This window comes from Garra rufa, chromosome 1 (genome assembly GCF_049309525.1).
Source record: "Garra rufa chromosome 1, GarRuf1.0, whole genome shotgun sequence".
Taxonomy (NCBI): domain Eukaryota; kingdom Metazoa; phylum Chordata; class Actinopteri; order Cypriniformes; family Cyprinidae; genus Garra; species Garra rufa.
Genome location: NC_133361.1, coordinates 48630616 through 48761192, shown reverse-complemented (window position 1 = coordinate 48761192; position 130577 = coordinate 48630616). Strand labels below are relative to the sequence as shown.

The 130577-nt window shown below is 38.0% G+C and overlaps 4 protein-coding genes and 1 pseudogene across 5 annotated transcripts; all 5 read left to right on the top strand.

Moving 5' to 3' along the window:
* Window positions 1–8052, top strand: part of LOC141322793 (aquaporin-1-like) — an 11441-nt pseudogene extending 3389 nt beyond the window's left edge.
* A 1705-nt stretch (window positions 8053–9757) lies between these two features.
* itga2b (integrin, alpha 2b) lies at window positions 9758–32729 on the top strand. The gene is made up of 30 exons (XM_073833444.1): window positions 9758–9970; window positions 10912–11042; window positions 11132–11229; window positions 12518–12677; window positions 12804–12853; window positions 13015–13060; window positions 13246–13368; window positions 13462–13506; window positions 13612–13655; window positions 13776–13838; window positions 14358–14410; window positions 14509–14720; window positions 18785–18970; window positions 20575–20620; window positions 21600–21707; window positions 22020–22075; window positions 23572–23723; window positions 24068–24172; window positions 24260–24327; window positions 24714–24861; window positions 27199–27291; window positions 27391–27470; window positions 27657–27737; window positions 28839–28944; window positions 29035–29187; window positions 29888–29992; window positions 31322–31438; window positions 31538–31639; window positions 31718–31840; window positions 31986–32729. The coding sequence occupies exons 1-30, from the start codon at window positions 9795–9797 to the stop codon at window positions 32085–32087; spliced, it is 3132 nt and encodes a 1043-aa protein (XP_073689545.1). The 5' UTR covers window positions 9758–9794; the 3' UTR covers window positions 32088–32729.
* Window positions 32730–35368: 2639 nt separating this feature from the next.
* On the top strand, window positions 35369–83048 carry fam171a2a (family with sequence similarity 171 member A2a). The gene is made up of 8 exons (XM_073842173.1): window positions 35369–35615; window positions 54693–54920; window positions 65976–66068; window positions 73858–74016; window positions 74172–74351; window positions 78158–78271; window positions 78536–78662; window positions 80240–83048. The coding sequence occupies exons 1-8, from the start codon at window positions 35516–35518 to the stop codon at window positions 81774–81776; spliced, it is 2538 nt and encodes an 845-aa protein (XP_073698274.1). The 5' UTR covers window positions 35369–35515; the 3' UTR covers window positions 81777–83048.
* Window positions 83049–90174: 7126 nt separating this feature from the next.
* On the top strand, window positions 90175–111855 carry syngr1a (synaptogyrin 1a). Of its 2 annotated transcripts, none has more exons than XM_073842194.1 (4): window positions 90175–90522; window positions 104484–104721; window positions 105130–105275; window positions 106623–107628. In XM_073842194.1, exons 1-4 carry the CDS (start codon window positions 90427–90429, stop codon window positions 106722–106724), a joined length of 582 nt encoding a protein of 193 aa, XP_073698295.1. In that variant the 5' UTR covers window positions 90175–90426; the 3' UTR covers window positions 106725–107628. The 2 variants fall into 2 exon arrangements, with proteins under 2 accessions (XP_073698295.1, XP_073698286.1); XM_073842185.1 differs by lacking the exon at window positions 106623–107628 and adding an exon at window positions 108401–111855 and having other exon boundaries at window positions 90180–90522.
* Window positions 111856–115097: 3242 nt separating this feature from the next.
* On the top strand, window positions 115098–116960 carry tcap (titin-cap (telethonin)). The gene is made up of 2 exons (XM_073833443.1): window positions 115098–115410; window positions 116023–116960. Exons 1-2 carry the CDS (start codon window positions 115262–115264, stop codon window positions 116411–116413), a joined length of 540 nt encoding a protein of 179 aa, XP_073689544.1. The 5' UTR covers window positions 115098–115261; the 3' UTR covers window positions 116414–116960.
* The last annotated feature ends 13617 nt before the right edge of the window (window positions 116961–130577 follow it).

The following is a 130577-nucleotide window of genomic DNA, read 5'->3' as shown; positions in this document are numbered from 1 at the left end:
CACCTCAGTGGGAAGTCTGTGGGAAGGAAAAAGTGTGGCAGAAAACGCTGCACAACGAGAAGAGGTGACCGGAACCTGAGGAAGATTGTGGAGAAGGACCGATTCCAGACCTTGGGGGACCTGCGGAAGCAGTGGACTGAGTCTGGAGTAGAAACATCCAGAGCCACAGTGTACAGGCGTGTGCAGGAAATGGGCTACAGGTGCCGCATTCCCCAGGTCAAGCCACTTTTGAACCAGAAACAGCGGCAGAAGCGCCTGACCTGGGCTACAGAGAAGCAGCACTGGACTGTTGCTCAGTGGTCCAAAGTACTTTTTTCGGATGAAAGCAAATTTTGCATGTCATTCGGAAATCAAGGTGCCAGAGTCTGGAGGAAGACTGGGGAGAGGGAAATGCCAAAATGCCTGAAGTCCAGTGTCAAGTACCCACAGTCAGTGATGGTCTGGGGTGCCATGTCAGCTGCTGGTGTTGGTCCACTGTGTTTTATCAAGGGCAGGGTCAATGCAGCTAGCTATCAGGAGATTTTGGAGCACTTCATGCTTCCATCTGCTGAAAAGCTTTATGGAGATGAAGATTTCATTTTTCAGCACGACCTGGCACCTGCTCACAGTGCCAAAACCACTGGTAAATGGTTTACTGACCATGGTATTACTGTGCTCAATTGGCCTGCCAACTCTCCTGACCTGAACCCCATAGAGAATCTGTGGGATATTGTGAACAGAAAGTTGAGAGACGCAAGACCCAACACTCTGGATGAGCTTAAGGCCGCTATCGAAGCATCCTGGGCCTCCATAACACCTCAGCAGTGCCACAGGCTGATTGCCTCCATGCCACGCCGCATTGAAGCAGTCATTTCTGCAAAAGGATTCCCGACCAAGTATTGAGTGCATAACTGAACATAATTATTTGAAGGTTGACTTTTTTTGTATTAAAAACACTTTTCTTTTATTGGTCGGATGAAATATGCTAATTTTTTGAGATAGAAATTTTGGGTTTTCATGAGCTGTATGCCAAAATCATCAATATTAAAACAATAAAAGGCTTGAACTACTTCAGTTGTGTAGTAATGAATCTAAAATATATGAAAGTCTAATGTTTATCAGTACATTACAGAAAATAATGAACTTTATCACAATATGCTAAGTTTTTGAGAAGGACCTGAACATCGCTTCTGCTGTTGCCCTTCGACTGAAAATTACAACCAAAAGCAATACAAAGTGGCATTGGATCAGTATTTTATTTTCCAAGTTGTGTTGTGGTAAAAATAGCAACTGGTAGCACCAGTAGCTCACTGAGTGCAACCATTTTACATCATAAAATATTGGCACTCCCATAGGATTTTTTTTAAATAACCACAAATGTAACTGAACAATAATGACTGTTTTCAAAGTTTTCCCACTAACATCCAGTAACATTTTAATTGTCCTTTGAATAAAATTGTCTAAAATGAAATAAGAACTGACCATCCAATGACTGCGCCAACTTCATTCATTAAAAATGAGTAACGAGTCAGAAAACTCTTGCTAAATGACTAGCTCAAATGTATTCCTCCTTTAGGGCTGAAATCACCGTTTTCACCTTATCAAAAATCTGACAGTTTTAGTCTTATTAGATTTGTCATTAATAATACATACAGACAGCAGAGGTAGCAGGCAATTATAGCTGATGTCATTTGAAGACAGACCTGGCTTGAGGTTCTGTATTTTCTGTATCTTCCAGTGGACAAAATTGCCTGCAAACTTTTTTATTCACTCACTAAATTCTTCTGATATATTCACAAAAGTTATGGTTGTGGACCTTTAGCAGAGTCACAGTTTCTTTTTTCTCACCCAATATATGATTTGCTTTTTGGTATGAATTGCACCGCAGCTCCTGACATGATATGCAAGTCAGCGGAAAAGTGCAGAGGAGTTTGACTCCTGCTGCCGGAGAAATTTCACTAAAAGAACAGGCACTGATATTAACCCCCTGAGGCCTGAGTTTATTTAAAAAATCCTCCAAAAAAAAAGCCCCTGTGCTGGTGGGGTGACCAAATGTAATCTTCAAATGCAGGAGGGGTGGCCTGATTAGATTTAGTACCTGGTTCTGAGGCTCTGCAGAAGCTCAGAAAACGATTTACAGATGGCCACAGGTTGAGGATGGACAATGAATATAAACCCAACGCTGTCCAGGGGAGAGACTGAACAAAATGAACATAAATCTGGGAGCCGGCTTAAACCGCAGACTGGGGTTGTAAGATAAGACACCATCAACCTACTGAGACAAGAATATTGAACTGGAATCTTAATACTGCTTTGACCTTAGCAAGGCCTAGACAGTCTCTTTTTTCTTGGTCGTCTAAAAATATTTTGCGCCATTGGTCTCATTTGTGTACCTTATTTCTGTTTCCAATGTCAGATGTTTGCTTGAATTTCACAGAAAGAGAGTAATATCTATGATTCTTATATAGCTTGGAACACAGTGTATTAGTCAAGTTTCAGAATGTCCACAGATCATTTGAGAGATTGGCTCAAAAGTGGTCCAAAACTTGTAAAGTTGACAAAAATAAGGGCATAGAGGTCTTAAAAATAGCTGGCTTTAGAATCCACCACACAAAGATCATCATATTTGTGTCCTAGGCATCAAACAGTTTGAATTCCCCTGGTTTAGGTCATACGAGGTCACCCCAGATCAAAGTCTACACTCATAGTTTTATCTTACTTCTTGTTTTCCAAATATTAGCCAAGAGTTTCGCGTTTCTGGACCCTTCAGAGAAGTGGGTCAACCATTCTAACCTACTTGTAAAGCACAAATCAAAAGGCATCCCTGCTCCAGAAGTTTTGTGGTATGCTTTTATCTCATTCCCACAGAATTTCAAATAGCGTCTATATAAAAATAAACAATGTCATTTTGTAATGTCAGTATTAGGGCTGTCATTACCGATTATTAGTAATCGATTGATTATTCTGACGATAAATCGGGTGATCGGATCATTTTTTGTGGTAATAAAATTAGACCTAAGCAAGCAATACACTTACTTAAAATGCATATATATAATATATAATAGCAATGAGACAATAATAATTGTTTGAAATAAAATATCAAAAGCAAGTAATTATATGGTTTTATTGAACCAAACTGTTCAAATGCATGTATTATAAACAATAGAGCTAATGTATATTATATGCATTATAACAAATGCATGCAGAGGGCGCCACCGGCCTGACGATTGTTTTCACAATGTCACGATAAAAGTCACAATGAATAGTAAGTGTCTTTAGAAAAATAATGATGCATATAATTATTTAATTAAATCGCACCTTTGTGAATTCACAATAACACTATCCCTGGTAGCACACGTGCATTACTAAAACGTCTATTTGACGTCTGCAAGATGTATTTTTTAGAGTGTTTGATTATCTGCAATACGTCTATTGGACGTCTTCTATCAGATGTCAAATAGACGTCTGTTAGATGTCTTTAAGATGTTTATGGCTTAAAATGTATGTAAAAATGACATCTTACAGATGTCTATCAAATGTTTTGTACACAGCAGATGCTTTTCAGATCATTCATGTGCTATCTGGGATACGCTATAGTTTTAAATGGTTTTAATATTTTGGACTTAGAAAATGGTCTAAAAATGCATTTCATGGGTTCTTGTCCATGGAATGCACCACTTCTGGTATTTGCCACTTAATATGGGAAAAATGTCTTAGTTTTTTTTTTTTTTTTTTTGTAATCGAGGCGTTGTGACAGCCCTAGTCTGTATTAACAACTAATAACAAGTAAATAGTAGTTCATTTCAGAATGGATCAATTATCTTATTTCAAACACATGCACTATACAAGCTAACCTTTTTCATCTTTTCCAAGGAAGACTTTATGAAATGATCTGTTTGCTTCGTCTTTCCATACATTGAGTCCTCTAAATGTCCTTCTGTCAAAATCCTTGTCATATAAAGAAGTCTTAGCTATTTTCCCCTAAAAAAGTAACCTTATAGTTCCTAGTTTTGTTTCACTCATATCAACCTTATCCTGATTAGACCTACATTCATACTATGACCTCTATAGAATGTCACAGAAGCTCAGTCTCAAACTGTGCAGTCATTGTTGGGGTCGTCCATGTTATCGCAAGAGTTTTTATTTCCACTCTTTCTTCTCAGTCACTTTGATAGAGCTTGCCGCTGAAAGGCGTGAGCAGGTATAGAAATGGACTGTGTTTTAGAACTGCACTCATATTTACTTGAATCTGTGAGTCGAAATTGAGTTCTGTGTGTATTTGGGTTTGTCCATCTCCGAATGAAAGCACAAAAGTCTGCTTTCTTTGCTGTATCTTCACAGTATGCCTTGGCTCCTCTCTGATTTTTATCACCTACTCAGATCTAATCTTTCTACGTCTTAACACTTGCTGGGTACTTAGTGAAACGTTGGATATTTGACACGTCTTAATCCCTTTCAGTTGTGACTACCTCAGAGGAATACATGAGAGCCTTTTTGATAAAGGGACTGAATCAAGTAAGACCCTCAAGCTTAGCCCCTCTGGCAGGTGAAACCCCAGAGGGAGGACTGCTGGTTTTTGATAAGGAAATCCAATCGGTGCTGTAAAGGAGACGTTTAGCATACAGAGAGTCTGAAAGCGGTGCCTGGTTCTTTTTGGTTCCTCACTTAACACCTGATGAAATTGCAAGCCCTTTTCTACAACAGTGTTCAGGAAAGATCAGGCCAGTAGACAAAAGAATACTGGGTGAAAGCTGAGCTTGTTTCATCTACAGACGTCAGAGGGTTCTATGTTGATGGCCAAATATAAGAACGGTTGCTCCAAATTGAGCCACACCATTCTCGAGATGTTGAAATTTCTGCAAGATCTTATTTAGTATCAATACTGTTAATTTAAAATTAAGAGTTGTAAAAGACGAGCCGAAGAAGCACCATGAAACCCTTGTCCACATTCAGTTTGATTCTGAGGGACGTATGGTCGGAGTTGTTTTTACGTGGCATGTTCTGTGAGTTTTTGGGAACTCTTCTTTTTCTCTTCATCAGCCTCTCTTCTGTCTTACTATGGCCATATACAGGGCCTCTTTCATGGGACTCCATCACAGAAGAACCCCTCCCGACATTGGACTCTTCTTTGACATGCTCACCCAACCCGCTGCATGTTTCTTTAGCCTTCGGAGTATCGCTAGCCCTGGCCTGTGTCTGCCTTGGTGAGGTGCACCTCAACCCAGTGGTTACCCTGGCATTGGTTGCAGGCTTGAAGGTGAACCCCTGGCGGGCTGTCCTGTTGGTGGGAGCCCAGCTGCTTGGTGCCCTCAGTGCATGTGCTCTCCTGTTAGGCATTACACCGACTGCCCTAAAGAGCAACCTGGGGGTTAATGAGGTGAGATTTTTCAGGTCCTAAAGGTTTCTCTTAAGTCAGGGGTGTCCAAACCAGTTCCTGGAGGGGACAGATCATTAGTATAGTTTCCAAGACCTGAAATGGATGGGTCAGATAAGGGAGACATCTGTTGGGATGCCTCTGGTTTCTGGATCTTCTGATGTCTTTATTCTGGATCGTCAGACTTATGTATCAAACTGTATATCTGTGCTCTTCTGATTTCTGTGCTCTGGATTTTCTGATCTCTGTATTGTACCCTCTTATTTCTGTGCTCTGGATCCTTTTATGTTTGCATTCTGTTATCTGTGATCAGTGTGGCCAGCTTTTTCAGGATAAGAATTAAATGTAGTTTAATGACCATTTGATTTCTCTCGAGACCTGTGAAAATCTTATTTAAAAGAGACCACTTAAATTTATCTAAAACATTTTTGTGTCTGTAGTTCATGTGCTTGCTCAATAAAATCAAGGCTTTTATTCACCATTATTATGTTAACGCTAGGTAATTACCAAGCGATAAAGCCATTCTCATTTATTCCACAATGTAATTTAATGATTTCCTGCAAATTATTCTTTATTTCATTGTGACATACAAAGTGTTTTTCTTTTAATTCTCCAATTAGGCAATTCTGCTTGTTATTTTGATTAAGTGTAGATGGTTGATAGTTAACCAAATGCATAATGTAGAAATTGGATTGTAAAAGTAGAAATGAAAGCAACCATATTATATTCTGTATTATTCCTGCTCAGCATGATATGACATCTCAATGCACCTATCAAAAGTGGAACACTGTGTTTTATTCTGCATTTTCCTTTTTATGTTCTTTTTGGCACAATGCAGATCTGTCAAAAAGTTTGTAATAGTAAACAGAAATAAAGAAGCATTGTGGTAGAAAGATTGAACATTCAAAAGTGTTAGAAAGATACAGCTAAGCTTTGGAAAATCAGAAATGAGAGATAAGTCTAGGGAAGGAACAGGTCTGTAAATCACTGAGCAGAAGGAAACAGCAGGAGAGTGTCAAAATAAGAATGAGCAAGCGAAATATAAAGTTTGATTGCAAATGTGTTCTCTGTGTGTGTGTCAGTGAAAGTGAGGAAACAGCTAGATGAGCATAGATGGATGGCGGGAGATAGAGAGTAAGAGAGAGAGAAAGGAAGAGAAAATAGTTTGCCAGGTAATTGGAGTGAATGAGGAAAGGAGATAGAGGCAGTCGGAAAAGACAGATAGTGTCCAACAATAACAGATAAAACTCCACTTACCCTCCTTCAGGTGGCCCCGGGGGTATATCTGTATCAGGCTCTGTTAGTGGAGATGGTGGTTACATTTCAGCTAGTGCTGTGTGTCCAGGCTGCCACTCATCCCAAATCAGCATTTTCCTCCGTGGCCCCCGCCATCATCGGCCTGTCCGTTACCCTTGGTCATCTTGTGGCGGTAAGGATGACTGATGAGATTTCTCTGGTCTTTATTTAAGGTTATGAATAAAATGGTGGTCATTTTTACACATTTGTTTTGTTTATGTCTTTTGATGAAAATGTTCTTTAAATGTAGCCAATATTTAGTTATGTCATAACTTAAGTTAATTTTTCTCTGTCTATGAAGAGCTAAGAACTTCTGGCAAACATCTGCGGCATTTTTTTTTTCTGAAACATAAATTAACTGCTTGTTTGCCACAAATAAATAGGGAGAGATTTGGCAAGAAGTTTGAATTTGGCAGGAGACTTATAGTTGCCCTGTGGTGTTTGGTCGGCAGATTGGCTTCACAGGCTGTGGAATGAATCCTGCCAGGTCATTTGGTCCAGCTGTGCTAACTATGAACTTCCACAATCACTGGGTGAGTAAACAAACCTCATGTGGTAGAAAACAAAATCATCAGATATAAGATATATATTTGTTATATATTTGGGTGAACTATTCCTGTAAATATATAAAGACTGACACGGAAGAGAAGAAATTGTTGAATAAAGTCATTAGTTTTGTTTTATTTGTGCACAAAAAGTATTATCGTATCGTTTTTATAAATAATAGTTGTATTTCATAACAGTATTTAGTATTTACTTTCCTCAGAGGACATTCAAACTAATGTTTTATTGTGAATATGAAATTTAGCTGAAGAATAAATGCTGTATTCCTTGTTCCTAGTTCTAAAGTGATGTTTTCGAATTAGTAATGGAGGCTTGGGCTCAGCTGTTAAACTGCAAACTGAGATTTGAATCCGTGGCGGAAGGAAGTAGTTCTGCACAAAAGAGGGTTTTTAAAAACACTGCATCGTTGTTTCTTATGTATTTACACACTCATGCTGTCGAACTGTTGTATAAACACAATATCACACTCAAAGCCATACGATATGGCTGTATATCAGCATGCTGTGATTAACTACAGCACAAGACCACTACGGCCGAATCACAGCCATGCCAATATAACGTTACAGCTATATCGCACTGCTACAATTAACTAAATTGTTAATTAATAAAAATATGAACTAAGTTATTGTTTTAACAAACAAACTTAACTTGTAATATACATCATGCAGGTTTATTGGGTGGGGCCTTGTGCTGGTTCTCTCCTTGCCTGGCTACTGCATGACCTGGTGCTCCATCCTCGTTGGAGCTGCCTTGCCGACTGGGTGACTGAATGTAAAGAGACCCTCCTGAAAGATCTTTCCAAGCAGTCTAGAGGTCCTGAAAACCATATGGAAGCATAGACATTCATCAATATAAGCTATGTATCTCCATGCATTATTCCAGGTCATCCAATTTGTTTATAAGTCTTTACTAACAAAAGCAAGTTAGTGCAACTTTAGACCATCTATTATACAGAGTTTGGCGGATTACAGGTATGTAATTTTGAGCTCAGACTCTTATGAAACCATGTACTCAGAAACCGTTCAAACAGCACCTGATCCAGCATCTAATCTCTCGCTCCGTTGGCGCGACACATGGACGTATAGCCAAGCAGTCTGTGTGTGTTTTTTGCATTAGTGTGTTCAGCTAAAATAAGCTTGCTTTTTTATTAGTTTAAATGCTATTGTGTGCTTCTCTGCTGTTGTTTTGTTTTTTATTGTTTCCTATATCTTTTCCTCTTCCCCTTAGGTTTTTATGTCTTTGTGTAGTTTCATCAAATAAATTCTGTGCAGCACAGAATGTTGCCAATGTCAGAAAATGAGATGAAATTCACTCTGGGCTTATAACTATTTAACACTTCTCATTTTGTTGTAAACATTGTTTTGGGTTTACTTAATGGAAATGCGTATAACTTTAAACAAACAATAAGAGAATAAAATGTATTGCGTATTTATGCACTCCTGTGAAATTATTAACCTCAATTTCTATAGTTCTTTATACAATACAGATTGTGTCAAAGCATCTCTAAGACAATAGTGTCATTATTTAGCTCAATCAGTTCATTGTTGGTTTAGTTCATATCAATAACAGAGGTCATCAGTCTGAAATGAGTTCAGTTCAGCAGCTCTACAATAGGCAGTGTTTTTATTCAACTTGAGTCAGTTCAATGTTGATTCAATTCAGTTTGATACAAGCAGCGATGTTGCAAGATGCGATTCAGCTGTACTTTGGATGGTTAATGGTAATTTTTTTATTATATTCTTGTTTGTTAAAATAAAGGTAATGTAGTTAATAAAAAAGAACAATTACACTTTACAGAATAAAACAAATAGATTTTTTTTTTTTTTTTTGACATGAGAAAGCACAGGAAAAAAAGTTACATTTGGAAAATACCCAAACATACTATATATGTATGTCCCCTAGGGGTAGAATGCAATAAACCAAGTAGAAAAGACATTCGCCACACCTACATAGATAAACAACTAATAAGTTTACTGGAAGGCATGTTGAAGCGGGTCAATTTTTCATACTTAAAGAGCAGCTGAGTTGCTTCAGGGTGCACTCAGACCTAAATCTGCAACAAATCTAAAAGGGAAACCGAAAAAAAAAAATGTAATAAAGTTTTTGCAATTAGATGAGTAGCTATATTTGATGGAAGTGTGTAATCTCTTCGGGTGAGACTTCCTGAGTTTGGCCTCTGCTTACACAATTCTGTCACTTTTCTGCTAAACTGTTCCTCCCTTTTTGTCAATTTTGAGCTGTTCAACTTTTAGTACTTTTTGGTAAATTAGTGTTATTAGTAGTTTCAGTTCATTGAAAGGTGTTGATTAAAAATTGATGGAAGTTACTTTAAACCAGCAAATTCCTAATAATAAATGCCACAAAATCCTCACCAAACATCAAGGAAATTTGTGACATGTACCTCATTTTATCTGAAGGAAGCACATCGGAAACATACACCCACAAGTGTCATGTCAATAACCACAGAGTAGTATAACAAGTGCTATCTCCCAAAGGAACAAAACAACATTAAGTTCTTCCTGGTGACAGAGGGAATTGTGTAAAACGGTTTTTGGTGACTGCAACAAGCATCTCAGAGAAAATGGAAAAGAGGCTGAACGTCAGTCTGCCGTTTTTTATTGTGTTTTTGTCCGTTCTCATTTATTCAAATCACATCAGTGGCTTTAACCTGAATCTGAACAACTACACAGTCTTCTCTGGCCCTGAGGACAGCTACTTTGGTTTCTCAGTAGACTTTTATCAGCTAAGCAGCAAAAGGTGAGTGGTGGTGTCTATAACATAAATTCTGCATATGGATTATCTGGTTGAGTGTTTCATAATCTGTTAAAACCTTCACACAAACACTTTGTACTGATGCTACCATTGCCCACACTAATTATTAACTTCGTTTAACTACTATACAGTACCATTAAAAAGTATGGGGATTGATAAGATTTTTAAATGTTTTACATTTTTAAAAGAAGCCTCTCATGCTCTATTTTCTATTTGAATGTATTTTAATATGTAATTTATTTCTGTGATGGCAAAGATGAATTTTTAGTCTCAAATGTTCAGATGTATAAAAATTATTGTAATATGCTGATTTGGGGCTCAAGATACATAGATTTGTTATTATTATTATTATTATTATTATTATGAAAACAGTTATTTTGCTTAATATTATTGTGGAAGCTGTAATACATTTTTTTCCAATTTATTAATTTCGTATTTTTATTATAATTTTTATTCATTTATTTATTTATTTGGGGTAGAAAGTTAGAAATAACAGCATTTATTGGAAAAAGAAATCTTGTGTAACATTATAAATGTTGTTACTGTTGTTACTATATATATATATATATATATATATATACATACAGTCAAGTCCGAAATGATTCATACCCCTGGCAAATTCTGACTTAAAGTTACTTATATGTACGATGTACAAGAAGCATCATTGTGGAAAAAAATATTTCTCCGCTTTTATTTACATTTGAACAAAAAGTGGCATGTCCAAAATTATTCATTCAGAATATTTCTAATGGAAAAAAAATTGCTGGTTGAATAAAAGTAACTTTAAGTCAGAATTTGCCAGGGGTATGAATAATTTCAGACTTGACTGTATATATATATATATATATATATATATATATATTATTTCATTGCTTTATTAATTCTAATTCTAGTCAATTCTAACCTGTGTATTACACTGTATGTAGTATAAGTGTGGTGGTTGGAGCACCCAGAGCAAACACCAGCCAGCCTGGGGTCTCTCAAGGTGGCTCTGTCTTCAAGTGTCCTTGGACATCAAGTGGAGAATCGTGCCAACTTTTAAACTTTGACCAAAAAGGTGAAGAGCACCCTGCAGTATATACATATACAGTATGTAATATTTGATATCATGGAGAAAATTTGTCATAAACTGTCATTGTTTCAAAGGTGATGAAAACATCACATTTGGTAGAATGCTCCTAATGGCTCACAAGTCAAACCAGTGGTTGGGCGCTTCGGTTCGAACCTACAAGAACTATATATTGGTGAGTCACTGCAGTTTGCAAATACCCCTCACAAAAGAGCTAATACAACTGATTTTACCATGTTGTTTTTTCAGCCAAAGACACAAACATTAGTCTGGTTATGTAGCAATGCAAATTATTTAGGGATGTTTTTTAGAAATTTCTGCCACTAGTTTTAAATTTGTAGTATTTTGCTGCCTTAAGCATTTTCAACCTAAAGTTAGCCTTACATTTTTTTTGTGAATTTTATTTAATTTTTTTACTGTAGGCGTACTGTCCTATAATGAATGGTTATGTTATATCACAAAAAAAATTAAATGTCCCGGCTTTTCCAAGCTTTATAATGGCAGTAAATTGCTGTTGAGATTCAATAGTCTAATATAAGTCTAAAAAAGTGCATCCATCCATCATAAAAACTTGCTTCACAATGCTCCAGGCGGTTTTAAAGGCCTTCAGGAGAAAATTGATGTGTTTGTGTAAATAAAAAAAATAAAAAAAATAAAAATAAAAAATCCATATTTAAAACTTTATAAACCATAATCTCTCTCTTCCACTAACTGTCGTATGCACGTTCATGAGAGAGTGGCGTTCCATCAGATGATGTAGGACGTAGGCATAGCTTAAGCTCTGATAAGAATTCTCCTCTTGGCTTATATTGTAATCCTACAACATTTTTCTTTACAAATCCTTGTCTTGAACTTCTCATTTGTGACCAGTGTTTTGTTTTGCTCTCTTCTCTGCGCTTCCGCGTCACTTTTCACCGGAGCTTACCTTACTCTCTCGTGCACATGTGTATGACAGTTAGCGAAAGCTAAAGAATACAGTTTAAAGTTTTAAATATGGAAATGTTTCCTACAAAAATGCATCAATTCATTTCAGAAGGACTTTATTAACCCCCAGAGCCATGTGGAGTACTTTTTATGATGGATGGAGGCACTTTTTGGGCTTTAACAAACATTCACTGCCACTATAAAGCTTGAATGAGGCAGGACATTTTTTATATAACTCTGATTGTATTTATCTGCAAGAAGAAAATAATATACACTAAGAATGGCTTGAGGGTGAATAAATAATGGGATAATTTTCATTTTGGGGTAAACTGTCCCTTTAATTTATGCTAATTTAACATTTTCAGTTTTTGTTCTTCAGTTCTTTCTCAGTTGTATACTGTGGGAGACAGAAGTCATATAAATCAGTGTACAAATACAGCTATTCTTAAAACCTCTGGAAAGCCTCTGGAATTTCCAGTGGGTTTTAGAAAAATAGTTTTCAGTTTATAAAATGTTTCTATGTATTTCCTGTTCGGCAGGCCTGTGCTCCCATGTTCCACTGGAACGTGCTCATGGAAAAGGAAGAGGCCATGAATACACCTGTTGGGAACTGCCAGCTTTTGAACATGCAAACAGGAGAGGTGGCAAACTACGCCCCCTGCAGGGAACTTCATGTAGAGTCGATTTACACCAGAGGCTGTAAGATACTTCATTTACCGCCATCTCATACCGTGATATAACCTCTATGATTACACTGTGATTATTCTTCAGTGTCAAATGTTTCAAGCTCTCTGACCAATAACGATCAAATCCCTATATGAGCAGATCCTGACAGGCGTTACTGTGAGTCTGGATTTACCACAGACATCACAGAGGTTACTTGCTTCTCTTATAATAGCATATTCATATTCACCTATATGAAGTCAGAGCCCTTGAATGAATTCCTTACCATACAATATCATTTTAAACCATAAAAATATTGATTAAATGGTTTAACATCTCTTTTTCCTGTATGTAAAAACATTGGTTGTGACAGAATGGCAAAGCGATACTTGGTGCACCAGGAGGCTATTATTTTCAAGGTAAAGAATGTTAGAAAAGCTGCAGTATGTACCTTTCAAAGAATGTTACAGCAAGGCTGTTTTCAATAATTACTTGAAAAAAATGTGTTTTGTTTTAAATGCAAATTGATGGAGCACTTTCAGTGGGGTTTGCATAACTTTGTGACTACAGTGGCACTGTCACGCAGCTTTTCTCTTGACTTCAGGTCAGATCATCACTGCATCTCTTGCAAACATCATGAGCAGTGGCAGTGAATTCTCTCCAATGCACTCAGTGAGTGGTGAGAACAAAACACCACAAACGAGTTACTACTATGATCTTTATCTGGGTAAGATGTGACATCTGACATTAGAGACCAAATATTAAATATGATGATAAAATCTGAAACATCCAGTGGTTTTGTCATTGTTCTGCATTATAGGATACTCTGTTGCTACTGGGCATTTTAACAAAGACAACATCCCAGGTGATAAGCATAAGTGACACGCCATCTTATTTTTTATTTATTAAAATATAATAAGTTTAATCTGCATTATTCTGTGTGACTATCTTTATTTGACGATGATTACAGATTATGTTGTTGGTGTCCCAAATGATTTGCACACCGTAGGCTCTGTAAGCGCTCTTACACTGTTACATTGATGATTATTCATTTCAATTATCCTCTTGTACAGTTATACAATTGATTATGAACTTATTTGGGGTAATTTGTTATTGTGCTATGCTTGTTTTTAGGTCAAAATAATAAATGGAGCAACTGTGCCCCTGCAAATCATGAAGGCGATTAGTGGCATCCAGGTTATTATGATTAGTAATACAGATATGAAATTGTGAAATTGTGTTTAATTTGTCCTCAATAGTCTATTTTTTTTAATGCTCAAAAGTTTAGGGTAAGCTCATTAAATTGTTCAAAAGTGACAACAAAGACCATTTAAAATGTTACAAAAGATTTCAATTTCAAATAAATGTTCTTTTGAACTTTCTATTCATCGGAAGCAACACAACTGTTGATATTAATAAGCAACATCAAATCAGCATATTAGAATGATTTTTGAAGGATCATGTGACTGACGACTGGAGTAATGATGCTGAAAACTCAGCTTTGCCATCAAGGAATAAATTACATTATATTATATATTCTATTAGAAAATGGTTATTTCAAATAGTAATACTTTTTCATAATATTACTGTTTTTATCATATTTTTGATCAAACTTAGTGAGCATAAGAGACTTCAGAAACATTAAAAAAGTGTGTGCTATCTACTAAACATTTATTTTAGATCCAGTAATAATACTTTTTGTCTGGTCTTGTGTAGATATCATCTTACTTTGGACATTCTGTGGCAGTAACAGACATTAACAGAGATGGGTAAATGATTCCTGCAGACAGCAATTTCTCTTTCTGGTAGTTCATGGGAATTAATCAAATGTTTTAATGAGATGAATTATATACCCTCTGTTTATCAGGTGTGACGACATCCTGATTGGGGCGCCTCTTTTTATGGAGCAGCTGTCCACTCACAAATTTCGAGAAGTGGGACAAGTCTATGTTTATCTGCAAAGAAAGGACTTCTCCTTCTCCTCCAAACCCAACCAGATCCTGACAGGGATATATGCCTATGGGCGTTTTGGCAGTGCTATAGCCCCTTTGGGAGACATCGACCATGATGGTTTTAATGGTGAGGACTACTCAGAATTTGCAGGAAAATAACATGCAGTTTAATATTTTCATGGATAATTCTGAGCACAACTCATCTCTGTGAAAGTACAAGAACAAAATGAACAACCAAAAGGTTTTAATGAAGACACAGGACGAATCTAAAGGAAAATCAGGCAGTAGGCCCAAGCATTGATCTTTACAAGCGGCAAAGTCTTTTAAATTAGGCATGTTATAAAAAATTACATTCATCACCACAGAGTCATTTTTTTTTCCTAGTTACAACCTACTGAATCTTCTCTTAATAACAGCAGGAGCTCAAGCAATCTCATTTTTTCTCAGTTATGAAGCAGCATCTGAAAGTGATTTGACCTAAATGGGTCAGGTGTTCTTCGGCTGTCACAGTATAATTCAGATTCATGTTGAGTTCTAGTGCTTATCTTAAAAGGATAGTACACCCCAAAAACAAAAAATACTGTCATTAATAACTCACCCTCATGTCGTTCCAAACCCGTAAAACCTTCGTTCATCTTAGAACATTAATTAAGATATTTTAAATGAAATCCCTGAGCTTTCTGACCCTGCATAGACAGCAACAAATCTAGTATGTTCAAGGTCGAGAAAGGTAGTAAGGTTACCATTAAAATAGTCCATGTGACATCAGTGGTTCAGCCTTTATTTTCTGAAGCTACAAGAATACTTTTTGTGTGCAAAGAAAACAAAAATAATGACTTGATTCTTCTTTTAATTTCTTCTCTTCCGTGTCATTTTTTGATGCGCGTTCATGAGAGCACTACGACGCATAAATGTTCATTCCTCTGATTAAACAAGGTGCCTCACATCTTGGATTTGATCAAAAATATCCAAATTTGTGTTTTGAAGATGAACAAAGGTCTTAGGGTTTGGGACGACATGAGACTGAGTAATTAATGACAGATTTTTCATTTTTGGGTGAACTATCCCTTTAAGGAAGATTAAACTGTACCAGTTTTTGTGGAAACTGTGATATGTTTTTAGGATTCTTTGATGAATAGAAAGTTCAAAAGGACATGAGATATATATTCTTTTTATTTATAATTAAGCTTTAGAGAATTTGTTAGCTCAAAGAATTTAAAATGACCAGTATGTGTGTGTACATGTCTGAGACTATGTTTCTCTCATCACATGTGCACTGTAAATCTCCACCAGGTCTTTTGACCAATGAATAGAATGAAATGAGTTATTTAAAACATACATTTCAGTCAGGGAAAGTAGTTTAACTCACAGGAAATTGTGTATAATAATCGTCATTAAATATACGCATTTTCCAGTTTCTGATTAGTAACAGTAATGATGATATCGACTTGTTTCTTTGTCCAGCAAATTCTTCAGTGATATCGATTACACTTACGTCAGCTCGTCGTCACGGCAACGTGTTTTACTAATCAGAACGGAGTTAAAACAATTGAACAAAATAGGGCTTAAGGTAGCAATATGAGATCGAAACACAGTTTAAGTGACTTTTGTAATGTGAGCATTCAGCACAGAGAATCATTATATGTGAATATACGGTTGTTTATTAAACTATTCTACTTACAAACGATCGCACATAGACAACGTACATAAAACATGAATAGACAGAACGCATGAGAGAGAGAGAGAGAGAGAGAGAGAGAGAGAGAGAGAGAGAGAGAGAGAGAGTTGCATGGTACAGGAATGAACGGTTCTGAACAACCTGAAATCTTTTTCATAAAACGCCTTAAACGCAGCTATCTACGTTTGTAGAAAGAACGGATACTTGCAAGCTCTTGTTGTTGTGCATTGGTTCCGTATGTGTTCAGTTCAGAAAGTCCTTTTCCAGTTCCTTGAGAGTTAGGCCGCATGGCTTCGAAGAAGGGTGAGTAGGGCCGCATGGCTTTTCAAAGCGTGGTTGCAGTACTTTAGGCCTCATCTCCAATGCTAGGTGAGCCGCCCCTCCCCCATGGATATGGGGGAGGTGCGGGATGACGTGTGTCCGAGTTGAGGAGAAGGGAAGAGAGAGGAAAAGGGAAGAGGTGCGTGACTTTTAAACCTGTAGGTCGTTCACAGTTGGATCTTGTCCAATCCGGTTGATCTGAGTTTTGGAGGGAAGATTGAAAGTCTTTGTATTCCACCATGGTGTTTTGCATGTGGAAGCTGATTGGTTGTTTCGCCACAAAACTTCCAAAAGTTCAATAATACCAATCAAGCAAGGAGTTATTAAGATGTAACAAACATTAACATTTAGGAGATCATAAATGCAGCTCATAGACACCAAACATGATCTATCATCTCGGTTGAATGAGTGATTCTAAATGTGAGAGTCTTAGCACACACAATAATTCACCTATTGCAGATTAATGTTTGAGACAGACATACATAACAGAAACAACAATATAAGAAAAGATAACACATTGATACGTGTACATTTCTATATAACTGTATGTGGGACTGTACAGTCGTGGCCAAAAGTTTTGAGAATTACATAAATATTGGAAATTGGAAAAGTTGCTGCTTAAGTTTTTATAATAGCAATTTGCATATACTCCAGAATGTTATGAAGAGTGATCAGATGAATTGCATAGTCCTTCTTTGCCATGAAAATTAACTTAATCCCGAAAAAAAAAAAAACTTTCCACTGCATTGTTAAGAAGGCTTCAGGGCGTCCAAGAAAGTCCAGCAAGCGCTAGGATCGTCTCCTAAAGAGGATTCAGCTGCGGGATCGGAGAGCCACCAGTGCAGAGCTTGCTCAGGAATGGCAGCAGGCAGGTGTGAGCGCATCTGCACGCACAGTGAGGCCAAGACTTTTGGAAGATGGCCTGGTGTCAAGAAGGGTAGCAAAGAAGCCACTTCTCTCCAAAAAAAACATCAGGGACAGATTGATCTTCTGCAAAAAGTATGGCGAATGGACTGCTGAGGACTGCTGCAAAGTCATATTTTCCGATGAAGCCTCTTTCCGATTGTTTGGGGCATCTGGAAAAAGGCTTGTCCAGAGAAGAAAAGGTGAGTGCTACCATCAGTCCTGTGTCATGCCAACAGTAAAGCATCCTGAGACCATTCATGTGTGGGGTTGCTTCTCATCCAAGGGAGTGGGCTCACTCACAATTTTGCCCAAAAACACAGCCATGAATAAAGAATGGTACCAAAACACCCTCCAACAGCAACTTCTTCCAACAATCCAACAACAGTTTGGTGAAGAACAATGCATTTTCCAGCACGATGGAGCACCGTGCCATAAGGCAAAAGTGATAACTAAGTGGCTCAGGGACCAAAACGTTGATATTTTGGGTCCATGGCCTGGAAACTCCCCAGATCTTAATCCCATTGAGAACTTGTGGTCAATCCTCAAGAGGCGGGTGGACAAAAAAAAACCCACTAATTCTGACAAACTCCAAGAAGTGATTATGAAAGAATGGGTTGCTATCAGTCAGGATTTGGCCCAGAAGTTGATTGAGAGCATGTCCAGTCGAATTGCAGAGGTCCTGAAAAAGAAGGGCCAACACTGCAAATACTGACTCTTTGCATAAATGTCATGTAATTGTCGATAAAAGCCTTTGAAACGTATGAAGTGCTTGTAATTATATTTCAGTACATCACAGAAACAACTGAAACAAAGATCTAAAAGCAGTTGAGCAGCGAACTTTGTGAAAACTAATATTTGTGTCATTCTCAAAACTTTTGGCCACGACTGTATGTCTGAATAAGGAGAGTGTATCTCCCTGCATTCCTGTAGGCTGTAAAGAGTCTTATCTTGATGGTGGGGGATGAGTTGGATAGTACCCAGAGGTCTGGCTCATAGCAAATAGGTGTTAATCGCAGATAGGGGAAGAAGTTATTTAAGGAATATAACTAGTTATTTCGTGTCTGGTGGGCTCCATGCACTACAAAGCTGTAAAGACATAATTTCAAAAATAACTTTTGATCAATTTAACATTCTAGCTGAACGAAAGTATTAATTTCTTTTATTATGAAAGAAAATGTATTATCTTGCTAAATATAGACTTTCACTGTTAATTACAGGGTAATTTATACTCTCTACTTTCAGAAAAATAAGCTTCAAAATGTGATTTATTATTCCTTTATCCTTAGATGTGGCTGTGGGGGCACCTGGCTCTGGTGAAGGGGGTCAAGTGTTTATTTACCTGGGTCAGAGTGGCGGCTTGAACAACCAGTATGTTCAGGTCATTGAAAGCCCTTTTAAGACCCTCAAAGATCCGCCAATGTTTGGCTTCAGCATGAGAGGAGGGACAGATATTGATGATAATGGATATCCAGGTATGTGATATATTACTTGAATTTTTTTGAAAAAGCAATTATGCTTTATTTTTTTCTCTGGAACAGAAAAGAGGACAAATTAACAATACAATAAGACACATAAAACATATATGTGCCTCTAAATACATTTCTGCAAAACTGAAAAAAAAGTGCCTTTATGTGCGACTCACTGAAGTTTCCAGTTGAAATTAACACTAGAGGCAGTAAAACTCAGACAATTGTTATTCCTTTCCTCATGATTTACAGGTACAGAGTATTGATTAATAAAGCCTAATTTTCACACAGTTATTTGCAGAATATTATATTATGACTATATTTTATACATCCTGCACAATTTGAAAACGGATTCTTCTGAACGTTGTCGTCACATGCACAGCTTCATATGCATGAGTTTTCTCATTCAGTAGGTTTGCTCAGTAGCTCACGCGATATGACGTTGCACTTAAGTGATGAAGAGCTTCGGTACCAACCCTGTGAAACTACAATACGACAAAACAACTTAAATCCGCATGAGGACGTTAAAATAGCACGGCTGCATCAATGCGTTATTATGTCACCTTTGCATTTGTTGACACTATTGGGTAGGTTTAGGGTTGGGTTTGGTGTAGGGAACCAACGTAATAAAAACATGCCATGGTAACATATTAAACATGTTTTTAGTGCCACTCTCACTTTGAAACCGCCGCAAAATGTGCAGTAAGGTATTACGGTGTTGCAAAAATATATAGAGGCACATATTTTAATGAGCCTGGGTTGCATAAAACACATAAAGCCATCATAAAAACTCTCATTGTATGGATCTCCTTTTGTATTCGGTGGAAGAAAGAAAGTACTACTCTTTGGGCATTAAGTGGGTAAAATGGCAGAGATTTCATTTTTAGGGTGAACTGTCCCTTTAAATTCAAAAAGCGCATGTATTTTGTTACATGTTTTAATATTGTCTCCAACCATTGTCAGCAATGCTAGCTCTTATCACTACAACCCTGCAGTCACTGTGCACCTCCTATTACCTTCCATTAAAATCTGACCAGCAAGCCTCAGCTGGGTCTCTGCACCAAAATATAACCTTCCAAACAACCTCATGGAGCTACAAATGACTCACGCTTAGTGTACAAAACCCACAAATGACTGAATCTTAGAGCCAACCCAAGCTCCTCAAAGTTTGAATGTCTGCTGTGAACAATCTCCACTAAGAGCCCTTTTCCACAATCCCTTGGGAGGAGCAAAGAGCTATCTGGGTGGCACTAGAGAGTCAACATGAGACAGGAATGCTGTAGTCAGTGCCACAGCCCTCTTAGTACAGATATAAATGGAAAAGGCCTCTGACACTGGGGTCCAGTGTGGACATGGCAATGCTTTTTGACACACAGCACCTCAAGCTCCGGAGAGGGACTCTTGGCGCTCTTTATCTCACTGTCTGCCTGTGGTGCTTGATCTCTTAGGTCACTTCTGCCAGACAAAGTAGTCCCCACACTTCCTTTCCTACAGGTTTACATGACTGCCATGTACCTCAATCACTCTTTTACTCACTTTGTGGTGTTTGCTGATAGAAAGATTCTAGATTTTGAGGCATATAATATGCTTTCTTTTTTTCTCCCCTTTAGATCTCATTATTGGTGCTTGGGGTGCGAGTAAAGTGGCAACCTACAGGTATCAATTTAAAATGATCTCAATTGTAATCAAGTCCTTAAAATACATACAGTGAAGTCAAAAGTACATACACCTTGCAGAATTTGCAAAATGTTAATTATTTTACTAAAATAAGAAGGATCATACAAAATGCATGTTATTTTTTATTTAGTGCTGACCTGAATACAATGTTCCACATAAAAGACGTTTACATATAGTCCTAATAGTTAAATTCGACCCTGTTCAAACGTTTAGATACACTTGATTCTTAATACTATGTTGTTACCTGAATGATCCACAGGTTTACCTTGATCTTTAAATTAAAAAAGTTTTCACTCTTAATGCATTGTTTTTCCTTCTAGAGCATCAGTGAGTGCTTGTACCTTCTGTAATAGTTGCATACGAGTCCTTCACTTGTCCTCACTGTGAAAAGATGTGTTTATGATCTCAAAATCATACAGTCATTGTTGGAAAGGGTTTAAATACACAAAAATTCTGAAAAACCAAAGAAATTGTGGGACCTGAAGGATTTTTCTGAAGAACGGTGGGCAGTTTAACTGTTTAGGACAAACTAGGGACTCATGAACAACTATCGCTAGGCTAAAAACACAGCTGTGGATCATTCAGGTAACAATGTAGTATTATGAATCAAGTGTATGTAAACTTTTGCACAGGGTCATTTTTTTAATTCAACTATTGTTTTCTCTTGTAGACTATATGTAAACCTCTTTTATGTGTAATATCTTATTCAGGTCAGTACTAAATAAAAAAATAACATGCATTTTGTATAATTTTTCTTATTTTGGTAAAATAATTAACAGTTTGCAGATTCTGCAAGGTGTATGTAAACTTGTGACTTCAACTGTAAATCTCCCTGGTATTATTTGCATTTAGCAATTTTAACTTGTATTGGTTTAGAAGTCAGGACCCACCAGTTGAGAACCACTCATTTGAACACTGATTATGCATGTTGGATCAATAATGTGTTTGACTTTATCAGGGCACAGGCTGTAGTGAGGACACAGGCTCGACTCTCATTCTTCCCTGATCTTTTGAACCCAGAAGACAAATTTTGTCAACTCCACCAGAGCAGCACCTTTATTACTTGGTAATGTTTCTGAACTTAATACAAGAGATTCACTATGTCATCATGATTCAAGTGGCTGGCATTTAAACTGCTTGATTAGTCAGCCAAGAAAAGCTTCTCAAGGATTAGCAGAGTTCGAGTCAGGAATGGTACAGTGAGCTATTGATTACACCCACATCCTTTTCAGGACTAATGCACGATCACAGTGCATCAAGGACCTTTATTGATCAGTGATGTAATCTATATTTTCTGCATGCTTTGAATTCCAACCTTCATGGTTGTGGTACTTCTTTAGAACATTTATGATCAACACTTGTTTTCTTTTTTATATAGCTTTATAATTATGGCATGCATCAGTGTATCTGGCCACAGGATTCCTGAGGAGATTGGTATGTAATCCATATGAAATTATTAATAAGCACATGGTGGCAATAAACATCACCAAGCTCTCCACTGAGGATGCAATTGCTTACCTTAGTATTAAAGGGATGGTTCACCCAAAAATGAAAATTCTGTCATTAATTACTCACCCTCATGTTGTTCCAAACCTGTTCATCTTGGCCACACAAATTAAGATATTTCTGAGGAATTCTGAGAGATTTCTGTCAGTGTCAGTCTTCGACGAGCATTCACAAGAGTTCCACGACACGTTGACTGACACTGAAGAGTGTATATTGTTGAATAAAGATGTTATTTTTGTTTTCTCTGCACACAAAAAGTGCTTTTATAAAGTAGCTTTATAAAATGTAGGTTGAACCACTGATGTCACATGGACTATTTTAAGAATTTCCTTACTACACTCCTGGGCCTTGAATGTGTCTGGGCCTTGTGTTCTGAAGATGAACGAAGGTCTTACGGGTTTGGAATGACATGACGTTGAGTAATTAGTGACAGATTTTTCATTTTTGGGTGAATTATACCTTTAAGATTCAAAGAACAGAATGCAAGTGTCTTGAACCAAGCTGAACTGCTTTTGCCTTAAAAAAAAAAAACAGCACAAAGTCAGAACAAACAAGAAAAAAAGGCTAGTTTTGTGTCATAATGGTCGAAGATGTCTAGATAGCACACATTTAAATAAACCAACAATTAAAAACTAATGTAATGGAATTAAGATTGTGTCCTGTGTGAAGAAATCCAGCATATTGTATGTTACATATAAAGAGTCTTAAAAGAAAATAATTTGGGTCCATTAAAAGAGCAGAACAAAAATTAATTGATAATGTACTCACCCCCTTGTCCAAGATGTTCATGTCTTTCTTTCTTCAGTCGTAAAGAAATTATGTTTTTTGAGGAAAACATTTCAGAATTTTTCTCCATATAGTGGACGTCTATGGTGCCCCGAGTTAGAATTTTCTAAAATGCAGATTAAATGCGGCTACAAACTCTGTTTTTTCTGGTTCAAGGCAGTTAGGGTATGTTAAAAAACTTCCATGTTATTTTCTCCCGCAACTTCAAAAATCATTTTAAAATCATCCTATATAGCTGCAGAAGTACCGACCCAGTGTTTGCAAAGTGAACATGCAAAGATGATCAGACACCCTTAAAAAATGGTAAAATGGCAATGTAGGATGATTTCGAACTTGAGAGAGAAAATGAGACGGGAGTTTTTCGACATACTCTGACTGTCATGAACCAGAAAAAAACAAAAACGAGTTCAGGCAGAGCAAGACAAGACAAGCATTTGAGGTTGAAAAGTATATAAATTGTAATAAAAAAAAAAAAACATTGTTTAGCTAGATAAGACCCTGCTTCTTCGGCTGGGATGGTTTGAAGTCGCATTTAAACTGCAGTTTGGTTGTTAAGACTCAGGGCACCATAGAAGACCACTATATGGAGAAAAATCCAGAAATGTTTTTTCAGCTGTTTGCAACATATTTTCTGCTAGTGCTAAACACAGAGCTTCAGCTGGACAGGATGAAGCAGAGCATGGCACGACGAACCCTCCTACTGGACTCCAACCAGCCGTACACTTACTTCCAGCTCTCGGTGGAAAGAAACTCAGCAGATGTCTGCAGAAACTTCACGGCCTATCTACAGGTGTGTTTCATTCTCTTCAACTATTTTTCGAGATGTCAGTGTGCAGGAACTGCAGTGCAGTGGATAAGAAAAATGAGTCCCGCGACCTTCAGAACCTTCAGAGTGCTTTTGAGAGTACAAAGACTATATACACTCATAAATTAGATCTGGTTAGTGCTAAGTACCAATAAAAAAATGGAAACAGAAATGCCTCTGTGCTCCCAGCTCCATATCAGGTCATTCATGTGATTTTCATGCTGTAATCAAATTCTCTCAATTATCCTTTTTTGTCATTTAAAACGCAAGATATTAATGTTGCAGTTTTTTCAGTGAGTTATCTTTCATCTCACTCTATTCCTTTTTAGCCTGAGTTTAAGGACAAGCTGAGTCCAATCTTCATCTCAGTGAATTACAGTCTGGCTGACTCCCAAAATGCAGTGCTTCATGGACAAAGTGTCGCTGTTGGACAGGTGATGGCTGGAATATATTGTTTTTGTGCCATTACTGTGACACATACTCATTTATATGAACCTGTTGAAACCTTCTGTTGTATCTAGACACGGATCATACTCAACTGTGGTTCAGATAACATCTGTATACCAGACCTGAAGTTGAAGGCAGTAGTGTAAGTTCCTTTGTTATCTTGTTATCATAGTTATCCACATTATTTTTCAACATGGATTTAAGCCATTTTCTGTGAATGTGCAAGACTTCCGGTTCATTAGCTGCTTTAGGGAAGTAATGAGAAGAATAACAAAGTGCAGTAAGCTGTAAAACTGTTTGCACTACAAAACATTGTGTTGATAATTAGATAATGCATTAAAATAATATTGTAAGACACACCAGTTTGCAATATCAAGCAGCAAAACAAGCTGTTTTGTACAGCTAGGAATAGTTGGATGCAGATGAGACCTGAAGCCTCACACATAAAATTTACAAATGACTGCGTCCGCTCTTACGGGAAAAATAAGGTTGGTAAAACATTAACATGTACACATTAATCAAAAACAGGTCAACACAACCAATCCTGATCGGAGACGAGAATCCAGCTCTGCTGATTATCGAGGCTGAGAATAAAGGAGAGGGAGCTTATGAGACTGAGCTATATATCAGCCCGCCGGCACATACGCATTATCAGGGTGTTGTGAGCAACCAGGAGGTGAGGGTTTAGTCACATCCTGTTTGTTGCAGACAGGAACACAAGTTACAGAACATCAGTTCCAATCATGCTGTTGTGTGAATAGACCCAATACTGTTGTACTCTGAAAAGTTTATATCAGTTTGCTTACAAAAAAACAGCAATGTTTAGTGGTGTGCTTTAAGGTGTTGTCACATTATTTTCACATTTAGATTTCAGCATAATTTTGTGGGCAGAAAAGTCCATTATCAAGTGTAGCGATGTATGAAGCAAAGCGCAAATAGTATTACATTTTAAACCAAGTAGCTTTTTACTCTGTTGGTCAATATGGCAAATTTGCATGACCAACTTGAACTCAATGCAAAATCTCCATGGAGAAATATTTATACTTTCAAACTAAATTCCCATTTACATGGATTCCTATTGAAATGACTGGATTTCGTGAAAATTTGTTGGACAATGGTAAATGTGACAGCACCTTGATGGTCAGTTCATTCAGTCTGAGAGTTATTGTATCTATAAATTATTCTTTTTATTTATTAATTGTATGTGCTCATATATAAAGTGCTGCTTGAAGGTTTGTGAACCCATAAATATAACCCAAAATATCATCAGATTGTCCTGCGAGTCCTGAAAGTTGACAAGAAAACCTAATCAAACAATGAGATGAAAATATATACTTTGTCATTTCTTTATTCAGGAAAATTAGCACATTTATATATCAGTGAGTGGCAAAAGTATGTGAATCTCTCGAATTAGCAGTTAATTTGATGGCAAAATTAGAGTCCATCTGTTCAGAGGTGTTTACAATCAGTGGGATGACTATCAGGTGTCAGTCTATGCCCTGTTTTATTTAAAGAACAGGGATCTATCAAAGTCTGATCATGTTTGTGGAAGTGAAACATGGCATGAACAAAAAAAGATCTCTTAGGACCTCTGAAAAAGAGTTGCTGTTGCCCATCAGGCTGGAAAAGGTTACGAAGCCATCTCTAAAATGTTTGGACTCCACAAATCCACAGTCAGACAGATTGTGTACAAATGGAGGAAATTCAAGACCACTGTTACCCTTCCCAGGAGTGCTCCACCAACAAAGATCACTCCAAAGCAAGACGTGTAAACGCCTGCAAAGTTGCAAAGGATCCCAGGGTAATTTCTAAGCAAATAAAGGCCTGCCTGTCTGCAGTTTGATAAAGATCATGTCAACAAGCCAGAGGACTATTGGAGAAATGTTTTGTGGACAGATGAGACCAAAATATAACTTTTTGGTTTAAATGAGAAGTTTGGAGAAAGGAAAAACAATGCATTCCAGCATATGAACCTTATCCCATCTGTGAAACATGGTGTGGGTAATGTCGTGGTTTGGGCTTGTTTTGCTGCATCTGGGCCAGGACGGCTTGCCATCATTGATGGAACAGTTAATTTTGAATTATACCAGCAAATTCTACATGAAAATGTCAGGACATCTGTCTGAGTACTTAGTCTCAAGAGAAAGTGAGTCATGCAGTAAGACATCAACCCCTAAGAAAACAAGTCGTTCTACCAAAAAATGGTTAAAGAAGAACAACGTTAATGTTTTGTAAAAGCCAAGTTAAAATCCAGACCTTAATCCAATTGAAATGTCGTTGAAATACCTGAAGCAAGCAGCTCATAGGAGGAAACCCACCGACATCACAGAGCTGAAGTGGTTCTGTACTGAGGAATGGGCTAAAATTCCTACAAGTCGCTGTGCAGGACTGATCAGCAGTTACAAGAAACGTTTAGCTGCAGTTATTGCTGCAAACGGGGGTCACATCAGATACTAAAATCAAAGAGTCATATACTTTTGCAACTCACAAATATTTAACTCTGGATCTTTTTTTTCCAATAAATAAATGTCATTTTTATCTAATTTGATGGACTGGGTTCTCTTTGTTAACTTTCAGGACTTCTGAAAGAAAATCTGATGATGTTTTGGGTTATATGTATGCAGAAATATAGAAAATTCGAAAGGGTTCACAAACTTTCGAACAGCACTGTATATGAAGTTTTCTAATATTTATATATAGAGAGAGAAAAAGAGAGATAGGTTGTTTTTAATAGTTTTAAGTTTAAATAGTTAACCATTTTTTAGTTAACTGTAACAACACTGTTAGAAGCCTTTTTCAGACGTCTGTCTGAAGTCAAATTTTACAACTGTCTGTATAGTCCTCATGAAAATAAGATCTCTCTCTATGAAACTTCCATTGGCCAGACAGCTAAATCAAGCCTAACAATTGATACAATGATACCTGACTGCCCCCTTTCTGTCATCACACTTCTTTTATGTTCTTGTGAATAGTAGCATTATTGTCACGTTAAAGTGTAAAATGTGTTGTGCAGGACTTCAGTCACTTGGTGTGCAGTCAGAAAAAGGAGAATGGCTCTGTCATTGTGGTTTGTGATCTGGGTAACCCCATGGAGGCTGGACATCAGGTCAGGGTGACATGATCAACATAATAACCCACCTTGAGTGCCCATTCATGTTCAGCCTGTTGTAGAACATTTTGCTCTCGGTTGTTTTCTCTAATTCAGCTGAAAGCGGGTCTTTACTTCAGCATGGGTGGTCTGGAACAGGTGGAGAGCCACATCACATTCCAAATGCAAATACGAAGGTGTGAACATTCATATACACAAACCATCTGTGCTGTTAGCAAAACAAAACGCAACAAAATGATGTCTCTATTTTGCTAGCTTGTCTGCCCCATAATAAACGCTAACCTGTTCTGGTACATTTTGCACATGATGACAACAATAATTATCTTCTGTTTCTTCTGCTTGATCTCTCTTATTGTTTTTAGTAAGAACAGCCAGAACCCAGACAGTAACCTGGTCCAGCTGCAGGTTCAAGTTAATGCTGTAGCTTCCCTGGAGATGCGTGGGTTAGTGCTACTGCCATTTTCCCTCCATTACAAAAAAGCACTCAAACTGAAATCGAATGGAGATAATGATTTGTTGGCTAAAAAGTAGTGTGATTTCATTTACTACACACATAGTGAAGCGCGTTCAACGCTCTCGTGTTTTCAGTCTCTGTCTCCTTAATATGCGAGTAGATGAACACATGAACATAATCTCTAGAACTGCTCATGAGAGTCACTTCATGAACATTTTACCATTTCTTTTGAGAAGAACTATTGTCATTTCATATAGAAAAAGAAATGTAAAGGTCTTCATAGCAACCCATCGAAATAAAGGTTCGGTTTAACTTGAAGAAATTGTGACAGAAATAAATTACTTAATGTAATGATAGTACTAATACTACTAATAAACAAAATTATTATTAAAACATTTTTAACAATATTTACCAGAAAAAATGTTTACCAGAACTTATTTCCCTAGGAAATTGTAAAAACACAGTATTTGTGGAAAAAAGAAAGAAAGAAAGAAAGAAAGAAAGAAAGAAAGAAAGAAACTAATAATATATAGTAATAAATAATAAAGTATTTTTTATAAAAATCAGTTAATTTCATTAAAATGTAATGAAACCATTAAAATGGAATCAAGAAAACTAATAGAAAACACGGAATTTGGTAAAAAATAAAACTGATTTTGAGAAAAAAATAAAACGTATTTTATAGGGCCATAAAAATTACATATTTAATAAATTGCTGTTAAATTGTGTGTTTCATGATTCCAATTAATTAAACATGCTTTTTGATCACTATAGTTTTATTAAAACAGAGTCTATAAAATTTTAAACTGATTACTGAAACAAACAATTAACTTTGTTTCAGCTATTTAGTTGTCAAAGTAACATTTCTCTTTTTTATTAATTTTATGCTAAAGTACTAAAACAGTCAAATTACAATTAAAACCCAAAACTTAAAAGCTATATAGACATATTTAAAAATAAAACAAATAAAAACACAACATACAAAAACACACAACAAAATTAGTAATATATTAAAATTAAAATAAAAACAAAATATAAAAATCACTATCTGTTACAGTATATCGTTGACACTAAAATAACACTGTTACAGAGTTTCTTCTCCAGTTGACTGTGTCCTGCCTATTGCTAAATGGGAGCCGAAGGATTACCCAGAAGACTTGGATGAAGTAGGCCCACTCGTAGAGCATGTATATGAGGTAATATGCTCAGTCTAGGATTACTGTTAAAACCTTCACTTAAACTGTTTTGCGATACTTATGCACAAATTTTCTATTCTCCTGTCCCAGCTAAGGAACATGGGCCCCAGTCCGGTCAATGCAAAGCTGACACTGGAGTTTCCTGTTTCACAAAATAAGTCCTATCTGCTGTATGTGTTTGCTAATGCCTCCGAAGAGCTGATCTCCTGTCAAACAGATTATTCCAACATCGACCCACGTGGGGTGAGAGTGCCCCCTGCTGGCCATCATTTCTAAATTAAACTGAATAAATCATTTGTTAGCAAAATATAATGTTAAAACACTTTATCTATATCAATATATGTAAACACTGGATCTTACCCTAACAACAATGTACTGTAGTGATACCATGGTACAATGTAACCATTTATTTTAGTACTATATCTTAAATTGATTAATATGGAACCTGAATAAATGCTTTCCATTGATGTATGGTTTGTTATGATAGGACAATATTTGGCTGAGATACAACTATTTGAAAATCTGGAATCTAAGGGTGCAAAACAATTAAAATATTGAGAAAATTGCCTTTAACTATATCAAAAATTAAGTTTTGATACATTTACGGTAGGAAATTTACCTCTCAAAATATCAAGATGGAACGTGATCTTTGCTTAATATCCTAATGATTTTTGGAATAAAAGAAAAATCGATCATTTTGACCCATACAATGTATTTTTGGCTATTGCTACAAATATACCTGTGCTACTTGAGACTGGTTTTGTGGTCCAGGGTCACATATAATAAGTGATTAGGCTTAATGATTACCATAATCATAATACTCCAAGATACTGCAGTATAACTATTGTACCATGTGCATAAAATCATGGTATATTTTTGTAAGTATAATACTGTTTATTCAATGGCAATAACTGCTTCCTTACCTGTTTATCTTGGTCCACAGTTAGTGAAGCCGGAGTCCTCCAACGTCCATTTTCATCATATCAACAAACGTGACCTGCCACAAAAAACTGAATATGAGCAGCAGTGGCAAAATACTGTCCATGTGGTACGGTTTGGAATAATTCAGATTTTTGTATGTTTTTGAGAGAAAGAGAAAGAAGTCTTTCATGCTTACCAAGGCTGCATTTATTTGAAAACACAGTAAAAACAGTAATATCATGAAATATTATATTATATATAATATTGCAATTTGAAATAACTGTCTGCTTTTTTTTTTCTTTTTTTTTATATATATATTTTAAAATGTAATTTATTCCTGTTATGGAAAAGCTGAATTTTCAGCATCATTACTCTAGTCTTCAATGTCACAGGATCCTTCAGAAATCATTTTTATTTTATTTTATTTTATTTTATTTTATTTTATTTTATTTTATTTTATTTTATTTTATTTTATTTTATTTTATTTTATTTTATTTTATTTTATTTTATTTTATTTATTTTATTTTACAGAAATGTTGTGATTCTTCTTTACCAGTAGAGGGTGATATCACAGACTGGTCTCTCTTGTTAAAGGAAAAGTTCACTTCCAGAATAAAAATGTACTGATAATTTAGTCACCTCCATGTCATCCAAGATGTTCATGTCTTTCTTAAGTCAAAAAGGTTTTTGAGAAAAACATTTTCACTTAAGTGGGGATCAACGGGTTGAAGGTCCAAATTGCAGTTTCAATGCTGCCTCAAAGGGCTCTACACGATCCCAGCCGAGGCATAAGGGTCTTGCAGCAAAACGATTGGTTGTTTTCTAAGAAAAATACACATTTATATACTTTTCAACCACAAATGCTCATTTTGTACTAGCTTGACCTCACACATTACGTAATTACACACACATGACAGTGTTTACAAAGCGAACGTGCAAAGAAAGTCAAACGACCTTTACAAAAAAAGGAAACAACAATGTTGGACGATTTTGAAGTTGGAGGAGAAAATTAGATGAAGTTTTTCGGCCTACACATGCGCATTGCAGAGCTAGTGCGAGATGAATTGTGGTTAAAAAGTATACATTTTTATGTTTTTAGAAAATGATCAAACGTATTGTTAGATAAGAACCTTATTGTGTAGAGCTCTTTAAAGCTGCATTGAAACTGCAATTTGGACCTTCAACCCTGGAATGTTTTCCTCAAAAACCTTGATTTCTTTTTGACTGAAGAAAGAATGACATGAACATCTTAGATGACATGGGGGTGAGTAAATTATTAGGAAACATTAATTCTGGTAGTGAACGTCTCCTTTAACAGTAGCTGCTTATTCCTTGAGATTTTGACAGTTCTACAATTTTAAGCACATAGTTGGTACAAATGCCTCCATCTTTCAGTTTCCATAAAACTATATAAAAATACATATATCGTTATATTGTTATATCTCCCACTGTGCAGAACTGCTCTAGTGGTGATCAGTGTCTTCAGTTTGAGTGTGAGGCTGTGGGTCTGCAGAGAGATGAGAGGGCCATAGTAAGAGTGATAAGCAGACTGTGGGTACAAACCTTTTTAAAGGTGGGCAAAACTTTAAAGATCAAACCCTAGACACATAATGACATCATTTGATATTCATAGCCTTCTCTTTCTCCATTCTTATTTCCATTCGCTGCTCAGAGACCATATGTAAATTTCGTTCTTCACTCCACGGCTCACTATGAAGTGACAGATGTGCCCTCAAAAATCAAGCCAGATGTGCTGCCCAGAGGAAAAGCAGAGGTGGGATATCAGTTTTTTTGGTTTGAGTCATGAAATGTATGCAAGTCCTCTTTACAACTCCTTTGTATATCTATCTAGACACATACAAATATAGTATGGAGACGCCCAGATGGACAAGAGGAGGTACCTGTGTGGTGGATAATAGTGTCAGTCATCGCTGGACTGCTGCTACTGGCTGCACTGAGCATCATCTTCTGGAAGGTACTTGTATTTGTTGAACAGCAGAGGGTGCTTTGTTCCATACAGGCCAAAAATAAAGCAAAAGCATATTAGTGTAAAACACACATATGTATGCTGACCACATAAACCTCAATGCATATTAACATACAACACTGTATGTTTTAAGGTGGGTTTTTTCAAACGTAACCGTCCTCCATGTGACGATGATGGCGATGACATGCAGCAACTGAGTGGAGACCAGAACGAGACGCAGGACTGCAAATCTTGAGCTTTATGATGCTTTTTTAAAGTTTTTTTTTCAAATTTATTTTATTCTTTCTGTTAAATATCCGATGTATCATGGTTATAAAGATGCAAGCATTAGTTGAGCAGCCCAGCATTTTGGTATATTTTGAATGAAGTCTCTTATGCTCTTATAGGCTACATTTGTTTAAACAAAAATACTGTGAAAACAGTAATATTGTGATAAAATAATAAAAAGGACTTTATTCGTGTGATGCAAAGCTGTATTTTCAGCAGTCATTACTCCAGTCTTCAGTGTCACATGATCCTTCAGAATTCAATCTAATATGCTTTATATTTTTAGAAGTAGAAGTAGAGACACTGATACTAATGGCTTGCATTTCAATTTATGTTAAAGAAATGTAGATAAATATGTAGATAAATGTGTGTTGTCTTCAACCCACTGCCCTTGTTAGAAACATTCTTACTATTTCAGATGGGTGATGATCCATTTTGATTATCAGCCGTAATTACCATTGTAATAAACTATTGTTACGTAAATTGTCACATTCATTTAATTTAACTTACGAACAACTTACACCGAAATCCAATATGCATATGCTTCACTCATTGTTCACTCATTGCTATTTAATTTCTGCCTTTTTTTTTTTCAAGTCATTAAAATATCTTGTCTGCACCGAAGTGTGTAATCACAATGTTTTGGGTTTGAGTAAGTAATTAGACATTTGTTTGTGAGCACAGTTGACAGAAGTGAGTATGTTTTTATAACAAGTGAGGCAAAAAGTGAATAAAAATCATAATAATTGTTTTATAAAACTATGGTGTGTGGATCTTTAAGGCTACATTAATGCCTTAAATGCGTAGTTAACTAAAAAATGAATATCTGCTAAAAAAAAAAAAAAAAATCAAAAAAGTTTGTTTCTTTATCAGAACAGATTTGGAGAAATTAAGCATTACATCCCTTGCTCACTAATGGATCCTCTGCAGTGAATGGGTGCCATCAGAATGAGAGTCCAAACAGCTGATAAAAACATCAAAGTAATCCACAAATAATTCACATGACTCCAGTCCATTAGTTTAACACAAACAGTGTAACAAACATTGAAACAGTTTAAAAAGGAATATGTCTGTGGATTTTGTCCAGAAGCCTTAAAGGAGTAGTTCACTTTCAGAACAAGAATTTACAGATAATGTACTCACCCCCTTGTCATCCAAGATGTTCATGTCTTTCTTTCTTCAGTCGTAAAGAAGTGTTTTTAAGATTTAAGAACCTTTTAAGATTTCTCTCCACATAATGGACTTCTATGGTGCCCCCGAGTTTGAACTTCCAAAATGCAGTTTAAATGCAGCTTCAAAGGGCTCTAAATGAACCCAGCCGATGAAGAAGGGTCTTATCTATCTTATCGAAATGATCAGTTATTTTCAAAACACATTTACAACTTATATACTTTTTAATTAAAAAGGTAGGTTAAAAAGTATATAAATTGTAAAAAAAAAAAATTAGAAAATAACCCATTATTTTGCTAGATAAGACCCTTTTTCTTCAGCTGTGATCGTTTAGAGCCCTTTGAAGCTGCATTTTGGAAGTTCAAACTCGGGGGCACCATAGAAGTCCATTATATGAAGAGAAATCCTGAAATGTTTTACTCAAAAAACTTAATTTCCTTACGACTCAAGAAAGAAAGACATGAACATCTTGGATGACAAGGGGGTGAGTACATTATCTGTAAATTTTTGTTCTGAAAGTGAACTACTCCTTTAAAAAACCCAGCAGGCAACACAATGTCATAAGACATTTGGTTAAATTGTGTTTGCAACATTGGGTGACCAAAATTTAACGTCAATCTGACGTCTAATATTAAGATTATTTTAATGTCCAATAACAATGTCAGCTGACATTGATATTTTGTTGTTTTAAGTTGTGTAACAAAAATCCAACATTAAGTCAACATCAAATGGATGTCGATATCAGGTCAAACGTCAATCCGACATTATATTGATGTCCGGTGCCTGCTGGGAATGCATAAATGATTTATTTGTTTCTTATAAACATGCAGCTTTTTACTTCACATGACGTTAATTGATGTATTGGAGTGATGTGGATTACTTGTTTGTTATGTATTGTTAATATGTTTTTTATCAGCTGTTTGGACTCTCATTCTGACGGCACCCATTCACTGCAGAGGATTATTGATGCAAATGATGTAATGCAAAATTTAAATCTTGGATGGCCTGAGGGTAAGTACATTTTCAGTTTCATTTTTGGGTGAACTATTCCTTTAAAAGCAAGCATCCTTCGGGACACATTTGGGCAATGTTTTATTTTTTAAATAGTTTCCTTAATCTGAGCGGTACAAGACTTTTCCTAAATTTGTCACCTGAACACACACACACAACAAATTGACTTGATTCAACAAAGTGAAGTGGTTGAAAAAATATTTCCTTAATTTGTCCTTCGTGGACAAAAATGGGCACCCATAGGAAATTAATGTAAAATACTAAAATTCAGAGCATTTTAATAATAATTTGTGCATAAAAAAAAATCTAACACAATGCAGGTCATACATAAACATAAATGAAGGGCTATACAACATTCTCAACATTTTCAACACTCACACTTGCACTGCAAACACACACATGAACACACAACCCCATATATAAAGCATTACATTTTTTTTTTTTTTTTTTGTCAAATAAAATCAGTCACTAACACCAGTGACTAAGCTTTTTTTCTGTTCCATTTTATTTTTTTGGGTTATTGAAATTTGATGTTTTTTCTTACAGATTTTTTTTCGGCTTACAGATTTCAGCCTATATGCAGCCATTCCAATTAATCTTTTTTTAATTATCTTTATACCATCATATGTCAACAAGATGTCACCAAAGTCACCAGAACTTACTGGAATTATTATTATTATTATTTTTACTGAAGTATAAGAAATATTAAATATAACATAACAATAAGCACATTTAATATAAAATATCGTATTTTAGAGGTAAATAAATAAAAAAATAAAAAAAAAATCACCAAAACATTGCATACAATTATTTTTGTAAATAGATTTTTATTTTATCGAAGACAGTGATGTGACATTTATTAAAAAAATGGGATCACACCTGAGACCTTCGTGCCCAAATTAACAAATTAAGGGCTGCTATACAAATGATGTTTGAGGGTTAATCAATGAAACGCTGAAAACGGCCGTCAAATGGCCCAAAACGTGAAAAGTTGCATATGAGCCTCGGCCGTCAGAGGGCGCATAGGAGCACTGCAACTCAAAGTCTCCCCCTCCCATCTGGGACAACAGGACTGAAAGAAGCGGAGCAGCCGTACTCGGGAAGGGAGTGGGCACCCGTGGTAACCGCACTTTGGAGCAGTCAGTCTTGTGCCATCCCGCAATGAAACATGGATGAACTGCTACTCAAGGAGGATCTGACGATGCCGCTGTAAGAATGCGTCCACCGCACACCTCCCGCTCTTTTTTTCTTGTTCTTTTCCTCTGTAGTGCTTGGAGGACGCTGGCGAAATCACTGCCGACCCCAGGACCAGTTGGTGAGTTTGATTTGAGATTGTAGCATCCGTGTTTGAATGTGGTATTTGTGTAGCGCAGAACGGAACATGGATTCGCGGCTTTATTATGTAACTGCCGCATTTGCGCTCTGCGATTTATCACGCTTCGTTGCTTTTGAGCACATTTACTTTAGAGCCTTATGGGAGTTACAGTTCGGAAACAAAAGATTTCAAACTGTTCGGCCCCTCAGATGACCCCGCCGTGTATCTGTAAAGTGAAGAAGTTAGTTAAACAGGCCCCGAGCTTCATAAAAACAGTTGTGAGTGGCATTCCTATCTTGATTTAAAAGAGTGTACATTATCTTACACCTAACTACATGCTAGAAAAGCTAGTATTGCTTCGTATTTTAAGCCCACTTCCATTAAGTTACTTCCATAAGAAATAAACAAGTACATTAGGTACATTGTTACTTGCCGGTCTCTTTAACCTCGGTAACGTTAGTTCATGATTATTTGTACGAATATGTATTTATTATGAAAGTATATAAAGGAGAGAGCATAGAAAGTTGTCTAATTTGTTTGTCAGTAAACATTTCTCACGTAAGTTTTATATTTGAAAGTTTGAGTAGGCATACTTTTAAAGTCTTTGCTAAAGCAAAATAGAAAATATCTATTTTTCTTACCTCGTATACGAAGGGAAAAAGTTATTTGAACACATGTTGACCATTTGTGACAACCTGCCCCAGTGGGAACCTGTCAAATCAAAATATCCACTTGTCAGCAGAGTATTATTGTTATATAACAGCAAGACTAAAAATACAAAATGTGGCATATAGAAATGTCAACACACTGTTTTGGTCAACAAATATTGCATTTAAGAGAAAAAAAAAACATTTCTGTAATTGGACTCATTGGAAACAATGGACTCATTGGAAACATTAACACTTTTTCCGTGTGGCAACTAGCCCCAGTCTGTGCTACTGAGAATAAATATGTATTTTTGTATTCTTAGGATCTGATGATGCAAAAAAGTCGAAATATTGAGAAAATCACATTTAAAGTTGTCCAAATGAAGTTCTTAACAATGCCTATTACTAATAAAAATTAAGTTTTGATATATTTATGGTAAAAAATTGACTAAATATCTTAATGAATTTTGGCATTTTTGGGTCATTTTGACCCATGCAATGTTTTTTTTTTTTTTGGCTATTTCTGCAAATATACCAATGCTACTTAAGACTGGTTTTGTGGTCCAGGGTCATGAATTATCTTTAACAATCTTAAAAAGCACTAGAAAATATCTTGAGTGTTGTTTAGGACAGTTTTATTACTCTGGTCTGGTGGCAGTTTGTCGCCACAGGACCAAGCGGATCTTTAGGAGCTGTTTGTGCAAACTCTTTTGTGAACCCCTTTTTCTTCCTCAGCAACTTCCGATGAATATTAATGTGGGCTTGAAGCTTCTTTTCTCTTATGTGCTCCATTGGTGCTTGTGCTAAGCAGCTCACAAACTCAGCCACATATATTTCGGCCTAAAAGTTCTTCCTTATCTCTGAGGCATTTAAATAGAGAAATTTAAAGAGAGTCTTTAAATACAGAATTTGAAACTTTGACTACAAGTATTTGTTTAGTCTTTTTTGTGGTTAGAATCTGTATCCTGCAAAGTCATTAGAGGTTTTTGACCAACATCAGAAGTTCATTACTGGCCCCTTTGAAGAGAGACCTAAAGGTGAAGCCACATCATAAAACCATGTGTGAGTTCCTAGTTCTAGAGCTAAGAAGGACCTGGGATGACGTTTTAAAAAGTCTGGGATGCTTTTATCCATGTTTTATTGCAACGCAGTCTACTGGAAAAGGCTCCGCTGACTAAGCGCTCCTTGTTGTGCTGATAGAAAACATTTAAGTCAGAGTCAGTCAAAAACATGTGAAGGTTTTCCTCAAAGTTACAGACAAATACATAACATTATTAGCCAAGAATAGATCAAGGAATAAAGGCACAAGCACCAAAGTGCATTATCATTCCAGTTTTATGCACATATTAAGTATGTCATACATATTAATAAGTTGTTTTTGAATTTTAATTTGTTTGGGAAGCAGATAAGAGATAACCAGAGTTAACCAGTAGGAGATAATGTTATTCAACACATTAGTTTGTGTTTGTCTTGAAATCTATCTATCTATCTATCTATCTATCTATCTATCTATCTATCTATCTATCTATCTATCTATCTATCTATCTATCTATCTATCTATCTATCTATCTATCTATCAAGTTTGCCATACAAATCTGACCCATGCTCCGAAGACTGAAGAGTATTTAAATGTAAATTATTATGAATAATTATAATCATGTATTGCTGTTAGATTGGGAAGACAGCAGCTAATTACCGCAGCATGACTCATTTTCCAGCATCATTATTTTCTTGGACTTTCTACATCCTGTTTTTTTTTTCCTCCAAAGTCTGCACTTTTTTAAGTGTGATATTGTCAAGCTAAAATGAAGCAATTCTTCTTCTTCTTCAAGAATTACGAGTCCAATGTGGTCAACTCAGCATCTAAACACAATAGCAGGATGGCAGAGCAGTTTCCTGTTACTTCTTTAGTTTCATCATGATGTTCAGGAAATTTGACACTGATCTTTACCCACATTTTTTTTGTGTACATAGATTTTTTTTTAAACAGATATATTTGTCATGATCTTGCATCTCCTTAAAGAAGAAGTTCACTTCCAGAATAAAAGCAACTTCCTGATAATTTCCCCATATCCAAGATGTTCATGTCTTTCTTTATTCAGTCAAAAATCAATTATTTTTTTAAGGAAAACATTTCAGGACTTATAGTCTCCATATCATGGATTTCTATGGTGGCCAATGGTTCAAAGGCCTCTACACAATCTCAGTCGAGGAATAAGGGTTTTCTTTAAAAAATTACAATTTATTTACTTTTTAACCACAAATCTGTGTACTTTGGCTCAAAGAGGTAGGTCAGGCCAAAAAACTCCATCACACTTTCTACTCCAACTTCAGAATCATCTGACATGGTTGTCTACCTCTTTTAAAGGCATTTTGCTTTCTTCGTACATTCGCTTTGTAAACACTGGGTCGGTACTTCCGCCTATGTCACACACGCGTGACATTTCCAACATAATTATGTAATGTGTAAGGTCAGGCTGGTTCAAGACGAGCATTTGTGGTTAAAAAGTATATACATTTTTATTGTTTTAAGAAAATGACCCATCATTTCACTAGACAAGACCCTTATTCCTTGACTGGGATCGTGTAGAGCACTTTGAAACTGCAGTTTGGACCTTCACATCGTTGGCCACCATAGAAGTCCACAATACAGAGAAAAATCCTGGAATGTTTTTCTCAAAAACCTTAATTTCTTTGCAACTGAAGAAAAAAAGACATGAACATCTTGGATGACATGGACGTGAGTACATTATCAGGACATTTTTATTCTGGAAGTGAACTTCTCCTTTATGCAGCATATCTTTACAGCTGTGAGCTAAAGGGTTGTGTGAATCGCAATAAGGCATCAGATGTTTGCTACTGACACTGTGCAAAGTATCTACCAGAGCGTGAAATATTGTTATCCTGATGGGTTTTTGCAGTGGCACGGCATGCACATCACCGTCCTAATCAAGCTGACACCTAGAGCCGCCACCTCTGATTTGGGACAAAGGCCTTGCGAGGGTAGGCCAGCCAAGACACTAATGCAAACTGACTGCTGGAGATTTTGGTGCATCCGTCTGTGCCTTTAGGCAGGTGTTGACCCTGCCTCGTTTTGCACAGTTTGAAAAACAGCTGTACAGTTACTCATATAATGGTTTTGGGCCGATATTCAAGTCAGAACAGGGACGGTTTAGCCTAATTGAAAAGCTTGAAAAGAGCTGTTTTGCTCTTCTCTTTTGTCTTGCATTCATGATTGTATAGGATAATGTCCAGTCACCACATACTGAGTCATTGCATTGTCAACTTCCAGTAGATTTCATGAGATTCCCCTTAAGGGGGTATTACATCCTTCTTGTCTCATAGAAAAACAAGTGTTGCCATGACAGCGCTTGTTTGAGTGCTGCCCCGGCTTGCCACTCTAGGCTTTTATTTGGGACACAATTGCGGCATTGTGCTGCATGACGCTTTTAGTAGATGTCATTGAATTTTGGAACCTGTATGACTTCATAGAACTTCACTGAAATCAAATCAGCCATGATATCAATTATAGTCAGTTTATAATAGAGTGCAACAGTCGAGTTGGTGAAGGATTTATCCCATTAATTTTCTCTATAGGGAAATTGACTGTTAATGATTTTTTAATTGATTAATTTTTAATAACCTTTAAATCTTTAAAGGGAACCCCAGGTATTAAGACTTGCTTAAATATAGCGTAAATAATGTCTTTTACTGAAATATGTAGTAGAACATCCATGAAAGTTTTAAATTATTTCTATAAATTATTATAAATTCGCATCGTTTTATACATATTTTGGACTATGGGGGGTGCCATTATTTTACCGCAACACAACTCCGAAAATAAAATAATGATATGACAAAACATTTAGGTTGGCATTAGGTTGTAATTTTCAGTCTAAGGGCAACAAGAGAAGTGATATAAGTCTATACTGCTTTCCTAGCGATAAGAAAAGGAGAAAAGAATGGGAAGATGCTAGGGTTGTGACGATGAGGAAATTTCCCCACCGGTTAATCGGCACGTGACAACACCGGTAATACCGGTATCACCGTGGGGGTGGGGTTTCCTCTTTTTTCTGCTTTTAAATAGCTTATAAATGCGTGCGTATTATACTTTCACTTTCAGTTTTGCGGGAATTGGCAATTCGGCGTCAATTGTTTTAATGGACGGCAACGAAACTACAAAAAAAACAACAACTTTGAACCCAAAATATTGCCAAACAGGTGCTTTTGGACACTAAATCGTCCGCCATTCTCTTTCTGTAAATTCGACTCCTCGCACAGATAATTAACACGGCCAATTCACCATCAGCAATCACACTCCGTATCCAAGCACTACAAGAGAATCCCTTTAAATAGCCAACCAGTCTTACCTTCATCATCTCTTGTTTTCAGCATCCCTCTCCCTGGGCAGGGGGAGTGCCCCGTGCTCGGCCAAACATGCTTAACTTTTACGCTGTTTATTATATGTAAGCGCGAACTCCTCACATGATAAATGAAATATGACGCATTGTAGCTATGTTCAGTTTTTAATTATATTGCATGCTCTCGTCTTAAGTAAATTATTTAGAATGATATTTTCCATTCAATTCAAATAAATATTTAATAAAAAAACGAATACTTAAAAAAAAAAAAAAAAAAAGTGGAGACGGTGTCACGTTGGAAAAGTGATGTCACCGGTGTTGCATCTTAAAACCGGTAACACCGTCAACACCGTCTATCGTGGCAAGCCTAGAAGATGCCTGTGAGTGAATAAAAAGACCTGTGTCTTTGTTCTCTCCACTTTAGCCCTGATGGCCTTTGAGGCTTTTAATAGACCACAGCTACTGAAAGAGCTTACAGACGGCAGAGACAAGAAACGCTAGATGCCATCCTGGCAGGATGTATACATGGCGATAGTGTTGGGCGATATGCTCAATTTTCATATCGCCCTATCGTCAGCCTGAGAGATCGCCGATACACGATACTATCGTGCTAATTTAATTAATTATCTATGTACTAAATTCCTTATTCGTTTTGTAAAGGTAGACTTTCTTTTGGCATATGATTAAGTTGTGCGTGTACAGAGCGCTGACTGTAATTCTGCCGGAGTTGTTCAAGTTACTTTCGGTTTCATTCTCTGCTATGGTCAGTGAGTGAGTTGTAAATGTGCGTGCCAGAATGTAAATGAATGAATCTTTCTTTACCCGTCATATTGCGATAATGTTACCGCTGTATGTCTGACCGTTATCATCAGGTGATGTTGTAGTTCAGTTCATATTGAATCATGCGGAGAAGAGATGCGCGTGTAATTCACGTGCGTATGTTTAGCGCCATCTGATCGCATCGTAATTCTAATTAACGCCTATAGACGTTACTGAGATGACTGTTTATGTTTACTATATACAGACTGATTATGATACATCGTAATTAATTCAGCCTGAACCAGGTTTTACTACCTCTGTTATCCTAATGACTGCAATGCTAATATAATATAACACTCCCTTTAGAATCTACCACCGTACTGTATGATGAAAATCTCCCATTTTCACTGCACGAGGTGCGTTAAGGCGCTGTGGCCTCTCTGTGCGTGTGTTTATACCGCGGCAAGTTTCTGAAGCATCCTAGAACAGACTCTCTGTGCTGCATTGCTAATGTTAAGTTCTTTGTTGACGGATAATAATAATAATAATAATCGTCTAACTATCGTCAAAGGCATCAGCAACAGGCGATATCTCTGACTATCGTCGATACACGATACTATCGTCTATCGGCACAACCCTACATGGCGACACTTGTCATGATGCCGCAGCCACTAAAGGAGTTTCTCAGTGTGGATTTCACTCGATATCTGGGGGCATTTAGACTCCTTGTTGGAAAATCAAAGGTATGGCATTTGGTTTAAGCCTACGCTTACATCAATCGCCAACTATAAGCTCTTTCAGTAGCTGTGGTCATCATATCAGTATTTTATTTTCCGATTTGTGTTGCAGGAAAAATAGCAACAGGTAGCGCCAGTAGCTCACCAAGGCATTTCACGCCATAATGGCGCCCCCCATAGTATGTATAAAACGATGTGAATTTTTTTTAATAACATAAATCTTTCATGGGTTTTATACTACATATTTCAGTAAGATACATAATTTACAATAAAATAAACCATACAATTCTTAATACCCCGGGTTCCCTTAAAAGACTGACCTACTGAGCAACAAGGCTGTTGATTGATAGTATAAACTTGTGACATTTTGTGGTGACTGTGCTTTAAAATTAAATAATTATAACCTTTGAATTTTTGAAAGGTTTTGAATATAGACTACGATCCCCATTCACATGGATCTGTGAAAATAATTAAAATGCTATATTATGCATGCAATGTAAGTAGTTCACTTCGCAAAGGACCTCGCACATGCCTGTAGACAGTATTGTTTTTTAAAAATAGCACAATGAAATCCATTTTGACCCTTCGCAGGGAGTTTAATTGACAAGCGATCTGACCAATTATAACGCAGAATCTGCCATTTTTGTCAATCAAACAAACCAGACAGGAGAGTTGATTAAAGTCAGTGGACTTGAACTTGAAAAAATGGTGTGTATTGACGTCTTTCCGCAATGGAAACAAGATACCTTCTGATGTTCATTCATGTTTATTTTTTGGTATGACTAGTAAAGAGAAAGAGATGATCGGTGCTACAATCTGTCACGACACCTTATAGAGCCACAAAATGGTATTTATTGTTTAAATTTCTATTAAAAAATTACAATTTTAAAGCAGAGACCTGTCTTGTTGGCGCATTGTCAGTGTCCTCTTTATTCCGAAATGTATTTTCCAGTGCATGAGAACATGATGTGTTCTGTGAGAGCGCCATGGCTTGTTGGACATAGCAACAGTAACGAAGAGGGGTGAGTCTTTGGGAAGGGTCAATTGTGCTGATGATTCAAAAGGCGTTTTCAGTAACTGCAACAGATGTTGTCAATAGAGTGTTGCTTTTGTTGAAAACGGCCCATTAACCACCATAAGGATAGATGTGAAGTGAGCTGAATTCTGTTTTAGTCTGAATTTGCAAATTTAAAGCACCTGTATGTGCTTTGGCAGGTCACAGAAAGGTCTTTCTATGGTGATGTCATGTGCTTTGACAGCAGATCTTTTATTTAAGGCTCTTTACAGCATGGACTGTTTGTGGGCGGAAGGGTACAGTATAGCTTAGCAGGATTTTCTGGTTACACGGGCCGTCACAACTTTAAGGAGTGTGCGTCTGGCCATCAGCCCACCATGAACTCCCCGGACAGCTGTTCAAAGGTAGGAATTTCTTTGTTGACACCAGACACCCTATAACGCTCAGAGGAAACGGCAGATTTATCAGCAGCAGAGCCCCTGTAAACCTGACCTCTGAGGAGATCCTGCTTCACATCATCGCAATGTGTCCAGATATTTTGATTGGTGGGCGTAAAAAGCTTTAGGAAAAGAACGCATGAAAAATTGGAGATTACATCATCTACTTTAAACCCAAAATAGGCCATAAAACACAAACCAGCCAGACGTCTTCTAGTGTAGCAGTAGAGGCTTGTTTATAAAGTTAAGTCTGTGTTTTGCTCAGTTTATTGTGTCTAATATGAGTTTAGCGATGTTTTGAAACAGTAATCTGGATTAGGCTTTAGGTTCCTAATTTTGCTTGTAATCCTTTTGGTCATGCCATACTGTTAACAGACTGTTACAGTTACTGTTTGGCAGCATATTTGGTGAAAATGAATAAATGTAGTAATCAGAGGAACGATTCTATCACATGATAATACGTTGCATTTGGTTGCATGCTTGGGTGGGAAAAATTAGCTCTGGCTTAATGGTAATGTTTCCAAATGTTAAGCCTGGTTTTACTTTTATTCTTGATAGGTTTCTTCTGAAGAAGCCTTGTTGTACTTGAGAAATTGTCTCAATATTTTTTCTTCTTTTAAGTGCCTACCACTGAGAGATAAAGTGAGCAGTCTTGTGAATTTCAGGCGTGACATTTCAGACATTTCCTCTCATCAAGCAGTGCTGAAGTCTATAAATTTCCTGAGCAACAATGGTTTCATTAGAGCTGAGTCAACACATTTCTGCTGTGCTTTTCCTCTCCAGGGTTGTATCAACACCTTTAGAGCCCTTAGAAGATTATTTTTTCCTTTCCAGCAAAATCTTGCACTTTGGATGACTGGTATGTTTTTGCAGCCCTTTAAATCTGTAAAGATGCCAGAGCGTACAAGCTAAACATGTACCTAGTCAGACCTTGAGCTATTTTATCTTACATTGAATTTTTCTCAGATCCCAGCAGCATTTTTCCCTTAGCTGCTTGGATATTTTCTTCACATAACATCCAAGATGCTGTAAATATCTGCAAAAGCTCCTGAATCCTGGTTCATAAGCGTCTCATGAGGTTGCCTAGAGGAGACAGGAGTCCGCATGCATCTCAAGTGTTATCACATGAAGAGTGGATGTGCTCCAGTTTTAGCAGAGAAATGAATAAGCAGGATCTTTGTTAGATGTTTTTTTTTTTTTTTTGTCTGATTGTTGCATAACGTGTTGTCCTGCTGAGCAGGACCTGGGTTACTGTTTTCCTGGGCTAAGGACATTGTCCAGCTGGTGCTGGGGAAAAGGTGAGGCTTTTGACAGTGATTTATGAGTTGTTCTATATCTCTGATTCAGGACTCTCCAAACTGTTTTATACAGATGGAGAGATGAGAGTTTGCTCTTCATAACACAGATGCACACACAACAAGGGCAACTTTTTGCCACAGGTATTTTGTATTTTTTAGTTATTGTATTTATTATTTTAATACATTTTTATTGTTGTTTAATTTTAAATTAATTCATTGTCATCACAGATTGATCATTCATCACAGAACATTGTCACTAGCCAAATATAAGGCCCTATGAAATCAGTTTTATATTTTCGCAAATTCCATTTTATTTTTTCCCAAAATCCAATTTTTTCTCTGTTTATATTTTTCAAGACTGTTTTAATGGTTAAATTGGTTAAAAATTAAATTGCATTATCAAAAAACACGTCTAATTCATTGAAATCATGAAACCTACACAGTTTAACAGCAGTTTATTAAGCAAGTTTTTTTGTTGTGTTTTCCATTCATTTTTAATTTATTTTTCTTTTTTCAGAAATTTCTTTTTTCCTCCTTTAGCAATCCAATGTGTTTTTGTAAGAAAAATATCCAGATTTAAAATGTAAGAATCACTTTAATCTAGTTTGCTGCTTTGGGAAGGGGTGCGGCACGGCGGAACGCGGTCTACGCTGTTTGCCAATCGCAACGCAGTGGGACCGCTGACCAATCACAACACATTTGGTTTTTCGGAAGGCGGAACCCGGAACTAATCGAGCCGTTTGTGCCAGCCTGGGGAGAAAGCTATTCTAATAATGTAAATTATGTGAAAAATAATGCGTTTTTCGAACCACCAAGCATGAGAGCATGTTCAAGTACACCCCCAAAACAAAATAAAGACTTTGTAAAAGAGCATAATAGGACCCATTTAAGTCACAATTTCTTCAAGTTAAACCGAAGTTTTATTTTAACTGGTTGCTGTTAAGACCTTTAATTTTCTGATTGTATATGATATGTGACAAAGTGATTCTCAGAGCCGTTTTAGAGATTATGTTTATGTGTTCATGTAGTCATATATCGAGGTGGCAGAAGCTAAAAGCACCGCAAGCATCATGCCCACTTCAGTTTGTGTGTAGTAAATGAAACTGTGCCATTAATTCACACAGAGACATGCAGAACATACAGGATTCATATTTAAATAGTATTTTGGAGCTTAAAACAAACACTAGTCCATTTTGATTTAAGTGTACTGACCTATTTTTTATTTATTCATCCTCAATTTGGCAAATTCTGTGACATTCCACGTTTATATTCCATTTTTATAACTGGATTCCGTGATTCTGTCCACAAAATAATAATACAAGTAATCATTCACAAAATCATATGTACGACACATCATGATTTTGTTTCTTAGATTTTGATTTGGTGGCTTTTTATGCGAACAAATTCATTTGAATAGAGCACGTCACTTCAGCAACTGCAAGGTGTTTTATTCATACAAATAACTGAAACTATGTATTATTTCATATGTATGTATTATGTTCTGGCTAGGGGTGGAGCCGAACCCGAATACGGTATTCGGAAAGGCACAAATAACGTGTTTTTTACGAATACTTATTTCGAACAAATACTTTAAAAAATATTTGTATTCGGGAACAAGAAAAACTTTATATCAAAAAGCTGCGTTTCCTCATGAGACCGCAGTCAGTGCATGCCCGCGTGAGTGAGTGACATTCAGGAGTCGGGGGGTGGGGTTAAAAGAGGTTGAGACACAGGCTGCTACACACAGAAACAGAGAAGACTCGGCTGGGTGAAAAAAGACTTCACTGCATCACTATTTTTGATTAATAGATTTTTGTACCTTAACTGGGTTCTGGAGGCAGTTTATAGCTTTTGGGAAGCAGAGTTTGATCGGGAGATGAAGTTCGGACCGGACACGGTGCTACGCACTCGTTTTTTCCAGGCGCGTCCGTGCCGCGTCCAGATAAATACATCTCAACTTTTCAGAATGCCACAAGCGCAGCGCAGGTCATGTGACCAGAACCAACCAATCAGCTTCACCCTTTCCCTTAATAACATTGAAAAACAGCCAAGTTGGAGGAACAGCTTATCATATCTGTACAGGAATAACCATTTTAAAATAAATTTAATAGCAGAGCTACTGCAAGCGATTTTTAATGCTGGAAATCCATTTATGCTTTGCTGAAGCTTCCGAGTCTTCGTTGAGAGATCAGGTCATGGTTGCTTAGCAACGGCAGACGCCACGGGAAAGAAGTTAATTCATAAGAAGAACAGTTCTTTTAAGTATTATTTGTTTTTATTCTGTCTGTTCAGCGTCCTCCAACAAGGACGGGTGGTGGTGGGGTTCATAATGTTCACAATGGTATTTTATTAGTTGTTGGTTTAACCATGGATGAGGTAATGGCTGTTATGTTATTTTCTTTTCAATGGCGTTCCTTGTTACATGTTCAAAAACATCAACCAATATTGCATATACATAATTATTATAATGGATATAATTAAAGAATACTTACACTATAACGTAAATTATAAGTGTAACGCACAAAAAAAAGCAGGATTTTACTAGGGCTGTCGCGGTTAAGGAATTTCCCTTGCGGTAATTTTGAGTGGCTCAGTAGCGCGGTATGCGGTATTACCGCCATATAATTGTGTGTAGGCTGTTACAATGTAAGGTCATATTCAGAAATCAATAAACCGAAACCAAATCGCGTTGATATATGAAGTGAAGTAAACAGTACTTACATAGAAACCTAGCCAGAAAGAAATGCAAATTTTGAAGAAAAATGTCAGACATACTTAGAGGCTTTGCATCTGAAATCTTCGTGTATATAACAGTTAGCGCGTACCCTCTCGAGTCTGACTGGACAAGAGACTTTCTGTCAGTATTTCACCTGCGTGTTTTAGGCGAGCTGTCAGTCAGTGCAGTTTCATTGTTACGCCACAAGATGGAGGCAAGAGATCTTTGAGTAAGTCTTTAATCCGTTCATTCAACTATACGTTCAAAAACGCTTATTTATTCAAAGAGAGACGTAATGAAACACGATGTTAAAATCATTTCAACTTTAATCGCCACTTTTAAAGGCTCAGCTGACCAGCAGAGCACCGATGTTAATACAGAGATTTCACTTTCCTTGGACATGACAAGCTAGTTTCACATACATACCTGACTCGATCTGAAAGACAGACGCAGGTAATCGCACAAGCTCAGTCGATCTCTCTCTCATTCGCTGTCTGTTTAGGCTTGTTAAGTGCATATCTACTGAGCCTCATAATAAACACATTATGTTATCATTACTAACTTATTACTAATTTAATATTCAGCGCACAGGCATTAAGTGAGAAGGGCAAATCCTTAGGAAAAAAAGAAAACAGGCAAATATCGCGGTTGCTGCGGTTGTTGCATTCCTCTGCGGTTATGCACGTCAATAGCGCGGTATTGCGATATTGCGGTTATCGCGACAGCCCTAGATTTTACACCTATTTTGAATTTTACTCGAATACAAATACAAATACAAATACTTTTCCCCCCTCAACAAATACAAATACAGATACAAATACCGGCTGCTTTGCACACCCCTAGTTCTGGCCAAACCTTTTCTTGCATTTGGTGCTGAGTGAGTGTTAATTTTGGACCCTGCTACCGCACATACATCAGTGCCTGTGTTTATTCAGCCCTCACAGTAAGGCTACGGCCACACTGCCTTCATGTCTGAGACTTTGTAAGCATCCCAGCGAAACCCAGTGGTTTTGGCCAGCAAGGCTCCTGTCATGCAGACATTCCTGCTTGGCTGTTAACACATCATCTGCCTGTCTGAAAAAACAACAGGGTGGTCTGGAACCATCGGTGACACCAGGACCACCTGTCAGCAAATTAATTACACCTTTTTTGCCTTGGTGTACCATGGAGATATAGAGTAGATATTTGTCTTGTAGGATTTCCCCAGTTTCCCATTGACGTTACACTTGCTTGAACAATGAGGCTTTCTAATTTAAAACCCAATGGTGTCATTGTTTGGCAGTGGAACACATTTACAAGAGATGTAGAGAGGAAAGATTCACAAATCCTTCAGTTAAGCTCTTGCAACATCAACAACACCATTTAACTTCTAAAGAGGCTAAAAAAGCTGATTGGTTAATATTGCTAATTGTGCCATTTAAAATGTTTATGGTCCATTAAGTGTTATTTAATTGCAAAGAAGACATTTCAGCAGGGTAGAAATGTTTGTTTTTGTTTGAAACATTTATTATTCAGAAGTGAGACTTTGCTAACTTCTGGCAAATGTCCCACAGCACTTCAGTCAGTGCTGTGGTCTCCGTTCAGTCTCATCAGCTGCCTATAACATAGACACTCAGCCTGCAGGAAAACACTGCTCCTGACTGCCGCTGTGTTCAGGGATACGTGGAAGAGATTTCGTTCTCTAATACAAGCAAATGAAGTGCTGTTTGTTTAAAGAGACGATTACAGTGGACAGGACTAAACATGGAAAGAGTGGAAAAATGTTTCGTTTTCACCTTCCACTCAAAGGTAGATAAATATTTATATTTGCCAGATTTATGTTTTAGTTTTCGGTAAACATTCGGTTCTAGTGAAATAAAAGTTATTCTGTGAGTCTGAGAACTTTTATGTCACAGAAAAACTTCCTGGAGTATTTGCGTCTTGCACTTTGATTCAAACAATAGACAGGAAGTGGAATTGTGTACAGGAAATCCCGGTGGTTGAGTGGAAGTGAAGATTCTTTGAATTCGGTTAATGTTCATGTATCATGTATCATGTATGTGTAATATAAAAAATGTGTATTATTATGAATAGAAAAATATTATAAATACATTAGTATTATAAATATATTCAAGCCTTTGTCACCTTTTTCAATTAATTTTTTTTTTTTTTTTTTTAAAGACTGTTTTCTATGGAAGCCTGTTTCCGCCACTGAATAAAAAATAAAAAAGTTAATTGTGAATTTTTTATCAATTCTGACTTTATTTCTTGGAATTGCATTATATAAACTTGCAATTCTGACTTTTTATTTTAGAATTGTGGGATATAAACTGGCAGTTGCAAGTTATAAAGTAAGAATTGTGTGATATAAACTCACAATTATGAGAGAAATAACGTCAGAATTGCGAGTTTGTATCACACACTTCTAAGAATTTGTGTAATGTAAACTCGCAATTGTGAGAAAAAAATGTTGGATGAAAAGTCACAATTACCTTTTTTTTTAAAAATATTCAGTGGTGGAAGTGGGTTTCTATAGTTTTGTAATTTAATGTATTTTAAAATGTAATTTATTCCTGTGATGACAAAACATTTTTTAGGGAATATTAAAGATTTTTTTAGCTGTCATTGGTGCTCAAAATTCATTTCTTATTATTATCAATATTGAATTGATAACAGATGTGCTGCATAATTTCTGTGTGGAAACCGATACATTTTAGTTCATTAATCTTCGATAATCATATTTTTGCAATAGAAATCTTTTGGAACCTATTTGTCTTTACTGTCACTTTTGATATCTCTATTAAGATATTTCAAGAATGCTTTTCAGGCCAGCTGTTTATTGTCCTTCTCTGTTCTAGTCCTTCTTGCTCCACTGAGTTTCACTATGGATGATATTATAAAAACAAGGTAGCTTAACAGTTCTGTAATGGAATATGGCCTTTTCTGTTCATGCAGGTAAATTCTGCCTCTGTGTGATTCATAGGGGTTGTTTGAATATTATCATCATTGGTGTGCGATTAGATCTGCAGCGCATGACTGGCTCAAAAGATCTTATTTTCTGAAGCAAACTTGTGTCCCCTCGCCAGGAAATGCAGGGACCCATTTTTTCCCACAGTTAGCCTGCTGACATCTCCTAGTATCCATGGTAACATGCATCAATTGACCCATTTAGTATCAAAAGAACGAGGGGTTCTGAAGGACGCTGCAGCTTGCGAGTGTGAACCGGACATGAAGCAAGCATGAACGGCGTGGTAAACCCAAACATTGTTGGGTAAACATGACTTGTTCATGTTTTTTTCTTATTAAGTAAAATGTTACATTTTTCACAAAACAAAATGATCAATTAAACGGTGTTTAATGTATTTACTGTAAAATATATAGAATTGAATATGCCCCAAAGAGAAACCCCATGTATCCAGATCCCAAAAAACAGGGCAAAGACTTGCTGTCTTCCTGGCCTGTTTACATGTCTCTGACTGTGTGCCCTTGTAAAAGTTCTGGGGGGATGAACCAGGTCATCCATTTCGAACAGTAAGCACATGTCCAGGAACTCAACTAGACAGATTTGCTGCATTTGCCCAGTGTCAATCGAACATAGTGGCAGACATTCTGGCTCACTGAAAGTGGCTCAAAGGCTCTCCATGCTTTCAGGTCTTCAGTGTAAACAAACCAGAGTACTTAACGTGTCGGATCAGGACAAACACTTCTAAACATAGTCATCTCATCTGTTGAATGTAGGCCACTGAGTCTGGAGGTGTCTCACATAAACTCTCCGGAAATGTGTTGTTAAAATTTGACTAACTTTTAAAAGTCTCTGATATCGGATACTAATAAATCAGTATACAGTACACCCCTATCTAAATCTATACCAGTGTTATTTTGCAGTCATTTGCAATTGCAATCATTTGACCATAAACAGCTGAAAAAAAAATGTATTGGAAATAAAAATTGATTCTCTGTCACGAGGGGGCGCTTTAGGAGCACTGAAATATTACAGTTTCCCTAGTAACGGCTGTATACAAAGCAGCATTAATGCTGTTTTATCAGGCATGAAATGAAAATGCCAACGACATGTTTCTGAGGACAGTCGGTTCCCTTTCAGATACATTCATATAAAGACATCTGTGCTGCGTTTTGACTTCAAAAGGTGCAGCGCGCATATTTATTCAATGACATCATTGCCTTTTGAAGTTTAATCCAGCCCTATTGCGATTCTCGTCTTTCCGTCCCCAACTGTGAGACCTCTTAAATTATAATTAAGACATTCTTATACTATTTAACATATTTAAAACTTGTTATGGCCTTACATTTGATACAACTAAATTGAGGAGTTTTTAAGGACCTGCAGGAGCCCTCTACTTTACAATAGCCCGTCGGGCAGTCCGGTGAAACAGTTTGGTAGCCCGACTGGAAAACACAATAGCCCCGGGACGTTTGATTTGAGCCCTTTGATGTCATACTGTTTAGGTCCCGCCCATGACTGCTTACGGACTTTCTCGTATTAGAATATTTCCGTCCTCAGCCAGTTGTACACTGTCTGCCGTTTTCTCCGCACTTGAGCAGCTGTAGCAACAACAATGACTCGTAAGCAATGCAGGGGCCAGATTCACGAAACATTCTTAAGAAGAAATTTCTTCTTAACTGCCATTTTCTTCTTATTTTTTAAAATATAAGAATATTATAAATATAAATAAAAGATAAATATAATAAAATAATATTTTGTATTCCTAAAAAATCATCTTAAGAATATTCTTATCTTTTTACTTAAGACTGTTCTTTAGACAAAAATTAAGAAAATTCAAATTCTTGAAAAGAATCTTCTTAAAAACCATCGTAAATAACTTCTTAAAGTTAGGATAGCCCGAGACTTGTCTTAAATCCCAAATAGTAAGAATTATTTAATGAATTTATTGCGTTATTTCAAATTATTTGTTATATTTAAGCATCGCAACACTACTAACTACATATAATACATATTAGGACTATTAATAGAGATGAGCACAAGTTCTCTGAAGTGACAGCGATAACTGATAATGTATTACAATGATCGGTCATGATTAGCCTATATGACCCTATACTTTTTGCTGATGTCAATACTCAATACATACTCTACAAAACGAGTCAGATAGGGAGATTTAATTAAACGTTCTTTTAGCCTATAAATACGACATAATCTTTGGCTGTATTTAGCTCAAATGAATGCGTAGGACGCGTTTGCTGCAGCACCGCACACACACATACCGAAAGCGTTCATTCAGATCAGGGTACAAAAACACCACAAAAATGAATAAAACAGATCGCCGAAGCTTAAGACAGACCCTTTAAAAGTAACTGTTCAAAAACACGGTGCATTAAAAACGTGAAGCTGAGCGCGAGCGCCATTCAAGGTTGTGACGAAAATAGTGTGCGTGCTTATTGATTATTAGGATAATCTGCAGAAACCGCAAAAAAAGACAATCCTTGAATTGCGAGTTTATACATGCGTCTTCAGCCATGCATTCACTCAGACTGAGGTATCATTTTCTTCTTAAGAAAAAAATAAGATGTTCTTAAGAACATATTTGAGAACTTCTTAAGAATTTTTCAAGAATTGCACTTAAGAACATTCTTACGAACTTCTTAGAATTATCTTAAGAAATTTCTTAATTTATTTCTTAAGAAGATTTTTCGTGAATCTGGCCCCAGGTGTTTTGTAGTTGTAAAAGTGTAAAGTAAACATAAGAGTCTTCATTTTCTTCTGACATCAGAGCCACAAGGATGCAGTGGATTCATTTTGTTTTTGATGGCAATGTGCCACCGAATACATAAGAAACAGAAGAGAGTGGCGGGGTGAGCAAGGCTTATTATCATTTAAAGGTGACCATAGAATGCATTGATACAATATTTTAAATTGTTTTCTGATATCTACATAGAGGGTACAGTATATGGCATAGGAAAGGGCACAAATTCTCCAGAAACTGTTTTACAGGTCCATTTACAACCCTAAGATTTGTCCCAAGAATGAAATGGTCTGTTATTACCTTATTTGGAAGGTTCATGAATAATAATGATGAGCTCTGCTCTGATTGGCTGTTTCACAGAGTCATTTCAGTAGCTCGCACATGGAGGAAAATATATATATTTAATCCCGGAGCTCGAGCTGGTATTAATATGCGAGGCATTGAAACTGCCGTTTTGAATGCACAATCATTTTACTTTTACTTTTGTGATCGCACATGCTCTGTGTAACGTTATACTACAGCGGCAGTACTTACCACATATTTTACAAGTTTAGATGCTTGTTAGTGATGCTCAGGATCTGTAAATCATTCGCCATCGTCATCTCTCCTTATTCTGTTTATGTGGTAAGTGAAATCTTATGTACTGCAATGTAACAGGCTACCGCTAACAAGAAGCTAACCGTGTCCCTTCAGTGGCTAGCCTTATTTTATTAGAATGTCTTATTTGTTTTCCTTGCCTTTCTGAGTACAGACACCAACCCATCCCTGCACTTAACATCCCCTGTACAACCTGCAACATAACATTTATTCCTGTGATCTGCCATTTTCGTTATTGTCCTCGCTTTGTTTTTTTTTACACTTTAGCCTAGCTGTAGAACTTCTGATGATTGGGCTATGCAAATGTTGGGGGCATTACTATTAATGATCCCGAGACTATTACGTCATAGTCGCTGTTAGGTTAGAATTAGCCTATTTTTCAGTGGTCTTTTGCAAACACCCGATTTATATAAAAAGCAGGAAATTATGTTGTTTGAGACTCACGGTATGTCATGTCCATGTACAGAACTGTTATTATTCAACTATGCCAAGGTAAATACAGTTTTCCATTCTATGGCACCTTTAAAGAGACATGCACCGAAATGGCTAACTGTGAACAGAGCTGTTTTTGACAAGGTAAAAAGGGTGTTTTACATGACAATTGAGGAATTTTAATTAAAGTATGTTGCAGTCATTTCAAGAAGAACCTAAAAAATCATACCAAGTTGTGGAAAATGGCCATCCGATGTCCCCATAACTGTCATCATATACAGTACATGGCAATTCAGTATATTCAGAGCTAACTGTATTAAAGTGATAGTCTTTTATAAAGGAATAGTGCTTACAAAGCTTTGAATTCTTGTTTCCACAGAGGTGCTGATTAAAGTCCAGGTGTTTGACAACAGCGACCTGTCACCCCTAAAGGAATCCACAGTTCAGGTGTGTGGAAACCAGACCGTCTTAGCATCCAGCCTTGCAGGAGGAGATGGGATTGTCACACTTACGTTTCTGTACCGGCCAGGAACATGGGTCATCGTCACGGCATCAAAGCACGGATTTGTCACAAACTCTGCACCCTGGCATGCCAGCCGCATCCCTCGTGAGTACTTCCTGTACTACTATAGGACTGAACATTTTTGACATAGTGTCAGGAGAAGCCAGCAGATTATTATTAGAAATAGAGTATTCGGTTTCATTCTGAAATTCACACGCATTACCCGGACTTCCTGTCAAAACAGCTAGACCAGTTGGTGTTTATGGGCTTGTCTGGAATCATTTTAATCCCTTATTAAAAATGAGGGGTACAGCTTAAGCATTTTCCTGCAGATTAAAAGGTCCCTGGTTTTAATCTAGATGCCCCAAATTTTAGCATTTAATTAGGTTGCCTTTTAATGACATTGGAAAGAAACACAAAATTTAATATCCCCCTGATTTATATTCCATATTTAGCACTCATTTTTATCCCAAAGTGCATTTAAGGTACACATATTATTGGTTTGTTAGCATGATGACATGTTTGCTCATGGCCTCAGTGAACTTTCCAAATCTGATGAGTGATTTGCGATCTGTTGGCAACATCCTATTATTTAGATGAACCGTCTAGATCTGTAATCCAGATGGAGCTTTGCACACAAATGGACAGGAATGTTAAACAACACTCGCTGGGGTGTGGAGCGTGCCGACCCGCGTTGTGATACCTAGCAGCTGTTCGGAGTCGGGCCCCAGACGGTCATGTCCTCTTTTGACTCTCTCGCTCTACGATTGGTGTAATTTTATTTGCACAACAGCGTGTTCTCCGCCGCCCCTCTCTCCACCCAAACCCCACCCAGTTATGCGGTCAGACTTCTGGGGAGGGGAGGCAGTGAAATCATGTATTTCAGCATAAAGCTGTCTGTACGAGCAGCTGGAAGCCACTTAGCCAGTGGGGTTACAGATATGGAGGCCGCCAGCAAATGTGGCTCCATGTCGTGCCAGACCAGCCGGGGTGGTGGATGAAGACATCTTTAGTATGACATTAACCTCTTGGGGGGGCATTACACACATTCCCATTGGGTCAAACCAAATTAGGAGATGCTGTCAGAAATGTGGATGACCAAGCTTTGTAGATGGAATGAAGTTGAGGTAGAAAGGAAGTTTTTGAATGAATTGTGGGGAAAGATTAGATGAAGCTTACTCAATTTAAGATTAAGATACTGTGCCTGAGGTCTGAGGGATAACGAAATATTTAAAATATAAAGGGATGTTCCTCTGAGGCAAGGGAGGCAGTGTCACAAAACAAAATTGGATGAGAAAAAAAATTCATAGTAAAAAAAACAAAGCAAATATTACAAAATATGATATAAAATATGGAGTTTTAACAGATGAGAATGAATGGGGGAAAGTCACGTGAGAGGAGGCAATGCCTCCTTTGCGATATGATTGGATATGACTGGTTATATTCGGCTGTGATTGGTTCATGCGATAAATCCCAGCCTCTTGAGTTTGTGCACATTCTGTTTTCGCGAATCAGTCTGAATGAACAATATAATGGCATGAGAAATTTAAATAATTTGAGTAAGTAAACCACTAATTTAAAAACATAAGTAAACTCACACTTAGATATAACCACTTTGTTTCATTAAAATAAGGCCTGAAATCTGTGCCTGTGACTAACATTTACAGAGCTTTGATGACTGGCGATCCGATTTTTTTTTTTTTTTTGTGGCAAGATCAACCAACCAATATTTGATATTATTTTAATGTGCTTTTATTTAGCCATTAAGTTTATTTAAGACACAGTTCCCTTGCCAGTAAACTTGTATTATGACTGTGTCAAAACTGTATCCTATATTTTCTCCACAAGCTCTCAGTTTGATGTAATTTTTCAAATCATGACTTATTTAGATATTTTTGTTCGACTACTCTATTTTGGTTGTGCCATGTTTTTTGATGTTGTTGTTTTTTTCAGCCATTTAACCTTTAAAATATTTAAAATATTAAAACCATATGAATACTTTGTAATATTTTTATAAATGAAATGTATTATACATAATAACAATTTAAAATGTACATTAAATCTATAAAAATAGCATATAAAATAACAAATTAAATAAGCTCTCATTTTTTTTTTTTATTTAGTTTGATTTACAGATATTTATGTTTATGTTTCCATGCAGGCCAGAGTTTCCCTGATCTTTTGCTCCCTCCACAGATTCTCAGTTGGATTTAAGTCAGGACTCTGGCTGGGCCACTGCAAAACGTTAATGTTTTTTTTTTTTTGCTAATCATTTCTTCACTACGTTTGCTGTGTGTTTTGCGTCGTTGTCGTGCTGAAATGTCCACTGGTGCCCAAGGCCAAGTTTCTCTGCAGACTGCCTGATGTTGTTGTTGAGAATTTTGATGTATTGCTCCTTTTTCATGGTGCCGTTTACTGTGATTAGGTTCCCTGGTCCACCGGCTAAAAAAAAAAATTAAAAAAACATTAGGTTCCCACTAGGGCTGCAACAACGAATCGATAAAATCGATAAAAATCGATTACTAAAAGCGTTGGCAACGAATTTCATAATCGATTCGTTGTGTCGCGCGACGCAGAGACATTTGGTTGTTATTATATATATTTTAAAAAAATTGAGCGCAGAGCGGAGTGGACACATTCGGTCTCTCTCCCGCACTGATGCCAGCAGAGTTCGGCACCTCATAAGCTGTGTTTCCATCCAAAAATGCGAATTTAACTTATGCGCAAAACTGGAACATTTGAGCATAAAGCACCGTTTCTACATTATATATATATTAGGGGTGGGCATAGATTAATTTTTTTAATCTAGATTAATCTAGATTAAATCTTGGAATTAATCTAGATTAATCTAGATTAAAATGGCTAATTTGAATTCTGCTGAAGGCATTCAGAATATGTGTGCTACCCAAATAATGACTAAAAGTAAGTCTTTGAGAATGGATCATAAAGCTCATAAAGCTGTTCTATGATAATTTGTTGATGAAAATAAATTATGTTCAATTAGATGTACTTTTGTTTACTAACTAACTAACAATGAAATTATTTTTTCTACCTATTAGATTGTGTTTTTTTAACGTCAACACCTACCCAGCCCATTACATGTTACACCGTACTTTTATTTTGACAGGTTGCCATGAAGTTTCTGTGTATACAGTATGATATGATGCTAGTTTTCTCAAATGAAACGGTAAAACTGACACTCACAGCAGTTTGGGAGATTGAGTTTATTTGTTCAGGTGAGATGAAAATGCCAAAAATTACCGGGAGCGTGACGTGTGTTTCAGTATGCGTGTAGTAAAAGCTCGTCTCCGCCATGCATACATACAGCTAGGCAAACGGAACATATCAGATTCATATTAAAACGGTCTTTTTGCATTTCAGTTTTCACATACACTAGTCCATATCGCGATTTGAATTAAGTGACAGAGCAACATTTGATTTATGAATCCAAAAAACGACGAATTTACGTGGCATTTCGCGCTATAGTAGATTCTGTTTTCATGAATGGAGGACGACGCGATCCTGTCTGTGTTTTGGTGGAGGAGACTTAAACGCGCGACCATATTCGGTATACATCCGCGTTAAACTATCAAGGTGAAAGTCATCATAGCTTGCGTAGTTTAGAACCAGCTCCTAACCCAAATTTGAGAATAGATTAACGGCGATATTTTTTTTATCGCACGATAAGAGTTTCGCGTTAACGCAGCACGTTAACGCCGATAACGGCCCACCACTAATATATATATATATATATATATATATATATATATATATATATATATATATATATATATATATGCTGCCCCGATTTAAATCAAACATGTTTGATATTTAAGCCTACTTTGGCTAGCGTACTTTCACAGCAGCCAATGCTCGATCGCAAAACAGCTGGTGTACGGGTCGTTGGATAGTGGAGATGGAGAAAACTACTTCTATAGTTTTTGTAACACTGTCTGTCTGTATAATGTGTCGAAAACATACCACAACCGTAAGGAGAAAGAGGAGCTCTGCTGAGGTGAAATCGTCTCAGTTTTGAATAGGGCTGTGACGGTGGCACGTTGTTTTTTTATATATAGCCTACACTTCAGTCAGCTAACAAGCAGCCTAAAAACGCTAAAATAAATCAAAGAAATAATATATTTAATTAAGAAAGTAGCCTAAGAATATTATATAGGTTATTAAACAAACATTCCTTGTAAAAATGTCCGACAGCTCATCAATTTTTGGCCGACTGAATTTCCAGTCCGACTGTCTTTTTTTCTCTTTCTCTTCCTCATTACACAGCTGCTGATTTTAATAGCACAGTGATTACATTTATTTTCGTTCCTTTAGTTTATAAAGTTAATTTAGAGATATATTTGGAACACTTTTTGTTTGTTAAATTCAAGTTTTTGTTTTTTAAAGTTATACCTAGCAAACAGCGGCATACAGATCAAAAGCCTGCTTAATTCATCGCGATTTAAATTAAAATCCATTGATATAAAAAACTTAAAACATATCACAATATTAGTTTAACCATTCAATCAATATAAATCCAAAGTTTGTGCGGAGAGAAGCGCGCTTTGCAGCGCATGGAGACGCCAGTGCAATGTGGAATTTCTTTTTTGCTCATAAAGGTAAGAGTAATTTACCACCCGGGCCGGAACTGTAAAGGGTCTACCTTAGTTTGTGTGTACTAACAGTATCAACAAAATGTGCTCTTAAAGAAAACAAACAGAATACGCTTGATATCTTTGGTTTAAACAGAAGCGCTTCACAATAATTAACCGAAACCCAGGTAATTGCCTCACAAACACAATATCTATAGAAAGCTTCAAATTATTATTTTACTATAAAACGAAATAATTAAAATCGAAAACAAAACTCTTTCATTAGCTAATCCATAAAGATGCATTAGGCATTAATGAGCATATGGCAGGATCGTCAATTTCATCTTTGCAACACTGAATCAGAAAATACTAGTTTATTAATAAGTAATTCGAATATTTTCTTAATTTTTGCCTTGACACATTCATGGTAATTACTTTTGCTGGGGCTTTGAGGCCAGTTTTGCGTGCATTTGAATGCGGAACTCTTCCAGCTGGTCGCTGCTGATGGCAGGACACTAAACACCGCCATGGCAGAATGAATGTAGCAGAAAGTTAGTCAAGTTATCCCGTTCCAGCGTGCAAAGTCACATGACTTTTTTAATGCGCACTGAGGAATTTATTTTGAGAGGCTTCTTGATGGGAAATGCAGCATGTACACCACAGCAAGCCGCTGTCTTGACGGATAGTAATTTTAGTTTATTTAGTCTATATATTTGGCAGATGTAAAGCATACATGTGTATGTTTTTTGTGTTAGTCCATTTTTATTTTATTATTATTATTATAACAGTTCAAGGACCAACATGTTCGTGCACTTTCTAAAGATTTTAGTTCTGTTTTTGAATAAAGGGTTGTAAATCCCTTTTTTTTATCCGATTCATCGATTAATCGAAAAAATAATCGACAGAATAATCGATTATTAAAATAATCGTTAGTTGCAGCCCTAGTTCCCACCACCATGTTTGACAGTGGGGATGGTGTTCTTAGGGTTGAAGGCTTCTCCTTTTTTACGCCAAATGAAGGCTACATCATTGTGGCCAAACAATTCAGTTTTTGTTTCATCTGACCATAAAACAGAAGACCAGAAGTCTTCTTCTTTGTCCAGATGAGCATTTGCAAAGGCCAAGCAGGCTTTTGTGTGCCTTATCTGGAGAAGTGGTGTCCTCCTTGGTCTGCGTCCGTGGAACCCAGCGGTGTGCAGTGTCTGTTGGACTGTCTGCCTTGAGATGTTGCCACCAGCAGAGCCCAGATTCATCAGGATGGCCTTTTTTAATAATACTTTGCACTGTAGCCACTGGAACTTCAAAACATTTAGATATGGTCTTATAGCCCTTTCCTGACTTGCGAGCAGCCACAATGCACAGCCGCAGGTCCTCAGTGAGCTCCATTGTCTTAGCCATGACTGTCCACAAACCAACTGGAGAGAGCTTCTGTTTTTCACCTATTGAGTTGATTAAAACAGCTGTTCCCAATAAATCAGGGTAATTAGGATGCTTTAGAACAGCTTGGACTATTTGGAATGGTATAGAACTTTGGATTTTTCCCATTGACTGTGACAGTTTGCAAAGGGTATGAATAATTTTGGACATGCCACTTTTTGTTCAAATGTAAATAAAAGCTGAGAAATATTTTTTTCCACAATGATGCCTCTTGTACATTGTCTTATTATCTTTTGGGAGAAGCCTGCGTCATTTCCAGTCAAAAAAAAAAAACTTGCTGGTTGAATAAAAATAACTTTAAGTCAGAATTTGCCAGGGGTGTGAATAATTTCGGGCTTGACTGTATATATATCTGCGGTGAAAGGGTACATGTATTTGTAGCGAAAACTTTCGGTCCGCGATCATTCCTTCCTCTTTACTACTACTTTGAGCGCAAAATAAACATAAATGAACATGTCATGCTTCATGTAATCGCTCAGTCAGTGTTTCAACCACGGAAAGACGTCAATAAAACAGCTTGTAAACAAAATGTCACGTAGCATTTCATTTACCTCAGGCAAGTCATCAGTGTCCACAGCTCGTTATTTCACTAGATTTTCTTATGATTTATTTTCGACCTTAATTATTTAATGTTTAAATGAATCACAAGTTATGACAGCCACTGTGCAATTAAATATATTTAAACAACAAATATAAATGTTATAATTTACAATTTAAAAACTGCATTATGTGTTTGCATACAATTATTTTTTAAAGTTAAGTGTTGATTATTATATTTAAAAATAAATAGTAATTAAAATTAAGTTTGGGCTCTTTTGTTAATTGTAACCTTATAGTAATGTAAAATGGCTTCCTATTAATAGTTTAAAGCAAAAGCTGAGCTAGATTTTAATCACTAAGAAATTTTAAATTATAACTGAATTTATTCAAAGAAAGAGCAACTTGTTCAGTAAACTACTGTTTACTATATATATGTTTAGTCTTCCCCCTGCTGTACCAAAATTATAACAAACAACGTCGTAAAAACCGAGGTACGTACCGAAGACCCACATATACGTATTTAGTACTTGGCAATGTTAGTCCCTGTGCATTTACATCGGTATGTGGTTTGCTAACAACACATGCCTGTGATGGCTGTGATAGTACCTCTAGCTGACAAAATCCTTTTAATTGGCAGACTCATGTTTTCATCTGGATGGTTGTTTTAATGCAGGGCAGATGGATTACATGACTAGCAGGGGTGTAACAGCTGTGCAGAAGTGATGGGATGCCTGTCATTTGGCTGATGACAGAGCATCGGTCTGTACTCCAACCCCAGATTGCCTATTGAACATCTCTATAGTAATGTCACCATTTTTTGTATATGTGACTCAGCTTTCTAAAGGTTAGCATTTTCAAGTCTCATCTCTTTGGTATCAAAGTCATCCCCCCATTCCTCCTCCCTTTAGTCTCTTAGCCATGCCGAAAAAGGGTTTCTAAAAAAAAAAAGAAAACAGTGTCGTGGAGTTTTAACTGTCCCCGCAGCACTTTGATAATCTGAGTGAGTCACGCGAACTCGGAGAGAGAGTGAGTCATTCTCACAGAGTGATGAAGCAGTTGCTCGCGGCTCAGATAAAATCAACTGAAGTCGGGAACACTTGTTCTTTCCTCCATTGGCCTATCTCTTATTCCATTATGGTTTAACTAAATAACTCTATTTTACTTATTTTAAAGAGCTCATGATATCAAATTTGGATTTTATGGCAGTGCATGTTAATAGCTTGAAGCCATATACAATGACCCAAAAAACATTTGTATTCTTAAAGGGATAGGTCACCCTCACCCCCATGTCATTCCAAACCTAAATAGTTTTACATTTTTACATTTAACAGTGTTATTAGATTACTATTGGTGTTTTTAAAGATTAACTGAGCATTAGATAACCCTCTAATCTTTGCATTATATTGTAATGTGCATCCCTAGACATCATTCTGGCTGAATTCTATATTCTCAAAGCAGGGGGTGTATAAATGTTTATTGTGTTGTCACAATGCTGCAGAAGATAACTAAGGTTACAAATGATGTAAAATGAAACCACACAATGCCAATGCAGTACCCTCCCTCTCTTCATACGCACTTTTCTTTCAGCTTCTAGCAAATGTGGGCAGTATTGTTGTCGCTGCCTCTATTTTGTGTGCATACCTACCAAGCAGAATATTAAAGAGACCAGAGCCCCGTCTGTTCAGGGCATCTGTGCTGTGCGTGCGTACTTGTATGCATAACTGCACGGGTGTAAATGTGCATGAATCGCCTGTGTCACGTTTCCCACAGTCTGCTCCTTCAAGTGACAAGCTTTTTTGACATCAGAGCTGGGAAAATCTAAAAGCAATATACTGTGCACTTGGGTCCTAATATCTTCTGGTGGCCTGTTTAATATAAAGCAGGCAATCCCTAAAGAACCTTATCAAACTTTTCATTGTTAATAAGCTTCCATTAGATTGAAGAACTTGATTGAAATCATGTTATCATAAAATAAACACTCGAAAACGTGAGGTGTGGGTAGGCAGGGGGCACATTTCACATGTGCCATAGCAGATGGGAAATGGACACAGAGGATTTCTGCTCCCAGCATGCAACAGTCTTCTGGAGCACTGCCAACATGTCCTCCTGTCCATAGAGGAGCACTGAAGGGTGAGGTACATTTAGATTAGCTGACAAAGATGGATGTTGTTGGCGCTGTAGTTTTAGTGCAAGAAAATGTACAACCAAAACAGACTTTTAAAGAGATGGTTCACCCAAAAATGAAATTCTGTCATTAACTACTCACCCCCATGTCGTTCCAAACCTCCAAGACCTTCGTTCATCTTCAGAACACAAAATAGTCCTCCTAATTTATCGATGTCCTTACTACCTTTCTGGGTCTTGAATGTGTCAGTTGCATTACAGTCTATGCATATGATATAACATCTCAATTTGTGTTCTGAAGATGAAGGAAGGTCTTATAGGTTTGGAATGATCTGAGGGTGCGTAATTATTGACTGAATTTTCATTTTTGGGTGAACTATCCCTTTACATTAAATAAGTATTTCATGCTGGCATCTCTTACTAAACATGATTTTTAAATGTCTGTCCTCTGGACAAAATATTGATGGGTTTAAAACAAAGATGCACTGAAAGCTAAAAGAGCTGATGGTCTAGTAAGGTTTCACAGGAAGTCACACAGCTGCAGGTCCATCTTAGATTTTGTCAGGTTGTTATCAAAGGCTCATTCTGAAGTGAGATCACGGGTTCCTGCTGTATTGCAAACCTGAGGATTTGACTGTGCTGAGTCATGTCTCACACCTGTGAGCTAGCAGCTACATCTGATGAACTACTGTATATTCCCACAGGAAAAACAAAAGCCTTGTGTTCTCCAGGGTCAGTGATCCTTGAAAATGAAAAAGAGTGAACGGTTTACTGATTTTGATGGACACGGAGGATGAGTAAGAAGCAGTAAGACAATGTTTCCCAACCCTGCTACTGGAGTACCCCAACAGTATCTGATTCACCCATTTCAGGTTTTTGAGGCCCTGTTTACACCTGGTATTACGATGTGTTTTGGTTGATCGGATTACAAGTAGACAAGGGAGACCCCCGTTAAGACCTCTCCCAAGTTTCACAGACGAGGCTTAAGCCTAGTCCCAGACTAAAATGTAATTCTGAGCTGTTTCAATGGTAAGAAACTTGCACAGATTGATCTCGAAATCTGTCAGTGTCCTAGTTTTGTCTCAAGATGCACACCAGTAATGTTTTTTCTAAGGCATGTTTATAAAAATGACTTTAATGTCGTGATTGAACTATGCCTAATCCTGGTTTAGTCTAAGTCCTGTCTGTGAAACCAGACCCTGCTGTTTTAATCCATATCTTTTGTCCACTTTCAACCACTTCTGTCTTGATTTTGAGGTTAGGGTCTATGGGGAGTGCACAAATGTTTGATATTTTATTCTAATTTGGTCAAATAAGCTTGTGCAATTTACATAAGAACGCGAAATGAGACAACAGAAATTATATGAAGAGCAGCAGCTTTCGTTTTTGCCATGATAGCTGTAAAACTGTTAAACGCTTTGGGTTTGTTTTAGAATCTGGACTGGTAAGACATTGACATTTTTTGGCCTTCGTATCAAACTTAGAAATTCAGTCTGCCAAGTTTAAATCCTGTCTCGCTAACACACTTCAAACACATCCCATAATGTGTTAGAATAAGGTCAGTAAGAAGAGAGGTGGTGGTCTTTTGTGGCTGTTTGAACACATGCAGCCCTGTGAGATAAATGCTGTTCACTAAGTGCAAATATCGATAGATGCTATTTAAACTAAGTGTAAATAACAATTAAATGCTATTTACACTTAGTGAAAATAGCATATTTTCTTAGCGACAAATGTTATTTACACTAAGTACAAATAGGGATACAATAGTTAATAGAAATAGTAAAAGTAGCAATGGATTCTACCAACACTATGTAAAAATTGCAGTATTTTCTTTGCAATAATATTAGCTAGATGCTATTTATACTACGTAGTGCAATTAGTGGCAGACATTATCACAGTATTGTAGTACATTATAAAACAGTTAATTATTAATTGTATTAAAATTCTTAAATGGATGCTGCCTAATTGGGACAATAAAGCCCTCCAAACACCCCTAACCGGTAAACATTTATGTAGCACTTTATTTTACACATTTTTTTTATTTTTTAAAAATTAATTTTATTGAAAATAAGTGCCTTTCTGATCTGATATGTGATGTGAAAAGGGGATGTGTACAAGTTCAGTAAAAGGCGGATTCGAACTCGGGTCAATTGCGTCAAAAAGCCACTGTTCCGCGGTTTACCACTTATACCACTGGAGCCATTGTTTAGTAGGCATCTTTTGTAATATTGTCTAGCCTAACCACACATCAGTGGGTGAGGTTAGTACAAATAGCCTCTGCCAACAAGGCGGCTATTTGCACATAGTGTAAATAGACACTTTTTATCATAAATTTCTTCATTGTCACTTTTGACCAACTTAGCGCATCCTTGCGGACAAAAAGTATTAATTTCTGTACAAAAAATCCCAAAATTTTAAATGGTACTGTACTTATGCCTCTGTTTTTGTTTCTCTCTCACTTGTGTTCCAGTATACGCCTCCGTAAGTTTGTACTTACTTCCCCAGAGACCAGCCACTCTTCTGCTGTATGACGATGTAGTGCAATTACTGTTGGGTTCTCCAGGTGAGTTCTTTCTGTTTTTACCCTTAAAGTGACAGTTCCAAAAATGTTTTAAGTTCTGTCAGCATTTGTTCTCATTCATGTCTTTCCAAACCACTATGTCTTTCTTCTGTGGAGCATACAGTAAGATATTGAGAAATATCTCAAGTGTTTTTTTACAATGGAAGCCAATGGGCTCCAATGTTGTTTAACCATAGCCTTAAAGAGCCTCAACTCTTAATCTTTTTATTTATAGTGCTATGAACAGGGGAAAGGGAATTATTAGGGAGAGAAAGGGATCAGGACATCACAGTTTGGGCTATGATACCTATATGAGTGCCACAATTTTTCAGTAGATTTGACTGATGTCTATTTTTAATACGGGTTTACCGAAACTCTGTGGCGGCTCAGTCAGGCTGTGTTCCACATGGTTAGCTTGGAATCTGAGATCCGAAAGCCGCTCCATTTATTCACACACATCCTGTGGTCGTTACATGTGCAGATGTGTGGAACTGCTGAGTTGTCGTTTAATAATCAGGCTATAACACTATAGTCTCGTTTCTCAAGAGCTGCCAATAAGCAGGCGCAATTGAACTGGCCTCCAAGCCATTTTACCACGTTGCACGCTCAATAAATGTCATTAAGATTTACAAACATTATCAAATGACACATTTGCTTTGGAAAGAGGTTGTTTCCTCTGGCAACGTAAGAAAGATTTAGAGAAAGTGCTGCCTGTGTTGCCTGGGTGGCTTGTGTGTTTTGCAGTGCCGGTCAGGTGTTTAATAGAGAGTGTTATGGCTCAAATTACGGTTGTGGGAAAGTGACTTTTAGTTAAATGCTTTCTGGGTGGGAAGTGATTTTACCCAGTGGACTGCTAAGTATGATATAATGTGCATCATGCAAACTTGAATATCAAAGCCATGCATATCCTCACTCTTTTTTTCCTGTGTATGTGTAGGCATCCTGACGCAGCTCTTTCAGCTTGATCCTTATCAGTTTAATGAGCTTGATCTCTGTGCGCATACAGGGATGTAGTTGTGTGTGTGGGTCCCTGATGTGCTCAGTGATTATAGTTACATGCACTCAAATGGTGCAGTGTCCTCCCAATCCCACTTCTGCTGACAAGCCAACAGCTTGCTCTCGTTCCCTCCTCACATTCAGTAAGAGAGGCTCTCGCTGTAGAATACCATCAGTGTCTCCAAGCTGTTCCAGAGATAAATGGGCAACTTGTTGGGCCCAGCACAGGAAAAGGCCTCGCTGACTGATTTAGACATTTTAATAAGGGTGTAAAGTCTTTAAGTAATTGTACATTACTGTACCAAAGTATTAGTTTTTTTTTTTTTACCTGGCTTGATTAATACTGAAACTGGATACTTTGGCAGGAGGCCACAGATGCTTTATTTATTCCTTTAGAACTTTCCGTCGAATTAAAAATGCTTTAACCTAAGTTTTATTTAAGCAGCCGATAAAATAAACAGTATATGTAATGTAATTGGCCACAACTATGGTCCTTTATCCTTGGGAAGTGGCGTCATATCACAGTTGTTGACCTATAGCTGAAGATATAAGAACTTGAATGGAATTTCAACGCTGTCAACAATCAGTCTATAAACAACTATATTTTTTGTATTATTTATATAGTGTTATAGAACATCAACATATTTTGAATTTATTTTAATTTACTTAAGTTAATTTTTTTGTCTAATATTTCAATTACAAGAACTAAATTTGTTTGGTTTGAGGGACTCATATGCAACTATTACAGAATGTTCAAACGCTCACTGATGCTCCAGAAGGAGACACAATGCATTAAGAGCCAGGGGGTGAAAACTTTTTGAATTTGAAAATGTAACTTATTTTGTCTTCTGGGAAACATGTAAGTATCTTCTATAGCTTCTGAAGGGCAGTACTAAATAAAAAATATGAAAGTTTACACCCCCGGCTCTTAATGCACAGTTTTTCCTTCTGGAGCATCACTGAGCGTTTGAACCTTCTGTAATAGTTGCATACGAGTCCCTCAGTTGTCCTCAGTGTGAAAAGATGGATCTGAAAACCATACAGTTATTGTTAGAAGGGGTTCAAATGCACAAAAATGCTGAAAAACCAAAGAATTTGTGGGTCCTGAAGGATTTTTCTGAATAACAGCGGACAGTTTAACTCTTCAGGACAAACAAGGAACAACTATCACTAAAAAAACAGCTGTGGATCATTCAGGTAACAACACATTATTAAGAATCAAGCAGATGTAAACTTTTGAACAGGGTCATTTTTACATTTTGCAGATTCTGCAAGGTGTATGTAAACTTTTGACTTCAACTGTATATCATGGGTAGGAGTCGACTGATTATTGTCCTGGCCGATTATCGGCACAGATATTAAGCATTTTTATGGTTTGGTATCGGTCATATTTAGTTTGTCGATAAAATAATTTAAAGGCATTTAAAGATAGTTTTGTCAGAGCACTTGTTATTTATTATTTATTATTTATTTTTACACCAGGCATATATATCAGTTCGAAATATCAGTTATCGGTCTACTTGATCAGTAATAATCGGTATCAGCATCAGCCCTGAAAAACAGGTCTATTGTAAAAATAGTGAAATAATAAACAATTCTGAACATGTTTTTAAATACTATATCATATTTGGAATATATTTTCTAGAGCAAAAGCTTAAGTATAGAATTGTACAGAAAGTTATGTTGTATTACTATTCTTTTTATATGTAATATACACAAACAACATATGTATATATATAATTATTTTATAGATATAATATAGTTATATAATAAAGTATATAGGTGTGTTTATGCATTCATTTAAGTTAAGTGTTGCACCATCCAGCCTTAGAGAACATGATGCTTACTGAGAGAAGTAGAGGGCGATCAGGACTCACACTAGCTTGTGTTTTTTTCAAGCCTCAAAACCCATTACCATGGCAACTTTGGCAGTGGCAGTAGAATGTGCATTTTGTAACAGGAGGGGTTATTATTAAAGTGTTGCATATCTGTTTCTGTTGCGTGGGAGGAACATGTCATGTAAAACCTGATCTGAGATCTGCTAGTCAATTGATGGGGGTTGGCTGCTGACCACTGTTATAAAGAATTTGTTAATGCCTCCTGTATTGAGAAAACCCATTTATAATGCAACATGTGCCTTAATTGTTTTCTTCAAACATGCACCTTCAGAATATTTGTTTGCAGAGTCGGGTTATGTTTTTGGGAGTGTTTTTATTAAAAGTGAGTCAAGCGAATGTACCAACAAAAGCAGCCTAAACTTTGAGCTGGAGCGTGGGTGGATTTGTGTGTTCACAGCATGCCAGCCTGAAAAGAAGTCACTCAATTGATTTGGGCTTCAGGGCTTGTTTAGAAACATGCAAATATAAATGGTGAAAGTGAATGTTTGAAAATGCGTTGTTGTGTGTCATTGCTGTGTTTGTCTTTACGTACATTTTAATTAGTGTGAATTCAGAATCACACTGGATTCCGCATTAAACTGAATTTCAATTTTTGATACACTTGTCAATATTTATATTGACTACAACCACTTAGCAAAAAATGTATTATGATAGCCCTATCTCTAGTTAAATCTACTGCATAAATCAGTCATCTAACATCCTCTCTCTTCTTTATTTTTTCATTCTCTGGCCAAGAGGGGCATTACGTCTTCCTCTCCCAACAGAGCTCAAGCACATTTGTAACTGAGAACATGTGCAATGAAGAGAGAGATGAGAAATGTCTCCCTTGACTAGAGAGAGAGGCAGGGTGAAAGAGGAGGGAAGTGTTTTTTTCTGAGAATAAACTGGTGAGAATCAAGCGGGAGTGTGAGGTGAATGTAAATCTCCTGAGACCTGCTTGTATGAACAGCTTCCAGGCACAGGGCTTGTTGAGATACTGATAGCTATTGAGTCATTCTTACTGCTGTAAATCAAACCATTGACAAAATAACAGTCTGCAGGTGATCTCCATAGAATTGACATCATTCAGATCATGGTAATTATATGACTTAATGTGTTTTTTTTTCAGTGTGGCTTACACACTCAGAAAGGGAACCACTCCTTTTGATAGACAGCTAATCTTCAGTACCGGATAAATATTACATAAGAAATTGTTTGGATGAACTGACTGCTATAGGGGTGGGAAGTATGACCAGGTTCATGTATCATAGTATATTTTAATACCATTTCATATTGATTACAGTAATAGTATATAACAAAATAAATGTGCAGACAGTTCAGTGAACTATCAACTGTGCGACAAAGGCTATTTTTTAAAGAAAATTCTATTTTTTTAAATACTTTGTAAATTAAATGCACTACTTAACTGGTTAACTTTTCTGAGGTAAACAGTGTTGCCAGATTGAGCGAACAAAAAACAAACAAAACCCAAGTGTGCATGTAACCCATTAGGAAGGAAAGGATACACCTGTGCATCTTCATGACACCTCAGGAAGCTTCCTCACTTCTTGTTCCTCACCTCCTCATGGTCCAATTAAAGAATTGAGATGCTAAGTTCGATTGGTTTCTGAGTCACGGGCTGGAGGACAGAGGAGCGAGGAAATGAGAAAGCAGCAATTTCAGTATTGAGAAGCATTCTATCAATATCATAGTGGGTAACAGGCACTCAGCATTAACTCTCATTGTTTTCCTCAGACATTTTGACCCCAAGGTCAGCAATACGAATCTATAGCATTCAAACATCTCTCTGTACAAAAAGGCCCACTGATGCAACTAACATCTATGGCTTTGTCATGGAAATTATGATAAATTGGCTGGTGCCATTTAGGGAAGTGCACTTTAGTGATTTTTCATGAGTGGTATGTCTCTTTTGGTGAGCTGACTCCCTCAGGGGTTTTCATTTTCTCAATCTAGCTCTCTGTCCGACTTTAGAATGATGTGTGTCAGTGAACACTCCCCTTTGAACCAGAAAGGTTCTGGGTTTTTCTTCACTAATATTGGGACTGCTGAAGGGCTTTCACACCGGAGGAACCTTTTTATAGTTCCTAGAACTACTGGTGGAAGTACCTGCTTTTTGGTGTGTTCGCACCACAGGAACTAGGAACGTATTAAGTTCTAGGAACTCCATTTGAGGGATCTGAATATGCTCCTACTTCAGACTAGGGTTTAAACAGTTCTAAAGGAACTATCAGTGACATAAGTGTATGCTGATTGGCCGAAAGCATATGAACCCTTCTGAAAAAAAGCATATGCTGGTTAAGGCATACCTAACTCGCATATGCTGCTTTTTCAACAGGGCAACACTGGCTACTCATCATTTTTAAAATGTAAACATAAGGGGCTTTTACACCGTGTAGTTCTAGAAACTCAGTTCTAAGAAATAGCCAGCAGGGTCGTTTCTAAAGAACCTCTAGAGAATTTCTCCCTCTGGCCATTTATCTTGGTTCCATTCGCACCAGGAGCAGAAAGTCAGAAGCGGCCAACAGTGACATATTTATTAGCGCCATTTATAAATGTCAATAATCTGTGAATGGAGGACACCATGATCTGAGCTGTTTTTGTTATCCTGTTGTGGATTTTGTGATAATCGAGAGGAAATGTAAATGCACATTTTATGTGACTGAAAGAGCATGAAATTCTGACTAAATCTCAATGTTACATATCATTGAGGCTGAGAAAAGAACACAACACTGCAGACAACAGCTAGTTAAATGCCACATTGATCGTCGTTGTCCATGTTCATGGAGTAAATACATTTACATGGCATTTTTAAAAATGACAGGGACTCAGCGTTTTGCATGTGTTTGGTGAATCATTGTACACTTACATCACTGGTAGTTCCTATAGAACTGTTTTAGACCTTACTCTGAAGTAGGAGCTAATTTAGTTCCAAATCCTAGAACTAAAATATGTTCATAGTTCCTTCAGTGCGAACACACCAAAAAGCTTCAACTTCCGCCAATAGTTCTAGGAACTATGAAAAGGTTCCTTCGGTTTAAAAGCCCCTATATTTACTCTACGCACATCAAAAACGTGCCTTGATGATATCTAACACTGCAAGTTGTCATAGAAGATTTTGTCTCTTAGCCCAAATTTCTGCAGTTTCAGTCGTGTAAATTGTGCATTTACATTCCATGTCCATTATTACGCAACCCATGACACACAACAAAAACTGCTCAGATCACTCCATCCCCCATTCATTGGTTGTTGACGTTTGTAAATTCTGCGCAACCAGGAAAATGACCCAAGGGGGAAATTGGTTCTCTAGGAACCACCCTGCTGGCTAGTTCATAGAATTAAGTTCCTAGGGTGTGAAAGCCTGTGTGATAACACTTCCAAGTAGGTCCAGTTGCCCAACTAAAAGAGAATAAAGAAACCCAGAATTTTTGAGAAACACATTGATCAGTGTCTACTTACTTTCACAGTTATCTATAAATTTTAAATGGATATGTTTTTATATGCAGTTATGTTCAAGCTATTCATGGAGCCAACTGACATGTGTGATGTTTATCACTGAGCATCTCTCTGATAGCAGGCGGTCCCATTGGCGAGGCCAACCACATGATTCTGCACATGAAGGGGATTCTCTATGCAATTCAAAATGCCCAAGCTCCTTAGGAGGCTTGCCAATTGGCGAAGCACCAGTCCCAACTAGACTGTTCCGTTCTTTTACTGCATAATCATAGTTTTCAGTGTCAGGTTTACAGGGGATCAACCCATCTGCATCCCAATCCTTGTGCAATCCTAGAGGAATTGCAAGCTTTGTTGGCCAGACGCTGTTTCAGTCTTGTCATCATGTAAGATGCAAATCGCTGCTAGTGCCACGGTATGCAATTAGGCTAAGAGTCAGAAACCTAAAGATATTAGTCAGTGAGTAGGCTATGACATTAGCCTTGCTTTTTATAGCCTAATTGAATCTCACGCTTGTCTTAAATGCTGGCATCTATGTTTGTTTCTATTGCTCAAAAGGAGACTGTTAGGCAAATGCCATCTGGTTTAATTTTAGAGATTCCTGTGGATGGTTTGCACTGCCTTATTGTTTCTCCTCTCATCAAGAGCTGGATATGGTAAATAAATAAATGAATAACTGTGGCCAAAAGAGTTAACAAAAGAAGAAGGAGTGTCCCAGCCTGCCTGTTCTCAATGGTCCCCAAGCACTGCCACGCTATCCTGGATGTCTAGGCTGATCAGTGACCAGCTAACCCAGCACTAATTGGAGCAGACAGCCTACAGTGAGAGATACACGCTTATATTTTTAGGCCTTCTTATTTCCTTATTCCTATTTGCCTCTCGCACACTAAGCGAGCCAAGTGGAGGAGGGGAAGGGATTACTGCAGTGTGGATTCTGAGCTCTGTATTCTTGTAAAATGTTTCATGAAATTTTGAAGAACTCCATAGTTTTTTGGGAAACATTTTCTGTCTTGAGATTTTTAACAATTTCTTAAAATTATTAGCCCTCCCCCACAGATTTCACATAAAGTTACCTTGCAGTTTCCTTCTCTGAGAGGCAAGAGAGGAAAGTAGCTATAACAGAGAAAGACTGAATCAGTATAATGCTCATTATAACAGCAACATTGGTTAAAGGAAGTGGTTGTTGACAAAATCCTATAAAACTGCATTCACGAGTAAAACACATGGAAACAACAAACCCCAGAGCAGCTCATTATTAGGGCTGGGAAGCAATAACTGGTTCTTATTCAGAACAACAATCATACAGGACAGACATTGCAGTCCAATTTGCAAAACAGTCATGACTTTATTCTTTGTCATAAACTGTAAATTCCTTACAATTAATTTATCCGTACTTACTGTACATGTACATTTTTTAACAAAGTCTTTTATAAAACCTTGTTGTCTAGGATCCCGGAGGCAGCCGTGGGTACAGCTTCAGAGGAAAGCCATCCGACCACCACTAAACACCTCCCAAATCACCCTTTCAGCAATGCTCACTTCTTCCCGCAGTCAGTATGAGCTTGGGGGCTTTCCTTACCCCCTTGCCTTGGAGAACAACTCCACGGGTGAGTTTTTCCAAACACCTCTTCAAAGAAATAAGTTTCTGTGGAGTTAACCACGCATTCCTCATTCCATAGAGTACTGCCGTAAACAGAGACTTGCAACAGTGGCCTCATGGAGTTTAATCCATTTTTTGCTATTACTGTCTACTCTGATTCAGGAACCAACATTAGCTGGGTAGAGCTAACAGCTCTAGCTGCAATGTGTGCTCAGCTTACTGGGCCCAACGGCACTGAGGTCCAGGTGTCAGAACCCATCCACATCTCCATCCCACTTCCTTCTGACTCACCTCTCAAGACTGCCACCAGTGTCCCAGTATGGAGGTTTGAGGACAGGACAGGTAAATAGCATTTAACATTTTGTTAACACTAAACAGTATGAAAATAGACAATTTTATCCAAAGTTACTCCTTACAGGGCTCGAGCTAGAAACTTTGTTATAAGGAGGGTGATCACGAATACCCATTATGATGACACCATGTTATATTCATCCTTTTGCTGATCCAGATTTACAACAGCCTAGTACCCAATAGTTCGGGGGTGTCTAATCCTGCTCCTGGAGGGCCACTATTCGGTAGAGCAGGGATAGGCAATGTTGGTCCTGGAGTGCCGCTGTCCTGCAGAGTTTAGCTCCAACCCTGAAAAAAACTCACCTGCCTGTAGCCCTAGTAATTCTGAAGACCTTGATTTAGCTTGTTGGAGCTAAACTCTGCAGGACAGTGACACTCTAGGACTGACGTTGCCTATCCCTGCTGTAGAGATTTTTCCCTTAATTAAACAGCTACTCCAACTAATCAAGGTCTTAGGGAATACTAGAACTTCCAGTCAAATGTGTGTAGGGGCATGTTGGGGCAGCTAAACTTTGTAGGAATTGGACACCCCTGAGATGGTTCATGCAAAACTAAGTCATAAAATGAGGACTCAGAGTAAGATGACACGGGCTTAACTTGACATTTGGTGAAAGTGTACAAGAAACAGAGTGAAATTGTTAAGAGAGGAGGAAAGATACTGTGGAATTTCCAGATCTAGTTCAGAGTCATTCAGGCAGGTTCAGATAAAGTGAGAGCAGGTGAAGTGAGTGTGCAGTACAAATCAAAGAAAGCTGTTAGGTCTTCTCGCATTGGAGAGATAATAGCCTGCCAATTCATAAAGCAGAAATCATCTCCAGACACTGACCCTGTCACGACATAGCTCCCAAAACAGGATGTGATTTAGTACCTGGCAAGCTTTGCAGAATTCCCTAGATACTTCACTGATGCCAGCTTAATAAAGAGAACAGCTCTGGTGGAAAAATCAATATGGCTAAAAGAGGACATCGGCTCACTTTCTGGCTTTACATTCAGGTCTTAGTTTCCTGTAGATTGCTCTTGATAGAGTTGCACGTCATTCCAGGTTATCTTGTACATCTGTGTTACATGTTTTTCAGCTCTTCACCCTAATGTCTGGGCTGCTTATTAGGATCTCTCCTAAAGTGTGGTTAAAGATTCATTTAGCCTCTCTTAGCTCCACAGAGAAATCTCAAATGATTTTAAACTAAGCAGATTAGTCTATGGCAGTCTAATCCCAACTTCCCCCTTTACCCACCCACTGCTATAGGCAAATTAATGATTGGTCAGGAAATGTAACCAGACTCCCTGGTTTGCTACAGTAATGCCCATCAAAGGGTATTTTATTAAACAGTATCCCATTTATGAAACTTTTGAATTTATATATTTGTCTATAAATATGCTTTTTGTTTGTTTTGATTGCCACAACATCCTGGTCCCTTTCATTCAATCGTACGTTGTCACGTATGATTCTATGTATGTTATTTTTGGCTTGTTTTCCTGACCTTTTTGATTTAAATAAAGGTATAGTAATCAAAGATGACCCACAATGCATTTAAGGAATTTCTAATCCATGATACCCAAAGGACTGTGGTAGCTATCAGTAAGACAGTCAGTTGGCCTGGAAAGCCTTCTCTGACACCTTTGACCCTTGCCCTGTTTTCAAGCTAACTGACAGATAAGTCTGTTGAAAGAATGTTTTGTTGTTGGAGTATCGCCGCCTACAGGACTTAAAACTATTGATACAGATTTAGTATTATTATAATGCAATAATAAAGTAATTAGGTCAATAATTAGGTCATCACTTTCATCCTAATTATTATATATAATATTTCTGATTTCTACAAACAAAAAACAACTCTGAAACATCATTAAGTCATATACAAATTGCACAAGCCTTTAGTCCTATTTTAAACTAAGAGACAGGCATGCATTAGATTCGTTTTGACATGATTTATAACATGAGCAATAGGGTAGGCAAAAGTTTGTTTTAGAGATAAAGAAATAAAGATTTTAGAGCTTAGTACATGGATCTGCTCTAACAGTGCCTACGACTTACCAGGATGGCAGAAGTCTATCTAGATAGAGAATGCATAATAGCTTTAGAGCAGTGTTTTTCAACCACTGTGCCGCGGAACACTAGTGTGCCGTGAGAGATCTTCAGGTGTGCCGTGGGAAATTATTCAATTTCTGAAAAGTAATAAGTTATTGTCTGCGAATTATATGCCATTGTCGAGTGTCTGCGCTGTCTAGTGACACCGGCAGAGTAATCATGTCAAGTTAGGTCCAGGTTTCACACTGAGTAAGTAGAAATATGAAAGATCAAAAAAGACTGTTTTCATTGTGTTTATTTGATTCCAATTCAAGACACTTTGATAAGAATGAATGTATATTGTTAATTGCACTTTTTATTTGAAAGAAGAAGAAATATGAAAGATCATAAAATACTTTTTTCTTTGTGTTTATTTGATTCCTGTTCAAGACACTTCGATAAGAATGGCTTTATATTGTTAATATAGGCTAGGTTTCGATTGTTGGTGTGCCTTGTGATTTTTTTTCAATTAAAAATGTACCTTGGCTCAAAAAAGGTTGAAAAACACTGCTTTAGAGAACGAAAACCCTGAATATTCAGTGTGCGTGGGTGGTCAGAGAGAACTGTGTTTCAGAGAATAGTAAGTTCTGGAGAACAGGGGCCTGTATTCCTGAGCAGTGGGCAGCTGTGAACTCTCAGTAAGTGTGTTTTTGACCATGTGATAGACGCATGCGGCCGAAAACTACAAAAGTCTGTATTGTCTCTGACTTTGCTCTGTAGACTATAGAAATGTGGATGTTGAGAATGCGGCTGCAACCAAGAGCCCTGAGTCACTCTGTAAGTCTCATTTACTAACACAGCATAAATTTGTATGATGTCACTGACTGCTCAGTCCCAGCCGTCTGTTTTATCTAAAATGGGTGGGGCCTGAATACCCCAGTGTGTTCAGATTATGAAAACATTCATTGTGTAGCTGAAATTTGCCATGTTTGCTTTGGAGACAGATCACAAAATAGCCCATACTGAGCGAGGGGATGCTTATACGCACGGTTCTTGGAGGGGCCTACTGTACTGGGAAAGCCCCCTGCGTTGGAACGCAGGTCTCCCTGCTGAGCTGAACATATAGCACCTTCTAGTGTGCATAATTACACATTGCATGCAGCTGCCTGGGTCAGTCTTGTGCAGTTTTCTGCCTTAGGTAGCTGGTACTTAGGATTCTGCTTTGGAGCTGAACGTGCACAAAGCTGTGAGATATGAAATTATAAATATCAGTATTTAATTGGGAATAAGAAAAGCATCAGATTCCAATAAAAATAGTTAAATGTTATTGCTGATAGTGTAGTATTTATTTATAGTAACAGCTTCATTTTGTATGCTCCAGTTGTGAAGTCCAGCGCAGAGAGCATTTCATCTTTAGTAGAGGGAGACATTTGAAATCGTATTTGTCAGGGTTCACCCTGTCAGAACATATTAACTCTCTGTGCTCTTTTGTTTGGCCCTAGGGCTTGTTGCAAAATTTGTGCCCCTCACTGCCCTGCTGCCGTGCAACATATTCCATTATCTGTGTGATTTTGAATATTGAATGGTAACCTAGGCTGATCCCAGACCTAAAATTACTTTTTAATGAAGAAAAGCTATTGAATATGTAATTTGGCACAGTTGGGGTCTAATCTGTCCTTGGCGCACTGCCCATTCGCATTTAATTGAGCTTTTCCTGTAAGCTGAAGCAAAATTGTATTGCATTTATCACTGTTTGCTCATTTTGTAATGCAGTCCTGGTTTGCTGCAGGTCTATGGGTCAGAAGTGGTGCTGGATATATTAAAAAAGAGGGCACTCAGATGACATGGAGTTTTGTGGCCCCAAATTTAGGATACTGGCTTGCAGCATTTCCCTCAACCTCAGGTGAGACCGGCAGCAGTTATATGGTATATTATACTGTATGATAAATAACAGCCAATAACATAACAAAATAACATTTTCCTTCATCGGTAACCGTTAAATTACACAGAATGGCTTCAAAGTTTCAATTAATTTTTTAAAATGTTGTTCAATATTTGTATTCATCATATTGTGGCATTATTTTCTTAATTCCTGGGTTAGTTGGTTTACATTTTTATGCTTAAGAAATTGGTAAATAAAACAAAAATACTTATTTTTGTGTTAAAGGAACAGGTCTGAACACCTCTGGTCTAAGGGACATCACTACCTATCACACCATTTTCCTGCTAGCGATTCTGGGTGCCATGGCCCTGCTAGTGCTTATTCTGCTGTGTTTGCTACTGTACTACTGCAGGTATTGTTGTTCTGTGTGTCTGTTTGTTGTCAGCCTGATTAAGTGATTAATAGCTAGTCCTTGCAGGCTTGGCCTTAGCAAGTTGTAAAACCCATATCATAGCAAGACTTTGGATAGGCATATACAAAAGTCCTCCCATGAGCAAATCTTGCCAGATCACTTCCATGAGCAAATTGTGCAAGGCTTTAAGGGGCTTTCACACTGGAAGTTTATTTTGATACAGGGCACTGTTCACATGAAAAATGGTAATATGAAAGCTATCATGTAGACCGGGGCATTAGCGTGTTTAGGCACCAAGCAACCCATGCAATTTTTACTGAGGGGGACCATGGAAAACCCGAAACATGGAATATATTTCTATCGTGTGGAATGGTCACAGAAAAGCGGAATGTGGAATCGATTTCTACCGAGTGGAAATGATCGCAATTTCTAACGATTAAACCCTGGTACAAGATGTCCACTGACATCTAAACTTTAGACATGCCTCTAGACCCGGGAGCGCACCGGGGTACTGAACCCAAGTTCGGTTGCAATGGAACTTGTGCGGTTCATAATTCGGACTTGGGTGCATGGATAATTAGGAAGTAAAGTAACATGCGTTTTGGCCGATGACGACGTCATTAGTTCAGTAAAACACATGATTTACCTTGGATACGAGCAAGCGAATCAGTGTAATCGCATATAGTGAGTGCACTCAGAGCAGCAAATGAATGGCTCGCAATCAGCCATCTCCTCAAAACAGTCCGTTTGCAAGCCTTCACGCGACGCACATACAGTAAGCGCAAGTGTCATTCACTTTCCCACCATATAATAACACAAAATTGATTAAAAACACATTTTCGCCCACTTTCTGTTTTCTGTCATCTGCCATGCAATGTTGTAAGATAAATGCAAACGCACCAGGGCTTTAAGGAATCAGGTCAGTATGAAACCAGACCTACATTGCGGGACGCACTGGGAACTGGGAATCACACTAAAGCTCGGACCATAGCAAATGTGCCCAGTGTAAAAACCCTCATTTCTAACGGCGGAATGGATCACTGAAACCTGAAATGTGGAATCAATTTCTATCGGTGGAATCGATCACAGAAACCCAGAACATAAAATCAATTTCTACCAGGTGTAATCGATCACAATTTGTAATGAATGGCTAGCAATCAGCTGTCTTCAAAACAGTCCGTAAGCCTTGGTGCAATGCACATACAGTAAACTGAAGTGTCATTCACTTTGCCACCCTATAATAACACTAAATCGATTATAAAAAACACAATATATTCACCTGTGTTCTGTTTTATATCATGCGCCATGCACATTTGCGATGACGTAAGATGAATGCAAACATGCCAGAGTTCAAAAGAATTAAGTGAGTGTGAAACCAGGGTGCCAGGAACAATCACACTCAGGCTCAGACCACAGCTAATGTACCCAGTGTAAAAGCCCCCTAAACTACATTTGTATTTGTCATTATTTTGAACTGTAGTATGTAGTTCTCTTAACAAAAGTAACAAATATTTTCTGTATATGTATATATGTATATTTGGTATAACATCTAATAGATATTATTACAACTTTTTCAGGAGGCGATGTCTAAAACCTCGACAGCATCGCCGTAAAATGTACCTCTCTTCCACTCTGGAGAGTTCAAAGAGAGACCAGGGTACATCCACTTCCCACATAAATCTCATAAGCGGTGGACACATGGAGACAGCGTCCTCGGCCGCTGACCATGATGGCATCAAATCTGACCTTTCCTCCAATCGTGATCTCCACAGCTCTCGAGAGGACTTCTTCAGACATGGCCCCACCCAGAGACAGTTAAACTCCAGGATAAATGCTGACTCAAAGCGAGGGGAGAGCTTCCCATTGAAGGCCACTCGCTCTTCAAACACAGGAACTCGAGACCCACTCCTTCAGGATGACTGTAGCAAAGGCTACAGCTCTGCTGAGGACTCTGACGAGCGCAGATATCATCACCATAATGCTAAAGACAACCAGGGCTATTCATCAGACCCACCGTCTCCACCTCCACTTTTGCCACCATTTACTGGCCACTATCAGGATCACAGTCGGGACAGCAAGCCCCCAGAGTATTATGCATCGGCAGGGGATCACCTCAGTCGACCCAGTTCCATCAACACCCAGCCTGGCCAGCTGATCTTCTGCCACTCCATGGAGCAGATGAAGGAGAGCATGTACCACAGCATGGTCCCCACGTTGGTCATCCCTGCACATTATATGCATCTGTCTTCTGACCTGTCAGCTGTGGAGCAAGCAATGGAAAGGCAGCAACAGCTGCAGCATGATATGGAGGGCATCCAGGTTACCATGACGCTCCCACGGCAGCAGAGTCAACACCAAAAGCAACAACAGCAGCAGCAGGCCAAGCAAGAAAAGGAAGAGGAATCGTCTAGCCAGCAAGCAGATGGACCTTCAGATGAGAACTGGGGATCAGAACAATCCAATGCCCCTGTCCGTATTCCTGTCCTTTTCAATGACTCCACCATTGCACAAATGAATGGAGAGCTGCAAGCGATGACGGAGAAAAAGCTCCTGGAGCTTGGGGTAAAGCCTCACCCTCGTGCCTGGTTCGTTTCCCTTGACGGACGTTCAAATTCTCTTGTTAGACACTCCTACATTGAGCTGGGCAATGAAGCCTTGCGTGCACCCGTGGGCCCCAGCAGTCTAGCCCAGGACCACCGTACCGAAGCACTCCCCGTGAGTTCAGGGAAATCTACTCACCGAAAAGTAAAAGAGGAGGGCAAGGCGAAGGAGGGAGGTGAAAGAAAAGCTCATGGAAAGATTTATTCCAAGCTTCCTGTTATTGAAACGCCAGACTCAAGCAGCGAGAGCCATTCAGCCATGTACTCACCTGAGGAGAACTCTACAGCACCACTGCTTGACGAGACCTCTGAATCCAGAGGAGGGACATTCCCTCGTAAAGGCCGCAGTCGGGACAACAGCACCCGTAGTAGTGCCAGCGCGGTCCACAGAGACTCTGTCACCAGTCCTGATGATGACAATGAAGCTGACGACAAAGATGAAGATGGAGAGAATAAGAAGAGCCCTTGGCAAAAGCGTGAAGAGAGGCCTCTCATGGTCTTCAACGTCAAGTAACTCGCATGCTGTCCAGGACTGGTTATGGCACCATCTTGGCTATACCTTTCGCTCGTATAGATGCTTACTAGTGATAAGGATGCAGAGCTGGAAAAGAGTCAGATGAAAAGCACAATAAGAGACATGGCACTTACCTGAGTGATAGGCATCTATTCCAAACATCAAGACTAGGTACCAAGAATTAGCGCTGAATGCCGCTTGTAAAGAAGCATCTAAAGTTTTCACACCCTTTTAGATGTCCTCAGATGGTTTAAACATCTGATGTAGTTCTGGCAGCAGTTCATTAGGCCAGAGGGAGTCGTAACTTTGAATCTGCACTCCTCTCAAGAAATTGTATCGCTTTCTTTAAGTGACACCCATTTTTTAAAAATGATCATGAGCCATTTTAAACTTTAGACTGTGGGAAGCAATCCATAAGCCTTAAAGAGTTTTTTCCTTTTCAAAAGAAATATAAATAAAAATTAATTTGATATAGGTGAAAAAGAGGGCTGTTGGATTGAAAGATTTTATCAATCTAGAATGACTTTTATTGTAGTGTTTTACTCAAAAGTTTCATTTGTTTATATTACTATGTAGAGCTGAACCGTCGAGATGTGTGGAATTTTTATGTTTCACAAACAGGAGTGAAATGTTTGCTGAATAAATTTGTGTGTTTACTCCAATGTGACTTATCAAATCCTAGTGGTTGACACATAATGACACTGTATTTTGTATTGTTGGTAAAAGTTCCCCTTTTGTACTTATCTAAAACCAGTGTTGCCGTTTATATATATATATATATATATATATATATATATATATATATGTATGTATGTTTGGGTTAGGAAAGCTGCTTTTAGATATATAAAAGGTTAAATGCTTATATACTGTACAGAACACATTTTGTACTTTGAAAAGGCCTTCCCTGCTGGGTCAATGCAGCAATAGGAAGCGACTTACATTGCGTTTAGGACTTACATTGGACACCTGTGAAAATGTTTTCGCACTAATCTTTGCTGCAGTGCATTGGAACTTTTGCCATAAATCAGAACCACTGCAACTCTACTCTGTTAACTGTGGACGTACAATTTTGAAACGTTTTCTTTTATGGACTTTTTGTGTGTGACTGAAGATACAGATTGTGCTTGAAATGGATGTGCATGGATGAATTTATACAAAAAATATTGTACCAAGTATTTTTTTTAAAAAACAAGTATTGCTTGATTAAGCACTCTTACTAAACTCTGTGAACCACTTATTTGTAAATAACACCTTAGTAAATTTACACTCTCACTTCAGTCTTATGTATTTTATTTCCGTCTGATTACTAACCATCATCAGCCTCTGGTTATCAGCCAAATTGTTCATATCACATTGTGAATTTCATTGTAATGCTGTGTGACGGTACTGAAAAGATGGAGGAAGCAATTGCAGGTGAAACAGGATTTATTAGAATGAAACAGAAGTGAAACACAGTCAATGATGGTGGTGTAGTTCTCCCGGCTGGGTGAGGCAGGGGCAGATGGCAGACAGTGAAGTGGCGTGAGTCCCGTGGTGGATAATCCCTGGTGAAACAACGAAGACACGACGAAATCCAACAAGGCAGAGCTCCACTCAGACGACCAGCAAACACGAAGACAAACCCAACACTGTGACATCCAGATGAACTATCGGACGAGGGAGAGAGAGAGAGATGAGTATATATGGGCTGAAGGTAATGGGAAACACCTGTGCCGGACTGATTAGCAGCTCAGCTGAGCGAGCACACACAATCACATGACAAACCAACAGATCACGAGACGAGAGAACACGGCAGATCCATGAACCGTGACAGTACCCCCTCCCCTAGGAACGTCCCATGACGTTCCCAGAACCCCTTACCTGTTGATTGTAATCATCAATAAGGGAGTGATCCAGGATGTCCCTGGCAGGCACCCAACTTCTCTCCTCCGGACCGTAACCTTCCCAGTCCACCAAGTACTGGTATCCGCGTCCCCTCCGCCTAGAGTCCAGAATACGATTAACCGAATAGGTGGTTTCCCCGTCTACGAGTCGCGGCGGTGGGGGAACCGGGGTAGGCGGATTAATACGTGCAAAAATCACGGGTTTAATTTTGGAAACATGAAAGACGGGATGAATCCTCCTGTATACTGGAGGGAGTTTGAGGCGGACTGCCACCGGACTAATGATCTTGGTGACAGGAAATGGGCCAATGAATTTAGGAGCAAGCTTATTCGAAACGGACCGGAGTGGAATGTTTTTAGTAGAAAGCCACACTTTAGAACCGACGACGTATACGGGAGGCCTCGACCGGTGGCGATCGGCTTTGGCCTTGGTGCGCGCTCCCACCTGGAGTAGAGTCTCACGGGCTCTAGTCCAAGTGCGATGACACCTCTGGACAAAGGCGTGGGCAGAGGGGACCGCGACTTCGGATTCCAGACTAGGAAAAATTGGTGGCTGGTACCCTAAACTACATTCAAATGGTGATAGGCCCGTGGATGATACTGGCAATGAATTGTGGGCATACTCCACCATTGAGAGTTGTTGGCTCCAGGAGGAAGGATTTCTGTTGACCATACATCGCAACATTCTTTCCAGATCCTGATTGGCTCTCTCAGTTTGACCGTTGGTCTGAGGGTGGAATCCTGAAGAGAGACTAACAGTTGCCCCCAACAATTTACAGAATTCTTGCCAAAATTTGGACACAAATTGGGGTCCCCTGTCGGAGACCACGTCCGTCGGGAGGCCATGTAACCGAAAGACGTGGTCAACTACAGTCACCGCTGTCTCCTTGGCTGAGGGTAATTTGGGCAAGGGAATGAAATGGGCCGCCTTCGAGAATCGGTCCACCACGGTCAAAACTACCGTGTTGCCCTGGGAGGGCGGGAGGGCGGTGACAAAATCTAAAGCGATATGGGACCAGGGTCTCGAAGGGACCGGCAGCGGTTGAAGGAGCCCATCAGGGGGTCTGTTAGATGACTTACCAATGGCACAAACTGAGCAAGCCAAGACAAAACTGCGAACATCACGAGCCATGAGAGGCCACCAAAATCGTTGCTTGACCATATGTAAGGTTCGATTAACCCCTGGGTGACAAACCACATTGGAACAATGACCCCACTGAATAACCTCGGACCGTAATTCCTCTGGCACAAATAAACGGTTCGGTGGGCACGCGACCGGGGGCGTTACCCCTTCTAAGGCTGATTTAACCTTCGTTTCGACCTCCCAAGTGAGAGTTGAGACGATAAGCGTCTCAGGAAAAATACTCTCGGGAGTAGACGGGCGATCGGAGTGGTCAAAAATTCGCGATAAAGAATCGGGTTTGACATTTTTTGAACCCGGGCGGTACGAAAGAGTAAAGTTAAAACGTCCGAAAAACAATGCCCACCGAGCCTGCCTAGAGTTCAATCTTTTAGCCGTTCTGATATACTCGAGGTTTTTATGATCGGTCCATACTATGAAAGGTACCCCCGACCCCTCTAACCAATGACGCCATTCTTCCAATGCCAATTTGACCGCCAACAACTCTCGATTACCAATATCATAATTTGACTCAGCAGGTGACAGACGATGGGAGTAAAACGCGCAGGGATGCATCTTGTCGTCCGTGGCCGAACGCTGGGACAGGACTGCACCTACCCCCACCTCTGACGCATCGACCTCCACCACGAACTGACGAGATGGATCAGGGGTTACAAGAATAGGAGCCGAAACGAAGCGGCTCTTCAGTTTGGCAAATGCAGCTTCCGCTGCATCTGACCACCTGAACGTAGTTCTGGGGGAGGTCAAGGCGGTCAGAGGCGAGGCTAGCTGGCTGAAGTTGCGAACAAAACGCCGGTAGAAATTGGCAAAGCCCAGAAACCTCTGCAGGGCCTTGCGGGAATCTGGGGTTGGCCAATCCACCACAGCTTTAACTTTCTCTGGATCCACACGAACTCCCTCGGGCGACAAGATGTACCCTAGAAAAGGAACAGACTGTGCATGAAAAACGCATTTCTCCTCCTTGACAAAAAGCCCATTCTCTAGCAGCCTCTGAAGCACTCGCCTAACGTGCTGCACATGTTCCTGGAGAGATGAAGAAAAAATCAATATGTCGTCCAGGTAGACATATATGAACTGGTCGACCATGTCTCGCAGCACGTCATTGACGAGTGCCTGAAAGACCCCTGGGGAGTTGGACAAGCCGAAGGGCATGACCAAGTATTCAAAGTGCCCCCTGGGGGTATTAAAAGCGGTCTTCCATTCATCTCCCCTCCTGATGCGAACCAAATGATATGCGTTTCTTAAGTCCAATTTAGTGAAGACTGACGCTCCCTGCAACCTCTCGAAAGCTGAAGATATCAACGGTAAAGGATAGGTATTCTTTACCGTGATATTATTCAGCCCTCGGTAATCAATGCAAGGTCGCAGAGATCCGTCTTTCTTCCCCACAAAAAAGAACCCCGCCCCCGCTGGAGAAGAGGAGGGTCGAATGAACCCGGCTGCTAGAGAATCAGAAATGTATTTCTCCATAGCCTCTCGCTCAGGAATGGAAAGCGAATATAATTTGCCCTTAGGCGGAGACGTACCTGGCAGTAACTCTATTGCACAGTCATAGGGACGGTGAGGAGGAAGAGAAGCAGCCCGAGACTTACTGAACACTTCCTTCAGGTCGAGGTACTCTACGGGCACGTTACACAGATCCACCGCCTTCTCCTGCAACATAGGGGTAGACACAGAGGGACAGGCAGACACAAGACATGACTCATGACATTTAGTGCTCCACTCGGACACAGACTTGAGCCGCCAATCAATCCGGGGGTTATGCTTGACTAGCCAGGGGTGGCCCAGAACGACAGGTGCATGGGGAGAGTCCAATATGAGAAATGAAATACTCTCACTGTGGTTTCCAGACACAGTGAGAGTGATGGGTTCTGTAGAGTGAGTAATCCTGGGTAAAGTCTGTCCATTGAGTGCGGAAACGGCGATGGTGTTAGTGAGGAGGGAGAGAGGAACATGATTATCAAGAGCAAAACTGTAGTCCATAAAATTACCTTCAGCCCCGGAGTCCAGAAGTGCAGTGACGTGATGATCAAAAGTCTGCCATCTTAACCTTCCCGGGAGGAGCATGGAGGTCGAGGTGGATGAGGTCTTCTCAGCGGAGATCCCACCCGACAGTAGCCTCAGATTTACTGCCGGGCTGGCCCTTTTACCGGACAAGAGAAAGCGAAATGTCCCCCAGCTCCACAATAAAGGCAGAGACCTTGGGATCTCCGCCTCTCCTTCTCCTCCCGAGAGAGCCGAGCTCGACCCACCTGCATGGGCTCGTGTTCGTCGTAGGGGCTGACCGCGTCGCGGCCGCTGGCTCGTGATGGTGTTCCCTCCCCAGGGGGAAGCCGAGCGGATAATCCACGCCGCTCGGCTCGGGAGAGACGAGAGTCTACCCGCAAGGCAAGATCGATCAATCCGTTGAGGTTGGCGGGTAGATCCAGGGCGTAGATCTCCTTTTGGACGCGGTCAGCCAGCCCATGCAGGAACCTATCCCACTGCGCCTCCTCGTTCCACTGGCACTCTGCCGCCAGGGTGCGAAATTCAATCGAGTAGTCGGAGACAGACCTCTCCCCCTGTCTGAGGTCCATCAAAGTCCGCGCGGCCTCCCTTCCTGAGACCGCGCGGTCGAACACCCTCTTCATCTCGGCGGAGAGTGCAGAAAACGAGGCACAGCAGGGATCTTGATTTTCCCACACCGCCGTACCCCAAAGTGCCGCCCTCCCCGTCAACAGGGTGAGCACGAATGCTACCTTGCTTTCCTCACTAAGAAAAGTTCGCGGTTGTAATGCGAAATGCATAGAGCATTTAGTGAGGAAAGCACGGCAGAAATTCGGCTCACCGTTGTAGACCTCAGGCGGGGGAAGGCGGGGCTCGAATGGCAGAGCCGCAGCAGATGGTCCGGTCGATGCGAGAGGGGCGGGCGGCGTGGGTGGCGTGACTGGCGCAGCGGGAAGTTGCAGCTGTTGCATGCGCTGGGTTAGCTCGGACACCTGCCCCACAAGAGCACGAATGGCGGATCCAACACCGCTTGTGCTCTGCTCCTGTTTCTCCAGCCGGGAGAGACAATCCTGCACGTAATCCTCGAGAGTTGGCTGTGGCGTGCCTGCTGCTTCCATCGTTGGTCCGATAGTTCTGTGACGGTACTGAAAAGATGGAGGAAGCAATTGCAGGTGAAACAGGATTTATTAGAATGAAACAGAAGTGAAACACAGTCAATGATGGTGGTGTAGTTCTCCCGGCTGGGTGAGGCAGGGGCAGATGGCAGACAGTGAAGTGGCGTGAGTCCCGTGGTGGATAATCCCTGGTGAAACAACGAAGACACGACGAAATCCAACAAGGCAGAGCTCCACTCAGACGACCAGCAAACACGAAGACAAACCCAACACTGTGACATCCAGATGAACTATCGGACGAGGGAGAGAGAGAGAGATGAGTATATATGGGCTGAAGGTAATGGGAAACACCTGTGCCGGACTGATTAGCAGCTCAGCTGAGCGAGCACACACAATCACATGACAAACCAACAGATCACGAGACGAGAGAACACGGCAGATCCATGAACCGTGACATGCTGACTATAAGCCTTGCCCTTATAACATGTGATGCATAAGCAAATTTCTATTGATTTCTATTATTTCTTAAACTCAAAAAGAACCTACCATGTACCAACAGTAGTCTCTCACCATTCCTCTTCAAATGCACTGCTGAATTTTCTGCTGAAGTGTCCTCAACTTATATATATGTATAATTTTCTTCAGTGATGTTTCATTACAGAAATTATGAAGAATTCATTAAATAAAGTTGAGTTCAAAAGTTTACATACACCTTGCAGAAAACTTAAATGTTATGAGAGCGATCATAAGATCGAATAAGATATTTTACATAAAAGATGTTTACATATAGCCCACAAGAGAAAATAATATAAAAATGACCCTGTTCAAAAGTTTACATATGCGTGATTCTTAATAATGATGATCCACAGCTGTGTTTTTTCATGATAGTTTTTCATGAATCGCTTGTTGCCCTCTGTTCTTCAGAAAAATCCTTCAGGTCCCACAAATTTGTTGGTTTTTCAGCATTTTTGTGTATTTAAACCCTTTCCAACAATGACTGTATGATTTTGAGATCCATCTTTTCACACTGTGGACAACTGAGGGACTCATATGCAGCTATTACAGAAGGTTCAAACACTCACTGGTGCTCCAGAACGAAAAACGATGCATTAAGAGCCAGGGGTGTCAACTTTTGAACAGAGCGAAGATGTGTACATTTTTCTTATTTCGCCTAAATATCATTTTTTTTTATTTTTTATTTAGTACTACCCTTCAGAAGCTACAGAAGATACTTACATGTTTCCCAGAAAACAAAATAAGTTAAATTTACCCTGATCTTTACATTCAGAAAGTTTTCACCCCCCGGCGTTTGAACCTTTTTTTGATAGTTGCATGAGTCCTTCAGTTGTCCTCAGTGAAAAGATGGATCTCAAAATCACACAGTCATTGTTGGAAAAGGTTCCAAAGATCCAAAGAATTTGTGGGACCTAAAGGAATTTTTCTGAAGAATAGCGGGCAGTTTAACTGTTCAGGACAAACAAGGGACTCATGAACAACTATCATTAAACAACAACAACAAAACAGCTGTAGGTCATTCAAGTAACAACACAGTATTAAGAATCAAGTGTATGTGAACTTTTGAACTATTATTTTCTCTTGTGGACTATATGTAAACATCTTTCATGTGAAATGTCTTATACAAGTCAGTACTAAATAAAAAAATAACATGCATTTTGTATTATCCCTCTTATTTTGGTAAAATAGTTCTGCAAGGTGTATGTAAACGTTTGACCTCAACTGTATTATATTACATTATAATGGTTTATTATAAATTAAAAATAACTTATTTAGATTTGTCCATCACCACATGTAAAGTTAAAATTTTGACATAGGCTAACTGCCTTTGGAAAGTATATTTGGAACAGTTTGCGGTGCATCCCTGTCCTTATTTTTGGCTTTACTTAGCACAAACTAAATAAATATTTTCATGTAATATTGTGTCTACACATGACTAAGCATTTGTCCTCTGGGTGTGGGCTATGGGCAGTCACTAGGTGGCACAAGGTTACAAGGATTTGTCATTTTACAATTCGATGTAATAGCCCTTGATGGCTTCCCATAATTGTTTGAATATTGCTGTATACACTATTAACGTTTTCTAAAATAATCTACACCTATTTCAAATGTATTTCTGCCACACACACACACACACACACACACACACACACACACACACACACTACCTACTCAGCGTTTGGCGGGCACGTGGTCGGCGGCGCGCCTAAGTATCCTCGAGAGTGCGCATCAAGCTTGACAGCATAATGCGCGCTCTCGTGTTCTCCCGGATGCGTGTTTACTCAGTCTCCTCTCTCCACCCTTGAAATGAGAGAGGTACGGAGTGGAAGGGACATCGTTTTACAAGAAAACCTCCACGAACGGACATCCACGATCAAGACCGGACGACAAACGAGGGCAAAGCGCGAAGAGTCAAGGTGTAGCGCGTGGATAAATTGATTCGACACCAAGGTCAATTATCTTTCTATAAAAAAAAACTTCCGACACGGAGAAATCACGAACCTCTGAGGATGGAGCAGGCATACGGGGCTGGCAAGGCTGGTGGCACCTTCGATCCAATTACGTTCTTTCAGCAACCGCAGATTATTCTTCGAATAGTGTCATGGGTGAGAGTGATTCTACTAACGTTAATTGCATAATTTAAGCGCGAGCCCGAGCGTCATGTGATGACGAGTTAACGACTAGTAAAGCTTTGCCGCCTAAATGCACAATCTCTCCAGCTAATCTGCGCGTTCGCAATATATTGTTTTGTTTTTTGTTTATTTTCTGGTTAAACAGGCATGCACATTAAAATATGGAGATTAAATCCTATTTTAAAGTAATGCAGCGTGTACATCACATTGGCATTGTGAATATGAGACTAGAGCTGATGCTTATTTTCTTAAAATGTAAAGACTATTAGCTATATATATATATTTTTTTTTTTTTTTCTGAAACACTTAATTCTGATTGGACAATTTTGATATTCATCAAATATTGCTGTTAAATAACTCCAGGGCAACACTATATAACTAACCACTCACCTTATGTTACCTAGCTATACATGTTTTGTAAAATAGTAATTCCAATTAAATGTATTTATTTCTAAAAGGAAACAACAGCTCAAGACACCATTAATGCATCTTACATAGAAAATAAAGCATGTAGAGGTTTGGAAAGCAACAGCCAGGCTGTGACAGTAGCTTAAGAAGCTCAATATTCATAAAGGAAACTGGCAATGTCTACTGTCCTGTTACATTTACAGGGAAGGTTTGTGTCTGTTAACAAACTGAACAATGTTAAACAATTTGTTTCTTTGATCATTACCTGTATCTTGATTCAATCAAGTGGCTTCTGATTTTGGCTCTAGCGTGAATGAGCATTCGTGCACTATTTGCTGATAAAAATGTTTTGTGGAGGGACACATGGTGAGGGGGTGGTGGGAGATTAGAAGAGGGTGGCTGACGTGGGGGGAAGGGTGGGCAGGTGTCTGAATCAGCGATTAAGCCATAACTATGCAATAGGTGATCATTCAAGAATTGAAATTATTTACATGACACATAATGATCCTGTAATATCATAAATGAGCACTGACTCAGGGTTAATTTCTCATTTATATGAAAAAAAATGATTGGCAACAGAAATTAAATTAAAAAAAGATTGGTTCCACTTTATATTAGGTGGCCTTACATACTATTTACTAACGTCAGTAAATAAGTACAAGGTACTTATTGTGTTTATACTGTATTGCAAAACATTTGTTGCTCTTGAGGTGGGACACGGTTAAGGTTAGGGATTGGTTTGGTGGTTTGTGTAGGTTTAAGGTTGGGTTAAGGTGTAAGGGATGGGGTCAACAGTGTAACTATAAATGTAATGTACATGCAGGAATTTTAAAAAAATAAGTACAATGTAAAAACATGTATGTGCACAGTAAGTGCTTTGTATTAAATGATTAATTTAAATGTAAGTACATAAGGCCACCTAATATAAAGTGGGACCGCATTTTTAATATTTATTACTATTAGTTCATATTTTAATCATTTTGTCATGTCCTTTATTTTAATTGTAGTTATTTTATACTTTATTTATACTTAAACATATTTCAGTTTGCATTTTCAGTTACAATTTGTTTATGTAATATTAAGATTTTATATTAGCTTTAGTGAAATAATGAAATGTAGAATAAAAAATGTTTTTGTCGTAATCATGAACAACTGGAAAAGTCATGGAAGCTCATTGGTTTTGGCTGTATTGGATATACTGGAAAAGTTTGGGCTTTTTGATAAACCTATGATATATATTATTGATTATTGATTAGTTTGGTTATGTAGAGTCATTGTTCCTGCTTGGAGTGTCCAGAGTTCGACCAGACTGAGGTAGGGCTAGTCGATATGGCAAAAAATTAAAATCTGTTTTTTTCTTCTTCTTCTTCTTCTTTTTCAGAACGTTTAACCGATTCTCGATTTTTTATGATTTCTAACTAGTCAACTTAAAAAAGTAACTACAACATGATTCAAGTAACATTTTCTTTATTACAGTAGTATTTCTTCACAGGTTTTTTATCCGATTGTGCTGCTTTTCCATTGTTTTTCCTACACATTTGATGGTTGCACTCGTGTCTCTTGCAGCATCTCATGCATGAAATGGCATTCTTAAAACGTGGTGCTCAAGTTAAAAAAAACTCCAATCTTTCTGAATGTTTTTCCTATTCCACTGCCCACGTCGTGCATTCAAAGTAATTGATAAAATCGCCCAACCCTAGTTTGAGGTGGGATTTCCTGTTTGACCATCCAATAGGATAGAGAGTGTTCTGGGAAATTTGCATGCAATTATTGTATGGGTAGAAATCTTTTGGAATCCTGTGATATGATTAGAAACTATGCACCGAAATGAAAATTGTCCCATTATTTACTGGTTTTTAATGGGGGTTTTTTTGTGTGTGTGTGTGTGTGTGTGTGTGTGTGTGTGTGTGTGTGTGTGTGTGTGTGTGTGTGTGTGTGTGTGTTTCCCCCATGTATTTTGCCATTTTTTTCACCATTGCATAAATTAATTAGCCAAAATGTGCTTTTTACAGTTTTGTCTTGCTTTTCAAAAAAAAAATTAAAAATACAAAACAACAAGTTAAAAATATTTATTTAACATTGAACATTTTTAACATTCTAGTAGACATTATAGCCTACCAACAAAGCACAATTTAACTTAAAATTAATAAGTTAGACCATGTTTAAGACTCCGTTCTTGAATCAAACCTGCATTTTTTTAATGTACAAATAAATGCAGCCTTGCTGAGCAAAGGAGAATGTTATAATAAATGTATTAACAGAGCTGTTGTAATGATTATTATCATTATTTTTGTCTTACTTTTTTATTTTATTTTACAGAACAACAGTAAAATTACATTGCTAACATTTATGAATGTTGACTTTTATTTTGGCGGAAACCCACAAGAAGACCTCAGTACTACTTTTCGCTGACAGCAGCAGATTTATGACTGACTCTCATTACGCTGTTTCAGCGCAGATTTTCCTCGCGCATTAGACTTTGAACCCTGGCTAACCAGAGCACATGCAATTTGTGCGTATATTAGACAACATAACGTTCTGTAGTTTATTTACTAATAGTTTAAGGCCATTTCGCGATTTCAGTCATCATACAGTAACCAGCAACAACCACCTCTTTTTTTTTTTCTCATCGAAGACATGCGATGCAGTTCTAAACAGTCTCTTGCTGTCAGTGCTTGTAATGATTTTTGCGTCTTTCTCAGACAGTTTTAAAGTTTCCACTCTGCCGACATGTTTGCTGCATTAGTGTGCGCCTCTATTTGATCGTGTCACGTCATTGTTATACATAATTTATTCGGCCTTTTGTCGAACATTCGGTGCATCCCTATTAGGAACGATTCTTAGGGTGATGATTCAATTTAAAATTGCTTTTTTTGTCAAGTAAGTTTTGAATCTAACGCTTCCCCTGTTGCAAGCCTGCCCTGTGTTTTGTAAGCTGTCCAGATGCTGCACTGCTCTTACAGTTGACTGCAACCTTCTCTGTTCTAACAAAATCACTTTATTAACAAAAAATAGATTTTTAAAATCCGTGAATCGATTCGAATCAGCAGAAAATAGAATCGTGATTCATAAGTGAATCAATTTTTCCCCCACCCTTAAGTTTCCTTTCCCTTCACCTTTAATAGGCAACCAACTGTTGATTTGTCTGCATGTTAGTGTATGTATGTGTGCAGTCTGCTCTATAAAATCTTCCGGATGGATTGGAGGTGTGTTTGTCTGTTTCATACTCTGATTGGCTGAGTGAGTGCTGCTTCTGCGTTGGCATGACAACTGTCTGAGACCTTAGGCTGGATGCTAACAGGCTCACTATGAGGAAAATGAAAATGGATAAACAGTAAAAGGCATTAATGAGATTGCCTCTAAAATATTTCTGGATTTGAACCATTCCTGTGTATCCTGTGTCATATGACAGTCTGTCTTTCCTCTATGACTCTTTGTATGTAATTGCAACATTCTCATAAAGTAAACTCCTTAGATATGAATCAGTTCTGGTATACTATGATGAAAAGTGTCTGATTCAGGCTAAGACTCTTTCCTCATTTCTTGTTTGTAAACAGAGTCTCGCTTTAAAATTGATGATCTTTTGGATCTTTGACTTACATAAGCAGTCTCTTTCCCACAGGAACCCCAACTGACACATATTTCACAGTTTGAAAACATGAGCGTTAAAACACCTCTAGGCAAGAATCAGCAGTTTATTTATTTATTTCCCTAAGCTGTCGCACTGTATTCATCCAGCATCTAACTGCATTTTCCATCTAATCTGTTGTAAGGCTATCAAGTTTCTTTGATTCAGTACTCGATTTAAAAAAGTCCTTGACTGCAATTTGACTGTGTCAAGTAAAAATGGCGCATTCCACAGACAAGAATCCATGAAAGCATTTTTTTAGACCGTTTTCCAAGGCAAAAATCGTAATAAAGCATAATGCTATTGTGAATTCACAAACACTACTATTCAATTAAATAAATATATGCAAGGCAGGTTTATGCTGCGTTCCAGGCAACCCATTACCCGTGTTTTTCCAACCTTCTACCAGTGAAAGTGCGCTTGAATGGCAGTCAAACCCGTGACTTCCCACTCAGGAACTCGTACTAGATCGATTTACTCCCAGTTCCAAGCTGTGCCATTTTAAATGTATCCATCAGATTTGTAAGATAAATCATTGATAAACCTTTGCAAAAATAAAAGGATACATCAATATCTTTCTAAATATGCTAACTGTTCATTGTGATTTCAAAATAACAGCTCAAACCATTGCTCTGAGTTGTTTTGATGACCACATATTTAAGAAATGACAGTGGCCGTAGCATTTCTGTCATAAAGAAATGGCCCAATATTGAAGATTAGGTGGATATTTTAATTAAACATTGTTTAGCCAGCATCAATCATTACATCGCGCAGTAAAGTAAAAACAATTGTCAAGTCGTTCACCCAAATAAGGGTTAAAAAAAGGATTAGTTCACCCAAAAATGAAAATTAGCCCATTATTTACTCACCCTCAAGGCATCCTAGGTGTATGTGACTTACTTCTTCCAGACGAATGCAATCGGAGTTATATTAAAAAGTTGTTCTGGCTCCTTCAAGCTTTATAATTCAAGTGTTTCTTTTCATCAGTACAAAACAAGTTCATTCATTCATAATAAAGAAGTGCCTCACACGGCTCTGGGAATAAAGGCCTCCTGTAGCAAATCGATGCGTTTTTGTAAGAAAAATATTCATATTTAAAACGTAATAATTAGTTTAATTTAGCTTGTGCTAACAGTTGTACACAGAAGCAGCTCCGGGCGGATGACGTAGGTCGGATGCTGGCGTTGCACATGTGCCTGTGAGTCTCGTAAAATCCAACATTTATTTACAGGAGCAAAGGAAGCAAAGTTTCCTGACTTTAGCAAAGGAAAACTTTGGCTCCTCTCCTCTTGGCTTATATCATTTTTCTTTACAAATCCTTATTTTGTACTTCTAATTGTGACCATTGTTTTGTTTTGATCTCTTCACTGGGTATCTGCCTTCGTCACTTCTGAGAGGCGCATGCTAGAGAAAACTGATTATTACTTTTTAAATATGGATTTTTTTTTTTTTTTACAAAAATGCAACGATTCATCCCCGCTTTATTGGGCTTGTTTTAGACTGATGAAGAAAAACACCCACCCATTGCATTATAAAGCTTGAAGGAGCCAGAGCAATTTTTAATACACTGCAAAAAATGCTTTTCTTACTTAGACTTTTTGTCTTGTTTCCAGCCAAAATATCTAAAAATTCTTAAATCAAGAAGGATTTTCTAGATAAGTAAAAATTATTTTCTTGTTTACTTAGAACAAGCAAAATAATCTGCCAATGGGGTAAGGAAAATAATCTTTTTTTCTGTTTGAAATAAGATTTTTTTTTTTTTTACCCCATTGGCAGATTATTTTGCTTGTTCTAAGCAAAAACTCACTTATTTTGACTTGTTTTTTGCTGAAAACAAGAAAATAATTTTTACTTATCTAGAAAATCCTTCTTGACCACAAAAAAATTATAAGAATTATCCACTCAAATAATCGACAAGTACTCTATTGCCAAAATAATCATTTGTTACAGCCCTAGTCTGTTGCAATTTTTTTTTTTTTTTTTTTTTTACGAATATGTATTATGGTAAAAACCCTGCCTGTTCTGTCCTTTACATCCTTTAAATATAGCACGGTCATTTTACTGTAATCCGTTCTGGGACTAATGGCACAGCTGAATTCTGCTGCAGGGTGACATACTCTCCATCTCTATCCATATGTCCACCTTTTTTCCTGTGCAGTTATTACGTCAAGAGGGAAAATATAGTTTGCACAGCCTCTTTATCCCTCTAACAATATTATTATAGTTTGTGATTCATTTATTTCCTGGCAGGATTTTCCCTTGTCTGGTTGTGATATTCTGGCAATGGATCATGGGTTCACTCATGCATTATGTCTCATATTTAATCCGCATTTAATGTCTTGCACTAGTATGTACATTCAGAAGATTTAATTGAGTAAAACAGAATAACTGTATGAAAGTTTTATTAGTTTTAAATATATACAGAAATGTCTACCAATATTTATTTTTGTTAGCGTGTTTTAATATATGAATATTCAAAATGATGATAGAATCACAAAGAATCAGTTCAGTTTTGTATCAGTTCATTAAAATGGACAGTTTGAATCATGTGTCATATATCTCAGAATATACATATGAATATATTTCAACACTTTTGCTTTTGTAGTTTTTATCAGAGGGCTTATTTAAGTATCTTTGACATGAAGTATACTATTTACCAATGTACCAGAGCAGTTACAGTGCAGTTTAATTTAATTTTCCTGTTTATACCACAGCAGATCCATCGCTCTGCATACGACTGATGTTTATGAACATCCTAATCTTGTTTCTCCTATCATGGACACATGATTTCTGAATGCTATGCTGTGAAGCAGTGGTTAGGTTCACTGTGTGGGGGAGCACTTCAGATGTATAGGTGGTCTTCATCTGTAGTCTTATGACTCAGTCTCTCTCGCTCTCTCGTGATCTCTCTTTCCCCACATAGTGAACACAAGGTCAGGGAGATTAAAAGCGAGGGATTGGAGGGGGAGAGGAGAAAGAGAGGCAAAGCTCGGCAGGCATGTAACAGACCGAGAGAAAAATGATGAGGGGAGGTCTTTTTAGTGGTCGGGAAGACATCCTTTTAACAAAAACTTACACCATCCGGACCATCAGTGATGTGGATTGGTTGCTCTTTTCCATGCAATTACAATAAATGGACACAAAATGAATGCAAATGCAACATGAGAATCATAAAAATGGTCCATATGACCAATTGAAGTCTGTATTCACTCATCAGTTCATCAATGATTCATTCAGACTGTACTGATTTGTTCGTAACAGAATTCTCATTGGTTTTAAAGTGATGTTAGAGCATCGCTTATGAGCTGTAGATTAATTTTTCTTTATAATAGGTTTACTTGAACCTGTCATTGTCCTGCCCACTACCATTACACAACCAGCCACTGTGCTTTGTATAAAGAGCCCTGTTGAATAGCTGGACAGCTCTATTCTACTGTAATTCTCCTGCTTTCAAGGTGTTGATTGATTTATTGGTGGGTGAGCCATGGTTGCTGGCTCTAAAATAGTACAAGCAAAAACCAGCCCCAGCTGATATGTCTGGATCATTGAAGAACCATAAATTAGAATGAAGACCAATGAAAGCTAATCAAATATGACACACTGACCTTGTGGGATGTGGTAAACTCTACAAAATGTGACATATATGCAATATTTAGGGTAGGGTAGCACTTTATTAATCCACTGTGGGAAACAAAGTGAGGCATTACAGCATTAAACAAAAATCACAGAATGGGAAATTAAAAAAAATGCAATATAATACAGTAAAATATAGCGGGTTTATGAATTAATGTATGTGTTAAATATAGAAAATGTGCAAGAATGGGTTTGTCAGTTTTTGTTTTAATTTAAAGAGACTAGAAAACCTTATTGTCACAATATATAAACAAGGAGACAACTAGGACAAGCAAATGTTTTGTGTGTTTTTTACCAAGAAAGTAAGGTTTTACAAATTTACACTGTTAAAAAAAAATGTTAAACATTCAAAGCGCTCATTTCACAAGCACACATGTGCATGTGTAAAGCTCTGCTCCTGATGATCACAAGATCCAGATCCCGCGTGCTGCCTGTTACAATGCTTGCTTTCATGCACTCATTGGCCATAGGGCCTTGTGATCCAGACAGCTAATAAAGGCAGGCAAAACACTTGACCGCACACTTGAATTTACAGACTCGAGAGAGTGAAATGTATTACAAAAACCTTGCGTGTCTTTAGCAACACGTTGTCATGTGGACAGTCAGTAAGCAATGATACTGCTTTATCATCTCTAGCCTTACAATCATGTTTGAATTTACAAACTTACTCTCTGATATGTTAAATCAGATGTTGATTAAATTTAATTATTTCTTGAATCAGACTATATAGTCTATGCTGTGTTTTAGATTCACTAAAAAAGAACCAGGCTCGTATAGGCATGGGCCGGTATAAGATTCTGACGGTATGATAACCTTGGATAAAAATATCACGGTTTCACGGTATCACGGTATTGTAATTACTGCTATACAATGTTATATTTAAATGTCTGGGTTAAAAAAAGATTTTTTATTTTTTTTGCTGAACACAGTATATTTTATTTTAGGAAACATTTAGAACATTTTGTAACATGGAACATCAGGCAAAATAATTTAAATAAATAATTATATCTTCTTAATTAAATTAAATTTCAGTCACTTGTGTGAGCCTAAGGCTGCAGCTCAACAATAATCAACAAAATAAAATGTTCAAAAACAAATCCTTCTAAATGGAAAAAATGCAATAACTAATCAAAGCAAAAATATGACCATTAGTGACAGTTACAGAAATAAACAAATACTCAAAGACGTGAGAGCCATCAAGGTTTTTTATTTATTTAATTTTTATGCCATGATTTTGAAAAGATGTTAAAGGTGCACTGTGTAATAATTAAGATGATTTCTAGACAGAGGTGCAATAACTATGTTTTCAGGGGTGCTTAAAGACCTTAATGAACCATTATGTCTTTATTAACTTAGAATTATCAGCTTGTGAAAAAAACACTGACAAAATGATGAACAGGTAACAGTAATATTCACAATAACATAGTTTTGTTGAATGATTAAGTAAATATAATTCCGTAAATTACATTTTAAAAGAAACCTCACTATTCGTTGCTGTCAAAAAAAGGTGAGATTTTAATTCTGTATGGGCTTCCGTAGTTCTGTAAAGGGAGGGGTGAGCGGTGGACTGTTGTATTCACAACCTCGCCACTAGATGCCGCAAAAACCTACACACTGCACCTTTAACGTACCAGAAGGATTAAAAGCAAAGACGTGATTTCACTTTAACTTAATTGTTTTACTTATGTTCAATCACAGAAACGTAAGGTTAGTACATATAGTCTGCTATTCCCCGCTCTGTGTTGTGTGGGTTCACCTCCTTCGTCCATCCTGAACTTATATATCACTGCTGAGACAGACACACGCCTGCAGCACTAACCGGTGAGGGAGGGGCTGCATTGTTTTCGTTGCAGGGACGCACACACACAACCTAGTAGCGAGTCCTGCGCTTTCACTTTGACGACACAGAAAAGGCACATATCGTAGGAACGGTATAACTTTGTTTGTTTGCGGTTTTGAAACCGTGAATTTTTCAAACCGCGGTAAACCTTGAAACCGGTTATCATCCCATGCCTAGGCTCGTAAGAGTCGTTTGTTCATGAATCAGACTACACTTGTCGTGCTGTATGTGTTTTTGGGTGTGTTCTGGACCAAAAAGGAAAATATACATTCGGTCCTGGTCCACTTAGCGTTCACACTGGCATTTTTGACATAATACCGAACCAAAAGGACAGTAATACGTTTACAACCTGATTGGTCGGGTTCAGTGACAGATATTTTGTGACGGAACTCACCAAACACTCCAAACAAAAGGAAAAGGTGCGTTCGACTTAAAGCGGTTTTGCGGGTGTATGACAAGTACCCATACACTGATCATCAGCTCAGCGCCACTTTAAGTCGACTACACCTAATACCGTCTGCTAGACTAAGCATGCTCATTTTTGTGTGTATATGATTTTATTTTCACACAACCTTTACCTCCTCGTTGCTCGATGTTTGCCTTCTGCTCATTTGGTTTTGGATACACCGTTTAGCGTCGCATAGCATCGCATCTTGTCATTACGTCCAGTTTTTGGTTAGTTTAGAATATTTGGTCTGTGCTGCGTTCATATGTTATTCAAACCGCACCAGAGTTCATCTGGATGCGGACTGAGGCCCATCTTTTTAGTAGTTTTGGTCCGCTTGTTTTGTGCGTCAAAGGTTTAAATGGCAGCTTTCGCATTTACTCAAATGAACCGCACTAACAGAGCAATCGCGCCAGAGTTTGGTTTAATCAAACCAAACACGACAAGTGTGAACACACTCTTAGATTCACTATAAAGAAGCGGATCATATAAGCAACCCAGGCTCATGAAAACTTGTGACTGTATATACATTTCTGCAACACCGCAATTGCGTACCTTACCGCACGTTTCGTGGCAGTTTCAAAGTGAAATGTCCAGAGAATGGCACTAAAACACGTTCAATACATGACCGTGGCACATTTTTATTACATTTGGTACAGGCACATATTGCTGCAATTCAGAATTAAAATATCCTGGGAGTGTCGCTAAAGGTTAATGCTCTGTTGTGTAATATTCCCTACACCAAATCCAACCATAAACCTACCCAATAGTGTTAACAAAGTCAAAAGTGATATTAAAACACATTTGTTGCTGCAGCAGTGCTTAACTTAACCTAACTTTTGAGTTGTTTTGTTGAACCATAGTTTCACAGGGTTCGTACCAGAGCTCTTCATCTCTCAAGTGCAACGCTGTGTCACGTGAGCTACCGAGCAAACCTACTAATTAAGAAAAGTCATGCATATGAAGCTATATATGTGACAACAACATTCAAAATTATCAGTTCTCAAATCTCACAGGATGCAAAAATTGTTTTGAAGTCATAACATAATAATCTGCAAGTAATTGTGGGAAAAATTAAGCTTTGTTAATCAGAACTCTCTACATGTAAATCATACTTTATGTGAAAAGGAATACAAGTTGTTGGCATTTTGCTGCCTCTAGTGTTCATTTTAACTGGAAACTGCAGTGATTTGTACATATGGTTACGTTTTCTAGTTTTGCAGAAATGTGTATATATAGAGGCACGTATTTTCAGTGAGCCTATGTTGCATATAATACAGTGGTCATATATGTTTAATTCATTGTCATCAAAAGTCATTGTTTAAAAGAGTCAGTTGTTCCTGAATTAGACTACATTGGTCGTGATCCATATTTTTGACAAACAAAAAAAGATACTGGCTCATAGTGTCATTAGTTTGTGAATCAGACTCCATTGTTTGCATAATGTTCTTTTTACATTCATCCTGCAAAAACAAGTCAATGAGAGTGCATGACAGTCAATACAGACCTACAAAGCGTAGTCTTATACTATTATATTATACTATAGGGTTTGTTTATACCTAAAGTTAACCATAAGTCAGCCAAGATGATATCTTGTTTATATGTGCTTGATTAGATTAATAAACAGATTTGAATGAGCAACTGAACCTGTATCTTAGAAATTAAGTGTTTATTTGATTGGATGTTGTGAAACCCCTGAACACTAGTTTTAAAATACAGCTGATTCTCAGGATTAAATCATGGGCTTGTAGCTGACAATTAGAGAACAACTATGGAACAGTTTGCTGGTAGCCAAGAGCATTTTAACTTAATTGCATGAGTGGAGTAATGAAGTGTCTCTCTCTCACTCTCACTCTCACACATTCAGACATATTGTACAGATGCACAGGCCAGCTGTTAAAAACACCAGCCTTTGCCAAAATTGCCTCCGTTCTCTTGAAGATTGACTATACCTCTTTCGCCAAAAAGAGAACAGGGGCTCATCTGAATCCAAAAAGGCACTTATTTTATGGAAGTGTCAAATCTACCCTCCCTGTAGAAAATAAAGTAAGATTAAAAACAGACGTACACATGCTCAGTGCTTTCTGTGGTGATAGAATGCATCTGCATACAATAATTTCAGCAAGAACTTGCGGTTGGCTGCAAAGATACAATTTATTTGGTGGCAGAAAATGCTTGTTTGTTTACTAGTAAAGCTGAAATCAGCACTACAGTGGACATAAATAACATTTTATTAACTTTAATTGGCTCTGTAGGGTTTTTGGCATGATGCTTAACTCTGGGTTAATGTTTCTTTTTAACCCTGGACTAAAGATGCGCTCACATTTACCATTGTTCAGCAAATGTTCGCAGCCAAAATGCAGGCATTTTCAATCCTAAGGCTTACTTACTCATACTTTAGTATAACATCTCAGAAGACATACATTTTTGCCAGCATGGTCTGAAGATGATCCGAGTCAAATTTGGTGAAAATCTGACTAACGGTCTAGAAGAAGTTTGAAAAAGTAGGTTTTCTACATTAATCAAAATGGCGAACAGGAAGTTAGGCCAATTTCGGCATAATTGGTATCAATGTTCTCGTCCTGACCCAAGGAATATTTTGAGATCACCTTCATTACAATAAGCCATTTTTCTCAAAAGTTATTAGCATTTTTCGAAATTTCGTTATATCTTTTGGCCACAAGGTGGCGCTGGCCCAAAATGTTTTATGTACATTCAGGGCATGCTGCCGAACATTTTTGTAATTATTGTCGAAACAATACGCTAATCCGTTCTCAAGATACAGCATTTTAAAGTTAAATTCAAAATGGCCGACACCCAAAATGGCTGACCTGGGAAAATTGGATATGGTTCGACTCGGCATGCTCCTCCGAATCTAACAAGACCAGTTTTGAGATTTTTGGTCAAACCACTGAGAAGTTATAAGCAAAAATAGCCAATTTTCATATCTACTGACCACTAGGTGGCATTGTGATGAAACACCGCAGGTAGCCTCAGGTCATGCTTGTTATAACACACACCAAGTTTGGTTTCAATATTCCAAAGCGTTGCGGAGATATGGCCTCACATCCATTTTTGCACGTTTTTCGTAGAATTAATTAGCGCATTATTCGAGGACGGTTTGTCCAATCAACTTGAATTCCATAACTTTTTGCCATCATGGTCTGAAGATGATCTGAGCCAATTTTGGTGAAAATCAGACAAACCGTCTAGGACGAGTTCGAAAAAGTAGGATTTACAAACAATTAATTATAGAAAAAGAAACTAAACCTTACGATTTTTGAAATTTGCTGTTCATTCGACTGGGCATGACCCAAGGATTCAGAGAAAATTGGAATTTTGGCTTACGGTTCAAAAGTTATCAGCAAAAAGAAAGTGAAAGTTTGGACAAGTGGTGGCACTAGAGAGTTTGAGTTAGAGACTCCAAACTTGCTATGGTTAAAGGTGAGACTGTCTATTAGTGTGCCAAATTATACAACTTTCCCGCAAGCGGTTCTATGGGCTGCCATAGACTTGCGGCGGAAGAAACGGAAGAAGAATAAGAACGCCAACGGCTACAATAGGTGCCACCGCACCTTCGGTGCTTGGCCCCTAATAAAGTAGATATCTAGTTGACTGGCTTCTAGGTGCCTCAAACAAACCTCTGGCTTCTTTCAAAGATTTGATGCTACTAAACTGAACCTTTTCCAAATCTGGTGATTAGTTCTTCTTCAAAAGTATTAACCTAGTGCCTTGCATTTCACCTCTTCTCAAACTCTACTAATCTAGCTTACACTTAAGAATTGGTGTTGTGTACTATGGATACTGTTGGCTCTTGTAATGAATTGCTTGTTATGTTTAGCATTTCTAAGTTGCGTTGGATAAAAGTATGTGTTAATACATTTACAGTGAGAAACCCCTAAAACCTGACTAAGACCAAATAAGTGTGATAAGTCCTTATCACCTTTTCACTTAATTTTTTTCTTTATTCCCCTCCTCAGATCTTTTCCATTGTGATCTTTGGATGCATTGCTAACGAGGGCTATGTGAACCGTCCGGATGAGGTGGAGGAGTTCTGCATCTTTAACCGCAACCAGAATGCCTGTAACTATGCCGTGGGTATGGGAGCCCTGGCCTTCCTCTGCTGTGCCGCTTTTATGGCACTGGACGTCTACTTTCCTCAGATAAGCAGCGTTAAAGACCGCAAGAAGGCTGTGTTAGCTGATATTGGCGTTTCAGGTAGGCTGCCGATAGAATGAAGGTATTACATGTCAATATTTTATATCACTGGTATGATGTCTTTTTTACAAATCATACTAAGAAGTGTCTCTAAGAATGTGATGTTTCCCATATACAGTTGTTTTTAATGTCTTCTTGACTCAAAAGCACCCCTAGAGTCTAGATCTGAACTTCCGCTACTGCAGCATTATCTTAAGCTACACTGCCCTCTGTTGGTAAAATGTAACTTCTTCCAGACTTACAAAATACTAAACTTACTCAAATATAAATTGACTGTTTTGATCAGAGCACCATTAAAATATGCTATCACTCTGTTTTCGGTTTATTTGTATTCAATCAAAGGCATTTATTGTGCTGTTTTAATTGAAATGATCTGAAATTCTGCACCTTTCCTATTATTTCTCCAAGCCTTCTGGTCTTTCGTGTGGTTTGTGGGATTCTGTTTCCTGGCCAATCAGTGGCAGGTGGCTAAACCAGAAGATAACCCCCTCAAAGAGGGTGCAGACGCAGCCAGAGCAGCCATCACCTTCGCCTTCTTCTCCATATTTACTTGGGTCTGTACTGACTTAATCTTACTCTACCATCATTTTTCTTTCCCACAAAATCTAATTGATCTAAATCATATTTGATCTGCAAGATTCAATGTCTATATTTTTTTCTCTGTCAGATTTTTGACTTTATTATATAGATGATGGCTGGGTCCCTTCCGCTTCCCTTCCACAAAACCAGTCATAAGTAGCATGGGTATATTTGTAGCAATAACCAAAAATACATTGTATGGGTTAAAATTATCGATTTTTCTATTATGCCAAAAATCATTAGGATATTAAGTAAAGATCATGTTCCATGACATATTATGAAAATTTCAAAACTTAATTTTTGATTAGTAATATGCATTGTTAAGGATTTCATTTGGACAACTTTAAAGGTGATTTTCTAATATTTAGATGTTTTTTCACCCTCAGATTCCAGATTTTCAGATAGTTATATCTCGGACAAATAATGTCCTATCCTAACAATACTTATTTATTTAGCTTTCAGATGATGTATAAATCTCAATTTAAAAAAATTAACCCTTATGGTCCAGGGTCACATATACTTTTATAGTACTTATTAATATTTTGAATTACCTTTTATTTTTATGTTCAGTTTTCACTTAGTTCTACTTTAAGTAATAATAATTGTAATGTGCTTCAGTAATTTTTTTTAAACATACTTCTATATTGCTTTGATATTTTTTTATTTTATTTTAGTACTTAAACATATTTATTTTAGTTAGTTGTCACTGTAATATTTCAAATTTACATTCAAGTTTTTGAAGTTTTTCATTTACTAATTAAAATAATTAAAATTCTGCCACTAATTACTCACCCTCATGTCAGTCCAAACCCAAGTTCTTCATCTTTAGAAACACTGTTATTTTTGATGAAATCCAAAAGCTTTCTGACCCTGCATAGACTGCAAGGCCCAGAAAGGTAGTATTTTTATTTTATTTTTTTGGAATGAAATGAGGTGAGTAATTAATGACAGAATTTACATTTTGAAGTGAACTATCCTTTTAAAATGTATTACTTTGCAAGCATTTCTTGTATTCTTCTTAATTAATGACCTGTGAACATCAACCACTGTACATGACCTGTGCTTCTGATTCACATGGCTTCATTCAGTAATCTTCTTTCTGTACTTTGCTCTCTAGCCTCTTTTCCAGAGAAATTACTTATTTTCCCCAGTAATCTTTGCTTTGCTGTTTGCAGATTTCCTTCTAACCTCTAATTCCTCAAAGCTCTTCCCTTACAGAAACCACCCAGCTGCATTGATAAGATTTACCCAGTGTTGTTGAAATGTTATTCCCATCATTCTTTCTGTTAATCTTTGGCTCTGGCCGATCTGTTTTTCTTTAGGGTGTTCTTACGCTGCTAGGCCTGGAGCGTCTAAAGAAAGTCTCATTTGAAGAAGAATACAACAAACTGTTCACCCCTCATACACCACCTCCATTTGTTTAACATTTACCACAAACATGCTTATTTGTTTGCTATGCCGTAGACATCAACTACAGAAGCACCTCTCAAAAAATCCAACAGTCATGGATGCCAATGAAGACGTTTTGTTTTTTTGTTACAGTGCCATATCAAGCCCTGAACTTCTTTGTACGAACTGGGAAGACTTTTATTATACATATCTGCCTGGAATTATGAAATTATGACATGTTCTACATTGAGACAATCTAATTTTCACCTTTCCGTTTATTCCACCATTTATCATACGAGTAAAGAGTTAAAGGTACACTGCTTTTCAAAAAGCGGAAAATGAATACAATATAAATTAATACTTTTCAGTTGGCTAAAGGAAGCATTGATTTTACCAAACATGGAAGTAAATTCATTTATAATTTTAGAAGAAAAAAAAATGTTACAAATAAATGATAGAAAACTGTTATTTTAAATTGTAATAATATTTCACAATATTACTGTTTTACTGTGTTTTTAAACAAATAAATGCAGCCTTGGTGAGCATAAGAGACTTTCTAAAAAAAACTTAAACAAATCTTTCCAACCCCAAGCTCAATTAAATTAAAATCAAATGAAATTAAAATTGCAGTTACACTTTTAATTGACTAGAGGGCATCAGTCGCACATGCAAGGTTCAGCTGAGCTCATTACAGGATTGTTTTGTAACGTTATGTAAGATTGTCTACAGTATTTTGTAGCCTGATACATTGACCGACTTATATTACATTCTCATTCGCTTCTATTGTTGTCACGGCATTTCATGATCTTATTTTAATACCGTTTGTTTACAGTTGAGCGGCTGTTGTTGCTGGAAATCTTTGATGTAAATTTATCCTGTGTGGATGATCTTAAAATATATACTGGCAGATGTTGTTTGATTAAATTGTCATAGGTTTAACTTAAGTTCTGGTTTTATGATTTAGGTTTTCTAAGTGTATGTTTAAATAGTTTGGTTTTAAAGGTTATTGCTAAATGTGACCCTGGACCACAAAACTAGTCATAAGTTGCACGGGTGTTTTTGTTGCAATAGCCAACAATACATTGTATGGGTTAAAATTATCCATTTTTCTTTTATGCCAAAAATCATTAGGATATTAAGTAAAGATCATGTTCAGTGAAGATATTTTTTAAATTTCATACCATAAATACATCAATACTTCATTTTTGATTAATACTTTGCTAAGAACTTAATTTGGACAACTTTAAAGGCAATTTTCTCAATATTTATTTATTTTTTATTTTTTTAGCATCCTCAGGTTCCAGATTTTCAAATAGTTGTACCTCAGCCAAATATTGTCCTTTCCTAACAAACAATTCATCAATGGAAAGCTTATTTATTAATTTCCATGAATCCCATTCTTTTTTCTTTTTCTTTTTTAATGACCCTTGTGCCTGGTTTTTTGGTCAAGGGTCTGTAAGCTGACTAACCATCTAAATCTTTTATCTTAATCAAACTAATGCTTTTATCTTTTTTTTCTCTCCCTCTCTGCCCCCTCCTGTCATTCTCATTAACTCATTTAATTCTTACCTGATTTCCTTAACTGATACCATTTCATTCACTATTCACCATCAAAACGGAAAATTCCTCCTCCCCTGTTGCCATAATCCTGTAAATCTCATTGCAATCCCCCCTGATCCCACCCTCTCCTGGCATCTTAATTTTCCTAAAGGCCGGTCAAGCTTTTTTCGGATTCCAGAGGTACAAGTTAGGCGCAAGCTCATCTCTCTTCTCTCAGGACTATACAGATCCCAGCCAGGATCCTGCAGGAGCGCCTGCTGCAGATACAGAGTACACAGGATACAATGCTGACATGGAGGCTAATTATGACGGCTCTGGTGGATACCAGAACCAAGACTACTAAGGTCGAGTATAAGGATGTACACAACAGCCTTAACAAGCTAGGCTGACTTGGTTACATAGGGAAAACTAAATATTTGAGGTGAAAAGGACAAACAGGAACTTATTTTGGGTACTCGGGGTAGAATATGGGGACCATAGCAGGCTGACAGGAATTCAGGGGTTTGTTCGGTGCTATAAGAACCCCTTGTAGAATTAACTTTTGGTGACGATACATGATTAATGAGCGTTTCATTAAGTTTATAATGAAATATGATATTTTGCAGTTTAGAGACTGTGGCACATGATCTCTAGAAAGTTTTTGTTGTTGTTGTGCCACCAGGAATTTTTGCCTTCAGTTTTGGGTTTATGGGTTTGGTGTTGATCAAACTGATTAGTCTACTTATGTGTGTCCATCTGTTAACAAACACAGGACTTCAATGATTGGTTTAGTACTCTTAATACAAACTTGTGAAAAGAAATCTAAACAAAGCTGATGGAAATTTGTCTCTAAAACAGTCATAGAGTGAGAAAACCTAGCCAAACTAAATGTTTCTAAAGACCACAGTGTCTTTTTGTTGTAAAGTGTAAGTGCTTCAGTAGAATATTTTGTTAACCCTTAACCTGTCACTAGAACAGATAGTCAAACCAAAATGTACTCAGACACCTTTAACGTTTCTCACATTATCACAGTTAATTCACTGTAGTTTAGAAAATAGTAATAAAATATGACAAGAAATCAGAGTTTAACTGTGTCAGAACAAATTCATCTTGATAATGTCAGATAACTTTGATAGAAAGGTATGTAATGGATTACAATCAGCCAATAAACAATTCAGACAACTCTTAGTATGACAATATTTACTCGAATATCACTACTTTGTTGACCAATTACCAAGCAATGCTTAATTTTGTTCAGTCTGTGGTGTAAAAAGTTCCATGCAAAGCAAAACATGGTCAGGTCAAAGTGTCTGAATTTCTGGTCCCAAATTTATAAATTTTACTAGTAATCCACTGTATGAAGATTTTTTTGGGTATAATATGTCACAATTTACTTTATTGTTCTATCCTAACTTACTTAAATTGACTATAGTGTCTTGCACCCCCTAGTAAAAAAGTATCAGAAATTATATCTGGTGTCTGAATAATTTTTGGTTTGACTCTACTTCATTGATAGCTCTCAGCTGCCATTTTGTCAGTGTTCAAGGATCTTAAAAGATCATTTTTTAACAATATCATGTCTGGGATTAAATTAGTCTTTGCAATGTTGGCATCTGATGTACCAAGAGAAGAACAGAATGGTATGGTAATATTGAGAGCTGCTGAACTCTAATTTTTATTTAAGGTCTGTGTCTTTACAAAAAGGCAACATTCCATATGTAAAAAGGCCCCAAACAATATTTGGACTATTAAGCAACACTTAATACCATATATGTCTGTCATTGCATGAAATATCAAACCAATGGAATATATTTTAAAGAAAGCACACTTTCCAAGCAAAGCTTTTTACACTAAGTATTTTGTTAGGTTATAAATTCTAAACTATAGACATACTGTAAACCGTGGTCAAATTAACTACACTTCGCAGACAAAAAAGGACCATTGTCTGATGGCTATACTGCCCTCCAAAGGCAAAGCACAGTAACTACACATTTTGTCAAAATTGAGTTAAGGCTTAAAATGGACTTTGTGACAACTGTTTTGTCTTGTGGCAAAGTCTCTTGGTTAAATTGTGTCCCGTTTCAGAGAAACGAGAGTTTCAACATGTTTGACTAGCTGGTGTAAAAACTTTAAAGGCATTTTTTGGCGTAGTTACTGTACTTTGCCTTTGTAGGGCAGTATAGTGCAGCAATTTATGAGGGACAGTCCACACAGAAACCCCTTTCAAAACAGTAAGTTGCTGTTAGTCAACTGACAGATTCGCGTGACAAACTTGAACCCGATGGGAAATCTACGGAGGAATATTTTGCTCTCACGCAAAATTCAAGAAGACGCGAATTCCTTTTGAAATGACTGGATTTAGCGTATTTACGAGATGGCACGTCGTATTTAAGACGTCAGGTGCGTTCAAGACGTTTATTTGCGTGAAACTCGTTAATACGATCTATCCGATATGACTTGAACACACCATGTGTTTACTCTACTTGGACACCTGTGTGAACTTGAGGAGAAATGATTTAAAGCATAAACTAAAGTGTGAAGAGTCCACATTTATTTAGGGCCACTGTGCATGTCGTTTTCATCATGGTAAACGTTTACATTTTAATGACAGTGATCCAGACATAATGACCTTTGACTTTGTTATTGATGTCTTTTAATCGCGAATGTAAACGTGCAACACAAAAATTCATGAGACTTTGAAACACTTACTAATGCTTTATGATTTACTCAGAAATGTGAACAAAAAAGAAAACATGAAAAATGAGCACATTGTCTAAATATGACAAATTAGTGCTAATGACTAACAGAAGACAAATCCAGCCAATACCTCACAATTATGCTAGGAAGAACAGACTAATAGACTTCATTTCAATGCTAATGTGTCAAATCTTTAAGGCAAATGGTCATGTCATTATAATGGTCTGTCATTTGTAGAAATAATTTTCATAATTATGTATGCTAATGAGTTCCTTTGTAGCACCCCTAGTATTGTTCTCTAGCATTTTTTTTTCACCATTTCTTTTTTACATTTTTGATCATAGTTACACTGTAATAACTCTTGCACTAGAGCAGCAGCGTTGTGCATTACAGATCATTTATTTTTATTTTAAATTAAGTTATGAAAAAAAATGTTCATAATTATGTACCTGAATATATAAAACCAGCATATTTTTATTTAATGACAAATATGTAATATAATCAAGTACACAAAATATCTTTATACATTTATTACCAAAATAACTGTTAAAAACAATAATATTAATTGTGTATTTTGCATTTAAAGGTGTTGTAGAATAACAGTTATCCTTTCTCTGTTTAGGAAGTGACATTGTTTTCTGAATCAGGAAACTTTTTTCTCTTATTTGATTTCTTGTTGAAACTCCTAAAAAAAAGGAAAGCTACAAAACAATCAACATATTATATAAGTGATGTATCAGATGTGTTCTTATATAATGTATATGTGCAGTTATGGAGCTGGGATACAAAATATTGTAAATTCTTTTGATGTGGTGACTGTCCATTAACTCAATCACTAGGTTAAAATGGCTCAGTGTATTTTGTCCTGTCTTGTATCTTGCTTGTCTGGTAAGACGTCTGATATAGCTGACAATAAAAGAAATTGACTGATGGACTAGTTGCCTATTCTTATTTCTAAAAATCTCTCTCTCTCTCTCTCTCTCTCTCTCTCTCTCTCTCTATATATATATATATATATATATATATATATATATATATATATATATATATATATAGTTGAAGTCAAAAGTTTACATACACCTTACAGAATCTGCTAAATGTTAATTATTTTATCAAAATAAGAGGGGTCGTACAAAATTCATGTTATTTTATATTTCGTACTGACCTGAATAAGATATTTCACATAAAAGATGTTTACATAAGAGAAAATATGATTTAAAAAAAAAAACTGTCTGAGGAACAAAAGGCGTTTGTGGTTGGCCAAACTGAACCAGGACTTCCAGGACGAGAATCTAGACAACATTTGTGTTTGTTTTTATAATTTCCAGTCAGATAGGTGATATATTAGACTATAGACAGCATAAATTAGCAGAACAACGTATTAAGTAGTACAATAACAGTACTAATTTGTACGAAGGACAACCCCTAAACTTACCCCTTACATAAGTCGAGCAAGGTCGTACAAATTTGTACACTGAAAAAAGTTTTCACCAGATTTAACTTAAAAAGTTCAGCAGCTGCCTTAAAATTTTAAGGTAAATCAGTTTAAAACTACAAGTCATTTAAACTTATTACGCTAAAAATAAGTTGATTTAACTTGAGTTGAAATGACTTAAGTTGACTTAACTTAAAAACTTAAGTTTAGCAGCTGCCTTAAAATTTTAAATTGAAACTGGTAAAAACTTTTTACAGTGTATAAATTAGCCACCTTGTAAAAAGATGACCCTGTTCAAAAGTCTACAAAATCATAATCTACAGAAGCATCTTCATTACCAGAGTGATGTGACATTTCCTGGTTCTCATGCTTGTGTAACTCTACATGGCGCTACATATCCATACCGTAGTGTGCTGAGTGGCCACACTGTAGGAGAGGGACAGCACAAGGGTGAGATCAGTTCCTGTAATCGCCCAGTGCGTCACTGAGAGAGCAGTCAATGACAGACAGGGGACAGAATGTTTGTGTAACATGAGAATATGACTGTCCACAACCTCTGTCCACACAGCACTATATTCATCTGATGAGTGAATACAGCGTCAGCGCTCACTTGGTTTGTCACTGAACACATGACCACGCTTTTCCATTATAACTATACTTTATAGCAGTTGTTTGAGAAAAACAGAATGTAAGGTTACTTATTAAAATCTTTTACATTATTGATTAGTTATTAATGTAACCAGTGGTAGTTTTCAACGGTATCTCATGACCAATTCGAATGTATTTTACAAGGTGGCTAATTCCTATGAATTCGTACTACCTCACTCGACCTCTAGTGTATGTTTAGGGGTGGGGTTAGGGGTTGTCCTTCATACGAATTCCTATTTAATCACTGTAAGACACATGGATCGCTTTTATTTAGTTTTTCATTTTTTATTATTAATATTCACAAGCATGCTCACGATTTCGAAATATGTGCAAGTAAATATATTTAAAAGTTGAAACACTTTTATAATGACCGCGTTAGTTGATCTATACCGGGTGATGGGCACCGCCATGTTTGTTCGCATTGAATCCGAGTCGTGGGATTTACAACACGCAAATTCATCCTCTCCACCCGAAAGACATTAAAGTAAGTCTCTGGTGAGCTGGGAGAAGAAGAGAGTAAACTTTATAGTTGCCTACATAACCTGTATATGATATCAATAAAATATGTTGTCAGAATATATTTGTAAGGATCATTATTGCCGCTTCCATAGACATCAGTGTGTATTTTACAAACTATAAATGTATGGTTTTGCTAGTACTTATGTGTATTTAAATGTCTGAAACCTAAATGGTTGAAAACACTGAATAGTTGTGATAATATGACAAGCACTCAGCGCCTCTGATCTGGCTCAGCCCCAACCAAAGCGCCAAAACCGATTTGAATTCAGCAGTTGATCACTTGATGCGGCGAACATTCGAATCACACCAGTGTGATCGTACGCTTCAGGGATCAGCCAAGACAAATCACACCGGTGTGATTGTACGCACTAAAGGGTTAATCTGCAACCCCTTACAAAAATTAACCATGGTTCCCTTCCGAAGGAACTCAAACTGCGTCCTCTAGTATCCTCTAGAGGACGCAGTGTCTCGTTCCCCTTCTCAGGGAACCATGGTAAAAGTTTATTTTATTGTGGTAAAAGTGTAGTAACCATGTTTTTGCCGTATTGTTTACCGCTTCACTACAAATACCACAACTATTATTAGTGCAGCAAAACCATGGTTAATTTGTACCATGTTTTTTGGTTTTATTTGTAGTAAAACCATGGTTAATTTTTTGTAAAGAGCAATAAGTCAGTGAATAAATAAACATAATATAGCAGCATAGTAGTCTTTGTATGTGATAATTCATTTTAAACAATGTTTTTGAAAGAGATTATGTGTGCAAAAGAAGATTACCAGTACAGAACAGTTGCTGCCACATGTTTATAATCATCTGTCTGGTTCCAGATCCGAACACTGTTTAGTTTCCATTGAAAGCCTTTTGATGTCTGTTAATAGGCACATGGAGGACAAAATGTCATGCTATTACAATGTAATCAAGCATTTGGACATCAGCAACAGAATCCATTCAGATAATAACTACAAAGGAACATTTCTAAGACAAATTTGATTATAGAGCTTACATACAAGTGATGATAGATAGATAGATACACTGTAAAAAGTTTTCACCAGATTTAACTTAAAACCCTAAGTTTTTAAGTTAAATTAGCTTAAAACTACAAGTCATTTTAACTTATTACAATAAAAATAAGTTGATTTAACTTGTGAGTTTAAATGACTTAAGTTGATTTAACTTAACATTTTAAGGCAGCTTTTAAGTTGAAACTGGTGAAAACGTTTTACAGGATAGATGATAGATAGATAGATAGATAGATAGATAGATAGATAGATAGATAGATAGATAGATAGATAGATAGATAGATAGATAGATAGATAGATAGATAGATAGATAGATAGATAGATAGATAGATAGATAGATAGATAGATAGGAATGTGTCATGGAAATGTGAGTTGCTGGGGATTTCTTAGGTCTCATACACGTGTTCCAGCGCTGTGCTACAGTGTGTCTGTGAATGTTTTGATATATGGGTGTGTGAGTGTCGGGTGTCATTGTAGACAAAGTTCGGAGTGATTCCATCAGACAAAAATAGCAGCAGAGCTGTATAAAAGTCTGACACACGCTCCAGCAGACAGACTTCCAGAAAGAGCAATAGACAGACAGACGAGACCTCCCTCAAACTCAAGAAAAAGAAAAGAAGAAAAATCTTCAAATCTTCAAAACAATATTGTAAAACAGTTAGGATCATTAACTGTCATTTAAATTTTTAAGCCTCTTACAAACAGAAGTTGAAGATGCAGATGTGCACAGTCCTTGAGAAGAAAGGAGGATGTTTGGTTGGAGCCGAGCTCAGCTGCAGTGTGAAGGAGGAAAATCCAACTAGGAAAGAGAGCTACACCGCAAACTGGCGCAGCATTAATATGAAGACTCAACCTGAGGATCGGTGAGTGCATAAATATTCACATACAGTAAATACAGCTAGCTGTACATGGAAACTAGATTTTTTTAAGTTTTATTTATTTAGTTATTTGTTTATTAAATAATTCCAGAAGATCTCTATTAAAGCATTCTGTATCTGCAGATAGTTTTTAATTTAAAAAAAAGTAAATAAAATTGCTTAATTAATACTTTTTGTATGGATTTTATAGTCACTTTACCTGAGCAGTAAAATGCAGAATTGCACAAAAAAACAAGACTCAGATTACATATTTTGAATTACTTTGTCAAATAGTTTTTTTCATGTTTAAAGCATAAACTTCACAAAATATTGTTTTCAATTAAAAAGAAAAACATATAAAGAGCAAGTGAAATAAGAAAATAATTAAAAAAAAACTGAAATCAAAAAATATTATCTGAAAACAAATTTTAATAGTTTTATACCTCATGCAATTCAATTTATCTGGTTTAAAATGCTTAATAAATAATGTTTTAATTAAGATTTATTATTATAATTATTAAGTGTTTGCAGTGCAGCTTAAATAAAAAACACAAATTTAAACACACAATCAAATGTCAAAACTTTTATTCATAATTCTCCATTTTTCTCTCTCTGCAGCCAATCGATGCTCATGTCAGACGACTCTCGCCGGGAGTCCCTGTCCCGTTATTGGCAGACGCGTCCTCTCAATCAGGCCTGCCCATCGGGTGTTGTCAGAGTGGGAACTGTGGACACAGGTGTAAGGGAGCACCAGCTCTTACCCTATAGGAACACCCTGCCCCTGCCCATCTTCAAGCCTGCTGAACTGGGTGTCCGCCTGGGCCGTGGAGCCCCACACACCCTCGAAGATCTCCCTCCTGCCCGGGTTCCCGACGGAGCCTGTCCAGACAAGAGGCAAGTGGAACAGATCACCAGGGACCTGCCACCCATCAAACCCATGCGAATGGAGTTTGCCAAAGCACCCAGAACTCTGGGCAGATCTATGTCTCAGGAGGCCCAGAGAGGCTGAAAAGCAGAAAGACAAATATGAGTCAAAGACTGTATGGACTTTATTAAATAATGATACAAAGGGCGGGATGAAACAGAAGGGGTGAGCAAGTAGAAACAGGTTTTTATGGATAGTCAAACAGCATGTACAGTGAGTGAAACCCCAAATGATGAAATGATGTTCAAGGTGAGAAAAAGAAAGCTGATGGTCCTGATAATGATATTGGCAACAAGGATAATGCTTTGTATAGTGAAGCTGAGTTGTAAATAGTATTTGCTTGTTTTGTATTGAGTATGTTAAAAACACAGCACTTTTTGTTCGGCTACCATTAACTGAATGTGCATAGGTTTATGTTTTTAGCACACCGTGAAGGTTGGCCATGCAAAAAATTGAATGTCTGGTAATACAAAAAAAAAAAAAAAACTTTTATTTTTGTTAAAACTTAATTATTTACCAAATAAGAATTGCACTATTTATTGACAGTTGGTATCTGTTGTTAGATTTATTGAGAACTGATATTTGCTATTTACCTTCATCACTTCAATAAAGTTGTATTAGTATAAAATCAGTTTTGTTTTGTTTTTGCTGTAATGGAAAGAAAGAAAGAAAGAAAGAAAGAAAGAAAGAAAGAAAGAAAGAAAGAAAGAAAGAAAGAAAGATTTTCCTGAAATAGAATATAATAGCAACATTCATCAGGAAAGTAGATCATTCCTTCCACATGTAGCTACCATCAATTTATTAGCATATGGCACTACTTTCTTCTTTAAAAGTGCAGTACGGAGCTTCTGTCGCCATCTGTGGCCAAAACATAAAATTGCATTTTACTTGCGGAGACGGCTTGATTATTTGTCCCAAACGAGTTCTTCTGATTGCCTACACAACGCTAAAACAAATACCTACTATAACCTGTAACCTTAGATATAGCGTTAAGGCACTACACAGCTTTTAAAATCTGAACAGATTTGTGTCCATCAGTAGTCTGTGACCATCTATGCTTTTTTTGTGGAATCTGTCAACTCCAGGTCCGGTTCTTGACAGCTATAGAAGGGAGGGCTGGCAGATATCCTAGGTAGGCATAGTCTAGAAGATATTTATACTGTAGATATTGGTATATTAACCATATAAACTATATTATATGCACACTGAAAAATAAGATTGTATGGCCAGCCTAGAATATTACGCACTTTCACAACAAAATAAACTGTTTTTCTTTAGTGAATAGTAATAATAATAATAATAATAATAATAATAATAATAATAAAATAAAACTTTATTCTCTTTTTTTCTGGATCATTGTTTCTACACTGGTAATACTTTTCAACTAACTTTAGTTAGAATATTATCAACATATGTCATTTCCATAACAAAACTACATGTTTTACAGTCACCTTTATTCAGATTGATCATAAACACAGCTAAAAAGCCACCACAGTTCACAAAACTAATATCTATCACAGTTTATCACAAATAAAAGGCAACATGTTTCAATACAAGCATTTCAGTCAAATGGAGTTTATGCAATATTTCAAACTTTTAACACACGGGAGAAAATCAACCCGCGGCAACAGTTTAAAATCAGCCCAATTCCGTGGAAAAAAAAATGTGGATTTGGCAACCCTACATCCAACATGAGCTGCATCGGAAGCAATGCAAATACTCCGCATATTGATAGGGACTCCGTGATGCGCGACAATTATATTCAATACTAGAATGTTCGCTGGAGCGGGATTAAGAAAACAGTCCCGCGCAAGGCTTTAATACAAAAACGCACACAATGAATGGTGACTGTAGAAAGCAAAAGCCGAATCCCGGACATTTTGGGCGATTTAGGAATCCCGGACCATACCTGTCAAGTTTTGGATTTGAAAATAAGAGAAATTTTCCGGCGCCTGCCGCAAGCTCCCACCACCCCAAGCTCCAGTATCCCTTACATTTTAAAACAGGTGACAAGAAAGCTAAAATCACCACTTGTCAATCACTTATAAACTACAATTGGCTTTATGCACAGCTGCACTACTTCCTGAACTTCAGGCATCTCCTTTGTTTCCTGTCTGCCATTATTGGACAAACTGATTAATCCAGGTGATCAGTTTGTCCAATAATGTCAGACAGGAAACAAAGGAGATGCCTGAAGTTCAGGAAGTAGTGCAGCTGTGCATAAAGCCATAGGCCTACCTTTGTTGACATTGACATGCTGTAAGCATTCATAGCCTAAATGAAAACACAAAAGGGTATGGAGCATTTATTTAAAGGCCTATTTGCATATTTTCTGTTCATTTAACATTGGTAGGCAGTTATCACGAGGCTAGTGACAGAGCTCAGATTTTTTTTTTTTTTTTTTGGGGGGGGGGGGGGGGGGGTTAATAACACAGGTTACAATTAGTGATGGGAAGTTCGGCTCTTTTCAAAGATTCGGCTCTTTTGGCTCGGCTCCCAAATGGCTCTTTGTTTAGTATCACTCAGAGCCTTCTATTTTAGCCCAATTTATCAATTGTGAATGTTTTGTGTATTGGTAAGCAACTTTTTAATTCCTTATTTTTCATTTTAAAAAATACAGTTACTATTATTTAACATTTTAATAAAACTTTAATTGAACTCAACCACAGCATAACCTAAATAAAGGGAAAAGTCTTAACATATATAATAAACATATATAACAAAACACTTTTGTCTTTAGTGCAGGTTGGCATTGAGAAATATGAGATGCCTCAGCTTGGATGGGCTGATGCGATTTATCCTCTCTGTAATAATTTGTCCTGTTTTTGAGAAGACTCTCTCTGAGGGCACCGATGTTGCAACAATGCAGAGTCTTCCTACCATTACCTTAACCAGGTGTCTGCACTCAGCTTTGTAGTCTCCAACATCATTGAAATGCAGCCAGATGCTGCTTCTTTTTCGTTTTTCACTCATTTTTTCACTTTCTCCCAATGGACTCGCATTTAATGCCGTCTCCCCCGCTTCTCTCTGTCGCTCTGTGTACCTGGCCTGTACCACTACACTCGCTATCTTTAAAGCATGCGCTCCCTTTCCTTCTTTCACATAATGGTACGATCCCGCCCCTACTTACGGCGGAAGATTCGGCTCTCCCCGATGGGAGTCGGCTCTTCTCGTTCGCTACAAAGAATCGGCTCTTAGAGCCGACTCGTTCGCGAAGGACACATCACTAGTTAAAATACGGGAGATTTACGGGAAAATACTAATACGGGAGGATGGCGGGAAAGAAGGGTAAAATACGGGACTTTCCCGGCCAAAGCGGGATACTTGACAGGTATGTCCCGGACATGTCCAAAAAGAGGACATGTCCGGGGAAAAGAGGATTTATAGTCACCCTATATGATATATAGTCATGTATTAAACTCCCATAACTCACATACTCTGCGTGATAGCGCAAATATTTCGGCCCGTTTACGCTCGTAGTTACGCAACAGGCTGAAGCCTCTGCGTGAATTCAGGGCGTGTTGCATTTGGCTAATAAAAGAAAAATGCTGCAATTTTCTGGTGTTATTTTATTACTGTTGGTGCAGTCTCCAGCTATATCTTAAAATTCTCAAAATACAGTCCACTTCAGATTGGTTTTAGCCTAATCACTGCACGAAAAAACGCAATCTTTATCTAATTCTAATTGGGTGGGCAAGACAGTCATTTGGGTGGGCTCAGCCCACGCCTGCCCATTCCTGGGGCCGGTTGCATAAAACTGTTTAAGACTGGTCTTACAAGTTAGTCATCTAATTTTTTTCTTTAAGACGGGTCTTTACTTTGTAAGCCAGTTGCATAAAATCTTAGACTGGTCTAATTTAAGACCAAAAAGTTAGACTGATTACCCCATGGCTAACTTTTCCTTACAATCTATGTTGCCATGGAAACCAACTGTCAGCTGTGACAGATTTTTAAACAGCGTAGACTTTTAGGATTTATAATATTAACTTTATCCGTTATTGTGGACCAAGCCTTGTGTTTTTTCATTGTTTGTAATCGCTAAATTTTTTCATTAAAATCGATTTTGCAGCATTGTATTCCTCCAATATGCAAATATTTTCAGCAAAGGAAAACTGCAATGAGCGCCCACTGTCGGCCATTTTATTTAAGCTGTTCAGCGTCTTACTTTTCCCACAATGCAGTGCAAATTAGACTGTCTTACTAGAGACAACCATGTACTTATTTTATGCAACAGTCTTTCCCCACTGACTTTAGTTGGTCAGGCTTATTCTTAGACACAGTCTTAAGATAATGGCTATGTTTATGCAACCGGCCCCTGGAGCTGGCCCTGGTCAACCCTAATCTGCTGGTTATCCATCTCGATGGATACTGTTTGTCAGGATCGGACCCATCCATATTTCTGAACTCTGAACTGATTCTATTAAGTCTGAAAAAAAAATTCCAGGTGACTGCGTGATTCATTCCCATGTAGGAGGGGACGTTCTCGCAACCTTGCGCAACGTTCCCTAAAAGTTCTCTAAAGGTGGCGAAAGTCCTGAACCTTTACAAAACATTAGGGATGTTCTTAAAAGGTCCTCTTTTGGTTATGAAAGTGTTGGAGTTCAATGTTTCTTACATGACTTTAGGTGGACGTTCTATATTGGTTATTTTATGGTCACATAACAACGTTACAAAGAGGACATTTGGGACCTTAACAGAACATTCTCACAAGGTCCTCTTTTAGTCATATAATAACGTTCCCAATATGACTTTAGGAGGACGTTCTATATTGGTTATTTTATGGTCACATAATAACGTTCCCAATATGACTTTAGGAGGACGTTCTATATTGATTATTTTATGGTCACATAACAACGTTTCAAAGAGGACATTTGGGACCTTAACAGAACATTCTCACAAGGTCCTCTTTTAGTCATATAATAACGTTCCCAATATGACTTTAGGAGGACGTTCTATATTGGTTATTTTATGGTCACATAATAACGTTCCCAATATGACTTTAGGTGGACGTTCTATATTGGTTATTTTATGGTCACATAACAACGTTACAAAGAGGACATTTGGGACCTTAACAGAACATTCTCACAAGGTCCTCTTTTAGTCATATAATAACGTTCCCAATATGACTTTAGGAGGACGTTCTATATTGGTTATTTTATGGTCACATAATAACGTTCCCAATATGACTTTAGGTGGACGTTCTATATTGGTTATTTTATGGTCACATAACAACGTTACAAAGAGGACATTTGGGACCTTAACAGAACATTCTCACATGGTCCTCTTTTAGTCATGTAATAATGTTCACAATATGACTTTAAGAGGACGTTCTATATTGGTTATTTTATGGTCACATAATAACGTTCCCAATATGACTTTAGGAGGATGTTCTATATTGATTATTTTATGGTAACATAGAAACGTAACAAAGAGAACATTTGGGACCTTAACAGAACGTTCTCACATGGTCTTCTTTTAGTCACACAATAACGTTCCCAATATGACTTTAGGAGGAGATTCTATATTGGTTATTTTATGGTCACATAACAATGTTACAAAGAGAACATTTGAGACCTTAACAGAACATTCTCACATGGTCCTCTTTTAGTCATATAATAACGTTCCCAATATGACTTTAGGAGGAGATTCTATATTGGTTATTTTATGGTCACATAACAACGTTACAAAGAAAATATTTGTAGCTTTAACAGAATGTTCCCATATGGTCCTCTTTTAGTCATATAATAATGTTCCCAATATGACTTTAGGAGGACATTCTATATTGGTTATTTTACAGTAACATAGAAACATAACAAAAAGAACATTTGGGACCTTAACAGAACGTTCTCACATGGTCCTCTTTTAGTCACATAATAAAGTTCCCAATATGACTTTAGGAGGACGTTCTATATTGGTTATTTTATGGTCACATAATAACGTTCCCAATATGACTTTAGGAGGACGTTCTATATTGGTTATTCTATGATCACATAACAACAATATTTGTGAGGTTAACAGAACGTTCCCATATGGTCTTCTTTTAGTCACACAATAATGTTCCCAACATGACTTTAGGAGGATGTTCTAAATTGGTTATTTTATGGTCACATAACAACAATAAAAAGAAAATATTTGTGAGATTAACAGAACGTCCCCATATGGTCCTCTTTTGTTGAAAAATAACGTTCCCAGTATAACTTTAGGAGGACGTTTCATATTGGTTATTCTTTGGTCACATAACAACAATAAAAAGAAAATATTTGTGATGTTAACAAAACGTTCCCATATGGTCCTCTTTTAGTCAAATAATACCGTTCCCAATATGATTTTAGGAGCACGTTCTATATTGGTTATTCTATGGTCACATAAAAACATTACAGAGAGAACATTTGGCACCTTAACAGAACGTTCTCACATATTCTTCTTTTAGTCACATAATAACGTTCCCAATATGACTTTAGGAGGACGTTCTATATTGGTTATTTTATGGTCACATAATAACGTTCCCAATATGACTTTAGGAGGACGTTCTATATTGGTTATTCTATGATCACATAACAACAATATTTGTGAGGTTAACAGAACGTTCCCATATGGTCTTCTTTTAGTCACACAATAATGTTCCCAACATGACTTTAGGAGGATGTTCTAAATTGGTTATTTTATGGTCACATAACAACAATAAAAAGAAAATATTTGTGAGATTAACAGAACGTCCCCATATGGTCCTCTTTTGTTGAAAAATAACGTTCCCAGTATAACTTTAGGAGGACGTTTCATATTGGTTATTCTTTGGTCACATAACAACAATAAAAAGAAAATATTTGTGATGTTAACAAAACGTTCCCATATGGTCCTCTTTTAGTCAAATAATACCGTTCCCAATATGATTTTAGGAGCACGTTCTATATTGGTTATTCTATGGTCACATAAAAACATTACAGAGAGAACATTTGGCACCTTAACAGAACGTTCTCACATATTCTTCTTTTAGTCACATAATAACGTTCCCAATATGACTTTAGGAGGACATTCTATATTGGTTATTTAATGGTCACATATCAACGTTAAAAAGAGGACATTTGGGACCTTAACAGAACATTCTCACATGGTCCTCTTTTAGTCATATAATAACGTTCCCAATGTGACTTTAGAAGAACGTTTCATATTGGTTATTCTTTGGTCACATAACAAACGTAAAAAGAAAATATTTGTGAGGTTAACAGAACGTCCCCATATGGTCATCTTTTGTTCAAAAATAACGTTCCCAATGTGACTTTAAGAAGACGTTCTATATTGGTTATTTTATGGTCACATAACTTTACAAAGAAAATATTTGTGATGTTAACAGAACGTCCCCATATGGTCCTCTTTTGTTGAAAAATAACGTTCCCAGTTAGCCTGGCTAACGCCAGACCACGTTATGACTTCGTCATGATTCGTGGTCTGGGAACCACATGTTCATTTTCTCGTATTTGAGGCGTGGTTTACGAATGCCCAGAGCCGTTTATTGGGCTATACGAATGTCTATCAAATGCGCCTGTGCGTAGCTCATAGCCAATCATTTCAATTATACCGGATGACGTATGTTGAGCGAACGCCAAAAGTTGATCTTTTTTCAAAATAAACTTGCGTTCTAAACTACTTAGATGTGAGCACAGAGACGCAAGACAATACGACGTATTGACGTCATGAATATGCTAATGAGCGTATGACGTCATTTAGTGACATTTGGCGACTTTTCAAGCGGGGTTTAGCTACTTTCCATTGAAAAATGTTGGCAACACTGGGAAGTACATCGATCTAGTACGAGTTCACGAGTGGGAAGTCACGGGTTTGACTACCGTTCCAGTGCACTTTCACTGGTAGAAGGTTGGAAAAACACGGGTTACGGGTTGCCTGGAACACAGCATGAGCTAAACCGAGGCTATGCATAGGCTATGCATTGAACATGTCAAAGAAATGAAACCAAACTCCTTGTAAACGCTGTTGACTTTGCTTACATGATAGAATAAAGTACATTTCACGAGTTATTTTGCCAAAAAAATTACATGTATTCAAATTCAAGGTTATTTGGGCTAAAAGGGGGTTACAAATAGCCGGACTATATCGGGTCTATAGTTAACTGAGACGGTGAAATGACGGCTTTTGCTTGCTGGGATGCTTGTTTTTGTTTCTCTCTGCAGATAAGTTATGTGAGTTGCTGTTATCAAGGGAAAGCTAAAAAGGTGAATATTTGTATTATTTAGATATATATAGATTAATAAAATTTATACTACAGGGCCGTTGAATGCTTGAATCTGATTGGCTGACGAACGTTCTAGAGGTGTGCATTATATTCAGGGATACGCACGGCGAACGTAGTTCCAGGCAGCTTTAGACCGCAGTGCATGTCTATATCACTTCGGCATACGATTTCAGTTATTTCAAAGGTCCTTACAGCCCAAAACAGCAAAATAACTAAAACCCACAATGACACTGGCCAAACTAATAAATACAGTAAACATCAGGATAAAAACGACAGATTATTTCCATGTTTTTTTTCCACAATATATTACGTTTTATTGTGTACGGAAAACACAAACTCTTATTTCTCTCGCCCTCTCTCACTCACCTCACAGACGCACACACATAACGTTACAGTTTGAACTCGTGTTAGCATTCGCGCTAATGTTGTTAGCGCTGCTCTGACGATTAACAACTTCATAACGACATGACAGCTCTCACACGCGAGGTAACAACGGCGTGGTCTTGAAGAAAATGAACTTAAAGTTTAACTGTTAGTAGAGACGATGCTGCCAGTCACCCTTGAGAGACACAGACGTGAGAGAGGTAAAGTCATACACTTAGTTTCTCTCCCTCACTCTTTCCGTCTGTCTGCTTGTCTGTCGGTCTGTCTAAACTTCATTATTAACGGCATTATTTTGCTATTAACAGCCCAAGCGTCGTTACTAGTTCTAAAATGACGTTTTGGAACTAGCAACGAAGCTGTTGAATGAGCTGCGTAAGAAATTAATCCTACTCACAATAGCGTTTTAAGGATAAAAATGGGACGAATGTCTTGAAATATATCATTTGATCGATGTCTTGAGGTGTGGTAACTGTAGTATAAGCGGAATAATTGACTTTGGGCCGTAGAATTCAACGAAAATAATGCACACCCGAGGTGTAACGGCCACTCCGCTTCACGTCGTGACCGCATCACCACCTCGGGTGTACATTATTTTCTAGGAATTCTACGGCCCAAAGTCAATTATTCCTTACATATTAAAGGTGCAGTGTGTAGATTTTTGCGGCATCTAGTGGTGAGTCTATTGAATTGCAACCAACGGTTTATTGCACCGCTCACCCCTCCCTTTACAGAAGCTACGGTAGCCGCGCAGGATTAAGATGTCGTCGTTTTAGACAGCAAAAAAAATGAGGTTTCTTTTAAAACATAATTTAGGGAATTCTATTTACTTAATCATTCAATAAAAATATGTTATTGTGAATATTATTGTTACTTGTTCATCATTGTGTCAGTGTTTTTCACAAAGAACAACAGTGATGAAACGCGATCTGAAGAGCAGTTTGTCCGTTCAGGGCCACTGTAGAAACATAACGGCGACTTCCATGTGAGGGGACCCGCGGTGTATGTAGATATAAACTGATAATTCTAAGGTAATAAAAACATAATGGTTAATTAAGTAAAGTATTTATACACCCCTGAAAACATAGTTATGTATATTATATTTCATTTCTGTCTAGAGATCATCTTAAATATTACACACTGCACCTTTAAGAATTAATGACATTTAATAATTTAATTCTTAAATGTCATGTTTACTGGCAGCGTCACTGTGAACATTTTAACTGTCAAAAAATGTTGACTGATTTGAAAGATATTATGTCAAATGAATTCTCACATTTCAATAGGTGAGGAGGTTAAGTTGCTCATTCAAAAACCGTGATAATTCTTTTTCAGTTAAATTGTTTTTAATCTCTCACCCATTTAGTGAACTTGAACCACATACAAGAGAGTGTCCTTTACATCCTAAAGCCAGTAAAAGTGAGAAGTTCTTTCACGAATCAAAACTACAAGTTTTGATATGTACATAATGAAACTTCAACATTAGAAAAGTACCCGTAAAAATATGAGTATATATTATTTTTTCCTGGTTATAATTAAAATTTTCAAACAAAGCATAGTGTTTCTGTGGCAAAATACAATGCACAATCTAATTTAAGTATTCTGTCTATTATTAAGGTCAAAGAGATGTTTGACAGTCCTCCAGACAGCCAGATTGTGTGATGGTGATGGTCCCTTTCTGGTGAGTGCCTGTACTTTATGTTCCTGTTCTGAATGCCTTTATTTTCTTGTGACATGCAAGAGTCACACTTAAATGAGGTTTCAATTTTTAGTGCATCGCACATTCTGTTTGACACTCAATTATTTTATATGTATGCATTTATGCATGTATATGTTTATTAAATAAAACATTTTATTTATTTTGCTAAAATGTAGCCTTCAGCTGTCCTTCATATAATGAGGTGGGTGGGGATAATAAAAAGAAGACTTTAAGTAATATGTCTTAATAGGTACATTGGTAATTATACTAATTCAGGTTGAATTCACTGCATGCTGGTTTTGCCATTCCTTCTTTCCCAGAAATCCTCAGACCAGACTCTGATAAAGACACATCAGAAATAACCAAGAATAGGATACATGTAAGTCAGTTTCCTGAACTTATTTGTAATTTCTTCACCCTTGCTTCACATATATACATTTAAAGTATTTATAGCACTTTAAAAGTAATAAAAGCAATGTTGGTGTCATGTATCTGGTCTGTCTTCTCATCATGAACTCTTGCACACACATTCTGGACTGCAATCCCCATAAGCCACTGCACCAATCACTGCACACAGCTGCTCCTTGTTTCCCACTGAACTGATTGCTGCACACACCTGTTTCACATTTACCCACATGCATTTAAGCCACAGACACACACACTTCCTTGCGAGGTCTTATTGTTCCTATGGTCGTAATTCTAAGCGTTTTTCTCTGTGTTGGATTATCTGTGTATGACTCTGGACTGTGTACCCCGTTGACGATTCCTGCTTCCTGCCATTGCGACCATTCCCTGTCTATCGAACTGTTTCCCGGATTACTTACGTTGTTCCTGTTTTCTGGTGATTATTCTGGCCTGTTGACGATTCTAATAAATGCTGCAAATGGATCCTCACGTCTCAGTCTGACTCCTTGTGACAGAAGACCTCGCCACTACAAGGATCCAGCAGCTTTATTCTCCAGCATCACAATATGGACCCGCATGAGTCTGTAAGCAAGATGGCCTCCCTTCTAGAGTCTCTTGACAAGATGACCTCCCTTCTAGACTCTGTTCGCAAAATGGCTGCCCTTCCAGAGTCTGCTCTCAAGATGGGCCCCCTTCCAGAGCCATTGCACAAGATGGCTGCTCTTCCAGAGTCTCCGCTGGAGACGCCCAGCCCTCCTGAGTCTCCGCTGGGGTCGTCCAGTTCTCCAGAGCCTCCGCTGGTTCAGCCCGTCCTTCCAGAGCCTCCGCTGGTTCAGCCCAGCTTTCCAGAGCCTCCGCTGGTTCAGCCCAGCCTTCCAGAGCCTCCGCTGGTCCCGCCCAGCCTTCCAGAGCCTCCGCTGGTTCCGCCCAGCCTTCCAGAGCCTCCGCTGGTTCAGCCCAGCTTTCCAGAGCCTCCGCTGGTTCAGCCCAGCCTTCCAGAGCCTCCGCTGGTCCCGCCCAGCCTTCCAGAGCCTCCGCTGGTTCAGCCCAGCCTTCCAGAGCCTCCGCTGGTCCCGCCCGGCCTTCCAGAGCCTCCGCTGGTCCCGCCCGGCCTTCCAGAGCCTCCGCTGGTCCCGCCCAGCCTTCCAGAGCCTCCGCTGGTTCCGCCCAGCCTTCCAGAGCCTCCGCTGGTTCCGCCCAGCCTTCCAGAGACTCCGCTGGTTCCGCCCAGCCTTCCAGAGACTCCGCTGGTTCCGCCCAGTCTTCCAGATACTCCGCTGGTTCAGCCCTGCCTTCCAGAGACTCCGCTGGTTCAGCCCTGCCTTCCAGAGCCTCCGCTGGTTCCGCCCAGCCTTCCAGAGACTCCGCTGGTTCCATCCAGTCGTCCTGAGATTCCTGTCTGCCCGGTTCTGGTCACGGAGCTCATGCATGGACTGTTCCCACCCACCCTCCCTGCTGCTCCAGTTCCGCCACCTCTGTCTCCTGACAGTCCCTCTGCTCACCCACATCCCACCTTCGGTGCAGAGGACTTGCCGTGGGACTGCCAGTCTCCATCGGTGTCCAGACTGAAGGACCCCTCACCATCACCTCCAGTCTCAGAGTCCTGGACTCCACCTCGGCCCTCCGACCCTGCGGCTCCACCCCGGCTCTGTGCTCCCTCGTCTCCGTTGTCGGCCGTCGGCCCACCAGCTCCTCCGGGCTCCATCGTCTCTCCGGCTCCGCCCCGGTCAGTCGTCGCCCCACCTTCGCCTCTGGACTCTACTCCTCCGGCTGCGCCTCGTCACTCCGTCCTGCCGGCTCTGTGGACCTCCTCCCTCCCGTGGGCACAGCCTCGATCCTCTGTCACTCCGGCTCCGCTGCGTACCTCCGGACCTCCATCTCCGCCGGGGTCGCCAGAGCCTTGGGTTCCGCCTTGGCCCTCCGGATCCTCTGTGTCGCCCAGGACCATCGACTCTACGGTTCCGCCTCGGGCTCCACCGGCTCCACCTCCGTCGGTCGGCCCCATGCAGGAGCCAACCCTTCCTCCATCATGGCTTCTCCCTCCGTCGGCTCCGCCTCAGTTCAGGGTTCCAGTACCCCTACATGGACCTGGCCCTCCATCCCTCCCCCTGTTCCGCCTCCGCTCCACCACCCTCCAGGTTGTATTATGTGGTTAGAGCGTCTGGAAGCCGCTCCTTGGGGAGGGGCTCTGTCATGTATCTGGTCTGTCTTCTCATCATGAACTCTTGCACACACATTCTGGACTGCAATCCCCATAAGCCACTGCACCAATCACTGCACACAGCTGCTCCTTGTTTCCCACTGAACTGATTGCTGCACACACCTGTTTCACATTTACCCACATGCATTTAAGCCACAGACACACACACTTCCTTGCGAGGTCTTATTGTTCCTATGGTCGTAATTCTAAGCGTTTTTCTCTGTGTTGGATTATCTGTGTATGACTCTGGACTGTGTACCCCGTTGACGATTCCTGCTTCCTGCCATTGCGACCATTCCCTGTCTATCGAACTGTTTCCCGGATTACCTACGTTGTTCCTGTTTTCTGGTGATTATTCTGGCCTGTTGACCATTCTAATAAATGCTGCAAATGGATCCGCACGTCTCAGTCTGACTCCCTGTGACAGTTGGTTACAAAATGATTACATTTTAGTTTTTCATAGCTAAAGTTTTTTTTTTTCATCTTTTAGGTACCTTACCAATGCAGAATATGTGTAATTTATTATTCTTGTGAAATATTCCTTTCCTTATGAATCTGGAAGGAAATGTAAGTTACTTTACAGACTTGCATTTTATGTGAAAAGACCTTACAGGTGAGATATCTCAGAAGTTCTAATGATCATTTCTGTTTATATACATTTTTAGAATTGGAGGTTTTGTCTTCTGATCTGTTTTTACTCTTTATGTTTGCAGATGTGGTACCAGTTCCTCAAACACAAAGTCATTACAAAACTCAAAGCCTTATGCCTGATTGGGTTCTACAGACCAAGTACCAGTGTGAGAGAAGAGCAGCAGTAACATTGTAGTTTGATCCCCTAAAGTTTCTTGTAATGTTGCTAAAGGTTCTGAAAACATTCAGTAAATGTCATGGAAGGACCTAAATAGGACCAAAAATAACATTCTAGGTTGGTCCCCTGAAGGTTTTGGAAACGTTATGGGAATGTAATGTAGAGACCTAGAGGGAATATCCTATAGTAGTGGTCCCCTAAACATCCTGAGAACATCCTGAATGGTCTGTAAAAGTCCCCCAAATAACGTCCCCCAACCCTTTAAAGAACTCCACATCGTGACCTTCTCAGAACGTTCTGGGAACGTTACTGGGCAGCGTCCTTAACACCAACGGGGACGTTCTGAGAATGTCAAATTTCCTAATAAAGTATGGTCCCCTAAACATCCTGAGAACGTCTTGAATGTTCTGTAAAGGACCCCCAAACAACGTCCCCCAACCCTTGAAAGAACTCCACATTCACATCGTGACCTTCTCAAAACATTCTGGGAACATTACTGGGCAACGT

Coding starts and splice junctions, on each gene's coding strand:
- fam171a2a (XM_073842173.1), top strand. CDS start 35,516: ATGCGTCCACCGCACACCTCCCGCTCTTTTTTTCTTGTTCTTTTCCTC. Junction 35,616..54,692: donor GCCGACCCCAGGACCAGTTG/GTGAGTTTGATT, acceptor TTGTTTCCACAG/AGGTGCTGATTAAAGTCCAG. Junction 74,017..74,171: donor CTTGGAGAACAACTCCACGG/GTGAGTTTTTCC, acceptor ACTCTGATTCAG/GAACCAACATTAGCTGGGTA.
- tcap (XM_073833443.1), top strand. CDS start 115,262: ATGCAGATGTGCACAGTCCTTGAGAAGAAAGGAGGATGTTTGGTTGGA. Junction 115,411..116,022: donor AAGACTCAACCTGAGGATCG/GTGAGTGCATAA, acceptor CTCTCTCTGCAG/CCAATCGATGCTCATGTCAG.
- itga2b (XM_073833444.1), top strand. CDS start 9,795: ATGGAAAAGAGGCTGAACGTCAGTCTGCCGTTTTTTATTGTGTTTTTG. Junction 9,971..10,911: donor TATCAGCTAAGCAGCAAAAG/GTGAGTGGTGGT, acceptor CACTGTATGTAG/TATAAGTGTGGTGGTTGGAG. Junction 11,043..11,131: donor TTTAAACTTTGACCAAAAAG/GTGAAGAGCACC, acceptor ATTGTTTCAAAG/GTGATGAAAACATCACATTT.
- syngr1a (XM_073842185.1), top strand. CDS start 90,427: ATGGAGCAGGCATACGGGGCTGGCAAGGCTGGTGGCACCTTCGATCCA. Junction 90,523..104,483: donor TTCTTCGAATAGTGTCATGG/GTGAGAGTGATT, acceptor TCCCCTCCTCAG/ATCTTTTCCATTGTGATCTT. Junction 105,276..108,400: donor TCTTCTCCATATTTACTTGG/GTCTGTACTGAC, acceptor ATTTTCCTAAAG/GCCGGTCAAGCTTTTTTCGG.